At 36.7% G+C, this 102,681-nt stretch overlaps 5 protein-coding genes and 2 long non-coding RNA genes across 8 annotated transcripts; all 7 read right to left on the bottom strand.

Moving 5' to 3' along the window:
* Window positions 1-11,252: 11,252 nt before the first annotated feature.
* Window positions 11,253-16,952, bottom strand: LOC128533309 (myelin-associated glycoprotein-like). The gene is made up of 7 exons (XM_053507548.1): window positions 16,945-16,952; window positions 14,317-14,363; window positions 13,834-14,205; window positions 13,032-13,325; window positions 12,440-12,539; window positions 12,305-12,343; window positions 11,253-11,289 (listed from the first exon to the last, which is right to left on the bottom strand). Coding segments are annotated over exons 1-7 (891 nt in total). The 5' UTR covers window positions 16,947-16,952.
* Window positions 16,953-20,377: 3,425 nt separating this feature from the next.
* LOC128532601 (uncharacterized) lies at window positions 20,378-31,133 on the bottom strand. Its single transcript, XM_053506663.1, has 16 exons — window positions 30,765-31,133; window positions 30,154-30,441; window positions 29,714-30,010; window positions 29,080-29,454; window positions 28,514-28,801; window positions 28,124-28,417; window positions 27,471-27,851; window positions 27,096-27,383; window positions 26,341-26,634; window positions 26,216-26,254; window positions 24,460-24,801; window positions 24,011-24,307; window positions 23,813-23,927; window positions 21,346-21,410; window positions 20,991-21,030; window positions 20,378-20,791 (listed from the first exon to the last, which is right to left on the bottom strand). The coding sequence occupies exons 1-15, from the start codon at window positions 31,105-31,107 to the stop codon at window positions 20,993-20,995; spliced, it is 3,744 nt and encodes a 1,247-aa protein (XP_053362638.1). The 5' UTR covers window positions 31,108-31,133; the 3' UTR covers window positions 20,378-20,791; window positions 20,991-20,992.
* Window positions 31,134-31,420: 287 nt separating this feature from the next.
* On the bottom strand, window positions 31,421-33,150 carry LOC128533308 (myelin-associated glycoprotein-like). The gene is made up of 5 exons (XM_053507547.1): window positions 33,079-33,150; window positions 32,926-32,988; window positions 32,450-32,830; window positions 31,972-32,262; window positions 31,421-31,752 (listed from the first exon to the last, which is right to left on the bottom strand). Exons 1-5 carry the CDS (start codon window positions 33,113-33,115, stop codon window positions 31,421-31,423), a joined length of 1,104 nt encoding a protein of 367 aa, XP_053363522.1. The 5' UTR covers window positions 33,116-33,150.
* A 13,517-nt stretch (window positions 33,151-46,667) lies between these two features.
* On the bottom strand, window positions 46,668-60,459 carry LOC128533521 (uncharacterized). Of its 2 annotated transcripts, none has more exons than XM_053507806.1 (25): window positions 60,057-60,459; window positions 59,457-59,744; window positions 59,017-59,313; window positions 58,383-58,757; window positions 57,816-58,103; window positions 57,426-57,719; window positions 56,763-57,143; window positions 56,389-56,676; window positions 55,635-55,928; window positions 55,510-55,548; window positions 52,076-52,417; window positions 51,635-51,931; window positions 51,437-51,551; window positions 51,307-51,339; window positions 51,161-51,190; window positions 50,861-50,908; window positions 50,717-50,749; window positions 50,594-50,620; window positions 50,449-50,481; window positions 49,243-49,275; window positions 49,104-49,130; window positions 48,933-48,974; window positions 47,576-47,644; window positions 47,281-47,320; window positions 46,668-47,100 (listed from the first exon to the last, which is right to left on the bottom strand). In XM_053507806.1, the coding sequence occupies exons 1-25, from the start codon at window positions 60,424-60,426 to the stop codon at window positions 47,041-47,043; spliced, it is 4,143 nt and encodes a 1,380-aa protein (XP_053363781.1). In that variant the 5' UTR covers window positions 60,427-60,459; the 3' UTR covers window positions 46,668-47,040. The 2 variants fall into 2 exon arrangements, with proteins under 2 accessions (XP_053363781.1, XP_053363782.1); XM_053507807.1 differs by having other exon boundaries at window positions 51,161-51,187.
* A 772-nt stretch (window positions 60,460-61,231) lies between these two features.
* On the bottom strand, window positions 61,232-66,035 carry LOC128533647 (uncharacterized). The gene is made up of 3 exons (XR_008361370.1): window positions 65,885-66,035; window positions 61,750-62,293; window positions 61,232-61,518 (listed from the first exon to the last, which is right to left on the bottom strand). It is a non-coding gene; the product is annotated as an uncharacterized LOC128533647 (long non-coding RNA).
* A 23,393-nt stretch (window positions 66,036-89,428) lies between these two features.
* LOC128533635 (uncharacterized) lies at window positions 89,429-93,641 on the bottom strand. The gene is made up of 11 exons (XM_053507921.1): window positions 93,440-93,641; window positions 92,994-93,290; window positions 92,803-92,917; window positions 92,672-92,704; window positions 92,547-92,573; window positions 92,141-92,188; window positions 91,997-92,029; window positions 91,866-91,892; window positions 91,719-91,760; window positions 90,037-90,105; window positions 89,429-89,584 (listed from the first exon to the last, which is right to left on the bottom strand). Exons 1-10 carry the CDS (start codon window positions 93,444-93,446, stop codon window positions 90,045-90,047), a joined length of 690 nt encoding a protein of 229 aa, XP_053363896.1. The 5' UTR covers window positions 93,447-93,641; the 3' UTR covers window positions 89,429-89,584; window positions 90,037-90,044.
* A 30-nt stretch (window positions 93,642-93,671) lies between these two features.
* On the bottom strand, window positions 93,672-94,179 carry LOC128532913 (uncharacterized). The gene is made up of 3 exons (XR_008361328.1): window positions 94,062-94,179; window positions 93,939-93,977; window positions 93,672-93,781 (listed from the first exon to the last, which is right to left on the bottom strand). It is a non-coding gene; the product is annotated as an uncharacterized LOC128532913 (long non-coding RNA).
* Between the last annotated feature and the right edge of the window lie 8,502 nt (window positions 94,180-102,681).

Raw genomic sequence — 102,681 nt, 5'->3', positions numbered from 1 at the left:
AATCTGTGAACAGTGATTTTCAAGTCTTGCCACAGATTCCTAATTGAATTTAGGTTTTGACTTTGACTTGGCCATTCTAACACATGAATATGCCTATTTCTGCAGACAATAACAGGTTTTCTTTTGTTCTGAACAGCTTCCCTGTCCCTGCTGAAGAAAACATGATGCTGCCACCACCATGCACAGTGTTAGTTTCCACCACACTTAGCATTTTGCATTTAGGCCAAAAAGTTACATTTTGGTCTCATCTTATCAGATCACCTTTTTCCACAAATTTGCTGTCCCCCCCAAATGGCTTGTCATGAACTGCAAATGGCACTTCTTATGACTTTCTTTCAATAATGGTTCTCTTCTTGCCACACTTCCATGAAGACCAGATGTACAGTATGAGGTGCATGACTAATAGTTTCTCCCACCTGAGCTGTGGATCTCTGCAGCACCTCCAGAGTTTTCATTTTTAAATGAAGGATTGATCAGTGCTCAGTAAGATGTTTAAAGCTTAGGATATTTTTTATAACCTAACCCTTCTTTAAACTTCTCCACAACTTCATCCCTACCCTGTCTGTGTCACATCATGCCAGGTCACACTCTTATCTTAAGCAAAGCCATGTTCATCTGGGCACTCTCATTCAACTGGGCACTTTCATTCCATACTCCATTTCAATCCTTGTTTTTTGCCACCTACATCATTAATACATATGATTACTGTCTCGTGCACTTTGTCAGTCACAGGTGATTACTGCAAACAGTGATGAGTGCAACACACTCTCTGCACTTGGATCCTTCACCTCCACACTTTCTGTTACAGTAGAGGGTGCATGGCTAACAGTGGCACTAAAGAAACAGAAAGAGGGGGCTCTGCTGGGTTCTCACCAGCAAGACATCATTTAGATCACTAAAATCCTTCATACCATCACAGAGGCTTTGACTGCCTTACTGTACAAATAAAGCAGACAGCCATATTTTAAGGATCAAATTTATTTTCACACAACTGTGAGTAGAGAAAAATCAAATCGGTCAGACAGACAGACACCCCACAAAGGTCCAACCACAAAGTCCTCAAACTCCACCACTACCTTAATTTTTAATTGAGTTTATATACCTGACAAGTGCCTCACTGCTCCTCCTCATTTTTTTGTTAAATCTTTTTTGTAAATTTTTATTTACTAATCAATAGATATATGTTAATTTTTTTGGCCTAGTAGTGTGGTGACTCCCAATTACATACGCCCCCCGCCCCCCCCCTATCATGTCTGGGTTGGTTTTATTGGGCCTTCAAAAATTCTATTCTCCTTTTTCCTTTTTTTCAAAAAGAGTTTGGTTTGTTTCCTCCCACAGTCCAAAGATTAGGCTAATTGGCGTTCTCAAATTGCCCGTAGTGTGTGAATGAGTGTGTGAGGGAGTGCAACCCTATCCAGGTTGTACCTCGCCTTAAGTGTCCTGGGATAGGCTCCAGGCCCCTGCATCCCTGAATACAGGAAAAAGCAGTATAGAAGATAATTCTGCATTCTAAAATAAAGCATTCTGTTTTATACCTCTAGACTTGCACTATATTGTTTGCTCAACATAAAACCACCACACCACATCCACACACAACAGTAACTGTGATTCTTAAGGAGGCTGAGGGGACCATCTTAACAAAGATCCATCAGTAACTTATACAGCTGCGTTATCCAAATGATCTTGACCAGTTGTATCACTGTGTGGTATGAGAGTGCCACTGCAATGGACCACAAGTGCAGGGGAGGGTGGTAAAAACTGCTGAGAGGACCACTGCAGTTCACAGAAGAGCCTGCTCCATTGTTAAGGACTCGACCATGACTGTTGTTAAGAAAATGAATCCCATCTTGTTAGTAAACACCAATGTACTTGCATTACGGAGTGAAAGGAAAAGAAAAAACATTGCTATCCCGTTTATAACAAATACAGTGATTACAACGCGGGTGGAGAGGAGGGGCATTAAAGCAAATTCAAGCCTTATTTTCTGATCAGTCTCACTAACACTTTTTTGTGTTACACACGTTTTTGTGTATAGAAAAGCATTTCTATTTGCAATGTGGTGAAAACTTCATACTTTCATACATTGTATAACCATTAGAATATATGGACAGTTTGACAGCAAAATGCAATAAATACCATTTTGACAAAAAAAAAAAAAACACTTAAAAGTCACCTTGTAACCTAAAAGTTAAACTTTAATAGCAAAAGTTGATGTGTTGTGACAAGTCAGTCACATTGCTTCTTTCTGTCACACGATCACTAAAGCAAAACTACCTCCTGTGTGCAAGTAAATTAAATGCAATCAATGGATTTTTTGGGAGGATGTTCATACCAAGCAATGAAACTTTTACACTCTGTTACTGCCTCTACATTCAACCAAGTTGTAAATAATGATAAGTATACATTTCATGACAGTCATAATGTGAACTGTAAAACAGGACCTTATGCAATCTGTACAGTATGTTGTACAGGCACATATCCTTTCTGTTTGAGTTCCCAGTCAATGTGTCTCTTTTTCTTTCTATTGCTCCTGCTAACACTCGCACCAGTTTTGCTGCATTTGGGAGCCATGATGCACTTATGTCAATATTTTTCTAAAGAAAGTTAAGCAAGAAATAACATGATAACATTTAAAAGATGCACAATTTATTTACAAAAGACTTGAGATGCATGCTCTGTGTATATATGTGCAAATATGCATGTTTATACTTCATATAACCTCAATCCACACAGCTGCACAATGTGATAAAAGAAAACAGTTATGCTTTGTTAAGCACATTACAGCCATAAAGAAAGGTTATGAAGAGTGCATCAGTGTGCAAATACTGTAAAGGACTACTATTTACTATGACTCCCCTAATTTGTGTTGTTAAATTATGTAGTATAAAACAGTATAAAATTACAGAGTAAAATCACCCTGAGATAATTTAACTCTTTAGAGTTTAATTTGGGACCAACTGGACATATATAAACACTGTATGGTGTTAAATAAACATTCATGGTGTTAAGTCAACACTGGTGTTTCTGCTGTGTATGACTGTAACGTCCTCCTTAATCATAATTTTTCAAATAAAGAAATGTCAAACTGCCCAAAAAAAATATATATATATATCATTTAGAATAAAAAAAAAAAATTGATGCTGAATACCCCTGCAAATAATGCAAAACATTAGGGTATGAGAAAGCTTTACAATTGCCATATAATGTTTACCAACCTTAGAGATCTTCAGTATCAGCTTTTGTAGCTTCAGTTTAAAACTGAATGGCTATGAGACTATTTTATGTAAAAAATGTTCGGAAATACATATATTTGCTAATAATTTCTGAAATAAAAAGTGCTTGAGTGAATAAATGACAGGGATTTACTGTAACTTTATAAATAACTGTTTCTGTGATGATTTTAATTGTGTAACTATAATTGTTAGGCTATTTATTTACATTTTTAAAGTTATTTTGCAGCTACAAAATGTGACAAACAGAAAAACTTTAAAAAGAAATAATGAAATTAGCATTATATAACCATCTGCAATATACACATTAGGGTGTGATAACTAGATGGATTTCTAATTAGTAATGGTCAACAGAAGACTTAATAATGATGGTGAATAAGTGGGTAAGTAATCCAAATATCATTTGAGGAACACATTTAGATAAGTAATTAATACATATTAATAATATATTATATATAGGGAGATTATCATACTATATTTGGCTATATGCCAGTATAATTGTTATCGTCAATCTGGTTGTCAACTTTTTTAAAAACAATTTCAAACAGCCACATAAATTACTTTGAGTAAAAAAAAAAAAAAAAAAAAAAAAGAAGTAAATTTTATATGCCACATGCACACAATGCACATTTTAGGGTGTGGTAAGGAGATAAACTTGTAATCTTCTGGGGACCTATTAATAAACATCCATTATGTGGAACAGTGCACAAGTTTAAAAATTTATTTCCAGAAGATCAAGTATTTCTAAGCCTTAAACTCTAATCATGTTTAGTCTAATACAGTTGTGAGGAATCAAGATCTGTTTCTCATGCATCTCATTGATCAACTGACCTGACCCTGTTGATTATAAGAATAAAACAACGAGACGAGTCATTAAAGTAAGGGTAGGAAATGTGCCTCTCTAACATTCACAATGGCATCCAAATATGATGACTGTCAGTGGTATGTAAAATGTAATAAACAACCTAGTGCATGCTTACAGTACCTCTGAGACATTCTGCAGAGATGACCCCATACCCTATGTAGAATAAATAATTCACTTATATTTAATATAATGAACCAAACTGTGGTGTAGTCTATAGTACAATAGATAAATTGATTGCATGCATTGACACAGCAGTGCACTTGGGAGAAATAAAGACTTTTCAGGTATGTTTTTCTATCAATTAGTTTTAGGTATACAAAAAAAATATATATTTAGAAAAATTGTTGTCACAAAAGGTTGTCTGTAACTAAAACCATTTTTATGTTACTTTGAACTATCACTAGCAGTGGTTTTCCTGCAATTGGAGATCATGATAAACTTCACAGTAATAGTTTTGAAAGAAAATTAAACAGGGACTAACACTTTAGGTAGCTGTGATCATTTTCTGTGCAAGTTCAGATAAGTAAAAGGCTGGTTACATTCACTACATTTCATTCTTCGGTTGGGATTTATGAGCTCTGTAATAAACCATGTCCATGAACATACAGTATATGTGGTTGTGGTTAAACAGCACATAAATGTACCTATATTATGACAAGCTTTAATTCGCAAAATATAATTGAAAAGGTTTTGTTTTGTTGCATCATAGCATTCTTCAAAATTATACAAAATTTACATAGATGCAAATTTGACATAATATTTTATATTTCTGCTATTATATGTGATTTAAAAATGAAAAAAAAAAAGTGTTTTTAAATGTCATAAAATGTCATCAAAATGCTCACTATCTCTGATTCTTACACCACTTATTCTCTTCAGGGTCACAGGAATCTTGGGGTCTACCCATATTATGTACTATTTCCAATCTGATGGGCATAAACTACTGTATGTGCTTTAACTACTTTAATTCTCTCATTTGCTAGCATTTGTGTTCATTCTTGTAATCATGTAATTCATTTATTATTATGCACTGATAACTTATGGATAAGTGGTTTCTGAAATTGCTGTAGTTCTCATTTTAGTAAAGACTGTCACAATGACTATACACATTAAAGTCAGAGCTGACATGATTCAAAATTTGTATTCAAGGTGTTATTTCAACTTGACATTAAAATGTAAAAATAAATATTTTATTTCAACAGATACCTATCACAAAGTTAATAATATGGAAAACATGATTTCTGAAGAGCCTCCATGAACCCCTAGTTGGACTACAGAGGTTAATAAATATATAGACTGATGAATGTATGTACAGTATGGAGGAGCTGATTAAGTTTAGGATGCAGGCTAATGGTCCACACCTGTATAGCAATAACCTTCTTTATAAAAGACCGTGCTTTGTCAAACAATTTTACAGACATTAAAAAATATAAACAATTAATTGAACTGCCATTTATAGTAACTGTATAACTCCCCTAATGTGTGCTGCATTGATACTTAAAGAAATATTACTACTGTATACGATTATACACTACTGTATATATGATTATATGCCAATATAATTGGTATGTTAACTTTTTTTAAGAGAAATTTAAAAGCCACATAAATGGTTTTAGGTAAAAAAAAAAAAAAAGTTAATTTTATATGCCACATGCACACGATGCACATTTTAGGGAGTGGTAAAGAGATAAACTTTGAGAAAATCTTCTGGAGACCTATTAATAAGCATGCATTATGTGGAACAGTGCACAAGTTTAAAAATATATTTGCAGAAGATCAAGTACTTCTAAGCCTTAAACTCTAATAATCTTTCATCTAATAGAGTAAATAAGACAAGGTTTAGTCTATCACTCACTGAAATTAAATAAATAAATATAAATATAAACAAAAAGTACAGTCTAAAAAGCACATTAAGTACCACAGAAATGCTGACCAGAATAGTTGGATTATTGAAAGATTTAGGCATTAAAATAGGACAGTGGAAAGTCAACTATTCATTGTAACCTCAGATTCCTGTTTTGTAAATGAAACCTGTAGCCTTATCAAGTTTTAATGTTTTTTCCATTTTGAGATGATTTATGACTAGTTACAGTAGTTTTTCTGTTCGCTTGAACCAGTCAGATCTTTAAACCTTTACAAGGTCCTGCATGAATTTGCTCACATTTTTTTTTATGTTGTTATCAACATACAAACAAAAAAAGTTGGTCTGATATCAGTGATCACAGTTTTACTGCATCTGTTCGAAATGGCTGCTCCGTCAAGAAACCGACTTGATTCTGCTGTAAACGTGCCTTTGAAATTTTTAATCACCACGCTTTTTTACTTGACATGGAACAGTAGATTCTAACTGGTCTAGAATCAGTCTGGTTCCAACCGTAGACGAGGGCTGATATTTATTTTATAAGCTTTTAGGGCTGTTGTGGATAAACATGCCCCGATGAAAAGACTCAGAGTAAAGGATCAACATAATCCTTGGTTTACCTCGAAGCTCACTGTGCTTTTACAACAAAAAAAATACTCTCTGCTGCAGGGCACGACACTCTAGATCCCCAAGAGATATTTTGGTTTTCACGCAACTTAGAAATAAATCCTTACAAGCTGTTCGCTAGGCTAAAACAGGCTATTTTAAGAAGCAGTTTTCTCTTAGTAGCTTTGATCCAAAAAAAAAAAAAAAACTGGAATACGATAAAGGAGATGGAAAATACACCATCTTGTAAGCTACCTCCTTCACTCTACTTAGAGAACACTGTAGTATCGGACAAGAAGCATATGTTGGAGCTTTTTCATTAGCATTTTATAACTTCTGGTCTAACCCTTAAATCATTTAATTCTGTTTTATCAACTATAAAGTCTATTAATTACTCTAGTGCATCTCCTTCAACTCTCCCTCATCCTACACTACTTCCGTCCTCCTCCCATAGTTTCACCTTGCGGGCTTTTTCAGAGTAGGAGGTTCTGGATTAATTGCTTTTTTTAAATTTCTGCCTCCATTATTGCTGCTCCCATCACAGATATATTCAATTTATCTTTATGCACAGGGCACATTTCTTGCGCCTGGAAGTCAGCGTTAGTGTTCCCTCTCTTTAAGGGTGGTGATCGGACAGATCCCAATTGTTACAGGCCTATTTCTGTTTTGCCATGTATCTCTAAAGTGTTGGAAAAAATTGTAAATGGTCAACTCACTAAATACTTGAAAGCACACAATATCTTATCACCGGCTCAATCAAGATTTAGAACTGGGTTTGGGTGTATAACAGCAACTCTTAAAGTCTTAAATAATACTGTATCAACTTTATTTTGTTCTGTACTCTAAATTGCACTGTGCTGCTATTTTTATTGACTTGGCCAAGGCCTTTGACTTTGTCAATCATAAACTTTTTAATGGATACAGTAGGCTTTATGATACTGGCATCTCTGACAAATCCTTGTCTTGGTTTTCTAATTATCTTAGTAAAAGAATGAAGTCTGTGAAATCTGAGCAACTCCTTTCCCAGCCTCTCCCATTCACCAATGGTGTCCCTTCTCCTGCTACAGTCTTGCAGCAACTTTAACTTACTTTTAATAGATTGCAACAGACTCTTTCCAATTTGTATCTCCAGCTAAATACTTCCAAAACTAAAGTCATGTAGTTTGGAAAAAAGGTCTCATTCCATTTAGCTCTCTAAGTATCTGCTTCCTTGATGGGACACCATTGGATCAGATTACTGAATATAAATATTTGGGAATTTGGCTAGATAGCACTGTCTTTCTCAAAACACATTGGTAATTTGAAATCTAAGATCAAATCAACACTTAGGTTCCTTTATAAAATGTGTTCTGCATTTCCATCATCTGCTAGAAAACTCTGGTGCAAATGACTGATCTCCCCATGTTTGATTATGGTGACGTTATTTACAGATCAGCGTCTAAAGGCCTGTTTCAAAAGCTTGACATTCTCTACCACTCTGCCATCCGGTTCATAACAAATGCTCCAAAAACTTATTACTGTGCCCAGTATTCTTCTCTCAACTGGTCTTTATTGCACACCCTCTGTAAAACCCAATGGCTTATGGTCATTTACAAAACTCTCCTTGGTTTGTCCTCTCCTTACTTACAAGAACTGTTACACTCTTCTCCTTCTGGGTATAACACTCATTCTGTTAACCTGATTCTGCTGACAATTCCTAAGGCTAACTCTCTATTTGACGCTGCTGCTAGAGACTGGAATGACCTGCAGAAAACGTTAAAACTGGATAATCTCATTCCTAAGTATGAGAGCTTACAATAAAGACGTGTGTTGCTGTTATTTAGACTAGCTGCTCTTACTCATTGCTGCTCCATTGTTCACATTGTTTATATAACATTTTATGATTTTGTTTGTAAATATGTAACTTATTTACTGTTTTTGCTTTTTTTGTAATTTTGTTTATATTGAATATATGTTATATGATCTTTCTTAAAATGACTTATTTTTTTTAGTCACCCTATTTTCCCCAAAAGGTTCAGCCTTTACCAGGCCACAGTTGTAAATAAGAAACCTGTTCTTAATCTGTCTTGCCTGGTTAAATAAAGGTAAATAAAAAATAAAATAAATTTAGATCATTCTGTGTTAACTCTTCAGATGAGTGTCTGTGAAAATTCTGATAAATTATGATTTTTTTGTAAACATTCTAACCAGTTTGGCACCACTTGCAACGCTATTGTAAATGGAGAGAACATTGTTTCCCAATTCTGAGTTTGATGTGAATATAAATTGAAGCTATTAAACTATATCTATAAGATTTTGTGCATTGTGACTTTTGTGCAGCAATGTTAGCAGAGGTATTGTTGAGAGGAAAGGAATCAATGTTAACATGCACATTAATTGTGCCTTAATAATCTGTCAGCTTCTGTCTTACAGATCTACAAAATCTAGATTTTTTAAGAACAAAAATAAGAATAGAAAAAAAATCAAACAAGCGAGAAAGGTCTCGCTTATATATATATAAACAATTGGATCAATTGGTCAATTTTATTACTAGTAGAGTTACTAATAATCCAAACATAATAAAACAGTCCATTCATTAGTTCTTCTTTTAAGCCTTTATTTAGCAGGATGAAATCAAAAATCTATTTGTACATTTACTGGATTTTCCTTGTTACAAATATGGCTGGTCCAAAAATATTTTTTTTTCAACTTATCAGTTGATGATGCTTAGATTAAATGAATATAAAAATATATACGTATTATTCATAAAATCCTACTATTATGTAATACTGTAGGTACTATTAATTACTTAATTAAACACTAGGTAGTAAATGGAAATAAAATCCTTACTATTTAAGAAAAAATGATATTTTCAATATGCAAAATATTCTTGAATCACTTTTAACACATCAAGATTTAACAGCATTCCCATTTAACAAACTTCAAAAGCAGTGTGAAGCATGAATTGGATTCTCATTACAGCAGAAATGGCTAAGAAGCAAGTCACTACAAGCAGAAAAGAATATATCATAAAAAGCAAAGTGATAATATCATGTATTTCTATCATCACATATTTCCATACACGTTGGGGGCCTGTAAAGAAAAGAAATAGGTTTAGGAAGTTGCTTAGTGAACTGTGTTATTACAATGTTTATTTCAAACTCACCTTTTATTTAATAAATCTCTACTTTTATTAAATGTGTTTTATAACATTTACAGTATTTACTGTATTAAATGTTTCACAATATTATTATTAATTAAATTATTAAATTATTAAATAACCATGAAATGTATTAAATTATGTGAAGCTCTGAAATAAACACCATAATTAAAGGTTAGTTATCATTTATATGGGCAAATATAAATGAAAATACGTAATGGGAATTACTTACAGCTGAACATTCACCACCAGATTTGTTGTAGGATATTTTTTCGCTAACATTTCATGAAAAAGAAAAGTTGTGATTGAAATTTTCTATTTTACATTAAAATATAAACAAAGGTATATAAGCAAAGGTACTATGTTTATTTTTGTTGTCTGGGTGAAGTGATAGTATATTGTGGAATAGTATAGTGTAATAAAATACTGGAAATGGAAAGCGGGGGTTTTGAAAATCCAGTTGTTCCTCTCTCTGTACCCAGTGTGGGAGTAGTGTTACAATTGTTTGGCCTATAAACATAAAAGTTTTTTTTTTTTTTTTTTTAGTTGTATGGATACTACAGTAATTGCAGTCATTAATCTGGTTTAGCTGGCACCGAATTATTTAATCCTAACATGATGCAGTGAGTAGCTTCTGATTTCCTAAACATGCCAAAAAATCATTTATTGTCCTGCATCAAGAAAAGGAAGCAACTAAAGAGTTTGCTGATGCTACTAAAATCAGGTTAAGAACTGTCCAATGCATTATTAAAACCTGGAAGAATAGTAGTGAACCATCATCTTCAATGAAGAAATGTGGTTGGAAAAATCCTGAATAAGCATGATGAGAGATCATTCAAAAGCTTATTGAAATCAAAGGCTTCACTTTGCTAGGGAGCATAAAGAATGGACTGTGGAGCATTAAAAAAAGGGTAATGTGGTCATATGATTACAGATTTACCCTGTTCCAGCATGGTTGGTGCATCAGGGTAATTCAGTTAAATTCAATTTTATTTATTTGTTTTTATTGTAATTATTTTGCACACATCATGCCTACCGTTTACCCTACAGGCCTGTGCGAGTAGTGTTATGATCTGGGGTTGCTTCAGTTACCTAATAAAGACACTTACTTAGGGTCAATGCTTATTTCAGGCTCTTGCCTTCTTCCAATGCTCCTATAATTCAGTAAAGGATACATGGTCAGGTTTGAGGACAAATTATTTCAGGCAAAAATAATACAATTTTGTGGTTAATTAAAAAAAAACATTTTATGACCTAATAAGATAGATAGATAGATAGATAGATAGATAGATAGATAGATAGATAGATAGATAGATAGATAGATATGTGTGTAACAGGAAACAGGTGAGTCTACTTAGACTAGGAATTACGATCTGTTTCTCATGCTCCTCATTCATCCAACTAACCTGACCCTGTTGATTATAAGAGTAAAACAACAAGATGAGTCATTAAAGAAAGAGTTGGAAATGTACCTTGCTAAGATTCACAATTGCATCTAAATATGATGACTGTCAGTGGTATGGAAAAAGTAGTAAACAACCTAGTGCCCGCTTACCTTTGAGACATTCTGGCGAGATGACTCAATACCCTGTGTAAAATAAATTATTTCCATTATATTTAGTATAATAAACCAAACTGTGATGTAGTCTATAGTACAATAGAAAAGTAATTAAATTCATTTAGAAAAATCATGCATTGACACGGCAGTGCACTTGGTGGACATAAAGACTTGTCAGGTGTGTTTTTCTACCAATTAGTTTTTAAAATACAAATAATATATTTGAAAACATACAGAAGCAGAGACTACACTACAACTCTATGTACAGTAGCTGTGAGCATTTTCTGTACAGGTTACTTAAGATACACATGTGTGCAAAAGGCTGGTTACATTCACTACTGTACATCTCCTTCTCCAGTTGGGATTTCTGCGCTCTGTAAAATATTCAATTATATTGAAACTAATAGAAGAGGAAGATGATAATGCATTGTAAACTTATGTTCAGAATGTTCATCAATCTTTGTAATTAAAAAGGTTTTGTTGCATCATATCATTCTTTAAAATCCTACAAAATTTACAATTTTACAAATTTACAATGCAAATTTGACATGAAATATTATATTTCTGTTTTTTTTTATCTATGTGATTAAAAAAATTTAACCTGAGCAAAAGTATTTTTATCACTTTGAAGTACTTGATATTTATATACTGTAAATATTATCAAAACACTCACTATCACTCATTGTCTATACAACTTATCCTCTTTAGATTCACAGGAAGCCTGGAGCCTACCCATATGTCTTACTATTTTCAGTCTGATGGGCAATTAAAGTAACTATGTGCTTCATCCAACCATAAAAAATAATTACATTTTCATTGACTCTTTTTATTGTTTTCAACACTAATCTTTTAGCTCTTTTATTAGCTACTTATATTTATCTTTTATCAACAGTCCAAGACTAGTAATGAAATTACAAAAACAACAATAAATAATTACGAATAAATAAATGATACTACTACTACTACTACTACTAATAATAATAATAATAATAAAAGATTTTGTTGATTAGGCCATTGTGCTAATAAACATAATCCAACTACTTACCGATTTGGATTTCTAGACTCAAGCTCTTCTATTTTTTTCCTGAAAAAAGAAACATGATTTATGTGTATGTAACAACAGCTTGCAAAAATTAATTAGGCACCTCTTAACAACTTATAATATTTCATTCTGACTCACTTGTATTTTTTTGTTACAAAGCAACATATTATTCCAATTAAAATGAAGGTCCCAAGTATAACAGCCACAGAAATAATGATGTAAAAGTAGTCTTCCTTATCTGAAAAAGATAGTGAGTAATGTAAAAAGACAAAGATGTTACTTTTTATACTATTTAAACTTTCTTAAAATTGTCTTACAATTGTCATGTAATTTAGCATTTTTTACATACAGGTACTGATTAGGCTATAAAAATTGCCTTTATTATTTGCTTCATAAAGACTTTAACTCTCTGATCATTTGGTAGTGTTTGTGTTCATTCTTGTAAACATGTAATTCCTATTTTTGTAATATTATTATGCATTGACAAGTTGAACCATAATACACTGAAACATCAATAGTAACAGTACTGTAATGTTCAATTCAACTTTAGTTTTTCTTTTAAACAAACACAATCTGCCAATGGCATCAATGATATATTTAAACATTAGAGTTAAATATATCATAGAGTTAAACATTCATTTTTTATAACTTTTTTTTATTATTCTAATACTATTCTCCAATCAGTTATTTATCAGGAAAATATGATTTCTGAAGAGTACAACGTTCTTACATTCAATGAATATCTTGCTCGTGACTGTAGATTTTATGTTGCCATGGAAAGTGACAGTACAAGTGATGCTTGTGTGATCATCCTTCTTTGTGGCAGTGAAGGTCAGGAGTGACTCTACTTCCCAAACTCCATGGCCCTGGTCCTTATAGAACAAAATGGTTTTATCACCTTTATGACTCCATTCAATAGTTGGGTGGTGAGTGGGACAAGTGTGTTTGACAGAACACTTAAAGATGGCAGCTGTTCCCTCCACAAGGGATTCTTCTTTATCCAAACGTGGTTTATCAGGTTCAGCTATATATAAAGTACAATGGCATATAATTATTACTACTTGTAAAATGGTCTCCCTAACTTATGAAACAAACTAAATTATTTGGAAGATGATATTATGAAAATAAATCAAGTTAATATTTACTGCTGTCTAGGAAAAGAATTTGCTTTGAACCATTGACATTCAGAAATTATTACTGATAAAGTAAATTATTTTACATTTATACCATAACACATTTAAATTTTTTCAAAGAGCATTTTTAACCTAAACAGTTGATTCTACAACACTGGGCGTTCTGTAAGTGTCTGTGTCCTTGACACTTCTCCTGTATGTGTATGGCAGGCTGTGGTGCACTGGGTGTGCTGCTGCCTGGCCAATATTACTAGCATATAGTTAATATTCAATGTTAATGCGTTAATGTAACATACAGTAGGATTAACATTATGGCTAATCAGTGTAAATGTCAATAATTTTATAAATTATAAATATAGAGGAAATAAAGCAAAAGATACAATTTAAAAACAGACTCACGCTTCATGTTGATGGTCACACACTTCTCTACAAAAGAGAATTTACCATTCGGTATTTCAGCTCTGAAACAGAATGGGCCGTTTTCAGTGTCTCTTACATTGTTTATCTCCAATGAACAGTTTTTCTCACTCAATCGGCCAATTAGCTTTGTTCGACCCTTAAAGCTATCTTGAATCAAGGAAGAGTCTTCATCATAGATGCGATGTTCTTTGTCTGGTTGTTTGTGCCAGATTCCCTTTAACCGAGAGTCAGGAAGTTGATTGCCAGGGTGACTAAACTTACAGGGCAACACAACACAAGATGAGACAAGTGCCTCCATTGGAGTTTCAACTTGTGCCTTCCACCCATCAGACAAAACAGAGGCAAATGTCACTGTGGAAGATGATCAATATATCCGTGAACTAAGACATTTTTTTTTGTTTAGATTTAATAAAGACAAATAAGCAGAAACTTTAGGTAGCTCAAGTAAATGTTATTCTGTACCTTGAAGACAAATCCAGCAGATCAGTGTTTTTGACTGTGTATCGATCCTGCAACATTAACATAAAAATGTGTATAAAAAAATCCACAGTGCCAAAACTATATATAACTGATGTCAGCAAAAGTTTAAAAATAAAATAATAAATAATAATTTACTTTACTACATAATATAATTTACTCTAACTTCTACATAGTAGTTATATAATATATATCATTTAATATAATGTATAATATTATATAATATAATAACAGTATAGCTTCTATTTGTGTTAGTAAAATGTTTTTTTTGCGGGCAGGCGAAATAATTCCCTAAAAATGTGTGGTAACGGTCAACAATGTTGCTTAGTCGTTATCACTGTCGCTGGTCACCTCCAGAGTCAAAGGTTAGATTCCCACATCAAGTTCACAAATTGCCCGTAGTGTGTAAATGAGCGTGTAAATGTGTTTATGTCCTAAGTCTCCTGGGATAGGCTTAAGGCACCCCCGTGACCCTGTATACAGGATAAAGCAGTATAGGCAATGAGTGGGTGCAGTGTGGTAATGCTGGCTAGGCAGTCTTGTTTATATGTATTCTATCAATAAAATATGATTGTATGCGAATATGTAGGGTGACTTTCTCTCCTGAACTTTGGGTATTATTAGAGACAGTTATAATTAAACAGTGGAACCAGATTTGCCGATGCAGCTCACTTAATGAATGGACGATATGACAGGATTACATCTTGCATAATGGCCAGATATTTACTGTACACCTACCTGATAGAGAAACCAATCATTTACACTAAGCTGATCTGTATCATTTTATACAACGGATTGATTAATGTGTATCTGAAACCACAACTCATCTGTCCTGAGGACTCATCATTGAGGACATAATTGTAGGCATCTAGAGATGTATACACCCTTAATTTATATTTAGCTATTTTTTTCTTGACAACTTTATTTAGAGCTTAAATAATAATGTTGGTAATGCTAACCCATGCATAGAAAGGCATGAGGAAATCACTTAACTTCATTTATCCTTCATCCAATTTTTTACATTTTGCTTTTTGAACTAAAGAAACATTTAGAAGCATTTAAAAGCCTTTCAGATTTTTCGTTTTTTAAGAAAGTGACTTCTATTAATTAGCACGTTGTACAATATGGTTTGGTTATTATTTTCATTGTCTATTCATGCTTTAGAAAGCATTTATAAGAAACGGTTTTGCATTAGAGAATATAAAAGAGAGCACTTATCACATTAAACATTCACAGGATGGCTGTAAGCATACAGAAACCAAATCAGATACTGCAACTTCTGACACTCCATGTTTCAAATCCCATAAAACTGCATTATGTAGGGAATAACCTAAAATTGACTACTTACCGTATCACTTGGCCTGTTAAAAGTGGCCAGGAAAAAACTCCCTAAGATGACAAAAAAGCCTCAAAAAGTTATATAGTGGGTATAGAAAAGAATCACCAGCCATTTTATTTTTGAGATGTTGGTGTTATATATTTTACTTGGATGTACAAAGGTGCACTGATTAATTACAGCCAGATAAAACAAAAACTGTGTCAAATGTGATTATTTTAAAAGGGGTGATTCTTTTCTATACCCACTGTGTAATTGGCTCTTGTTTTAATGTATAATTATCTGTGTTTCTGATTTCTTTTTTCTTTTTCATTTTTTATTTATTTTAGTTTAAAGGGACCCGGGCTCCAAAATGCTGATAGTTTGAAATCTTCAACCTGCACATGTTAGTTTATCCTTTAAAACTGATGACATCTGATGTGATTCAAGTGATCAAAAGTCACCACTTTCGGTATTTCTGAAAATTATTTGTTTCTTTTATTTGTGAATGTATGACATCAAAGAACAAGTGAAATTAAAATAAAAGAAATTTGTGTATCTCATAAATGGAATTTTTTATGCCACAGGAAACACCTGCAACTTCCCCTGACCTTAAAATTAATAAATAAAAAAACTGACAACCTTGAACAATTTAATCATTTTGATTATTTATTTATCACTTACTCACTCACTCACTAGGAGGCCTAAAGCCTATTGCAGGACCTTAGAGCACAAGGCAGGATACACCCTGGATGGGGTGCCAATCCATTGGAGGGCACACACATACATCTTGTACACAAAATTACATGCTCATTCACAAACTATGGGCAATTTGGGAGCACCGTTTACCCTAAATCTGGACTGTGGGTGAAAAGCGGAGCACATAAAGCAAACCTAGCAATATTTATTTTTTTAAATATAATTTTAGCTGCAAAATTAATTTCTGGTTAACAAAAACAAGGTTTACAGTTTAAACTAGATTCAAATTCACCCAAATGTTGCCCTATTTAACTGTATATTACACTTCGCATACAATCATATTTTATTAATCATTGATAGAATTCAGCTTTTTAAAAAACATGATGAGCAATATACTGTATGCATACATTATTAAATGGCAATATATACATAAATATATTTTTTATTATAAACAAAAAACTCCTAAATTATATTAACTCCTGTGTCTATAATTAAAATAAAATAATTTGCATACACATAAAATTACTCTAAAATGCCAGCAATACAAATATAATTTGCAAAGAGACATTATTAAAGACATATAAATAAAAGGAACTTACATTTTACTTTTCTGATGTAGAAAAACTTCTGTATGCCGTATCTTGACATCCCTACAAATATATTAACTCCTTTGTGGTAAAGGGAGGTGCAAGTAAAAGTCCTGCCCACAAAAATGTGTGTATTTTTTAAATTGGGGTTTTCACTTTTTCAGAAATGGGTTTATTTTATATATGTTACTTGGGTTTATTTCAAAGATGTTACTTTTCTGTGATACTTTACTTACATTGTCATTTATTACCTTAATAATAATCACAGCTACAGTATATACACTATACAGATGGGTGGTAAAATCAAGAAAAGGAAAAAAAAACAGTGCTGACAAAAGAGATGAGTAAAAAGCATGACAATTTTTTTGCATCATATATTGATGCTATATATATATTTTTTTTTACAATATTTCTGAGATAAATTATTGTATCCTTGTCATATTAGATAAACCAGTTTCAAATGAAAGACTGGAATCAATAACCACACCAAAATCTTTTACTGATGCACATGGTGAAGCAGAAAGGCCATGTATTATCACATGTAGTCTAAGTTCCAGCACTACTGTCTTGTCAGAATTTAGTAAATTTAAAATTTATCTGGCCTTGCTGGGAACAGTAGAAAATAAATGCCATGCTTATGAACTATGTTACCCAGACGAAGCATTTAGAGAGAAAATATCAGTGGGCCTAAAACACAAGCTTATGAACAGTGTTGGGGGACGTTACTTTTTAAAGTAATTAATTACATTGCAAAATTGCTTTCATTAAAAAGTAATCAGTTACATGACAGCGTTACTTTCTGATAAAAGTAACTAGTTAGAGTACTTTTCCATTGCAGAAAAGTCAAACCGCATAGGTGAAATAGGGATATAACAGCAGGAATAACAGAGGGGGGTGAGTTATCGGGGGGCGGGGTTTGTAGGACGACTTTCACACACACACTAACGGATTAGGAATCACTGCTATCTGGCTCACGGATGACATAAATTGTCTGAATAACGATAATAATTTTTGAAAAAATAACTAAATAACTGAGTACTTAAATGCCTCACTTAAATGAATACTGAGTACTGATGTTTTAGATTACTTGTTACATCAAAAAAGTAATCCAAGTATTTAAATATTTTTCCCATTTTCTGTATTTTTCTTTTAAATTAGAGAACCCTCTTGGAGAGGAAACAAATCTGAAAACTGCAATTTGGAAAAAGTCAAGGGAAGAGTTTCCAAATCTAATGTACTGTATAGGGAGAGAAGGCTGTATTTAAGCTTCACCCTAATGTTAGATGAGATGCCCTGTCAAACACCAGTGTTCAGAAAATGACCAACACTGCATCTCACAGGCTAAAATAGTGAACTGCAATACTTTAGATTAAAAGGGAAAATGGAACACCTGCTGACTGAAATGGCAATTTGCAGTCGGTCCAAAGATAGCATGGGAAAGTTGTAATGCTCCAGATGAGAAAACCTAATTAAAACCTCTTAAAACCAGACACAGCGTGATGGTCATGATTTGGATGATTCTTCAATAACATCAAGAGAACAAGCAATATCAACTGGGTGGAAGTAACTGATAGCATTTATTGACCAAATATTTATATATTTTTAAGATTTTAAGACATTATTTGTACTTGAGCATAATTTTACAGTATCAGTGGTCATTTGTCATCGAAAAAACTGGAAAAACTGTTTTGAAAAATCAACAGTGCTGAGGTGTAACGTTGTTGAGGTGTAACGTCCTGGGTCACATTCAGGGGAGGTGCACTGGCAAGCTGACCTGAGCGGACCAATTAGCGGTTGGATCAAGAAGGTGGCTGAGCGCTGTCGCGGACTTTTCGCATTCTGCTTTCTCCAGGGTAAAGTCTCCCAAGTTCTCAAAGTCAGAGGCCATATCATATACTGAAAGAACCTACAGGTACTCACTAGGCCACGATGACCCTTTTATAGGCTGTGAAGGACAGCGAGACAGTAAGTGATTATCCGTGTCCAGGTCTGGTGAGTTAGGACCCATCTCTTTCTTGTACAGAGCAGGGCTGTCCAAGGTGCTTAATTTATGCTCTCTGCCTTTGGTTATTCGGGTGTTGTGTTGTTCCCACGTTTTTCTGGTTTATTCTCTGTCTGCCTATATTAATAAATAATCAACCTTTGATATTAATGTCGTCCAGTAGTTTAATTGCAAATTTGGACTATAACCATGATTCTTGTATATGCACTGCAGCACTGTCGGCCTGTGGGGTTGTGAGGCTCTAGGCGAGATCATGAAAACTGGGCCCACTGATGTAATAGCGTGTGTCATTTCAGCGTCTGCAATTAAGAATGTGTATAAAAAGTCTGTTTTTTGCTTAAATTAAATGCTCAAAAGAATCTCAGACATAAACAGATTTGTTTTTCACAACCTATTTATGTTTAATATGTAATTCTAAAAAAGAATTGTCATATTAAAATATCACACACCTATACAAACAAACCACCTCTATGAGCAAACTGTACCAAAATAAAATTGTGACTGCAACAATGATAAGAAACATATTATGCTTTGTTAAACCATGGGCTCTCCGTCTCCAATTCTGTAGACATTTTTTTTTGTTTACATGATGGATTAGTTGCCATCCTAAGCTGCTTGCTATACAGTTAAATCTCTCACCGCTGTCAGCTAGCATCCAGCACACTCGCAAAGACATGCACATTTAAGTTTCCATCTTTAATTCAGCAACTGTACATAACGCTACCTTGCACAGACATTAACTACACATTTAGCCTAGACGTTTGCACTCTGATAAAATCGCCAACGAGACAGATGACATTGCGAGAGGCAATACAAAAATCAGTTAAATTCTTATTACCATAAAGATTAAAATAGTACCTTTATTTTTCAGAGCATCTTTTCGGTCACACAACTGCCTAATAAGCAAAAAAATATTAATAAATGGTAAGGACACATCTAAAATAGGATATTTTTGATCAAACGTGAGAAATTTAAAGAGATAGTGGAGTCTATGTGCACAAATACTGATCATACACTATGAGTATATCGCTGGCGATGTTATGCAAATTAGTATGTGGTGCTTCTGTGTATGTTTCAAATCTTTTATACTTTTATTTATACTTGTATTTATTATCGTTTTCAGCACTTTGTCACGTGTTGATTATACGGAACTATCCTTTTTATGTAATATGGTGGGGAATGTTTTTTCCTCACTGTTGTTGTGAATCGTATCATGTTTAATGGGGTCATGTGTTGCAAGTATAATGACATATATATGTAGTCACGTTCTATTGTGGTAAGGAGGAATGCGTTTAATAACGGGTGCAGGGCCCTTGACATATTGCCTGTTTGTAATTTGTGAGTTGGGAGACACACTGCATTCATAACATAGAAATAATGCCTTCAATCCTATTAGTAACATTTGTTTTGCTGTAAGTTAAAGATTTAATTAGTCATATTAAATAATGCATAAATCTTTATTTGGTACACAAACTCATTCCACATGCATATACCATAATACAGACACAAAGCTGTCATAGAGAGTACGCTATAAAATTGTGTATACTGTATTAATAATTAGACATTGCCATTGCTTATATGTATCTCTGTAAACATACACTAAAATATCACATATTTTTACTATTCTTTATTTGTTTTATCTGGACTCACAAATCCCCACCTACAGTAACCACTGATTTATCTCTCTTACAATCATCTTTCTTATTCTATGTAAGCAGCACTTATAAAACAGCATACAGTAAGATCTAAAAGTCTTATAGAAAAAACAGTATATCACTTGGTAATGACTTTTTTGTCATTACATTTTTTATGCATCTAGAAATCTGCATTGTTGGTGTAATCATCCTCAGCATAATGCTATAGAAATATTACAGAAAAAGACAAAAGTAAGCACAAAGGATTGAAACAACTTTAAAAATGCACTCAGCTGAACAAAACAGCTATTTATTGGGCTAGTTTGAGTATTTGTGATAGATCTCACACAATTATAAATAGAATTGCTCATATCAATAATACATTATTATAATAATACAAAACTACATTTTTATATACTTACGGCTAAGTGGCCACCTCCTGATACGCCGGATTTTGGTTCACTGTGATGCATAGTTTACAAAAAGAGAGAAATATAGATATTGGCAGAGTGGAATACTATACTGTATGTCTAATAGAAAATTCTTTTTTCAAATTAATTAAAAAAATGTACAGTTATGTGTTTAATAACTATGTTGTTTATAGCATTTATTCAGCAGAAATCTGTGAATAAAAAGTTAGCAAGCTATATGTACTGTAATAAGCTTTGTCTTTTTCTTAAGAATAGAAGGTCTTACCTGATCTAGTCTATAGAATAGTGAACCACTATTCATTTTATTTATATATAAGTATAACTTGTTCAAGAGAATGTACTGTACCTCTTTGGTGATGCAAATTGAGGTTTTGAATATCAGATGTGGCCGTTGCACTGATATCGTATATTCTGTAAATAAAATATTTTTTATTTATTATTTTTTTAAATCTACTGTACGCATTTGGCACATTCAGATTTAAATTTAGGTGTTTCAGGCACAGATGTTCAATTCAAAAGTAAAGTTCTTGAAGTAAGTTCAATTCAATTAAATTTAATTTTATTTGTATAACGCTTTTATTTATTATACATCATTGTCGCACATTTAAAGAGTCAAAAGATAATTATGGAAATTTGCATGTTATGTGAAAAAATTTATGAATCAAAATTATCAGATTGTCCCTGAATTAAGTCTAATTATTTAATTAGTGAAATTAACTGAAGACATTTGGGTTGGAACGTAAAAGCAGCAGCACCACCACAGCAGACCGTCCAATACCCACGCAACTTGGCAAAGGTTTTAACAGATCCTGACACAACCCCTGATGATGACAATGATAACATAATTTCCATCAAATTTTTGTGATGAAATCATAACACAAACGAATAATTTGGACGATTATCACCTGGAAAATCTGCTGCAGATGCTATGTTTAAGAAATGTTTAGAACAATATTACTGCACTTCAGTATCATGGTTTATTGGAAAATATATTAATAAGTAACCTATATAAGTTGAAGTTCTTTTAAACAAATCTACCTTTTTTGGTTTTGGTAGCCTACATTTCAGTTGCATAAATTGAGTTGCATAAGTATTTGATCCCCCAAACAACAATAATATTAGCTCGCACAGACTGGTTATGTGCTCATGTGGTACACAGATTAATTTAAGAAGGTGCTCTTAACAACAACTTCACCTGTTCGCAGAATCTCTATCTTCCATTTAAACCTCACCACTATAAGTAAGACCAAAGAGCTGTCAAAGCAATTCAGGAACAAGATTGTAGACCTGCGCAAGGCTGGACTGAGCTACAAGACCATTGGCTATAAGCTTGGTGAGAAGGAAACAACTGTTGGAGCGATTATTCGCAAATGAAAGAAATACAAAGTAACCATTAATCGCACTAATTCAGGAGCTCCATGCAAGATTACACCACATGAGATACTGTAAGGATAATCATAAGAAAGGTTAGGCATCAGTCCAGAACTACATGGGAAGAGATTTTGAATGATCTTAAGGCAATTGGAACCCAGTCACCGAATAAGCCATTGGTAACACAATGGATCGAAATTCTTCAGTGCTGCATGGTCCCCCTCCGCAAGAAGGCACATGTATAGACCCATCTGAAGTTAGCCAATAAAAAAAACAGGATTGGAAAAAACTGCTCTGGTAAAATGAGATCAAATTGAGCTTTTTGGCATCAATTTACTGACTCACCGTTTTTGGATAAAGAAAAATGCATGGATGTAGGAAACATCATGTTTTGGGGTTGTTTCTCAGTTTTTTCTGTTTCTAAAGGTACAGGCCAAATTTTAAATTTTGAATGAGAACTTCCTGAAGATCTGTCATAGATCTTTTAGCATGACTATGACCCAAAACATTATGTCAAGGCAACTAAGGAGTGGCTCAAGAAGAAGCCTAGCCAGTCTCCAGACCTTAATCCTACAGAAAATTTAATCAGACAGATAAGATGTCTTAAGGATTTAGAGAAGATCCATATAGAAGTGTAGACCAAAATCCCTCCTGAGATGTGTGCAATCTTGGTAACCAATTATAAGAAATGTTTTACCTCTGTGCTTGTTAACAAGGTTTATTCGACCAAGTACGTAGTCATGTTTTGCTCAGGAATCAAATAATTATTTACCTCATTGAATTATATTATTTAGGGCTTTTTGGTTGATATTCTGTCTCTATCCTTTACGATGAACTTATGATAAAAATTATAGAGCTTTCATGCCTTTGTACTGTAAGTGGGCAAACTTACAAAATCTGCAGGGGATAAAAGAATAAATTTCCCCTCTGTATACTGCATATGTCTGTATAGGGCACTGGTGGCTCAGTGGTAGGTGTTTTGCCTGCCATGTGGAAGGCCCGGGTTCGATTCCTGTATATGTATATATACTGTAAATCAACTAACCTATTTTCTGATTTTGGTCACGCTAAAAAAAATCACTTTGAGATATGTGTTTTAATAAACTTGCACGTGTTTGGAATAAAATATTCTCTCAATCCAATATATATATGCAGATTTATATATATATATATATATATATATATATATATATATATATATAAAAAAATTTGCATTGACTTTCTATTTAAAAATAAAGATAAAACAGTTTTACTTTATTTTAAATAATACTTATACAGCTGCATTTCATAAAAAAAATTTTTTCCAAAATAAAATATTGCCTTCTTTCACGTATGAATTCATCTGTCATTTTCATGTAATTTCAGTATTAAATAATGAGTTCATGATCATTCAGACCAATTAAGATTTTTGTACAGAACACGAAGATAAAATATAAACTTACTTTTGGACTTTTCTCCTAAAAATAATAATTCCAGCAGCAATACAAAGGAGCAATAATAAACATGCAGGAAGAATTATACCAAATCCTACGGTGTCCATACCCAGTCCTTCATATCCTAAAAAATACATAAAAGTCATTCAACAAACCATGAAAGGATGGTTGTAAACAAACAAACCTAAGCTGAAAAACTTTACTCACGTTTCACACTTAATAAGGCTGAGCTTTCCTGGTTCTTTTTCCCCCAGAAAGAAGCTCGACAAATGAGGTTTTCTTCTTCTTCATAGCCAGTTGGAATAAAAGTAATTGTGGAGGTTGTTTCCCATTTGCCTGCACTTCGCTCCACATGGCTCACCACTTCTCTGGCAGCCGGAACATTCCATGTGATAATTGGGGGATGTGATGAGCATGTATGTGTGACAGAACAGTTTATTGTGAATCGCTTGCCTGGCTCCATCTCTTCTGGAAGAGCTGATATCACAGGCTTGTCAGGAGATGCTGCATTTAAATACAGGAACATTCAGCAAACTGTTTCATGTCCTTATAAAACTTATAATTTAATAGTTGTACAAGAGAGCACATTTTAAACACAACTGGGCTCATAGCTATTATTACATGCATGTTATAACATGCGAAAACTTTTGTTTCACCTTTCATGATGATGAACACACAGCTGTGGTTGAACCTGTACTTATTATTGTCTTTTTCTGCATGAAAACAGAATGGTCCATTATCATGAGCTTGGACCTTATCAATCTCTAAAGTGCAGTTCTGCTCATCTGGATTCCCCAGAAGCTTTGTGCGTCCTTTAAAGTTGTCTATAACATTAGACTGTCCAGTGTGGAAGACATATTGACCAGTACTGGTGTACCACAGAACTCGAAGACGTGTAATAGGCGTGTCACCTGACTTAAAAGTACAAGGTATCACCACACAGGACTTGGTCAAAGCACTGATCCAGGGTACCACATTTGCCTCTGAAATGTGGACAGCTGAAATCCAGCAAAAAAAAAAAAAAGTTTGTTAAAGTCTACACGCACATACACAATGGCAAAAAGAAGTATGTGAGCCTTTATAAATTCCATAGTTTTCTGAATTAATTTGTCATAAAATATGATCTGGTCTTCATCAACAAATATAAAGTGCCAAAATAAAAAACCAAAAGTTTTTCTGATCTTTCATGTCTTTATTGAGTACAACCATAAATCAGTTTATGACCTTAACAAAGTTAATCGAGTCAGGTGTTAGCATACCTGGAGTCTTGCAAAGAAAATTAGTTTGAGGTGTGGACTATAGCTACTTTGATTAAAAACCACTGATTAATACTGTAACCACTCACACCTATGAAGGTTTAATTCACACAAGAAGAATACACTAATGTGAGCCATGCCCTGGCGAAAACTACTTTCAGGAGATCTATGATCAAAAGTTGTTGATTTACATGAAGCTGGAAAGGGTTGCAAATCCCATTCTAAAGTTAGGTAGAAGACACTTTGGGACTGTGGCAACTCTTCCCAAAAGTGGGCGAACAGTCAAAATGTCCCAAAGAGCACAATGAAGACTCATCAGTGAGGTAAAGAAACAACCCTGATTTGAAAGCATAATTGGAACTGGCTAATGTTTGTGTTTATGAGTCTACAGTACCTAAACATTAAATAAGTAGAGTGTCCATGGCAGGACACCACAAAGGAAGCCGTTGCTCACTAAAAAGAATGTTGCTGAATGCCTAAAGTTTGCAAAGGAGCACACTGACACACCACAGGGATATTGACACAGATAAAACTAAGATTGAACTATCTGTAAAGAACATACAGCACCACATCCGGCGTAAAAATGGCACTGCATATCCTCATGAAAACATCATCCTAACCGTAAAGTATAGTGGAGGAACCCTCATGATTTGGGCCTGCTTTGCTGCATCAGGGCCTTGTAGTCATAGAGGGAAGGATGAATTCCCACATGAGACATCCAAAGAATTCTTGCCAGAGTTCTGCCAGGAAGAATGGGCTGATATTCCTCCTGAACAATGTGCAAGGCTAATCCACTGCTGAAGGAAGTGTCTGGTTGAGGTTATTGCTGACGGGAGGGGACTTACTATTTCCACTACCATTTTAAATGTTAACTGAGTGTGTTCAATAAAAACATGAAAGATCAGAATTTTTTTGTGTTATTATTTTAGGCACATTATATTTATCGATAACCTTGACTTAGATGAAGATCAACTTAACAAGAAATTAAGAAGATTCCATTAATTCTTGCCACTGTACACACATGCGCACACGCGCACACACACACACACACACACATGCAAACACACTATAAAATTTACAAGTGTTGAATTTTATTACAATACGGTTAGGCACATCTTAGAAATGAAAGGAAAGAAAAGAAAAAAAAAACACATACTGTCATTCTCAAATGGATCCACCACCTTGGGTACATATCCTACAAATAAATACAAACCAGAGGTTACTGTATTTCAAGTAAATGTAAATGCCTTCAGTAATAGTCATGAAGATGGACCCACTCACTTTGAACCTGTAAAACGATGGAAGTTGAGATTTCTCCTTTAGGTAGTTTTGCAGTGCAAGTCAGTTTCTTGCCATCATCCTCCATTGAAGCTATAAATAATATATTGGAATAAGTGGCCCAGGTTAATGATGGCCCTTTTTTAGTTCCCACAGTCTCTGGTATGTCTTTGTAGTTCCAGGTGAAAGTTGGAGGTTGGCTCTTGCAAGAATGGAAAACTGTACACGTGAAGTTATTTGCAACACCCTCTACAACATCGGCCACCTCAGGATCAATGGTTATATCCTTATAGATACCTACAAATGGAATTATAAGTTTTTGTAGAGCATGTTATTAAAAATGCTAGAAATTTACTGAGATTAAATAGTTATATGAATATCACATAGTAGTATTTCCTCATACTGTAGTGTAAAGATAATTCATGACTGATTATTTGAAATCAATTGAAACATAATGTGGCAAAATTTATTTCAGTTGTGTTAGTGACCAGTTTAAGGACCCTGAAGCTGGGAGACCCCACCACTCCCTCCAACACAAACAAAAACAGAAGTAAATAATTAAAATACTTATCATTTATATTGGTGCAGCAACAACTGAATGATGAGTAGTTTAATGAGGTTAATATTTGACTTTACCCACTCCACACAACACACAAATATAAAAAAACACAATTGTTTAAGGCCAGTGTATTATCAGTATGGCTTTTGTGATAATCAGGAGAAATAAACGACCCTGTTGTCCAAGCATTATGACTTACACTGAGCATTGAGATCGATTTGTGATTCAGATGTCTGTCCTCCATGGAATGTGGCTTTACATGTAACAGTTTGTTCTTCTTCTTTAATTATGAATGTGTGAATTCTGGTTAGCTCCCAAAAGCCATCTTGTACTGGATTATGTACAGAAACGTCTGTATCAAGTGCCTTCCCTACAGACAGACTTGGAGGTTTGGACGGACATGTATGAAGGACACTACAGGACACTGTGACTTGCTCTCCCACTCTTGGTATACCAATAATGCTTAGTTTTGGTTTATCGGCTTGTTCTGTCAAAAAAAAAACAGCAGACTAGAACGTAGATCAAACACTCATTTGGCACACTTTAGATACAAATATCTAAAAAGTGTCATTACCTGTTATTTGGAGTTCAATAGATTTGGCATAGAAATCCTCCTTGTGAAATGTATCAACTGATTTTGGATCCATCCAAGGATACAGTCTATCCCCATTGTACTTCAGTTCAAGTTGCATGATTTCCAAACTGCAATTTTTCTCACTAGTTAAACCACACAGTCTTGTCTTGCCAAAATATTTTTGAATGACATTCTCACCATCAGTGCTATAAACCAAGGGGTACTGTGATGTAGAGTATAGGTACCATTTCACCTCAACATCGGCAGGTTTTTTTGTGCTGTTTCTGAAGTCAAAGCTGCAGGGAATGACCAGGCAGGTGCCTTTAAGGCCAGTCATCTTACTGGGCATTGAATACGTCCAATCCAGTGAAAACATCCCCCCTTCATTAAGGAACAAATAATGCAGTATTCAGTGAAGAGAATATTTTTAAGCATTAATTCACAATGTTGGATATGCAGTGGATGTTTACCTTTGAGTTTTTTACTATACTGTGTAAAACAGAATGTGAACCAAACACTACTGAAAAAAGTCAATAGTTACACATTTAACAATTTCTTATTGATGACTAGGACTGAATTGTAGCTAGAACAGATAGTGATACAACATATAGTTTTTTTTTTTTATTTGTAATCAAATGGTCAAACAAACATACTTTTTACTTTTAAAGTAACATGATCTGAAGACTCTCCCTCTGTAGTCTGAATTGTGCATGTTAATGTCTTTCCATGGTCGTCCCACGATGCTTTCAGTTTCAAAGTGGAAACTGTTCTCCAAATGTGGAAGTCAACCTTATGTGTTTCAGAAGAAACAGGCATGTTTTGGTAATTCCAGATTATGTTTGGCTTTTGTTTTTGACATGTGTGGGTCACAGTACAAGTGAAGCTTTTCTCAATTCCTTCCATAACCTCATCTTGGGTTGGACTTATTACAGGTTTGTGAAAGTCACCTAAAAGATATAATGAAAAATTCATCAAAAAAGATGTGAAGCTTACATGCAGACACAACTGCCTTTTTTGAGTTAAAAGATTGGCAATAAACTCACATAAAGGATCAATAGTGATGTCAGTCTTCGATGTTTGTCCACCTGCGTAACTCACAGTACAAGTAACAGACTTATCATTTTCCTCAACAGTCCAGGTACTCTCTACAGTTGACCTCCATTTCCCATCATGAAGGGGTGTGTGAGTTAAACTTTGAGTGTCATGAGAAATACTCAGGCTCAATGATGGAGGTGTTGAAGGACAAGTGTGTAGCACACTGCAGGACAACGTTACTGGCTTACCAACTTTGGCAATGCCAAGAAGATCTGCCTCTGGTTTTTCAACAATATCTTTAACAGGTAAGTAAATAATTTGTGAGTGATACAAAACATTTACAAGAGAGAAATGATGGTTAATTTGTATTATAATTCATCCATGTGATTTTAAGAGTTTAGTGAGATATGTATCTCCATCATGCAAACAACTGAAATCATTTGCTTCTGGTTTTGTTTGTTCTTTGTTTGTACTCAAACCATACTCACATTACTACCATGATAAAGTTTTAATTAGTATTACTAAAAAAAAAGAATATCCACAATATTATACAAAGGTTGTTTATGTGATTTACCTGTTACCTCTAGGACAATAGTTACATGATCAAAATTTTTGCTGTGGTATGATTCAATAGAATTTGGGTCCATCCAGGGAAATAGTTTCTCCTGACTATGTTGCATCTCAAGCGGCTGGATCTTCAAGCTGCAGTTTTTGTCAATCGAGGATTCATATAAAGTTGTCTTTCCTTTATACTGATTAATGATATTGTGTGTTGATTGGTCATATACCAGAGAGTAACCTGTAGTGGAGAGTTTATACCATTTTACAATTGTCCTGCTAGGCGGGACATTTTTGAATTCATAATTGCAGGGAATGACCACACAGGAACCTCGGACACCAGTTATTGTGCTGGGTATTGTGAAACTCCAGTCAAGTGAGCCCATTGATCCTGTAACAAAAATACACTCAAAAGGTTATTATATGTTATTTTTTATAATATATTGTTAAATGTCTTAGAATCCTAATATGAATGAGAATTATGCTCATCTCCTCATACATCTGCTAGCCCTAAATTTAAGCGTTCCTAGTTTACAAGCTGGCGAATGCAATTTTCATGAGAATGTGTTAAATGATGGACATGCATGTCAAAAATTAAAAGTAAGCATATAGGTAACCAGAAGGCCTTAACATCAAAAGTCCTTACTCACTTTGAATTCTTAAGGTGATTTCCACTGTCTGAACATTCCCTTTAAAATCTGCTTGGCAGGTAATTGTCTTGCCATTATCACTGGCTTTCGGAGTGAACTTTAGTGTGGACTTAGCTATCTGTTTTGTTCCATGCTTTGTTACGTGAAATGTGCTGCCAGGTAACTGTTCCCCACTCCACATAATGTAAGGTCGGTCTCTGGAACACATGTATGTAACAAAACAAACAATGTCTTGTTCCACACCCTCAAGAAACTCTGTGTTTGAATCAGGACTAATCTGAGCTTGATCTATGGGACCTATAACAGATAAAACAGGATGATATGAGACAATACAAATAAACAAAATCATACAAAAAATATAAATGACCAACTGACATTTAAATGTTATTTCATTTAATAATACTTTTAAACACTGTAAATGTGCATTGTTTCAGACTCACATAAAGGATTAAGAGGGATTTCAGTCTTTGATTTCTGTCCACCTGCATAACTCACAGAACAAGTAACAAAATTATCATTTTCCTCAACTGTCCACGTAATCTCTTTTGTCGTCTTCCATTTCCCATGATATAAGGGTGTGTGGATAAAACGTGAAGACCCACGTGATATACTGAAGCTGAGTGTTGGGGGTTTTGGAGGACAGGTGTGTATCACACTACAAGACAATGTCACAGGCTCGCCAACTGTAGCCCTACCAAGAACTTCTGCTTGTGGTTTCTCAACAGTATCTGTAAAGACAAAAAATCACCCATGCAGAGGGTTGCAATCTTCAGATTCCTACAATTTAAACCTGCAATACTATACTCTTCTTGTAGAGATCATCGTTTATGTATCTTTAACAGCATGATTTTTGCACTGCACTGCTGATAAAAAATTATTTGGCTGATTAGATTACTTTTAGGTTTTCCTAGTAAAGTGCTTAGTGAGTGTTTATTATCTTTGTTTTCCTTTTTTCCATAAATAATTATAAATAGAAAGTAAATGTAAAACATTTGACAGATTTTATATTATATTGATATATTCCTGAACCTAGTAAAAGCATAGAATTTACCTGTCACCTCAAGAGCAATAGTTTCCTCAGCAACATTTTTTCGGTGGTAAGTATCAGGAGGATTCTGGTCCATCCAGGGGAACAGTCTTTCCTGATTATGTGACATGTCAAGAGGCTGGATCTTTAAGCTGCAGTTTTTTTCATTTGAGGATCCATATAAACTTGTCTTCCCTTTGAACTTAGGAATGATATTGTGAGATGATTGGCTATATATCAGATCTGATGTGGTAAGTGTTTTTGAATACCATTTCACATCTACACCACTACGATCAGAGGTTTTGAATTTATAACTGCAGGGAATGACCACACAGGACCCTCGAATGCCATTGATTGCACTGGGCATTGTGAAACACCAGTCAAGTGAGCCCGTTGACCCTACAAATAAAAAATACACATAAATGTTTACTATACCTTTTTTATGATACAATACCCAATATCTAAAAATCCAAAAATGAGCAATACCAGCTCATAAGAGACACAACAGAAATACACAAAACTGCTACACATGCCTGTAGGTCTAACCTTAAGCCTTAAATGTATTCATTTTCTCATTAATGAATTAAAATTAATTAGCAGTTTGAAGAATGCGCTAAATGCATTTAAAAGTTGTATGCATACATATGCAGTCAAGAAAAAACAGAGAAGGACACAAGTGACTAAAAAGTCCTTAACCCCAGAAACTCATACTCACTCTTGACTCTTAAAGTAATTTTCACTCTTTGAACCATCCCTTTAAAGTTTGTTTGGCAGGTAATGGTCTTCCTATGATCATCAGCCTTTGCTTTAAACTTTAATGTAGATCTAGCTTCATATTTTATTCCCTGCTTGCGAATGTAAGTGTTAATTCCATTTAAGATTCCATCGTTCCAAGTAATTTGAGGCCGGGCACTGGAGCACATGTATGTAACAGAGCAAACAATGTCTTGTTCCACACCCTCTAGAAACTCTGTGTTTGAGTCAGGAGTAATCTGGGCTTGATTAATGGAACCTAAAACACACATGATACAATTAACACATTATGCAAGACAATACATCTAAATAAAATTGTACAGAAACAGATGTATTTACCCCAAAACAGATGTATTTACTGTAATATTTCATTACTTTGCACACACAAAATAAGCAGAAAATGCACTTAACAAACCCCCTTTAAACAGACAATATGCAATATGCATTTAGAAATACACAGTGTAAAAATATTACTTACACTCTGCATTATGTATTTTGGTAGTGGATGCTGAGAGCCCACCACTGTGTGTAACAGAACAATCAACTCGGTGCATTTCTGACTCGACAACCCCATCGCGCGTTAGCGTGATTTTCCAATTGCCATTACCAATAGGGTAGTCTGTCAAACTGTCAGATGTTTTTTGTATCCCACTCAGACTTAGAGAGGGGGCATGTTTAGGACAGGTGTGATGTGTTATACATCGAACTGTAATTTTTTCATCAACTTTATAACCTCCAGAGATGTCAACTATGGGCTTTGGTGCAGACGCTGTCATAAAAAATGGAGAAAAAAACATTTGGCTTTTAAATATTACTTATAGTAAAGCTGTGTTTTTACAATTAAACAATAATCAATCAACAAACAAACATACAAATAAATAAATAGGATTTTTTGGACAAATGGTAAGTGAATGGACTCATTTATTGGATAAATGTTAAGTGAATGTAACACTTACATTGAACATGAATTAGTGTAGTGACATCATAGAATTTGTAAGTTCTCCATCCAACATTTTCCGGGTCGATCCAAGCATATATTCTGTCTCCATCATGGGAATATCTAAGGTCTTTAATCAGTAGACTGCAGTCCCTATATGTTCCTTTATATAAGCTGGTTCTTCCTCTGTACCTTTCAATCACTGAATAAGGGTTCCAACTGTCAAGCACTAGAGGATATCCACGGTCAACATACTGATACCACACTATCCGATAAGGGTTATAGGGTGGATAGTATGAATAGGAGAATGTACATGGTATAACAAGGCAGGATTTGTGTAGACCAGAAATGCTTGATGGCATGTGTACTGACCAGGCCCAGGTGCTGCTAAACAGGATGCCTGTGTGTGAAATTTATGTTAGTAGTTTATTTCGTGTTCACAACATACTGTTGGTGCTAAACATTAAAAGAATTTAAGCTTGAAGCACACTGTACCATGAAGTAGTATTTTAAGTAGTAGCAAACTTTTCATTTTCCATGTTCTGCTAAATAGGATGCCTGTGTGAAAGAATTGGTATGTTAGTTTATACCAATGCTCATAACACAATAGTATTTTTCTATACATAAAAAGTTTTAAACACACTGTACCATAAATTATTATATCCAGTAGCAGCAACATTTTCATCTTCTCAGGCCAAAATGAATGTAAATAAACAGATCTGACACTAGAATGGTCAAGATATAAGATAAAATGTTAATAATACTATAAGACTACATATGTTTTAGGCAAGCTTTTTTATGTACTGTAAGTAGACATAAATAATAGGGATGTACAAAGAGCACACTGTGTTTATTAGTCAAAGCAGAAAAATTATTTGTATTTGTATTTAAATAAAAGGAAAAATAGGCATTACAATCCAACTTTTGTTTGTAAACACCACAAGCTTGACAAACATGAGTTTTTATAATAGTTCATAAAAAATAAATTGTTTTCACCATAGAAGCAAGTTTTGTTGCCCATGTGTGATCTAAATGTAAAAAAAATAAAAAAAAAAAAACTATTAAGTAAAATTAATTATTTTCAGTTACACAGAACCTTGATTAACCTGTTCAGTTCATGTAATCCTAACAGCAATACACACTCCTTCTTTTAAGAAGCAATTACAGTCTTTCAAATTTTCCGGCACGAGCAAATTTTTTCTAGTCATGAATCACAAGTGGAAAACACACATTCCATGGGGCAGAGTGACCCGAATACTATTTTACTTTGTCACACAACACCTTTGATTAAAACAGGTGCAAGTAACAATAATGCATTGTTTATGTCTTACCAAATGTTGGGTCTGTTCTCTTATTAATTTGAAATTAAAAGAGGGGGCTGTTAAAACTGGGGTAAGATTGTGCTAATTAATAAATTTAAAGCATTAATTTATAATGCATGCACACAAAATTCTATTAGAATATTATTTAAAAACCTGGGGACGGGGATTACTTAAATTATGCTCCCAGTTTAATAAACTGTGTGCAAGGATTGTGCATTTGCATGCTTCATGATCTTCGAGTCCCTCTTTCATGTGCATCACTTAAAACAGGTTACAAACCTGATTTAATACAGGTTTACTTTGATTTGATATATGGAGCATGAGACATGTCCTGATGGAAGTCGGGGGATGGAGATTATTGAGATTACTAAAGCATGTGCACAGATTGATAAATAGAGAGCATGGATTAATAAATCAGGAACAATGATTCTTAGATACTGAAAGCTACCAAAGAAACAAAAGCCTGACTGGGTGTTCCAAAGATTTCGAGCAAAGCACAAGTCTATAAGTGCACATACATACAGTAGCTATGGACAGTGGAAAAAAGAAATGGGATCTATAACTTAAAAGAACAGTATGACGACAAAAGAAGTTGAGTATAGCTGGCAGCTGAAAGCTGATATCTGTTGCTGACCAAATTACTCTAATGACTCTACTAGAAGTCAAGTAATGTAATTGATTAACAATCTTAATCAATTATCAATCGATGTGGAACAGCAACATTCTGAAAACAAATTATACTTTCAAGCACATAAACTCATATGAGATATTTATACATTGTTTACGATTCCTAGTTTCATTTACAGCAGTTATAAGAAAAAAAGCTCACATGACAATAAATTATAAAAAATATTTATCTGTTTATATTTGGGTGGAAAACATTTTTATGTATTTATTCATTTATTTCAGTAAGAAATGGCAGTAAACTTGTGAGACAGTGAGCTTTGTGTTTGGTGAGTGATGTACAGTAAATGTGCACTGTGAGTGTCTCAACACTGTTTTTCTGAAAGCTATGGTATGCATAGTATTCTGCATAGCAGTGGGGTACACATTACACTAGAGGCTGACACTGCTGCGTTAAACAACAAATACAAGCAAACATTAGGTTGCTTAGAGATAAAATTTATGGGTTCTCTACAAAACGTGAGGAAAACTCAGCAATATTGTGGGGGTATTCATGTGCGAAATGGTTTGTAGACTAAACATGTAGGCATGTTTCAGCCATCTAAGGTAAGGGTAAAAGGAAGTGATACTGCTTAGTTTTAAGGGAACTGTGACAGTTATGGGGAACAAATGACAACCATCACTGCCAAAAGTGGACAAGCAAAATTACCCATCAGTCATTGCACCTGGCTGGAGCTCACATAAGACCTAGCAATTAAAATTCACTATTAAAAATTACATAATAATAGTATTATTACATGATATTACATAATGATATACCGTATACACACAGGTGCAGTTTATTTATTTCAATAATTTAATTCAAAAGTTGAAACCTATACGTTATATAGTCCTGCTGGGACTGTAATTTCTAACTGAAATGCAAAATTTACTTTTATCTGAAAAGAGCAACAGTCCAGTCCTTTTTGACCCAAGCCTAGTCCCCTATGTTTAAAAATGGCTTGACACAAAGGAATATGACAGTTGTAGTCATGTAATTGTTTTGTGGAAAGAAATAAAAATCCAAAATTTTGACTGGTAGTGTGTGTGTGTGTGTATATATATATATATAAGCCTATATACAGTATTATGAATAATACTGTAGCGTTTTTACGCCGGGAAGAATGCTGGAGAGACGAGTGAGCTTATTTGCTACCCAATGCAATGGCTGGGAGTACTTTATTAAGCACACAGCATGTAAGGCATGAGCAGCACCTTCACTCAGGAGCCTTCATCCAATTCAGCACTAGCTTGAACTGGAGCACATTTCACACGTCACACCCCCTCACACAAACAGGGCCGAAGCCACCAACCCAAACACCTTTCCCCAACATGGTGAACACACACCGACATCCCCGCAAGGCATGCTGGTCGTCAGCCGCCGCCCCGCCCACGCCACACTGCCCCCACCCGAGCTGTGACCATCCCTGGTCACCATGACGAACTCCGTTTCGGAGGCGTGGAGGCGGTCGGCGCTGGCGGTGGGAACGCCGGCGTCCTTTGGCAGGTGAGGGGTAAACGCGAATGTAGTCCTGAGGCGGTCCGGCCTCCAAAGTTCGATGGTTCCACGGCGTGCGGCTGGTGAGGCGCAAGACGGTCCCGGTGGGGCAAAACTCGTGCCCGCCCTGCCAACCGCACCCGGTAGATGACATCGGAGAGCCGAGCTGGCTGTGAGTGTCCACGCCCATTCGCCCCATAGGTGCCCCCACCCAAAAGTCTTGCAGCGGTGCCCGCGAGCGCTGGGTGGGGCCCTTCTGCCTGGCGATGAGCGGTTCACAGTTCCACAACCCGTGGGAAACAGTGGAGCCGGTGTCCACGAGCGCCCGCAGTAAGACGCCGTCCAGCCCACAGTCGATGTAAAGCCCCGCGGGGCTCCCCAACCATCCACCCGGCGCTAGTTTAGCGGCTGCTGGTGTACGCTGTCCCTCAGGCCTGAGAACGTTGAAGCGGTAGTCCGGCTGTCCCTCAGGCCTGAGAACGTTGCAGCGGTAGTCCGGCGGTCCCTGGCCTCGGCGTCGTCGCGGAATCTCGGAAGCGGTGTCGAGGTTCACCTGCCAAGCACCACTGAGCTGTGGGCGGTCGCTCGGCTCTTTCGCCGTGATGTGCCGCCATTATGGGCTCAGCGCGCTCGACCTCGCGCAGCGCCTCCTTACGATCACCCGCGCCGTCGCCTCGGCGCGAAACGTCGGAGAGCTGCTCGTTGCCTAGCCGCGACGGGTAGCCCTGTCCCCGGCTAGGTTCACGAACCGAGCGCCACTGAGCTGCGGGCGGTCGCTCGGCTCTTCCGCCGCAATGGGCTCAGCGCGCTCGGCCTCGCGCAGCGGCAGGTCGCTTTGCCGGCTAACGGCGCACGGAGCTGTATCTTGCTCCGGCTCTTGCGCAGCGCCAGCCTCCGCCCCGAGATCTAGCGCCGGGATTTTCTGCTTCCCGCTCCGCGTTGGTTGACGTGGTGTGCTCGCGCTAGCTCCGCCAGGAAAACGCTTCTTCTGCGCGAGTAGTCGCTCCGCTACTCGGCGGCCCGCTTGGATTTTTAGAAGGTCCTCCTTTGTGCGCTCGAACCCGTTATTCTCCATCCCACTTCTGACACCAATGTAGCGTTTTTACGCCGGGAAGAATGCTGGAGAGACGAGTGAGCTTATTTGCTACCCAATGCAATGGCTGGGAGTACTTTATTAAGCACACAGCATGTAAGGCATGAGCAGCACCTTCACTCTGGGGAGTTTTGACGGGATGTCCGCTGGCCACCTCCCACTCCACCCTGTACCTTTCCAATCATTACCCTGTCCCGACTACAAACTAGACTCAGGGTTTAGACAAGAACTTAAATAATAGATCCACACCGGGACATGGAAAAAACGAAAGTGAAAACAATCGATAGAAAACCGATTGCGCAAATGTTATCACTATTCTTAAACTTTCCTTTGCGCGCACTCTGAGCCGCGCGCGACGAGATGTCGCCCTGGATGGTTGCCCATGTTACACATATCTAAATCCGCCTATGCAATGACTCACACCTTACAGTTACATATTCTATAAGTGCACAATTACAGTTCCAGCGCAAAATGACTGACTTTATCCTTATCTTTCCTGGTGTGTCCTGGCTTAAGTGAAGCGTTATTTATAATGTGTCAACAACTTGTAGAAATCCTAGCTTTACACAAAGTTGACTGGTGATTAATTAACTGTACCTACCCACAGTTGACGCGCCAGAGATTCCTAAGCACTGATGCTGGAGATAGTCTTGCCTATCCTAGACTGCCTGGTGTATCCTGTGCTCGTTTGGTGCGTAGTAAGGATGGGAGTATCCATTCAGACCAAAGTATCCATACTTTTAATCCTGATGGTTCAGTTTTTAAGAATCGACCCTAACATTCAAAAAGGAATAATATGCGCTGTCTTGTAGTGGTTATTATTATTATCTACATTTTATTTAATATTGTTTTTAAATTGCTGTTTGGGGTAGGAACTATTTTTCCTTCCGCCTGTCCCTCCGTCTTGGAAAGGCAGTAGTAAGGCATGCAGAGAGACAGAGTCTACATGTTAAATAATAGCGGACTGGCAGAAAGCAAGCAAAGCAGTGTTTTGATCTATTTAAACCTCGTGCACAACAAAGAAGCACAGATATGACATGGTAAATGTTGGTAAGGTATTGTGCTAATACCATAAATCTGATAAACCACGTGGAAAATGCCACACAAAAGTGCATGAGGAGTAAGAGCACAAGTGAGTAGTCAGAGAGAAAAAAGGCAGATACCCCATACTGTACTGTACGTAACAGAAGCAGGTGCTGTCCAGTCCAGGTATCCAGTAATAATACCAGATTATTTTAACAATTAGAAAATTACGCAGGACATTCTATTTTATGAGGTCAGGATATTGTGCTGCATGTTCAAAGCGTTGGGGAAGACAATATATTAGGGCATTACCATTATGAATTCCTGTCTGAAGGTGCTCTCTTTGGGTGTTTTTGAGTGAATGTTTTTATTGTTATTATTTTTGTTGTTGTTGTTGCAGACACCCTAAAACTATTACTGAATGACAAAATTTGAATGATGAAAGTTTGAAAGTTTGGCATAGTATGTCTGGTAATTTGGGACACCTTTTTGTTAGGCTAGGCTATTTTTTTTTTTTTACCTTAAATATGGCTAAGGTTAAACATAATCATGTCTGATATTTAATTTATGATATTATGATACTATGCTATTACACAGGCTATGCCTATACACTGTAGGCTACCAATACCATGCATTATGGTGATTAAAGATTCAAATAGCTTTCAGGGTATTTGGTTTATTTAAAATATTATTTTTTTGTATAAAATATTTATAAAAAACAGTGTGGAGTATATTTTTATCAACATATCTCTTCAATATATAATTCTATGTCAACTGTTCAGCTAATATTTGTGTTCCTGAACCTCATTGAGAATGTGCTTTGTAATTGCTCTTATTATCCAATAAAAATTGATTTTTTTTATTTAGATTTGCAGAACATTCCCCTAACATTCTCTACCGTTTTCAAAACGTTCTCTTACCTTATTAAAGTGCCCCTATTATGCCACTTTAAAGGTTGCTAATATTGCCTAATGAGTCTCTTAAAACAGCTTTATATGTATGCAAGGTCAAAAAACACTTTAGTTTTTTCCAAAAATAGTTTTAATTTTACCCCATTTCTAAATGATTCGTAAACGACTCACATGAAGCAGTTCGAAGATTCAGTCTGTCTAAACCCCTCCTTTCCATGATCCCTCACTGCTGTGATTGGTCAGATGGCTGCCGCGAAGTAGGACAGGTAGTATAATACGTTTTTGCTGTTTGTGAGCGGGTAAGTTGTTCGCGATGTAGAGCGTGGAGGAATATTATGCAAATATATTACGTAGTGACGTGGATCCGTAACAGAGAAATATTAAAATTGCTAACAACTCATTTAGGCGAATGTGAGCCGACTCTTTTTTTAATAGACAAAAACTTCATTTATCGTGCACTGTCGGCGTCACAACTTTGTAGATAGTTTATGTTCACATATTGTACAGCTACATGACACATTGCATGAAAGATCATATTTGAAAAAGCATAATAGGGGCACTTTAATAATCCTGGTATGTATGATAAATAATCATCAATAAAATTATCAGTCTTTATAAATAAATAGTCATCACACTGTTTATGTTTTCGTTGTTCACTTTTTCAACTGTTTGTATAAAAGAAAAATGTAAGCCATGAATCTAAGACATTCAAAACAGTATAATAATACAAAAAAAAAAAAAACAGGAAAATGACTAAAAATTGCCAAATTTCTAAAATCCAATGGATTTCTAAGTGCATCTGCCATTAATGCATGTTTCCCTAAAGGTTTTTAAAATAATAATAATAATAATTAAAAAAAATTGAGAACATTTTGTATACAGTAGATTCTCCTTAGATTATAAACAAGTTCTCAAGACATTTTGCCTTTTTTTCTTGTAGAATAAAAGTTCCCTTCATTATCCAATAATTTTATGGGGAGTTCATTTATATCTGTACTTAATTATAGGATGTTGCGCATACTGAAGTTCAGTCTGATACACATTACATTTCACTGGAATAGTGCAGCATCATATTTGTTTACACATACTGTTTTATTTTATAGTTGTAAAATATGACCTATAAGTTTTTACACATACTGTATGCTATTGTTAACATTATGGGCTACATTTTTCCGCAGATACCACTGCATCTAAAAATATTTACATTAGCTTTAAGCTAGCCAGCTCTTTTTAAGGAGCATTAGATTGCTAATGCCATAATCTGAATTTTGTCTATATAATTCAAAAAATGCTATAATAAAGATCTATAAAAAAAACTATATAAAAAAAGTTGTTAAGGGATACAATTATATAAGGTCATAAACATTAATAAACAAAGAAATTAAGTTATCATAATGTTACTTACCCAACTATTTTCCAAGAAGTTTTAACAAGATTGCTAATCAAGAGAAAAGCAGTTGAATCCTCTTGTGTGAATTAAGCGTGCACACCAGAAGTTAATGTGCATCTCATTAAACATCTAAGTTTACTTGTATTAAAATGATTAATAATCATGGATGTATTCATTCATTCATTTTATATACTTCTTTTTTTGTACAGGGTCACAGGAAGCCTGGAGCCAATCACAGGTAGGGTACACCTCATACAGGGCCCCAATCTATTGCAGGGAACACATGCACTCACACACTTATTCAAATACTATGAAAATGGTATTAGCCTAATGGCGTTTAGAAACGCTAATTAGCTGTAGGGATGAACAGCGCATCGAGAGAAGAGCAAGCATGTTCTTTGTTCTTTCCCTTACAAGGCCTTCATAGCGAGCTGGAAGTACTAGTTTCATTTTCAAAGTCAGCTATAAAAGTTAACTATTGTCTGCAGAGACAGACCAAGCTGCTTTAGAATAGCGCACCATTGCTTAAAGAGGCCTCCATAATAAATCTGTCAGTTCGTGTTCCACTGGCAAATTCATCTATGCATTTAAACCTCCTAACTCCTCGGTACCGAGCTTAAAGTAGCTAAATAAGTAAATCAGTAGCTAAGTCTCGATACCATTTGATTCACTGAAACTAGTGACTTTAATGCGATGCTCAGAGAGAGTGGCCAAATGCAATGTATGGGAGAAGTGCTTATTTTGTTCATCGTATAGACATTGGTGGATTAACTAAACTGTAACTACTTGTATGATTTTGACGATAAACATCATTCAAAATTTAAATTTAAAGTTGATTGAGTGCATTACAGATTGCGCCTAACAATTTTACTGCTAATTAAAGCTCAATAATTAGCTACAGTGGTGTGAAAAACTATTTGTCCTGATTTCTTATTCTTTTGCATGTTTGTCACACAAAATGTTTTTGATCATCAAACACATTTAACTATTAGTCAAAGATAACATAATTGAACACAAAATGCAGTTTTTAAATGATGGTTTTTATTATTTAGGGAGAAAAAAAATCCAAACCTACATGGCCCTGTGTGAAAAAGTGATTGCCCCCCTTTTTAAAAAATAACTTAACTGTGGTTTATCACACCTGAGTTCAATTTCTGTTGTAACCCCCAGGCCTGATTACTGCCACACCTGTTTCAATCAAGAAATCACTTAAATAGGAGCTACCTGACACAGAGAAGTAGACCAAAAGCACCTCAAAAGCTAGACATCATGCCAAGATCCAAAGAAATTCAGGAACAAATGAGAACAAAAGTTATTGAGATCTATCAGTCTGGTAAAGGTTATAAAGCCATTTCTAAAGCTTTGGGACTCCAGCGAACCACAGTGAGAGCACAAATGGCAAAAACATGGAACAGTGGTGAACCTTCCCAGGAGTGGCCGGCCGACCAAAATTACCCCAAGAGCGCAGAGACAACTCATCCGAGAGGCCACAAGGACCCCAGGACAACATCTAAAGAACTGCAGGCCTCACTTGCCTCAATTAAGGTCAGTGTTCACGACTCCACCATAAGAAAGAGACTGGGCAAAAAACGGACTGCATGGCAGATTTCCAAGGTGCAAAACCACTTTTAAGCAAAAAGAACATTAAGGCTCATCTCAATTTTGCTAAAAAACATCTCAATGATTGCCAAGACTTTTGGGAAAATACCTTGTGGACCGACGAGACAAAAGTTGAAGTTTTGTAAGGTGCATGTCCCGTTACATCTGGCGTAAAAGTAAAACAGCATTTCAGAAAAAGAACATCATACCAACAGTAAAATATGGTGGTGGTAGTGTGATGGTCTGGGGTTGTTTTGGTGCTTCAGGACCTGGAAGGCTTGCTGTGATAGATGGAACCATGAATTCTACTGTCTACCAAAAAATCCTGAAGGAGAATGTCCAGCCATCTGTTCGTCAACTCAAGCTGAAGCGATCTTGGGTGCTGCAGCAGGACAATGACCCAAAACACACCAGCAAATCCACCTCTGAATGGCTGAAGAAAAACAATATAAAGACTTTGGAGTGGCCTAGTCAAAGTCCTGACCTGAATCCCATTGAGATGTTGTGGCATGACCTTAAAAAGGCGGTTCATGCTAGAAAACCCTCAAATAAAGCTTAATTACAACAATTCTGCAAAGATGAGTGGGCCAAAATTCCTCCAGAGCGCTGTAAAAGACTCGTTGCAAGTTATCGCAAACGCTTGATTGCAGTTATTGCTGCAATATCTTGGTCCTAGTATTTGCACTGTGAGCATGCAGGTCAACCAGAAAACTGTCCATAAAAAATTGACAGCTATCTGATTAAACCAATTCTGTCAGTGTTATTGTTTCCCTATTTCAAACCCTTTATTTAGGAGCACCCTTTTGAATCAAACTTAACAAAACAAAAGGGGGAGAATAAATTTGGTATTGAACTCAGTCTGCCACCAGAAATGCGGATTCTGTTTGTTTTTGTATCCTCAGCTCAATATTAGCTATAACCTTTCCTTATTAAATAAAAGGAGAACCTCCTCTTATAGGAAAGTGGAAGCTTACCATTTTTACTCTATCCCTTGCTCTGTGTGTTGTTCTTATTTTCTGCTTCTGTTCTCTAGCTGTGCTAACTGTCTGTTCACTAGCTCTTACCACAGAGACTCCCAGTTAATAGTACGCTCACCAGAGGAGCACAGTCACAGAGAACCACACTCAGCATCAGCACACTTACAGACCTGTTTGCGGTGTTTGTTTTTTTACTTGTTTTTCCTGTTTTGTTTTTTCTTCTCAAATCTGTGTCAGTCGTGGTTAAGAACCCCGTCAAAACATGTCTCACACCACAGACCCTGCCACACATAAGCCGAAGACATCATCATGCTTCGACTCCCAAGAACTGATTGGAATGATGATGGAAGAGTTTTTCCAAATTGACAGGAAAAAAGGAAAGAACAAACCACTGACACAGATTGACTGTCCTATACCTTTCACCACACTTACATAGTTTCGTCTTTCTAGGAAGGTATATACAGTTTTTTTTTTTTTTTTTGTAAACACAAACACCTAATCACTCTCCTCTGGCTGCGCTACTAGGCCAAACCTCTAGGAGAAAGGGGTTGCTCCACATGTGACACTGGTTTTGCTGTCTTAACCTATTTGTGTCCTTGTGGCCCTTTTCCTTTGTGTTTTTCTTTTTCTTAGCATTTTTCTTTTCTCTCGCTTTCATCAGGAAACTACCTTAACCGAGCTTTAATCCAGCTCCCAAAATTAGGTTGACTCCCATCACCAAAAGTGAACATAAATCATCATAAAAAGCCGTTGTCAATCAATCAAAACAGCACAATCCTAGATAAAGCTTAGAAAAAGCACCCCTACATCATTTTAAGTGTTCCTAACCGAACCATACAAACTAACTAGTATGGCACCATGAGTCAGTCGGTGATGGAGTTGTTGAACGAGACTTTGTGCCAGAACTCTGAAGTCCTGCAACGGAAGAGTGCTGCCATCAAGTAAACAAACAAAGCTGCATACTGAACCTTGCTGAAAATTGGTGCTCGACTCATAACTAAAACCGTAAGATTTAACCCAAGACTCTGCTGCTCTTGTGACTTTCTTTGATCTAATAAACAGTACTAGAAGAATTCATTAACTTTCATTCTCCTAAATGTTTGTATGTTTGTGTGTGTGTGTGTGTGTGTGTGTGTGTGTGTGTGTGTGTGTGTGTGTTTGTACGTGTGTGTATTTGCATGTGTCGTAGATTAGTTTAATAAATTTTTATTTCTTTATAAAGAACCATAGTCTTGGTCAGGTATTATAAAGTTTAAACATTTATCTTGCGCGTAATTGATAAATACCCGATTTTGTATAATCCTTGTTGGCCACGTCATAAACCGAATTGGTAAGATACACTCAATTGTGCTATACAGTGGATGCGTAAAAAGTGTATGCTGTAAATTGTAAATCAGTTAATCAAATGAACCCCGATCGTTAAAGATTTGATTCATCCCTGACCCAGAGCTAAAACACTACATATTAATGGTGGAGAATGCGACAGTCATTTTTTGTCATTATTATGAAACCCTACTGTACATACATAACATAAACTATCTTTGGACTGTGAGAGGAAACCAGAGTATCCAGAGGAACCCTACCAAGTACAGGGAGAACATGCAAACTCCATCAATAATTTTCTCATGGAGAAATTATTTTGTTACTCCAAATATACAGAACATTTCATACAAACAACATACTGTATATTCAGAACACAAATATAAACAACTATGTACATATATAATGGCAACCAACTACAATAACAACTGACCAAATTATATATGACCAATTATATCTCTCATTTAAAAGAACCAAAAGTGCTCTTTCTGCTCTCCTTACAAGAGACAAACTGCTCAGCAACCTTTTTTCTGTTTCCCCTGTCCAGCTTGTCTTTATGTACATGGCACACAGCAACACTGCTGAGGCGAGTTTGGGTCAGTTAATATTGAAAAGTAATACAATGAAATAAATGCAAACAGCATCTAATGGTAATAGGCTACTGTTGTTTAATGTCAACATTTTTCAACTTTCATCTCTCAACTTCACTTACAGGATTTCTCTTGAAAAAGGTGTAAATCTTCTCCTGCCTCTTTCTTTTCTGCATCTTAATGATACTGCGTGACAAAAGGACAGTGGAAAGCTTGATAGTGGCATGGGGCTGACCGGACTGGGACTGCTACATTTTTCCTTACTTGCAGATAAGCAAGTAAGCAATGAAGATATAAAACAAAAAAAAATCCTCACAAAAAGCTTTTTCTAAATAATATAAACAAAAGTATAAAAATATACATAATAGTATAAATAATTTAACAATTTACAGTTTTTAAACATTAAAATAATATACACATAAAAATTATATTCTTCCATAGTCAACAGCTATGCAAACTGACATTATTTCTCACTTTTTCTCCTCAACAGATCCAATCAAACACAACAGGCAAGTCAGCTAATAAACAAACAATGCTCAAAATATCAAAATCAATTGCACTGGCAATAAACCCATAAATACATTGCTTAACATTGTCAATTTGTCCCTCCTCATTAATTTCCTGCCTTCTTCATCACAGTTACTTTATGCATTGCATGCCACACACATAACCGAATTTAGCCAGGTTAGCTACTGAACACTATCCCAATTAAAAAAATAAAATCTAAAAAACGAAATATAATACAGAAAACATTCAACATGTCAACAAAACATAAACAGAACATCTTCCCAAACATATATCAAGCTTATTTAAAAACCTTAAAAGCATAAACATTCAAAGTACCTGGAAAACGGAGATGTAAATAATCATAACAACCATAAGTTACCGCCTCCTCTGCACAAGAGAGGTAAGACTTAAGGCAGAACAGCCAATCATCAGCCGGTGTCATGTTCGAGAGGGAGGGGAGAGGAGAGCTGAAACGAGCGTAGACACAGAGCGGCCAGAGAAACGGAGGAGCGAAGGCGTTTGTTCAAAACTGTGGGAAAACTGTAGAAAAAGTGTGGGTGTTGAACCCTCCCACCGGGAAAAGTGTGGGTGTTAAAACACCCACATCCCCCATCGGGTGCGACGCCCCTGAACTCCATGCACACAGAGCTAAGGTGGGAACCGAAACATTGACCCTTGGGATGTGAGGCCACAGTCAAACTTTACAAAAAAATAAAAACCGTCTCAATGATATTGCTAAATACAGTATATTACAGGTAATATATAAATGAAATGACATCTTGTTTGTGCATGCAATGACATCTAAACCTTTATTAATAGATTGTTCTATTAATAAAAAGCATTGTCTTTACTATGTATGTATCGTGTTATGAAATATAACCCAAATTATACAATGATTCAGTGTTGTTTTTGTCTATTTCAGGCAAATAGCCAATAAACATGAATTAATCTTAAATGGGATTTTGACCTAAAGATTTAAAAATAAAATACAACTTTTTTGTGTGTGCTTTGATCAGCTCAGTATGTACTGTCTTGTCTGGTTATTGTTTCCTTCTGCTACATCTATGTCTCAATCTTGTCCCTTGGTTATTTCTTTATTTTCTTGTGTATGTAACTACATTGCACCTCTTGCTGGTGTTAAACATTTTCTTTATGTATTCAAGTCATATTCTCTTTTTTAAATTTAATTTACAAAATTTTGTAAATATGGACTATACCATGATTCTTGTGCTGTGTATGCACTGCAAATAGCTACTATGATTTGTAGATTATTAGCAACACTGAACTTATATGAAAAGTAATAAAAGTAATAGTAAAAAAAATAGCTGTGAGTGAAGAATTAAATTAATCATATTAACTAGGGGTTACATTTTTATTCGATTCACAGTCTTACATGCATATAACATAATACAGAAATAAGCTGTCACAGACAATATGCTTTAATATGGTATATATTAATAATTGTTGTCCATACATATGTTTGTAAATAAAATGAATAGCATACATTGAAATATCTTATTACATTATTCGCAGTATATCATTTTCCCCCCTATTTTATCTGGCAAAACAGCACATATAAAACAGCATAAGATTCAAACTAGCAAGTTATAAAAAAAAGGAAGAAAAAAACATCAATTTCCTTATTTTGCACAGACAATAGGAAAAACTAAACAAAAACAGTATCACGCTGCATTCTGCATAGACTTTTTTGTCATCATTACATTTTCTGATACATTTTAAAATCTGCAGTGTTGGTGTAATCATCCTCATCATAATTCTATAGAAATGTTACAACAAAAAAAAAAGGTAAGGATTAAAATAGACTAAACCTTAAAATTCCAATCAGTTGAACTGAACAGCTGATTATAGGCCAGGTTTGAGGATTTGTCCTCATTTTTATACAATTATAATTAGAATTGCTCATATCAATAATATATGTACATAATTATATACTCACTATTAAGTGGCCACTTCCTGATATGTAGGATTTTGGTTCACTGCATTCAGAGTTTACAAAATGAGGGGAAATAAAAACACAGACATAAACAGCCTATGCAAAGTGAAATACTGTATGTACAATGAAAAACCAATGTATTTTTTTAACTGTACAGTTGTGTTGTTTTTTTATTCAGCAGAAATCAGCAAATAAATAATTAGCAATGTATAATTTATAAGCTTTGTCTTATAACTTAATAATAATAATAATAATAATAATAATAATAATAGAAATTATACAAGAGAATGTACTATACCTCTTTGGTGATGGAAATCGGGGTTTGGAATATCCCGCAGATGAGTCCATTGCACTGATATTGTTCACCCTATAAATAGAATTGTTTTTTAAATCAGTTTTTCTTTTTTGACTATTTTTGATCTGTAATCAATCACCTTTAAACACATACACTACCAATCAAACTCTGTAAAACCTTCATAACGGCTCTAATCTAAGGTGCAGTTAATTGGTGATCTCTGAGGCTGGTAAGTCTAAATAAACTTCTCCACTGCAGCAAAGGTAAGTTTTGGTCTTGTTTTCCTGGAATGGTCTTCTTGAAAGCCAGTTCTATCAAGGTGCTTCATGGGTTTTGCAAATGCACTTGATAATACCGGCCTTAGAAGAACTATTCCAGAACAGCTGACCTTTGAATCTAAAATTAACAACAGACTATTGTTGCTGTTACGTACTGTACTTAAATAATTGCATATTCTGTTCTTTCAAAGTTTTGAACTCTCTAGTATTGTTCTAGAATGGAAAAAATAAATCCAAACATTTGACTGTATAGAAACCATAGGTTTTTTTACTTTTTTCCATTATTTATGACCTATTTTACCAAATGCATTTACAATACAGGTACAATAAATTATATATATATATATATATTTTTTTTTTTTACACTATACTGTGCATTTGGCACATACATATTTAGATCTGCTTGGTCAGGTTCATATACAGAATCTCACAAACGTTTTGCAATGGTAAGTGCCATTCTTATGGTTTTCCTGTTTTCCTTTGTTATTTGCTCGTTGCTCAGATGTGACTTTTTCTTTTAAAAAATAATAAACCAACAGAATTAAGAAATAAACCGAAAAAAAGACTTTTGTCCTTGACAATTCTTTGTCTGTAGAATCATTGTTGTATTGTTCTACTTTTTTCTGTTTGCTCTCATGGAGCTTTTATACTATTCCTGGTTTCTGACAATGCTAATACTTCTTGTCCTAAAACCAACGATTCTACGGTGTCTTCAGCTAATGGTTCAATTGGCAGTGATTTAAGTTAAGTTTAAACAAATTTACACATAAATATTGTTGGTCTATCGGCTGCTCCTGTCAAGTGATCTCCAGAGCAGATCATCCAAACTACAGGCAACTTGGCTCAGATTTTATGCCAGATCCTGACCCAACTCTGCCAAAATTTTATTCAGGCTATTATTCTGTCACTGCATCCAGTGGCTGCTGGGAATTGAAACAAGCCCTTTTGCACGGCAAGCAAGAGACCTACCACTGAGCCATCAATACCAAATTTACACATAAATAAAACACAAAAGTATTTACATATCAACAGTTTTGTACTTATACTTGTGTTTTTTATATTTTACAAAACATGTCACCTACTTGTATTGCACTGTCAGATCAGTACTGGTCTCTGGACCTCTTCTGTAAATTAAAGATGATGATGATGATGATGATGGTGATGATGGTGATGATGGGAATAATAATTATAAAATTATTTCCAGCTATTTTTCTTATGATAAAATGATAAACATCATTTTGGAAGACAATCACCTGGAAAATCTGCTCCAGATGCTACGCCTAAGAAAGGTTTAGAACAAAATTACTGCACTTTAAGCTATTTATTCATGTTTATCGGGAAATATAGTAATAAGTTATTTAGTTAAGTTTGAGATCTGTTGAACAAATATACCTTTTCTCTGGTTTTGGTGGCCTTACAGGTGAGCTGTTGGTCATATTATCAATGTTATATAGTACAATTAGATTTTCAATAAATAATGTAATAAAACTTACTTAATAATGAAAACCTCAATACAAATAAATTTCATTAAAAGAAATTATTTAAAAGAATGTACTGTAACTATTTATTAATGGAAAGCAGGTTTTCTGAATATCCAGCAGATGTGGCCATGACACTGACATTGTTTACCCTTTAAATATTTTTTTTCATAATTTTTCAATGACTATTTGATAAATGACTATGATTGTTACATAATACATAATTTCATATTCTGTTATTTCATAGTTTTAAAATCTCCAGTAATGTTCTAAAATGTAGAAAATAAATCCAAATCTTTCGACTGGTACTGTATAGAAACCCTAGCTCTTGCTTACTTTTGTCTATCATTTATGACCTATTTTACACAAATGCATTTACAATATATACTCACTCACTCACTCACTCACTCAGTCTACAGTATGTAGTTTAACCCTGTATACAAGTCGCGGGAGACCCGGAGCCTAACCCAGAAAACTTAGGGCATGAGGTGGGGTACACCCTGGACAGGGTGCCAATCTATTGCAGGGTAAATACACATACACACTCATACACTCAATCACACACTATGGGCAATTTAGGAACGCCAAATAGACTAATCAACATTTTTGGACTGTGGGAAACTGGGGTACCCAGAGGAAACCCACAAACACAGGGAGAACATCTTCATGCACACAGAGCCGTTTTTTAAAATGCAAAGTCCAATTCTTGTGTTTTTCCTATTAACTAAAGACATTTGGGTTGGAGAGCAAAAGGATGGAAATAGAGATAATAGTTCATAATTTTAGTTAGTTTAGTTAAGTATGTTACTCAACTTTGACCATGCCATCCTTTGTAAATGTAAATCCACACATTTTATGTGATCAAAAATATTGCAAAATTTAGTTTGTTTCTTTATTTCTTGCTTAGATGTAACTTATTTTTTTATTTTTTATTTTTTGTTTTAAAAGGAATAAAACCGAGGCCTTCTGCATGACAGTCAACAGGCAACAGAAATAAAGCAAAAAATAACTTACACATCAACATTTTTATATACAGATTATTTTCTTTTCTTTTTTTTTTAATATACATATTATACCATAGTCTAATGTAACCATGTGTGTTACTAAAAGTGTCACCTACTTTGTCAGATCTGTACTGGTCACTGGACCTCTTCTGCAAATGAGAGATGATGATGATGATGATGATGATGATAAAATAATTTCTATTTCCAGCTATTTTTTGTGGTATAATCAAAACACAAAAACATAATTTGAAAAATAATTACCTGGAAAACCTGCTCCAGATGCTACGCCTAAGAAAGATTTTAAACAGTACACTTTAATCTATTCAGTATAAAGGATTATTGGAAACTGTACAAAACTAGTAAAGTTCTATTGAACAAATCGACCTTTTCTCTGGTTTTGGTGGCCTTTCGGGTGAGCTGTTGATCATATTAACAAAGTTATATATAACAATTATTATTTTGAGTAACTAATAAAAAAGATTTTTTTTATCAATATATAATATAAAAAAAAATATTAGTAGTATATACCGGGTTTCCATGGGAGAGTTTAGCCAACTTGCAGTCCCATCGAATCTCCTTTACAATACAAGGTTAAGATAAAAGCATGATAAATACTTTTATTGCTTAATTTGGGAATGTGGATAAAGCACAAATTTATAATTGCAGTAGAATTATAATACTGTAATACAAATTATATTTAAACTGAACTGTTTTAATTTTGGTCACGACAAGAATAGAATTGTATTTATCTGTTATTGATCCTAGAGGGCACTAATATATTAATATTCTCACACAGCTGATTGAATTTAAAGACGAGTTTGTTCTAACCTGGATATCTGGCTCCAAATTGATCTTCTACTTTGAAAATAAAGATAATACAGGTTTACTTTATTTTAACATTACAATGTTTATAATGTACATTTTCAATCAAAAATCTATTAATAAAATTTATATTTATAAAAAAAAAATCTTACCTTCTTTCAGGTGGTAATTCATCTGTAGTTGTTCTGTAATTGTAGGTACAATATTTCAGTATTAAATAGTAAGTTTAATAATAAAAGTTTTTTGGACAGAAAATAAAGATAAATAAGTATATAAACATACTTTTGGACTTTTCTCCTAAAAATGATTATTCCAGCAGCAATACAAAGGAGCAATAATAAACATGCAGGAAGAATTATACCAAATCCTACGGTGTCCATACCCAGTCCTTCATATCCTAAAAAATACATAAAAGTCATTCAACAAACCATGAAAGGATGGTTGTAAACAAACAAACCTAAGCTGAATAACTTTACTCACGTTTCACACTTAATAAGGCTGAGCTTTCCTGGTTCTTTTTCCCCCAGAAAGAAGCTCGACAAATGAGATTTTCTTCTGCTTCATAGCCAGTTGGAATAAAAGTAATTGTGGAAGTTGTTTCCCATTTGCCTGCGCTTCGCTCCACATGGCTCACCACTTCTCTGGCAGCCGGAACATTCCATGTGATAATTGGGGGATGTGATGAGCATGTATGTGTGACAGAACAGTTTATTGTGAATCGCTTGCCTGGCTCCATCTCTTCTGGAAGAGCTGATATCACAGGCTTGTCAGGAGATGCTGCATTTAAAAACAGGAGCATTCAGCAAACTGTTTCATGTTCTTATAAAATCATAATTTAATGGTTGTATAAGAGAGGACATTTTAAACACAACTAGGCTCATAGCTGTTATCACACATAACATGCGAAAACTTTTGTTTCACCTTTCATGATGATGAACACACAGCTGTGGTTGAACCTGTACTTATCGTTTTCTTTTTCTGCATGAAAACAGAATGGCCCATTATCATGAGCTTGGACCTTATCAATCTCTAAAGTGCAGTTCTGCTCATCTGGATTCCCCAGAAGCTTTGTGCGTCCTTTAAAGTTGTCTATAACATTGGACTGTCCAGTGTGGAAGACATATTGACCAGTACTGGTGTACCACAGAACTCGAAGACGTGTAATAGGCGTGTCACCTGACTTGAAAGTGCAAGGTATCACCACACAGGACTTGGTCAAAGCACTGATCCGGGGTACCACATTCGCCTCTGAAATGTGGACAGCTGAAATCCAGCAAAAAAAAAAAAAAGGTTGTTAAAGTCTACAAACACATACACATTCACAGTGGCAAAAAGAAGTATGTGAGCCTTTAGAAATTCTGCCTTTAGCCTTTAGGTTTTCTGAATTAATTTGTCATAAAATGTAATCTGGTTATCATCAACAAATATAATGTGCCTAGAATAATAACACAAATGTTCATGGTCAATTCCTCCCCATCACTGAGGGGGTTCCACATTAAGGCTACTACTACCACTCAGTCGGGAGGACCGAAGACTATCACGCGTTTCCTCCGAACCACGTTACGCCAGCCGACCGCATATTTTCAAACTGCTCGCTCACACACCGTTGGGGGTGGCGTAACACACTCGGAGGACAGCGCTATCCGCTCCTTCTGCTTGTGCTTGTAGAGCCGTGATTAATGTGGAAGCACTAAGTACCTCTCATCCCTTCCCACTGAGAGAGCTCGGCCAATCAGTTCTCTCTCTCTAGACCTCCGGCTGCGAAAGGTTACAGCATCACCCGGGAATCAAACCAGCGATCTCTGGATAATAGAGCGAGCACTCTCCCCCTCTCTCTCTTCCCTCTCTGCCCCTCTCTCTCTTCCCTCTCTCTGTCGAACTATTTTACATTTACATTTACATTTAGGCATTTGGCAGACGCTCTTATCCAGAGCGACTTACAAAAAGTGCTTTAATGTTTACAACATTGGATACATACTTACACTGGGTTTACTAGGTTAATAACTAAGTACGATTAGTCCAACACAACTGAGGTGTTTTTTTTTTTTTTTTTTTTTTTTTTTGGGGGGGAGGGGGGTTAGTCCAAGTACTGGAGAAACAGATGCGTCTTGAGTCGTCGTTTAAAGATAGTCAAAGTCTCTGATGTACGGACATCTAGAGGAAGTTCATTCCACCATCTAGGTGCCAGAACAGAAAAGAGCCTGGATGAATGCCGCCCTCGATCCCTGAGAGATGGTGGGATGAGGCGAGCAGTGCTGGAGGATCGGAGGCAACGTGGTGCAGTGCGTGGTGTAATTAGCGCAGAGAGGTAAGTGGGTGCTGGGCCATTTTTGGCTTTGTAGGCAAGCATCAGTGTTTTGAATTTGATGCGGGCAGCTACAGGAAGCCAGTGCAGGGAGCGGAGGAGTGGGGTGGTGTGGGAGAACTTGGGAAGGTTAAAAACGAGTCGTGCTGCTGCATTCTGGATCAGTTGCAGAGGACGAATCGTGGACAGAGGCAGGCCTGCCAGGAGTGAGTTGCAGTAGTCCAGTCTTGAAATAACAAGGGACTGAACAAGCACCTGAGTAGCCTGTGAAGAAAGAAATGGGCGAATTCTTCTGATATTGTAAAGAAGAAATCGACAAGAGCGAGTAAGGTTAGCGATGTGTGGGGAAAATGACAGATGATTGTCCACGGTTACCCCAAGATTGCGGGCGGTGGTTGAGGGAGTGATTTGGTTGTTGTCCATGGATATCACAAGGTCTTGACCTGGAGATGAGTCACAAGGGATAAACAACAGTTCGGTTTTACTGAGATTGAGCTTCAGCTGATGAGCAGCCATCCAAAATGAGATGTCTGCCAGACATGCTGAGATCCGGGTGGAAACCTGAGTGTCAGAGGGAGGAAAGGAGAGGACAAGTTGGGTGTCGTCTGCATAACAGTGGTATGAGAATCCATGCGATGATATGACCTTACCAAGAGACCGGGTATAGAGGGAGAACAGAAGAGGACCAAGTACTGAGCCCTGCGGGACACCAGTAGAGAGTCTACGTGGGGCAGATGTAGATCCCCTCCATGTTACCTCATATGACCTATCTTTAAGGTAAGAAGCAAACCATTGCCACGCTGTTCCACAAATTCCAAGGCTTGTAAGGATAGATAATAGAATCTTGTGATTCACTACACATGTCGTTCCTGAGCAGCCAGTGATCCAGACTCCCTCTGCCCTCCGGACCTGTCTGACCCATCCTGGTGCCCCGGTTCTGGTTGGAGATCTCATCACATGGATGCCCCATGTGTCTCGTTGGGATGCGTCTGGTGTCTGGGGATGGTTTTTCTCTACCACGAAGACGGTTCTGGCCTCGACTGGTGTTGACAGCTGTTTCTCTGAGGACTTGACTTGGCTGCAGTTGCTCAATAATTCAAGACTACCTACCTGACAAGTCTACCTGAGTCTCCAATAACTACCTGAACTCCATATTAACATAAATTAACATCAACTGTTATAGCTGTTATAGCTGAACTGGCTGCCACCCAACACAGTATGAAAGCAGATCATAAACTTTGCAGAGAATGCAGAAAACAACTTTCAGGAGATCTATGCTCAAGAGATGTTGCTTTACATGAAGCTGGAAAGGGTTGCAAAGTAATTTCAAAGACTTTAGAAATTCATCATTTTACAGTTAGGCAGGAGACACTTCGGGACTCTTCCCAAAAGTGGGCGCCCAGTCAAAATGTCTCAAATAGCACAATAAAGACTCATCAGTGAGGTAAAGAAACAACCCTGAGTGACAGACAATGATTTGAAAGCATAATTGTAACTGGCTAACTTTTGTGTTCATGAGCCTACAGTACCTAAAACATTAAATAAGTAGAGTGTCCACGGCAGGACACCACAAAGGAAAGAAGCTTGCAGTCATAGAGGGAAAGATGAATTCCCACATGAGACATCCAAAGAATTCTTGCCAGAGTTCTGCCAGGAAGAATGGGCTGATATTCCTCCTGAACGATGTGCAAGTCTAATCCACTGCTAAAGGAAGTGCCTGATTAAGGTTATTGCTGCCAGGAGGGGACTTACTATTTCCACTACCATTTTGAATGTGTTCAATAAAAAAAAGAACGATCAGAATTTTTTTGTTATTATTTTAGGCACATTATATTTGTCGATAACCTTGACTTAGATGAAGATTAAATTAACAAGAAATTAAGAAGAAGCCATTAATTCTTGCCACTGTACACACACATGCACACACACACGCAAAAAAAACCTATAAAATCTAGAAGTGTGGAATTTTTTCACAATACGATTAGGCGCATCTTAGAGATTAAAAAAAGAAAAGAAAAGAAAAGAAAAGAAAAGAAAAGAAAAGACATACTGTCATTCTCAAATGGATCCACCACCTTGGGTACATATCCTACAAATAAATACAAACCAGAGGTTACTGTATTTTAAGTAAATGTAAATGCCTTCAGTAATAGTCATGAAGATGGACCCACTCACTTTGAACCTGTAAAACAATGGATGTTGAGATTTCTCCTTTAGGCAGTTTTACAGTGCAAGTCAGTTTCTTGCCATCATCCTCCATTGAAGCTATAAATAATATATTGGAATAAGTGGCCCAGGTTAATGATGGCCCTTTTTTAGTTCCCACAGTCTCTGGTATGTCTTTGTAGTTCCAGGTGAAAGTTGGAGGCTGGCTCTTGCAAGAATGGAAAACTGTACACGTGAAGTTATTTGCAACACCCTCTACAACATCGGCCACCTCAGGATCAATGGTTATATCCTTATAGATACCTACAAATGGAATTATAAGTTTTTGTAGAGCGTGTTATTAAAAATGCTAGAAATTTACTGAGATTAAATAGTTATATAAATATCACATAGTAGTATTTCCTCATACTGTAGTGTAAAGATAATTCATGACTGATTATTTGAAATCAATTGAAACATAATGTGGCAAAATTTATTTCAGTTGTGTTAGTGACCAGTTTAAGGACCCTGAAGCTGGGAGACCCCACCACTCCCTCCAACACAAACAAAAACAGAAGTAAATAATTAAAATATTTATCATTTATATTGGTGCAGCAACAACTGAATGATGAGTAGTTTAATGAGGTTAATATTTGACTTTACCCACTCCACACAACACACAAATATAAAAAACACAATTGTTTAAGACCAGTGTATTATCAGTATGGCTTTTGTAATAATCAGGAGAAGTAAACTTGCCTGTTGTCCAAGCATTATTACTTACACTGAGCATTGAGATCGATTTGTGATTCAGATATCTGTCCTCCATGGAATGTGGCTTTACATGTAACAGTTTGTTCTTCTTCTTTAATTATGAATGTGTGAATTCTGGTTAGCTCCCAAAAGCCATCTTGTACTGGATTGTGTACAGAAATGTCCGTATCAAGTGCCTTCCCCACAGACAGACTTGGAGGTTTGGACGGACATGTATGAAGGACACTACAGGACACTGTGACTTGCTCTCCCACTCTTGGTATACCAATAATGCTTAGTTTTGGTTTATCGGCTTGTTCTGTCAAAAACAAACAGCAGACTAGAACGTAGATCAAACACTCATTTGGCACACTTTAGATACAAATATCTAAAAAGTGTCATTACCTGTTATTTGGAGTTCAATAGATTTGGCATAGAAATCCTCCTTGTGAAATGTATCAACTGATTTTGGATCCATCCAAGGATACAGTCTATCCCCATTGTACTGCAGTTCAAGTTGCATGATTTCCAAACTGCAATTTTTCTCACTAGTTAAACCATACAGTCTTGTCTTGCCAAAATATTTTTGAATGACATTCTCACCATCTGGGCTATAAACCAAGGGGTACTGTGATGTAGAGTATAGGTACCATTTCACCTCAACATCGGCAGGTTTTTTTGTGCTGTTTCTGAAGTCAAAGCTGCAGGGAATGACCAGGCAGGTGCCTTGAAGGCCAGTCATCTTACTGGGCATTGAATATGTCCAATCCAGTGAAAACATCCCCCCTTCATTAAAGAACAAATAATGCAGTATTCAGTGAAGAGAATATTTTTATAAGCATTAATTCACAATGTTGGATGTGCAGTGGACGTTTACCTTTGAGTTTTTTACTATACAGTACTGTGTAAAACAGAATGTGAACCAAACACTACTGAAAAAAGTCAATAGTTACACATTTAACAATTTCTTATTGATGACTAGGACTGGATTGTAGCTAGAACAGATAGTGATACAACATATAGTTTTTTTTTTTTTAGATTTGTAATCAAATGGTCAAACAAACGTACTTTTTACTTTTAAAGTAACATGATCTGAAGACTCTCCCTCTGTAGTTTGAATTGTGCATGTTAATGTCTTTCCATGGTCGTCCCACGATGCTTTCAGTTTCAAAGTGGAAACTGTTCTCCAAATGTGGGAGTCAACCTTATGTGTTTCAGAAGAAACAGGCATGTTTTGGTAATTCCAGATTATGTTTGGCTTTTGTTTTTGACATGTGTGGGTCACAGTACAAGTGAAGCTTTTCTCAATTCCTTCCATAACCTCATCTTGGGTTGGACTTATTACAGGTTTGTGAAAGTCACCTAAAAGATATAGTGAAAAGTTCATCAAAAAAGATGTGAAGCTTACATGCAGACACAACTGCCTTTTTTGAGTTAAAAGATTGGCAATAAACTCACATAAAGGATCAATAGTGATGTCAGTCTTCGATGTTTGTCCACCTGCGTAACTCGCAGTACAAGTAACAGACTTATCATTTTCCTCAACAGTCCAGGTACTCTCTACAGTTGACCTCCATTTTCCATCATGAAGGGGTGTGTGAGTTAAACTTTGAGTGTCATGAGAAACACTCAGGCTCAATGATGGAGGTGTTGAAGGACAAGTGTGTAGCACACTGCAGGACAACGTTACTGGCTTACCAACTTTGGCTATGCCAAGAAGATCTGCCTCTGGTTTTTCAACAATATCTTTAACAGGTAAGTAAATAATTTGTGAGTAATACAAAACATTTACAAGGGAGAAATAATGGTTAATTTGTATTATAATTCATCCATGTGATTTTAAGGGTTTAGTGAGATATGTATCTCCATCATGCAAACAACTGAAATCATTTGCTTCTGGTTTTGTTTGTTCTTTGTTTGTACTCAAACCATACTCACATTACTACCATAATAAAGTTTTAATTAGTATTACTAAAAAAAAAGAATATCCAAAATATTATACAAAGGTTGTTTATGTGATTTTACCTGTTACCTCGAGGACAATAGTTACATGATCAAAATTTTTGCTGTGGTATGATTCAATAGAATTTGGGTCCATCCAGGGAAACAGTTTCTCCTGACTATGTTGCATCTCAAGCGGCTGGATCTTCAAGCTGCAGTTTTTGTCAATCGAGGATTCATATAAAGTTGTCTTTCCTTTATACTGATTAATGATATTGTGTGTTGATTGGTCATACACCAGAGAGTAACCTGTAGTGGAGAGTTTATACCATTTTACATTTGTCCTGCTAGGCTGGACATTTTTGAATTCATAATTGCAGGGAATGACCACACAGGAACCTCGGACACCAGTAATTGTGTTGGGTATTGTGAAACTCCAGTCAAGTGAGCCCATTGATCCTGTAACAAAAATACACTCAAAGGGTTATTATATGTTATTTTTTATAATATATTACTAAATGTCTTAGAATCCTAATATGAATGAGAATTATGCTCCTCTCCTCATACATCTGCTAGCCCTAAATTTAAGCGTTCCTAATTTAGGAGCTGGTGAATGCAATTTTCATGAGAATGTGTTGAATGATGGACATGCATGTCAAAAATCTAAATTAAGCATATAGGTAACCAGAAGGCCTTAACATTAAAAGTCCTTACTCACTTTGAATTCTTAAGGTGATTTCCACTGTCTGAACATTCCCTTTAAAATCTGCTTGGCAGGTAATTGTCTTGCCATTATCACTGGCTTTTGGAGTGAACTTTAGTGTGGACGTAGCTATCTGTTTTGTTCCATGCTTTGTTACGTGAAATGTGCTGCCAGGTAACTGTTCCCCACTCCACATAATGTAAGGTCGGTCTCTGGAGCACATGTATGTAACAAAGCAAACAATGTCTTGTTCCACACCCTCAAGAAACTCTGTGTTTGAATCAGGACTAATCTGAGCTTGATCGATGGGACCTATAACAGATAAAACAGGATGATATGAGACAATACACATAAACAAAATCATACAAAAAATATAAATGACCAACTGACATTTAAATGTTATTTCATTTAATAATACTTTTAAACACTGTAAATGTGCATTGATTCAGACTCACATAAAGGATTAAGAGGGATTTCAGTCTTTGATTTCTGTCCACCTGCATAACTCACAGAACAAGTAACAAAATTATCATTTTCCTCAACTGTCCACGTAATCTCTTTTGTCGTCTTCCATTTCCCATGATATAAGGGTGTGTGGATAAAACGTGAAGACCCACGTGATATACTGAAGCTGAGTGTTGGGGGTTTTGGAGGACAGGTGTGTATCACACTACAAGACAATGTCACAGGCTCGCCAACTGTAGCCCTACCAAGAACTTCTGCTTGTGGTTTCTCAGCAGTATCTGTAAAGATCCCCCATGCAGAGGGTTGCAGCCATCAGATTCCTACAATTTAAACCTGCAATATACTCTTCTTGTAGAGATCATCGTTTATGCATCTTTAACAGCATGATTTTTGCACTGCACTGCTGATAAAAAATTATTTGGCTGATTAGATAACTTTTAGGTTTTCCTAGTAAAGTGCTTAGTGAGTGTTTATTATCTTTGTTTTCCTTTTTTCCATAAATAATTATAAATAGAAAGTAAATGTAAATATTTGACAGATTTTATATTATATTGATATATTCCTGAACCTAGTAAAAGCATAGAATTTACCTGTCACCTCAAGAGCAATAGTTTCCTCTGCAACATTTTTTCGGTGGTAAGTATCAGGAGGATTCTGGTCCATCCAGGGGAACAGTCTTTCCCGATTATGTGACATGTCAAGAGGCTGGATCTTTAAGCTGCAGTTCTTTTCATTTGAGGATCCATATAAACTTGTCTTCCCTTTGAACTTAGGAATGATATTGTGAGATGATTGGTTATATATCAGATCTGAAATGGTGAGTGTTTTTGAATACCATTTTACATCTACACCACTACGGTCAGAGGTTTTGAATTTATAACTACAGGGAATGACCACACAGGACCCTCGAATGCCATTGATTACACTGGGCATTGTGAAACTCCAGTCAAGTGAGCCCATTGACACTACAAACAAAAATACATAAATGTTTACTATACCTTTTTTATGATACAATACCCAATATCTAGAAATCCAAAAATGTGCAATACCAGCTCTTAAGAGATACAACAGAAATACACTGTAGGTCTAACCTTAAGCATTTATAATGTATTCATTATCTTACGTAAATTAAAATTAATTAGCACTTAGAAGAATGCGCTGAATGCATTTAAAAGTTATATGCATACATATGCAGTCAAGAAAAAACAGAGAAGGACACAAGTGACTAAAAAGTCCTTAAACCCAGAAACTCATACTCACTCTTCACTCTTAAAGTAATTTTCACTCTTTGACTCATCCCTTTAAAGACTGTTTGGCAGGTAATGATCTTCCTATGATCATCAGCCTTTGCTGTGAACTTTAATGTAGATCTAGCTTCATATTTGATTCCCTGTTTGCGAATATAAGTGTTAATTCCATTAAAGATTCCATCGTTCCAAGTAATTTGAGGCCGGGCACTGGAGCACATGTATGTAACAGAGCAAACAATGTCTTGTTCCACACCCTCTAGAAACTCTGTGTTTGAGTCAGGAGTAATCTGGTTTTGATCAATGGAACCTAAAACACACATGATACAATTAACACATTATGCAAGACAATACATCTAAATAAAATTGACCTTAAAACAGATGTATTTACTCTAATAATTTATTACTTTGCATACAGAAAAAAAAGAGAATGCGCTAAACCATCTCTTTTTAAGAGAGATAATATTGCATTTAGAAGTACTCTACACAGTATTGTATGTAAAATATTACTTACACTCTGCATTATGTATTGTGGTAGTGGATGCTGAGAGCCCACCACTGTGTGTAACAGAACAATCAACTCGGTGTGTTTCAGACTCGACAACCCCATGACGCGTTAGCGTGATTTTCCATTTGCCATCACCAATATAGTTGTCTGTCAAACTGTCAGATGTTTTTTGTATCCCACTCAGACTTAGAGAGGGGGGATTGTAAGGACAGGTGTGATATGTTATACATCGAACTTTAATTTTATCCCCTATTTTATACCCTCCAGAGATGTAAACTTCGGGCTTTGGTGCAGATGCTGTCATTTAAAGTGGAGGAAAAAAATAGAAAACAAAAAACTTCTCTAAATCACATTTAGTTTTTAATTTTACTTATAGAAAAGCTGTGTTTTTACAAGTAAGCAATTATTCAATCAAGAAACCAATAAACAGACAAATAAATAAATAAATACATAAATGAATAACTTTTTTAACTATTAACATTATTGACATTATTTATTGGATAAATGTTAAGTGAATGTAACACTTACATTGAACATGAATTAGTGTAGTGACATCATAGAATTTGTAAGTTCTCCATCCAACATTTTCTGGGTCGATCCAAGCATATATTCTGTCTCCATCATGGGAATATCTAAGGTCTTTAATCAGTAGACTGCAGTCCCTATATGTTCCCTTATATAAGCTGGTTCTCCCTCTGTACCTTTCAATCACTGAGTAAGGGTTCCAACTGTCAAGCACTAGAGGATATCCACGGTCAACATACTGATACCACACTATCCGATTAGGGTTATAAGGTGGATAGTATGAATAGGAGAATGTACATGGTATAACAAGGCAGGATTTGTGTAGACCAGATATTCTTGATGGCATGTATACTGACCAGGCCCAGGTGCCGTTGAACAGGATGCCTGTGTGTGGAATTTGTTAGTAGTTTATTTTGTGTTCACAACACACTGTTTGTGCTAAATATTAAAAGATTTTAGGCTTGAAGCACACTGTACCATGAAGTAGTATTTTAAGTAGTAGCAACTTTTTCATTTTCTCAGGTCAAAGAAATAAAGATAAACAGACCTGTTGACACAAGAATGCACATGGTTTAATGGTAATGACATTATAAGGCAATTTTCTAAGTATATAGTTTCAAGACTTATTATATAGATACAGATAAATACAGAAAGTCTATTATGTTAATAAGTTGAGGCAATAAACTACGCATTATAATTAAAAAAAACATAAGTTTTTAAAATAGCTTATTGCAATGAAATATTTTCCACCATAGAAGCAATTTGTGTTGCAGATGTGTGATCTACATACAGTTTATGAATGAATAAATAACTTAGAATCTTGATTAGCCTGTTCAGTCTATGTAATCCTGACAGCATTACACACTTCCTCTTTTAAGAAACAATTACAGCCTAACTATGAAAAACACACCGCTCAGGAGCCAGAAATGACTTAAATACTCTTTTAATTTGTCCTGTAACACCTTAAAAAATTACAGGTAAAAATACTGCATTATGTATCTCTAAGCAAATGCTGGGTCTGTGTTGTTATTAACGGGAATCCAACTGAGGGTGCAGTCTACAATTAAAACTGATAAAAATGTTTACTTTTTCTCCTACAAAATCTGCAAGAATGTGTGCTAAATAATAAACAAAAAGCATGGCTTAATAAAGCACATGCACAGATTAGTACTGAACTGAAATGTTAGATCAATAAACAGAGAGTACGGATTAATAAAACGTGCATCATTTATAATCGTCAAGTAAATCTCTCTTATGGTTTTCTTGAATATAATGCGGTTCTGTTTTGATTTGAATTACGGGGCATAAAAGATGTCCTGGAAAAAAAAAAGTCTGCTTTCTGACAATTTCTTGCAATAGACATGTCTGTGGGAAATAATAACTAGAAAGCTTGGGGTACATGAAGTACATGAGTATAGTTAGCAGGGTGAAGCTAATATCTGTTGCAAACGAATTTAGTGACCAGAAATATTCTACCAGTACAGAAGCTGAGTGATGTATAATGTATACATGTAATTTATAAACCACCATTAACTAAATTAATGTGAAACATGCACATGATAAAATAGAACTTATACTTTCAAGCACTTTCCCAGTTCCTTATTACAGCAATTATGAGAGAATGACTCACTTGCCAAAAAAAAAAAAAAAAAAGCAGAAATATATCTGGGTACATTTGGGTTTAAAAGAATTCTGTCGACTAAGAAACCTTCTGGCAGTATGTTTTATGTCTTACTTTTTTATTTTACGTGAAAAATAACAGTGACATGGCAAGATTGCCAATGCACGTGGTAATGATTAAACTAAATCTTTATAAAAATGTAAAGGTTATAGATGATGAGATTAACTTAATCAAATGACTGACCTCATTGCTAGAATAAAAGCAGACAGTTGTGTTTAATGCTCAAAATATTTACTGAATCAGTTTGGACACAGTGTTAAGAGGCACTTTCAAATTGCCAGGGAATCTTTTGCTCACTTTTAGATTATATATTTTTAATCTGCATCCCTTTTAATAGAAATACATATACACCTGCTTATTCATGCAGCTATCTAAACAGCCATTCACCTGGCAGCAACACAATGCATAGATTGTGCAGATACAGTTTAATAGCTTCACTTAATATTCACATTAAGCATCAGAATGGGTTTTTTGTTTTTGTTTTCTCTTTTGTATAACCTGAATTCTGGAAAAGTTAGGACATTTTTTTATTATCATTTGAATAAAATAAAAACTAAAAGACTTTCAAAACACAGGAGCCAATATTTGAATCACAATAGAACATTAACAGAAATTTTACACATTTATCCACTAAAATATCACATTCCAAATTTGATGCCAGCTAAAGGTCTCAAAAAAGTTGGGATGGGCCAAAAAAGAGCTAAAAAAGCAAGTCATTTTGAAAAGATTTAGCTGGGAAAATATCTAGCATCAGGTCTGTAACATGATTAGATCTTAAAGGGATGTCTTAAAGAGTCTCTCAGAAGTAAAGATTGGCAGAGGCTCTCCAATCTGTGAAAGTGTTGATTGGAGTAAAAATACTTCATAAACAACGTTCCTCAATGTCAAATTACAAAGGCTTTGCGAATATCATCTACAGTGCATAACATCATCAAAAGATTTAGAGAAACTTAAGGAATCTCTGTGTGTAAGGGACAAGGCCAAAGACCTTTTTTGGATGCCCGTGGTCTTTGGGCCCTCAGATGACACTGCATCGCTCATCTGCAAGATTGTGTCATTAATATTACTAAAATAGGTCCAGTGCCACCTGCAGATGCCAATTAAAGCTCTATCATGCAAAAAGGAGGCCACATGTGAACCTGGTCCAGAAGCGTATCATGGCCTGTGGGCTAAAGCTAAATTAAAATTTACAGTTTCAAAGTGGAAAAGTTTCCTATGGTCAAATGGGTCCAAATTTGACATTGTTGTTGAAAATCATGGACACCATTTCCTTCGGGCTAAAGAGGAGGGAGACCATCCATATTAGCGTTCGGTTCAAAAGTCAGCATCTCTGATGGTATGGGGTGCATAAGTGCTAATGGTATGGGCAGCTTGCATGTTTTGGAAGGCAGTATGAATGTTGAAATTTATATAAAGATTTAAGATGACATTTATATCAGGGAAGGCCTGTGTGTTTTAGCAGGACAGTGCAAAACCACATAGTGCAGCAATTACAACAGCATGACTGCCTGCAGTCCAGATCTTTTACCTATGGAGAACATTTGGTGCCTTGTTAAATAAAAAATATGTCAAAGACGACCACAAACTCTTCAGCAGCTGGAAACCTACAGTATATAGGGCAAGAAGAGAGAAAAATCTACAGGCATCAAATTTGAAATAAGCTCATTTTGTGCATACAATTGTGAATTTATGTTCTTAATGTCTATTGTGAATAAAATATTGACTCATGGGATTTGAAAGTCTTTTAGTTAGCATTTTATTCAATTAAAAAAAATGGTCCCAACTTTTGGGTTGTATATGTGCATGTAAAACTGCTCTTGTCCATGGACAGTGTCATGTATTGTCTATTGTCATTTAGTGATGCAGGTCTGTACTTGGTTTAATAATGTAAGTCAATGTTACGTCTGCCTTAAATCTACGTTCTGTATGTAACATAATGTAACTTGTTTAGCAATTTTATTGTTTCTACAGATAGATACCGCATATCTTTTTGATCCCAAAGGAAATTTTAGAGATTTCAGAATTTATGGATATGATAGAGGTTCTTATCACACAGGTATTTACCCAGCCTTTTTTTTTTCATCTCACATGTAAAGTAAATACAAAACACAATAAATAAAATTTTTTTTTATAACTAGCCACTTTGACATTTGATAATGTTTCACATATTATATAATTAATCAAAATATCCATCACCTCTTTATGCTTTTTTACAAACACATGCACACACACGCACACACACACACGCACACACACACACGCACACACACACACACACACACACACACACACACAGCTGCAAGCAGTATAGCATTACATGCTCTACATATACAGTATAATGCATAGTAATTTTGCAGTTACATAATGGCCAATGGTTAGGATCAGATACCGTACAGTATAAACTAGGCAAAAAGTTCCAGACATAAGAGAAATTAAGACAATTATTTTTGTACTTACAAATGAGATAAATTGTATTTCTCCCAAGAAATATATTCCACACCAATTAACTCCTCACATCAAAGCTGTAGTAGTGCACATAAACTCTTTTGCTACTTAGATAAGCCTAATCTGGTTTCTGATTAGAAAAAAAAAAATGTGTCCCACCAACTCAAAAAACAAACCTGCAGGAAATAACACATGACAGCTCATGCATTTATAAGCAAACAGTGTGTGCTAGGAGGAGGGATTATTTTTGTATACTGTACCAGCACAGTTTGTCATATGTTTACCCTGTTCTACCACAATGAATTACCACTATGATTTGCCATGCATTCTAGTTACTTTTACAACTATTGTAAAAGTTAAAAAAAAGTGATAAAAGGCTTATGTGTGAAAAGAATTAGGGGAACTAAATTTGATTATGGTATCGGAACCTACTAAAATTCACAAGGCCCATATGGTACAGTGGCCAGAGGGTCTTATCAGACCAGAAATTTATTTTTCTCATGGTCAGAGAGAATCCTTCAGATGCCTTTTGGCAAACTCCAGACGGGCTGCCATGTGCCTTTTACTAAGGAGTGGCTTCCGTCTGGCCACTCTATTATATAGGCCTGATTGGTGGATTGCTGCAGAGATGGTTGTCCTTCTGGAAGGTTCTCCTCTCTCCACAGAGGACCTCTGGAGCTCTGACAGAGTGACCATCGAGTTCTTGGTCAGCTCCCTGACTAAGGCCCTTCTCCCCTAATCGCTCAGTTTAGATGGCCGGCCAGCTCTAGAAAGAGTCCTGGTGGTTTTGAACTTCTTCCACCTACGGATGATGGAGGCCACGGTGCTCATTGGGACCTTCAAGCGGCAGAAATTTTTCTGTAACCTTCCCCAGATTTGTGCCTCGAGACAATCCAATCAACTGAATTTACCACAGGGGGACTCCAATTAAGCTGCAAAAACATCTCAAGGATGATCAGGGGAAACAGGTTGTTCCTGAATTTTGCAAATGCTTTTGTACATACCTATGTATACATATTTGTGAATACTTATGTACATGTGCTTAATAAAAAATTTTTTAATTAATTTGCAAAAATTTGAAGTAAACTTTTTTTATGTTTATTATGGGGTGTTGTGTGTAGAATTCTAAGAATAAAAAATTAATTTAATCCATTATCAGTATATTTAGTAAAATTAGTATAAGTTTTTTTTGTTTTGTTTTTTTTAATAGATTTACTGCACCTTAGAGATTACTATAGGACCAATAATGAACAACTCCAGTAGATGATCCATGCTCTTGCACAAAATGATCCATGCTCTTGCACAAAAATAATGCAAACCTTATAATCAATCAGATTCAAGAATCTAATAGCACAGTAGTATTCATAGAAATGATGCACGGGTAATTGGGAAAAAAAAAAAAAAACTTGGGGTCAAGTACCTAAATCGGCACAGCTGCAGTGTGTAGCCAACTATAAAAACCTCTTATGACTTGTATAACAGTCATGCTTTGTCAAGCACATTAGACATGAGGAAAGAGTGCATCAGTGTGAAAATAAAAGAGTATTTAATGTAACCAAATGATTATGACAATATAATATTCTACTAGTAAACTCACCTGGAAGAGAGACTATTTGGTGTAAAAAGAGATCAGTGGTTTTTAAATTCACATATACATCAGAATATGGCTGTAATGAACTGTAATGTTACAGCATACATGTATTTTTAGTACTCTGCAAAAGTCTTGGACACCCTGTGTTTTATTTACAAACTTTTTGTAACTCTCTCTCTCTCTCTCTCTCTCTCTCTCTATATATATATATATATATATATATATATATATATATATATATATAAAGATATTTGCTAAAAATATTTGATATTGATAAAAAATCTAATGCCTTGGAAGATGAGTAATAAAACACATTATGAGGGTTTTGGGAATTTTTGTCTGTCTGCTTGTTTGTTTGTTTGTTTGTGCATGCATAACAAAAATGAACTGAATTTTTATGAGTTTTTACAGGTGGCTTTGTTTATGTTAATATGTTAATTCGAAATTTAGATGAAAAATGCCCATATATAAAAATAACTACCGTTAAAAAAATACTTATTTATTTATTATTTCATCAAAATTAAACTAAAATGGCGCTGTACATTTTTTTTATATGCACTTGAATTTGCAATTGAAATCTAAACACAATGTCACACCATTATTCCATGCACTTTGCGATAACATGTAAAAGTTTATTTTAAAATTAGATGGATGAATAGATAGATAGATAGATAGATAGATAGATAGATAGATAGATAGATAGATAGATAGATAGATATGTGTGTGAGGAGAAATACTATAAGAAACTGCTGACTTTAATAAACACTTATTTATTAAACACTTTTTTTAACTTTATTTAGTAGTTTGGTGTGCAGCATTAAATGTGCAAATGTGAGAAACCACAAATTATCTGTGTTTGTGGTGTGAAAAAAAGGATCTGAAAAGCCTGAAGTTTCTCGCACGTTTTCGAATGTTTTCATGCACACCAGATAATGTATGCTTTTTCTTTAACTCCCAACCTATAAATACAGAAGCTATGAACCTGCACACTTCTGTAAACATCACCATATATGGTGTAGCATCTAGTAAAGCATTGTATGTACAGTATGTAAGTTCACAGAGCTTAATTTTGCCATGGATTTAAAATCTAGTAAAGCAGACTAATTGATAGTTTAATGCCATTTAGAAGTTCGATTTAGCCATTTTATCAATATCCTAGTAATCAGTGTGCAGGGGTTGGATTTTGCCATTTTAGCGGATTTGCAAAAATGAGAAACCATTTTCTCTCTTAAACGTTTTTGAGTGCTCCAATAGTGACGGCTTAAAGTTGTCTATGCCAGCAATTCAGGAGTTATTGTGGACAACTTTATTTATTTTATTTTTATTTTTATTAGTCCACGTTATTGTGGACTACGGAGACATTCTGAAGAGCCAAGAACCACCTACAGTACAAACTGCTACAGTTCACCTTCATATAAGCAACAGTGGTTTTGTACCCAATGACTACATCTGAACTCTTCTTACTCAGATGAAAATTTACATTTAGTGTGTACACAAATGTACAGTACAATAGTGTGCAACAGTCTAAGCACAAACCAGCATCTTAGCATCGGTCCCAAGCCCAGTTAAATAAGTAGGGTTGTATCAGGAGGGGCATCCAGTGTAAAACATGTGCCATTATCAATATGTGGACATTTAAAAGATTTCCATATTGGATCGTAGAGAGCTAGCTGATATGATGGGGTGAATAAAGATAGATTTACTGTGTGTACTAGAGAAAGAAGTGGAAGGAAAGCAAGGAGAAGGAAACCCACAATTGGAGGTGAGTTCAAAATTGATTAACATATGTATCCATCTAATTCATGTATGTATTCTTCTTGTACTTTCTCCTTCTACTTCTTCTTTTGTTTCTAGCTATTTAATTAAATTGAACACACTTTGCTTTTTTATGGTGTAGATAACACACAAAATGATGTAGGTCTAATACTGAGCGAGGAGCATGCACAGGGCGTAGTAGAAGTAAGAAGAGTGTCTGATAGAGTGATGAGGGTAAAAATGGAATTTGAAGGGATAATAATAAATGTCATCAATGCATAAGTTTCACAGGTGGGATGCGATATGAAAGACAAAGAATATTTTTGGAGTGAGCTAGACAGAGTAGTAGAGTGGTTGCAGGGGATAGTGTAGTCATAGAACATTGGATTTTGGTTTTCAAGATGACTTTGGTGGTACAGAAGAAGAAAATTAGAGTGAGGACTGAACCCAGGATTAGGTGGTGGATGACTGCAAAAGGAAATTTGGTAGTAGAATGAGGAAGAACAGGAAAGCATCAAGATAAAGAGGGTTGCATGAAGAATTGGGATAGTAAAAGATATGAGGAGAGTGGACAGGAGTATAATGAAATTTGATGTAAGATGAAGAGGGCAAAGGCTAAGGAACAGGTGTATGATGAGTTGTATGAGAAATTTAACTCAAAGCAAGGAAAAAAAAAAAAAAAAAAAAAATATATATATATATATATATATATATATATATATACAGTATACTGTACTGGATTGACTTGAAAGACAGAGAGACAGGGAAGTATGTACTGTACCACAGGCTAGGGTGATAAAAGATGCAGATGGAAATGTACTGACAAGCAAAGAAAGAGTTATAAGAAGGTGGAGTGATTATTTTGCAGAGCTGATGAATGGAAAATAGTGAATCAGGTGGTACAGGGAACTAATAAGGTTAAAGTAAGGACAGCTATGAAGGTGATGAAGAGTGGAAATGGAGTTCTGGTTGACATTTCAGTGGATGCATGGACGTTTTTAGGAGAGATGGCGGTGGAGTTATTTTATATATATGGAGTCAAATTATTTAACAAAATCTTAGAAAGTGAGAGGATTCCTAATGAGTATCACGCACTGCACCACATTTCCTCCGATCCTCCAGCACTGCTCGTCTCATCCCACCATCTCTCAGGGATCGAGGGCGGCATCTCAGTTCTTTTTAACAGCAATTATGAGAGAAAGCATCACATGGCAATGAATCATAAAACAAACAAACAAACAAAGGAATAAATAAATAAATAAAGTTTTTTTTTTTCAGTTGGTTTGGGAACCTTCTGGCAGCATTAAGCTTTTGTGTGTGTTTTTTTTTTTTTTTAATACATATTTTCTTTAGACAGAAATGGTGGTGAACTGGAGAGACACTGAGCCCTGTATTTGGTAAGAATCTCAACACCCATATCATCTCATCTTTTTATCATTGTATCTTCTTGCACTGCACATAAGATGGCTTAGTATTTTAGACATAGAAAAATGTATTCAGTTATCAGTTAATATGCTGTATATAGTGCAGTAGCTATATATTCACAGTAATATGAATGAACTGTGGTTTATATGGAAGCATTTTTGTATTGGGTGATGTTAACTGCATTGCACCCCTGACCACTCAACAATGACATTTCAAACAATATTTTAAATAAACTATTCATAACCATAAATATGCCTACAGGTAATTATAATTATGTGTGAGCCTAATATAATGAGATCCATTTACAGAATTTGGCAGACACTTGCACAAAAAAAATAACACTAGAAAAATCTATTAAACTAAAGAGAATTTGCAACAGAAATTTAAACAAAAAAATAAGTAGAAAAGTGGAATTAAAATAGAAATTACAAAGAAACATTCACAAAATAAAAGTGTAAACTGTTCAAAGAGTTTAACGCATGGGTGGCACCACAAACACGAGGCGAGGTCTTACGGAAAATGGGTAAAATTTATTTTGAAAAAAGGGGAAGTTAAAGGGTTTAAAGAGGGCGGAAGGAAAAACACAAAAGGAAAACAATGAATGTGTGCAGATCTGGTGGCAGTGCCCAGCAGGCATGTGGACACAAGGCTAATGAGCAATGGCGTAGAGCCCTTGACCAGCTTGGGTGCAGCCGCAGATAGGAGTCAAACCCCCTCTCAGCCAATGTTGGCCGTAGCTCTTTCAGTACTGCCGCGGCAATCCCGGCTGGGGAAATGGGGTAGAATGTGTTTGTTTATTGTGTGCGAACAACTAAATCAGATTAAAAACCTGATTTGATCAGTTTAGTCCTTTGTGGTGTTCAGGTTGACAGCCTGAATGGCCCACAGAAAGAAATTGCAGGGTGTTGTCTCTGTTTAGAGCCTGGAAAAGCTCCTTGTCTGAGTCTTTTCTCTGTTCTGACAGTTCAGACAAAATGGGGGACAAGCGTGACACCACCGAAGTAGAGTTGTGTGCACTTCCTGATGCTGACCTACCATTCGAAAAAGTTACTTTAATTGAAGCACAATGTGCAGATCTAACTTTGAGCCACTGTGTTGCTGCTGTTGTCGCACGAGCCGTTTTGCCAGAGCATTACTACCTGGATGATGGGGTGCTGATGCGCAAGTGGTCCCCTCGTCATACTAAAAATTATTGGAGCTCTGTTTATCAAGTTGTAGTCCCTTCACCTTACCGTAAGCAGGTATTAAGTGTAGCCCACGACCATGAACCTTCTGGTCATGTGGGGATTCGTAAAGCATATGATCAGCTACTGAAATATTTCTTCTGGCCTGCAATGAAAACTGACGTTGTGAAGTCCTGTTGATCTTGTCATGCTTGTCAAATGGCAGGTTAACCTAATTAAACGATTCCCCTGGCTCCGCTAAAACCCATACCTGTGATAGGAGAGCCATTTAAACGAATCCTAATCAATTGTGTGGGTCCGTTACCCAAAACTAAGGCTGGTATTTCTTACCTTTTGACATTAATGTGTGCTGCAACTAGATTTCCGGAGGCGATACCGTTGGGCTCCCTCAAGGCCCCTACTATTGTCAAAGAAATTGTAAAATTCTGTAGTGTGTTTGCTAAGGTGATGAAGCTATTGGGTATTAAACATCAAATATCCAGCGCCTACCATCCACAGTCACAAGGTGCTATCGAACGCTTCCACCAAACGTTGAAGTCAATGCTCAGAACTTTCTGTATTGATAGACAAAAGGACTGGGATAAGGAAATTCCTCTTTTGTTATTTGCTGCACGTAACACTACTCAAGCTTCACTTGGATTTAGCCCCTCCGAGTTAATATTTGGGCACACTGTTCGGGGGCCGCTTAAAATTTTGCAGGAACAGGTTCTTTCTTTGAGTCATTCGTCTCCATCTACTAATGTTCTAGATTATGTCAGTAAATTTCATGAGAAGTTACATGCTGTGTGGAAGTTAGTGAGGATTTCGCTCGGTTCAGTGCAGGATCGAATGAAAACTCGTCATGATCAAAAAGCAGTGTCACGTTCATTTCAGCCAGGAGACAAGGTACTTGTTCTACTGCCAACACCAAGTTCAGCTCTTCAGGCGAGATTCACTGGTCCTTATGTGGTCAGAGAAAAGCTCGGAGATAATGATTATGTTATTAATACTCCTGACCGTAGAAAAAGATCCCGCGTCTGCTATGTTAACATGCTTAAAGCATATGTGTCGCTCAGACACTAACAGTGAAAAGGTTTGTGTACCTGTCGCTACCACTGTCACAGTTACAAGTTAAAGTCATTGGCAGAGTACTCTCCCGAACGTGATGGGTTAAAAATGAATAGTGCTTTGTCCTCATCTGCTCGTTTGCTGAATTCTGAAACTATAGCGAACTTACCAGGAAAACTAGCACACTTGGTGGGACCTGCCCAAGCTGATATTATCAAGCTTATTGATGAATTATTGATTTTCTCACTACCACTCATGTCATTGAGCATGACATAGATGTTGGTTCACATTCACCCATTAAGCAAAATGCATATCGTGTTAACCCGGTTAAACGTGAGTTGATGAAACGAGAAACCCAATATTTGTTGGAACACAAATTAGCAATCCCTAGTGCTAGTCCTTGGTGTTCACTTGCTGTCTGCTTGTTCTGAAGTCGCACAGAACGCAAAGATTTTTATGGCTTTTGGTCTCCTGAAGCTACTTTCCAACGTTTAATGTCTCTGGTGTTATCTAAGGTATCAAATTGTGAAGCTTATTTGGATGATGTCGTATGTTATTCAAATACCTGGCAGCAGCATTTGAACACGTTGAATGAGGTTTTTGGATGCTTGAGCGATGCAAATCTCACTTTGAATTTGCCTAAGTGCGAGTTTGGGTGTGTGTTCTTCTAGATGAGGGAGCCATATCACTTAAAATAGTTTCATTTACACTGGCTGGTTAAGACCAGTATCTCTTAATTGGTCCCGATCAGGAGCCAGACGTGAAGGTTCCAGAGCTCGGACCCGGGATGAAATATTGTCCCCTGCGCCTGAGGCAGAAGATTCCTCCTCACTGGAAGCACCAACGGTGAGCCGTCGAAGAGAGATATTAGATCCAAGAACCACACTCTGGTTGGCCAACTTGTTGAGGACCCTCGCCAAGACTCCCGGGAGCAGAGCTATCGTGGAAAACGCATAAAGGCGTTATTAGGGCCATGTACGGGCCAAGGCGTTCAGACCCAGGGGAGCTGGAAGAGTCAGAGAGTAGTAAAGGGGACATTTGCTGTTTCTTGCGAGGCAAAGAGGTCCATCTCTGCTACATGAAATCTCTCCCAGATTGACTGACTACTTCATGGTGAGGTTTCCATTTTCCATGTGTCAGAGCTTGACTGGACAGCAAATCTGCTCCCACATTTATATGCCCTGGAATGTAAATCGCCCTGAGGGGCAGGAACTTGTCCTGTGCTTAAAGCAGAACCTGCTGCGCCTGCTTATTCAAGTGGCGCGAGCGCAGTCCGCCCTGGCGATTTATATATGAGACTACTGTAGTGTTGTCCACCTGCACTAGGACATGGTAGCTTCTCAACTGCTGGAGGAAGTGCTTTAGGGCCAGAAATAGAGCCATCATTTCGAGGCATTTGATGTGCTGCGCGAGAAGATGACCTCTCCAGCTCCCTTGGGCTGGACAGCCATCTAAGACCGCACCCCAGCCCGTGGGGGAAGCATCTGTCGTTAGCATCTTGCAATGACAAGACAGACTTAGAGTGGGACCCAGAGTCAGAAACCAGGGTCTGAACCACATAGAAAGGGTACGAAGCCCCTGGCGCGTAACCCTTATTGGGGATTGGCCCTCAAATGAAATCCCCTGGTTCTTAGCCACAACTGAAATGCTCTCATGTGCAAAAGGCCCAAAGGTATTACCATGGATGCAGCTGCCATGAGAGCTAAAGATCTAGCTTGGTCTAGCTTGGTCTAGCTTGATTTCCTTGAGGGTGTTGAAAATGGATTCGATACGAGTGGGAGACAGTTGTGCCCGCCTTACGATCGAATCCCATGTGACATCCAAATATGTTGTCCTCTGAACAAGAAAGAGCACGCTTTTCGTGGCTTTGGGTCGCAATCCTAAGGAACAAAGATGAGCTAGGACGACATCCCGATGTCGAAGCGCTAGCTCCTGAGACTAGGCCAGCCAGTCGTCTATGTAATTCAAAATACGGATGCCATGGAGTTGTAAAGAGACAGAACTGCATCCATGCATTTTGTGTATGTGCGGGTGAGAGAGCTAGACCGAATGAAGGGACACAATGCTGGTAAGCTTTGCCCCCCAAAAGCGAACCTCAGGAACCTCCTGTGTTGGGGCAGTATTTCTATATGAAAGTATGCGTCCTTCAGATCGATTGTCACAAATCAATCGCTTGATTTTTAGATAGCGGTTCAGCCCGCAAAAATCTAAAATTGGACGCAGCCCCCCGTTCCTCTTGGGAACCAAGAAATACCGACTGTAGTAGCCTGACTCTCTGTTTGGTAGGGGAACATGTTCTATGGCCCCTTTTTCCAGCAACTTCTTTCAGCAGATGCGCCCTTTCCGGTTTCATGGAAGTGGAGACCAGGCCGTTGAAATACGGAGGGCGAAGGTGGGGATGTTAGATGTTTGGCATCCTGAAACATGGCAGAAAATAAAAAGAAGAACTAACACTTTATTGGAGACCGGTGTTGACCGAAACACCAGTGGTGGCGGAGCATGAACACCGACCTCCTGGGGGTGCCGGGAGAACACTTTATTCTCTAAAGGAATTCTACGTGCCCCTCCTTGTTGGGAGGGCACCCCCATGGTCCTGGGCACCTGAGTCTCAGGACTTTTTTGTAAAGAAGACAGTATGCCAGTCCAACTTCTTTGAGGCGGATTACGAAGCGCGGCGCACCGAACCCAATCTTTACAAGGGGGTGCCTGGCTCAAAACACTCTCCTTGTGTGTTTCACGCCTCGCGAGAGTCAGACCCATACGAGACTGGGTGGCCGACAGTCCCGACTCTAGAGCACGGCGGGGAAGGAATTTCCCGAAGGCTTGTTTATATAACTTCGCCTCACGAAACCTAGTGGCGACTGAGTTAACGGCGTTGTTAAACAGGCCGGAAGGCGAGATGGGGGCATCAAGGAGAAATGCACAATCCTTATCCTTGATGCCCATGAGATTCACCCACAAGGGCCTCTCCGCGGAAACCATCGCACCCATAAAACGGCCAATAGCACGAGCCGTCTGCTTTGTTGCACGAACAGACAAGTCTGTGGCCCGGCGTAATTTCAGAACGCCCTATCTTCAAAAGCCCTGCCAGTGCTCAAGTCTCTCAGCAAGTCAGCTTGGAAGAAAGTGTTAGCTTTTCAGGGAGGATGATGTCCAAGGATAGAGATAGACTGGGGCGTCAACATATAACCCCACATCAACTATATTCAAATAAATAAATAAGTCGATGGCACGAAAACACGGGATGAATACAGCTTACTCCATGTAAGGGTTAACTCATCATAGAGGTTGCTAAGAAAAGGGAGAGACATCTCTCTTAAAACTCAGCCATATCGGTGAGTTAAACACTTTCTTATTTTTGCTGGTTTAGACACACACACGCAAAGACAACGAAACAGTCCTGAAGACAAAAAGATCTGAGAAATGTTTCCGGTTTACTCCTATTTATAACCTGCAGGTGCGCTTCATCAGATGACATCACCTGACCGAGGTTATATATGCCAAAATTTGGCGTGTTTGATACACACATGCTTCACAACCGGCAACACAGAAAGATGTTTCCATAGCGTTTTCATGCAATATCGAGTGTAGCTTTTGAAAGGGAACTTCTCTGTATGTTATATTTAGGTTGCTACAGAAAACACTTGCACACATTCTGGGAATGATGGTTTTGGTTACAAAAGCAGAACATTCAAATACCTTTCCCTGAATGTTATTGCTTGGTTTCCAAAAAAACATAACCAAATGCGAACCAAATGCTTACATTATGGGAATTATGGGAACAATCTGTGTTTGCTGTAAAAATTAAAAAACAAAATAGAGAAATTTGATCTTTAAGCTTAAAAGGTTCAAGTACAGTTTTAGAATTTTACAAATTCTTCTTTGGTACAGTAATCACAGTCCATAACACAAGGCAGTTTATAAGTTTACTTTGTGTAAGGGCCATATTTCATTCTTGTGATTTGTTGTTATGTTTATCTTATTTCAGTTTATTAGTTAAGCATTAAGCATTAAGTATCATACATATAATTTGTATTGTGACATCATTTCATGTGTTGTTCTGTGACATCATCCCACAGTTATGCAGTTCCATGTCTATCACGCACGTTACTTTTAGTTGTTGTTAAGACACGGAAGGATACAGAAAGGTGTGGAGCACACAAGCTTTTGACCGTGAGACAGTAAGCTAAAAGGAATACAGTAAAATAAGTTGTTGTAACTGTAATCTATCGAAGCTACAGAACACAGCAAGCGACTCGTCGTGACTACAGTGGATTTATGCAAGAAACTGTAACAACCGTTGTTTTTGATGTTGAAAATAAACAAGAGACAAAGAAATCAACGAAACGTCTGATGTCGTCAGTGACACTGTGTAACTAAAGACACGCGTCAGAACCTGTGAATAACATGCACCTACACTTTGTGACAGAATACATTGCGCAAAGGTCAGTGATTGAGTTTATAGTTGTTTCCCTCTCTTTATCTCTCATGTGGATCATTTGGACTGAATAAAGTTTTATTTTGATTTGATTTGCGGAGCAAGAGATGTGTCTTAGTGGAAAAAAAGAATAAGCCATGCTCATAGTAAACCGAAATTACTAAAGCATGTGCACAGATTGCTAAATTGATAGCATGAATTAATAAATTTGAATCAAAAATTCCAATACAGAGATTCCAATATTGAGATTATGAGAGGTAGACTCACATGGCAATGAATCATAAAACAAACAAATGATTAAATAAATAAATAAATAAATGTGGATACATTTGGGACAGAATTTAATTGGCTAAGGAACCTTCTGGCAGTATTTTCTTAATTTGAAGTTAAATGTTAAACTCTATTCAAAATTAGTTTGTATTGTTTAAATACTGCCTTTAAGTTTTAAGTGAGAAAACTAATGTTAAGAGGAATGGGCTACATTTAATTATTGATTTAGCATTTTTTTTTTATTATTAAAATTGTGGAAAAATTTACTATTAGATTAGTTTATTTATAAAACCCTGTAAAGCTTTTGTATTCACAAAGCTTCGTGAGCCTAAAAGTTGCTCCTAGTGATGAAATTCTATAAAAATATTATTTTCTTTAAAATTTCCCCTTAAATTTAAATCTTAGTGAAGATAAAAATGATTCATAAAACATCTTATCCCTAAAAACAGCACCCAAAGTAAAAATTGTTCTAAGTAAAGAGAAGGACTTTTAAGAGGCCTAAGAGTTTCTATAGCAGAGCTTAAAATGGCAAAAAGAAGAAATATTCTTCAAGCACTGAATGTAAAGCTAAAAGTAAACGCTGCTCTTCTGTCCAATTTGATTTTCTTTTTCTTTTACATCCTTTACATCTCTCTTGAATTGTTGGATACATACCATCCAAAAGTGCAACTTAAATAGACTGTTCTACAATCATGTAAATTGGTAAAGGCTGAGGCATTTTGCTTCCATCAATATAAAATAGATTACAAGTAATAAAATCAATATGGTAAGTAAATATAAGAACTTAAATATAGTATCCACTGTGTGGAAATTTGTTGCTTTAAAAGTAAACACATTTTCAACATTTGGTTGTTTTAATTAACTTAGTAAAACTTTAATTAACAAGATATTTAGTCTATAAGAGAAACTTTGCATGAAACAGACTGCATTCATGATTATACAATTTCTTTATATACAAACATTATGATTTTACTGTCTATTCTATTATCATATATTCTGTTTTCACAAAGAGCGCATAAGACAGATTTAAGACAGATTTTTCATTACCCAATCATAGTCCTTGAATTGCTGCAACATCCCTAGCAACAAGGCCAACCACACCTCCCCACTAAAATCAAGATTTATGTACTTTACTTGCTTAGAGTTGCTCTGAGAGGATACCTAAATCCCTTTAAGTCTAGGACTCCCAGCTAGGACTTTTTAAGCTAAGATAGGAGCTCTCTGAGAGAATTATAAGAAGCTTTGTGAATACAGGCCCAGATACTTAGGGAATCGCAATACATTCTTAATGACTTCACACAGAACAGAACAATGAAATATGTCTGAAAAACTATACAGTGCAGTAGCTATATATTTACAGTCATATGAATAAACTGTGGTTTATATAGAAGCGTGATGTTAATTGCATTGCACCCCTGACCCCTCACCAACAACATTTCAAACAATATTTTAAACAAAGTGGTTGTTTTTTTTTATTTATTCATAACCTTAAATATAATTAAGGTTAAATATAATTATGTATTAGCCCAATAAAGTAATGTTATGAGTCATTTACATTTACCGAATTTGGTACAGACACCTGTACACAACAAATAAAAATATTACACTAGAAAATACAATTAAACTAAAGTTAGAATTTGCAATACAATTAATTAATTTGTAAATTATAAATGCACCATTTCACCATGCACCATTGCACCATGCTCCATTGGTGCTTTCACTACCTCAACCCAGGAAATAACTTAAAAAAATAAATAAATAAAAAATAAATGTACATATCTTGTGCATATTGTATTTGTACCCCATTTTGTTATACTGCTTTAAATTGCTCTTCATTGTCACTTTAATTAACTAAAATAAGCACACTTGCACTATTCTTATTGCACTGTTACGTTTTTCTCTATAGCAACCTTCTGTGTTGTTAACTGTCCCTTTTTTTTCAGTGTTATTTGTAACGAGAAAGAGAGAAACATAATTTCGATTCTCTATACGTTTGCACTGTAAATGTAGCAGAATTGACAATAAAGTTGACTTTGACTTTGAAAATAAAGTAGAAATTAACTACATATTTAAATTACACAGGAACATTTACAAAATTAAAGTGTAAATGGCAAACTATTGAAAAATATGGAAATATGAAAGTATTGAAATGTAAAAATATAGTGTGGGTATTACAGCAGCAGTATGATTTGAAACAGGGAGTACGAAATTATATCAGATGTGTGAATGCGATTGTCCATGACCTAAAGTGAAATCTGCTACATCATGATTCTGGTGTGTAGACAGAAATGTAGCATGTGCTTGTTTATTGTGTGAGAAAAAAACAAAACAAATCAGATTAAAAACCTGATTCGATCAGTTTATTTATTTGTGGTGTTCTGGTTAAGACCCTAAATCTCCAGAAAGAAACTGCAGGGTGTTGTCTGAATCTAGAGCCTGAATAGCCTGCAGGAAAAAGATCCTCTTTAGTCTTTCTGTGTTTGCCTTAAGCGAGCAGAAGCGCTTTTGTGTCTGCACCAGAAAGAACAGTTTAATTTTGGGTCCATGTTCCAACATTGCATGCTGTAGATTGTGTGCAGGTCAGGCTGCTTAGTGCAGGTGATGCGCTCAGGTAATCACACCACCCTCCGTTAAACGTTTCCATTAACCTCCATGCAGTTCCCAGATCGTGAGGTTTCCCATTAGGCATTGCAATGCCAGGCATTGCATGATGTAAACAACGAGGTACCAAACTACTTACTCTCTCCACTGTGACCCCGTAGATGACAGGAGCCTGGTACTGTAGTTCCTCTCCTGCTTTGTGCTAAAGTTTACCATCAACTTTACCATCAACCATTGTCATACAGGACAAGGTCGTTCCTCTGACACCAATTCTCCAGGTTTTAAATTTCCTCCAGGTAGATCTTCTCACTGTTATCAGAGATCAACTGTAACCACTAAAGAACATTTAGTATAAATTCTCTTTAGGTTAAACAGAATGTCTCCAGTGGTTATTTTAGTTGCAGTGAGGCTTGTGATAAGTAAATTTTAATTATAAAAGTTTACTGTAAATAAATTTTATTTAAGGAAAATTTAAGTTTAAAGAAATAAATGGTATATTTTTTGCATTTTCTGTGTAGGTTATGTAAAAAAATATATAATAATAATAATACAACTTTTTTTTTCACTTTAAAACTAACCATAAGAAAACTTTCTGTGTATGTTACAGTGGAGTGAAAAACTATTTGCCCCCTTCCTGATTTCTTATTCTTTTGTCATGTTTGTCACACTTAAATGTTTCTGCTCATCAAAAACCGTTAACTATTAGTCAAAGATAACATAATTGAACACAAAATGCAGTTTTTAAATGAAGGTTTACGTTATTAAGGGAGAAAAAAAAAAACTCCAAATCTACATGGCCCTGTGTGAAAAAGTGAATGCCACCCTTGTTAAAAAATAACTTAACTGTGGTTTATCATACCTGAGTTCAATTTCTGTAGTCACCCCCAGGCCTGATTACTGCCACACCTGTTTTAATCAAGAAATCACTTAAATAGGAGCTACCTGACACAGAGAAGTATGCCAAGATCCAAAGAAATTCAGGAACAAATGAGAACAAAATTAATTGAGATCTATCAATCTGGTAAAGGTTATAAAGCCATTTCTAAAGCTTTGGGACTCCAGCGAACCACAGTGAGAGCCATTATCCACAAATGGCAAAAACATGGAACAGTGGTGAACCTTCCCAGGAGTGACCGGCCGACCAAAATTACCCCAAGAGCGCAGAGACAACTCATCCGAGAGGCCACAAAAGACCCCAGGACAACATCTAAAGAACTGCAGGCCTCACTTGCCTCAATTAAGGTCAGTGTTCACGACTCCACCATAAGAAAGAGACTGGGCAAAACGTCCTGCATGGCAGATTTCCAAGGCGCAAACCACTTTTAAGCAAAAAGAACATTAAGGGTCGTCTCAATTTTGCTAAAAAACATCTCAATGATTGCCAAGGTTTTGGGAAAATACCTTGTGGACCGACGAGACAAAAGTTGAACTTTTTGGAAGGTGCGTGTCCTGTTACATCTGGCGTAAAAGTAACACAGCATTTCAGAAAAAGAACATCATACCAACAGTAAAATATGGTGGTGGTAGTGTGATGGTCTGGGGTTGTTTTGCTGCTTCAGGACCTGGAAGGCTTGCTGTGATAGATGGAACCATGAATTCTACTGTCTACCAAAAAATCCTGAAGGAGAATGTCCGGCCATCTGTTCGTCAACTCAAGCTGAAGCGATCTTGGGTGCTGCAGCAGGACAATGACCCAAAACACACCTCTGAATGGCTGAGGAAAAACAAAATGAAGACTTTGGAGTGGCCTAGTTAATGGCCTAAAGCTGAATTACTGTACAACAATTCTGCAAAGATGAGTGGGCCAAAATTCCCCCAGAGCGCTGTAAAAGACTCGTTGCAAGTTATCGCAAACGCTTGATTGCAGTTATTGCTGCTAAGGGTGGCCCAACCAGTTATTGGGTTCAGGGGGCAATTACTTTTTCACATAGGGCCATGTAGGTTTGGATTTTTTTTCTCCCTAAATAATAAAAACCATCATTTAAAAACTGCATTTTGTGTTTACTTGTGTTATCTTTGACTAATAGTTAAATGTGTTTGATGATTAGAAACATTTTGTGTGACAAACATGCAAAAGAATAAGAAATCAGGAAGGGGGCAAATAGTTTTTCACATCACTGTATATTTAGGTTGCTACATAAAAACCATTGTGAAACATTCTGGGAATGATATTGCTTAGTTTCCCCAACTGCAGAGCCAAATGAGAGGAGCTGGAGCAACCTCCCGCAGCTCGGGGCCGCTCGGTAGGTAAACTTAGCCGGGGACGGGGCTACCCATCGCGGCTAGGCAACGAACAAGCCTCCGAGGTTTCGCAACGACGCCGAGGACAGGGAACACAGGACTACTGCTGCAACTTTCTCAGGCCTAAGGACAGCGTACCCCAGCAGCCGTTAAACTAGTTGGTTGGAACATGTTGCGGGCTTGGCTTGGTTTAGCTCGCTGGATCTGCGTAGCGGGTACTGGCAAGTAGAGCTCGCCCCGGAAGCATGACCTAAAACCGCGTTCTCGATCGGGAAAGGGCTATGGCAATTTCCGCTGCATGCATTTTGGCTTATGTACTGTAACGCTCCAGCTACTTTTGAACAGTTAATGAAGAAAGTTCAGATATCCCTTGTGTAGTCTACCTGGACAATTTATTGGTACACGGCAAAAATTTTGAGGGCGTGCTAGCTAACCTCAGGGAAGTCTTTCTGGCTATCCGAGGGCGAATTTGTGGCTTAACCCTAAAAAGTGCCAACTGTTGTGGCAAGAGACCATTTTTCTGGGTCATGTAATTAAGGCTAAAGGGACTGCTACCGATCCAGCCAAAATTGCTGTGGTAAAGAATTGGCCCGAACCAATAAATGTGTCGCAGCTACGCACCTTCCTTGGTTTAGTCAACCGCCGGTTCGTGAAAGACTTCGCCACGATCGCAAGCCCACTGCACGGGCTAACGAAAAAGAACCAGCCGTTTCGCTGGGACAGTGTGCATGCGCATGCTTTCGCTCAATTGCGTGAGCTTTGGTCACGTCTCCCGATCTCGATTATCCTGACGCATCTCACACGCTTATCCTCGACACAGACACAAGCGATGTAGGGCTGGAGGTTGTATTGTCGCAGGTTTTGCAGAACAAACAGCATTATCGCCTACTTTAGCCGAGTGTTGTCTGGACTGAGAGGAATTACTGCGTCACGTGGTGTGAGCTGTTAGCAGTTGTAGCGAAACCATCGGTCCAGAACATTTCCCCCGCGCACAGTCCTCCGGATTCTTTGCCGGTGATCAGCCGGCGTGCTGCCGAGCTACTGCGTCGTCTAGGCCATCACCTGTAGTCGTTTCGCCTGTGCCACAGCTGGACCGTGATTAGCTTATTGCCGAGCAGGAGAAGGATCCAGTTCTACATAGGGTGCTGAGTTGGGTTAAAGCGGGCGTGAGACCGGTTTACACCACAGTCACCCATCTATCACTAGAGACAAAAGCTCTTTACTCCCAGTGAAGGCGAATGCTTTCAACTCCTGGTACCGAGGACGTTGCGGACATGTGTACTGGGTTCGGTTTATGGACATTCTGGCACGCCCTCAGTGTGCGATTGCCTCGGGGTGAAAAAGACCTGCACCACGCCCCTTCATCCTCAAATGACAGCCTCGTGGAATGTTTTTTATCGTGCTCTGGGCATACCGCACAGCAGTGCAGGAGTCTTCACAGCTAACGCCACCTCCCCAACCGGATTTACCCACGAAGTCTGGGTTGGATTATTTTTGTTCTTTAAAAGACAAACTGTTCCGTGTTCACAAGTTGGCGCGTAAACACTTGGCAGATGCCGGTGTTAAGCAGCGCCGTGTTTATGACACTCACAGCCAGATGAGAAACCGGTCACTGGTGCTGGGGCAAAACAGGAGAGACGCCGCCGTCGCCTGGAGGGAGCCTGTTTCTACTGCGGTGGTTCTGATCACATACTTAGGAACTGCCGGGTAAAAGGAAATGCCCTCCAGCCAGACTGGGAGACCTAGAGGGTGCTCCTCGCAACAGACGTCCATAACATTGCCCCCTGCTGTCTGTAACGCTAATTGAGAATGGCCAAGCCCACTCCATTTAGGCTCTCGTGGACTCCGGCTCCGACCGGAACCAGATCAGCGCCGCTACTGTCAGGGCTCTCAGGATTCCCTGCACAACTCTAAGCACTCCACTCGCAGTCCAGGCCTTAGATAGGGGCCCCCTTCTGTCCATCACGCACAGAACGCTTCTGCTCACTCTAAGGTCGTCAGAAAATCATTCTGAGGAGATCGGTCTCTTTGTGATAAAGAAATCTCATGCCTCCCTGGTTCTGGGCCTCCCCTGGTTAACTAACCATGGTCCCCGGATAGACTGGACCAAGCTGGTCATTACAGGTTGGAGCCCCTCCTGTGCCTTCGCTCCGCGCATCATGCACTCCTCACCCCAACCAAACCTGAGGAGACTCTGGATATTTCCCATGTCCCCACTGAGTATCATGATCTCAAGCAGAACTTCAGCAAGATCCGGGCCATGTTGCTTTCACCACATCGACCGTATGACTGTCCTATCATCCTCAGGGTCGCTTATACTCTCTAACCCACCAAGAGAGAGGTGTCATGGACACATACATCACAGAAGCCCAGAATCATCCGCCCGTCCTCCTCCCCTGCGGGGGCAGGATTTTTCTTTGCGAAGAAAGAAGACGGGTCCCTACGCCCCTGTATCAATTACAGTGTGGGGGTCTCAACGAGATCACCGTAAAGAACTGTTACCAACTTTCACTCATGACCACCGCCTTTAAACTTCTCCAGGGGCTGAATTATTTACCAAGCTTGATCTACGGAACGCTTATCACCTGGTCCGTATCAGGGAGAGGGACGAATGGAAGACAGCCTTCAACACCCCCACAGGAAAAAAATTCCTTCAGCCTGACCAACGCCCCTGCCATCTTCCAATCCTTCATTAACGATGTCCTGTGCGTCTTTCTTAACTCTTTCGTGTTTGTCTACTTAGACGACATCTTAATTTTCTCCCAAGGCCTGGAGGAACACCGGCGTCATGTTCGTCAGGTTCTACGGAGACTCTTGGAGAACAACCTCTACGTCAAGGCAGAGAAGTGTGAGTTCCACACACCCTCCACCACCTTCTTGGGCTTTGTTATTTCCCCTTCCAGGATCGAGATGGAACCAGCCAAGATCCAGGCAGTCTCCAAGTGGCCCACCCTGACCTCACAACAAGACCTACAATGGTTCCTGGCCTTCACCAATTTTTACTGCCGCTTCATCCGGGGTAGCTTTGTTACCGCCTCACTCACCTCCCTGACCTCCTCGAAAACCTGTTTCTGTTTCTGGGTGGAAAAGGCTTTCGCTGAGCTTAAGATGAGGTATACCTCTGCTCCATCCTCATCATCCCCGACCCTTCTTGCCAATTCGTGGTGGACGTCGACGCCTCCAACACCGGTGTCGAGGGCATTCTCTCCCAGAGGTCCGCCCAGGATAATAAAATGCACCTATGCGCATACTACTCCCGTCGCCTATCCCCAGCCGAGAGGAACTACGACGTGGGAGACAGAGAACTCTTGACCATCAAGCTGGCTCTGGAGGAATGGAGACAGTGGCTAGAGGGAACTGAGCTCCCATTTTAGGTGTGGACAGACCATAGGAACTTCGAGTACCTTCGTTCCGCCAAGAGACTCAACGCACCTAAAGCTCGATGGTCGTTGTTTTTTTCACATTTTAACTTTGTTCTATCCTATCGGCCAGGCTCTAAAAACGTTAAGTCAGATGCCCTATCGCACCAGTTTCCCTCTTCTAAGGACCCCACTCCATGCCACACCATTTTACCTCCCTCCTGTCTCATCGCAGCCTTGAGATTTGACATAGAGACCAAGGTCCAGCAGGCCTTGACCCAAGAGCCCGGTCCAAGCAACATTCCCCCAAATCGCCTCTTCGTCTACGTTCTCAGGTGTTGGAATGGGCCCATCATTCCCGTTTGTCTTGCAACCCAGAAGCTGCCCGGACCCGCTTTCGTTACCCAACAGCGATTCTGGTGGCCCACGCTAGGAAAGGACGTTCTGCAGGTTCGTGGCATCCTGCGAAATTTGCACCCAAGCTAAAGTAGGCAACCGACCAGCGGCCGGCCTTCTCAGACCCCTACCGATCCCCCGCCGTCCTTGGTCCTATATCTCCGTCGACTTGTCGACATGAGGTGTTGCCCCTGTCCGATGGCAACACCTCATGACTATAGTCGACCATTTTTCAGTGCACCTCGTCCCACTCCCTAAGCTGCCCTCCGCCAAGGAGACTGCGGAGCAGTTAGTCCTTCACCTATTTTGCCTCTGTGGTCTTCCAACAGATGTCGTTTCGGATCAGGGCCCTCAATTCACCTCTCGCTTTTGGGGCGTGTTCTGCAGACTCGACGGGGCGACTCCCAGTTTATCGTCTGGGTTTCATCCTCAGTCTAACGGACAAGCCAAGCGGATAAACCAAGCACTAGAGGTTTCCCTCCGCTGTATGACTACTCGGGACTCGACCACCTGAAGCAGATTCCTCCCTTGGTTCGAATATGCCCACAATTCTCTGCCCTCCTCATTGACAGGTTTGTCCCCGGTACAGTGCTGCTTAGGCTACTAACCTCCACTCTTCCCAGATGAGCCATAATCTGGGTGGCCATAATCCTGTCACCAGTTTACTTATATAGTATTAATAATCAATTTTACATGTTATAGCTGATCGGTGTATCATCAGATACTGTATAATGTACTTATTAATAATAATATACTTCGGGACTTTTCAGTTAATGCTAACTCAACATTTTAATTTAAAGCCTATACAGCATTAAGGATAAAAGGCTGTGCCACGGGCCAATATACTGCACTAACACCTAATAAAAAAAAAAAGAAATGTGTTGTTTTTTTGTTTTATTTTTTAACGGCCATGGTGATTTGGGATAATGTATATGGCAATTGAAAATAATGCATTTTAGTACAATGCAAATACATTAAAGAACCATATATGTGTACTACTGAGCATTAACATGTTTCATGGAGAAGAAGATATGATAACTAGTTGCCTATAAGTATTTTAATGGTGCAAAAAGTAAAACTTCAGAGGCATGTCATCAGTAACTTTTATTGGAATGTAAATGTACATCCAACCTTAGGTGCAGGAATCTGTAAGGGCAACATACAAAAAAATTAGTGTACCCAGGGCAGGCTTAGTAACAATTACCCTTGCATTGTTGCCTACAATATACATAAGTGCTGTCAAAATGAATGATTAATCCAAGTGATTAATCAAAAAAATAAATTATATATGTATTTATATATATTATTCCTGTTACTTTCCTGCTGCTGTTACCTTCCTCGCTGGTGCTTGGTTGTGACATTTCGCTCGAATCTTGAGTCTCTATCACGGACATCTTTGTCTACTTATCACAACGTTAACTAAAAATGCTAATTTATTTAAACGTCCTTGCTGGAGTGTGTGACGTGACGTCATGTGCAGGTGCGATGGATCGCGTACCAACCAACCAACAAACCTCATCCAACCACAATCAAATTCGCTCCATCTGGATGGCGCGATTTATCCGGATGTTTTTTTTTCTTTGTTTGTTTGTTTTTTGAATGACAAGCTGAAATAAAATAGGAGTAACGAGGCTATTTTTAAAATGTTGTCATGCACACTCAATACACGACCGGCACTAGGACCCGGAAGATGGCGGTCGCAAACCAGGAAGTATAAGAGGAGTAAACAAACCATGGCTTAGCGCTCAGTCATTGAGTTTGGCCCATGTCGGTTCAGGCTGTTCGTCTACCAATTCGTGAGTACTCACCTCTTTGGGTTTTGCTTTCTGATTTGAGTGTGTGTTATAGGACGTGGGTTAAATTTGTGTTTTTCCCTTGCTCCCCTTTTGTGAGAGTCCTTAGACCAAATCGCGTGTTTATCCTGCCTACTCGCTTGCTTCCGCGTTTGGGTTTACCAATCACGCAACAAAGGGCTAACTGCTAAAGCTAAGTCTCCTGGTCACCTCAGGTTAGTTCGCTGACAAATGTAAGGAGTAGAACGTACAGATAATTGCGTAAAAATGTAAGGAGTAGAAGTAAAACGTCGGCTGAAAAATAATTACTCCAGTAAAGTATAGATACCCAAAATTTCTACTTAAGTAAGGTAACGAAGAATTTGTACTTCATAACTTGACACTTCTGTATAGGCTATAATACCAAATATCTAACCACTAAATTACTTAAAGATTGTATACATATGGTTAAGGTATTTATCTTCATCTTCTTTATACCACTTTATCCTGTATTCAGGATCGCAGGGATCTGGAGCCTATCCCAGGAGGCTTAGGGCCCGAGGCAGGGTACACCCTAGACAGGGTGCCAATCCATTGCAGGGCACACACATACACACACTTACACATTCATTCTAAGGTATGTATAAAAGACTTTGTTCATCAGTATTGAAATGATTGCTATTTTTGGGGTGCGTGTACAGTATAGTGTTTATAAAGGAACAAATTTTTAACACATATGAATAAACACCAAAAGCAATCATGAAAGATGCATAATGGTTAACATACGATGCATAAGGTTGAAAGGTGATCCTTTTACTTTTGAACTGCTAACAAATGAACATGTAGTAATGATGTCCAACCATTTGTGTCATGTCATAATGATGTTCCTTTAATGTAGTCTTTGAGAACTGCACATAATGACTTAGTTATAAATAATGCCATAATGGCATATATGGACATGAATATAGATATTAATTTTTATTTTTAAAAAATCATTTAATGAAAAAAAAAAACAACAACAGCACATTTAAAATTAGCACACTAAAGGCATAACAATTATGTGGATATAGATTCAGTGAAGAATTAAGCTTACATGACAGCACTAAATATGACTCCTTAGAGAATACTCAATTAACATGATTAAAAAATTGATAGAGTTCATGTAAAAGACTATTTCCCAGATTTAAAGGATTTTACTGAATCTGTACAAACAATAAGATTATAATGTATTGTTATAATAAATTATATAGGTATTGATAGATAACTAAAATTGGTATATACTGTATATTGGTATAAATAGGTAACTAAAATAGTGCTGGTAATATTATAGTGCTAGAGTATGATGTGGAGCTACACAGTTTTTTTTTTTTTTTTTTTTTTTATAACTACAGTTTTACAACAACAAACAAATAATTCTTAATGACAGTGCTAATTTTTTTTCTGAAAAAAAAAAAATACTTAACATTGTTTTTCCCATAGATTCCCACTGTAGTTTACAAACTGAATAATGAAAACATTCTTTAAAAATGCTAACATTTATCTCATTTGTTCTGCATAGACTCTCTTGTCATTGTTACATTTTTCTATGCATCTTGAAAGCTGCAATATTGGTGTAATCATCCTCATCATAATGCTATAGAAGTGTAGGATAAAAAGACAAAGTAAGCACAACTTAAAAATGCACTTGATGCAAACAGCTGTTTGGAGTATTTGTGGTAGGTCTTAAACAATTATGAATAGAATTGCTCATAACAATAATATATGTACATTATTATATACTAACTGCTAAGTTGCTATCTCCTGATATGCAGGATTTTGGTTCACTGTGATGTATAGTTCACACTAAAAAAGAAATTGACAGAGACGGCGAAATGAAATATATACAATGAAAAATCCATTAAGAAATTTTTAAGCTGTACATTTATGTGTTTTTTTTATTTATTAACCATGTTCTTTCATCGGGTCTTAATAAATAAATGCATAAATATATCAATACATTAATTAATTAAATTATTAATTTGTTGATTTGTAAACTAAATAATATAATTTTATAGAACTCTTATTATTCAAGAGAATGTACTGTACCTCTTTGGTTATGGAAAACGGGGTTTTGAATATCCTGCAGATGTGGCCATTGCACTGACATTGTTTACCCTGTGAAAAAGTTTCAGTTTCAGTTATTTCAGTTTTTTTTCATTCACTATTTTTGATCCTAAAAATATTAAAACGTGTAAAACCCAGCTCTTGCTTGTTTCTTCATTATTTATGCCCTATTTTACACAAATGCATTTACAATATATAATAATATATCTTTTTAATTATTTACTGTATTCATTTGGCACATACAGATATACAGCCGTGGCCAAAGGTTTTAAGAATGAAACAAGAATTATTTTTAATGTAATATTATATATCATAAAAAATATGCTGCTTCAGTGTTTTTTGGAGCTTTTTGTCAGATGTTACTGAAGTATAATTACAAGCCTTTCATAATTGTCAACGGCTTTTACTGTCAATAATATCAAGTTTATCCAGAGTCAATATTTGCAGTGTTGTCCCTTCTTTTTCTAGACCTCTACATAAATGCTGTCACTCAACGTCTGGGCCACATCCTGGATAATGGGAGCCGATCTGTGCATAATCAATGCTTGCATTTTGTAGTGTGGGTTTTTGTCCCCCCCAACTTTCAAGGATTGACCATAAGTTCTCATTAATAGGATCAATGTCCGAGGAGTTTCCTGGACATGGACTGAAAATTTAGATCAGATTGTTATCACTTTTGTCTTATGGCAAGGTGCTTCATTCCTCCTGGAACAGGCATTGTTTATCACTAAACTATTATTGGATGGTTGGGAGAATTTGCTCTTGGAGAAAGTTTTTGTACCATTCTCTATTCATGGCTGTGTGAGTGAGCCCATTCCTTGGATGAGCAACAGCACACAATGGTCTCAGGATGCTCTACTGTTGGTAGAGCTCACCTGCATACATTTCAGGAAGGCCAGAAAAGAAACCACTTATCTCCAGGAATAATATCAGGACAGACTGATATTTTGCAAAAGGTACAGGGATTGGACTGCTTCAGACTGGGGTAAGGTCATTTTCTCTGAGGAGTCCCCTTTTCAATTGTTTGAGGCATCTGGAAAATAGCTTGTCCAGAGATAAAAAATGTGAGCTCTATTATTGGTCCTGTGTCATTAAAAAAACAGCTAAATAAAAAAAATGTCTTAAATGCTCTGGGGTTTTAAGGGCTACCTCTCTACCTTTTTCCTTTTGCTCTTATGAATCCTTTCTACTTTTCCTGTTTTTTTAAAAACTTGTCCTCAAATCAACAGTCAGCAACAGCGTGCAATCTCTCAGGTAAGTGTTTTTTTTTTTTTTTTTTTTTTTGTATATGGGGAAATATGTTACCTTTCAACTGGGTCTTTGACTGCTGGTTAAATTGATAGTCATTTAAAATGCACACATCAGTTTACCCCAATTTACAGATAAATGTTTGGATTTATCTGATCCTTTCAAAGGATAACCATAGCAGACTATCCAATAAACAGGAAACCCGTCATGAAAACACCACACATCAAACCCCGGAATCAAACCTTAGAAGTGCTAGGCCCCAGTGCTAACCACTCTGCAACCATTTTACACATAATTATGACACAAAAATACTTACCTATCAACAATTTTGTACTTAGCTCATTTTCCTTCATATTGTTCCATAGTTTATGTTATATAACTAAAGGTTTCTCTGTGTAACTAAAAGTGTCACCTACTTGTACTGCACTGTCAGATCTGTATTGGTCACTGGACCTCTTCTGTAAATGAAAGATGATGTTGTTGATGATGATAATAAAATCATTTACATTTCCAGATATTGTAATAGGATCATAACACAAACACATATTGTGAAAGATAATCACCTGGAAAATCTGCTCCACCTGCTACGCCTAAAACAGGTTTAGAACAAAATTGCTGCATTTTAAACAAATCAGTATCATGGTTTATTGAAAAATATAGTAATAGTAATATGAGTTCTACTGAACAAATCTACCTGTTCTGTGGTTTTGGTGGCCTTACGGGTAAGCTGTTATTAAATATTAAATGTTACAATTAGTTTTTTTGTAACTAATAAAAGAAAAATAAATTATATTAATTACTATTATATTATACTAATTATATTCAGTATAGTGTATACCTGGTTTCCATGGGAGAGTTTAGCCAACTTGCAGTTGCATCAAATCTCCTTTGCAATGCAAGTTCAGATTAAAACATGACAAATATTCTTATTGTTTTATTTTTTTAATTAGGGATAAGGCTAAAATATTTTTTTTATTTTGTGGCCGTAACAGAAAATTATAACACTGTAATATAAATATCTCTTAATTGTTTTATCTTTTTGGTTCTCATAAAAAATATAATTGTTATTTATCTGTTATTGCCCCAAAGGCACTGTGTAGCATTACAATTAATATTTTTACACACTAAAATCTTCGCATGACCATGAATCACTTGACCAATGGGGTTGTTTTTTCGTTTGTCATAATACTTATACTGTTTCCCATCTTTTGTCCAGAGTGAACTTAAAGAAGAATTGTTCCAACCTGGAAATCTGTCTCCAAATTGATCTTCTGTTTAAAAATAAAGATAATGGTTTATCTTGTTATGAATAATGTTTTTACATTTGCATTTCTTGAAACGATGTTTTATTAGGAAATTAAATTCTTACCTTCTTTCAGGTGGTAATTCATCTGCAGTTGTCCTGTAATTGTAGTTTCAATATTTCAGTATCCAATAGTGAGTTTAATATTAGGACAGAATTTTTGGACAGAACGTAAAGACATAAATATATAAACTTACTTTTTGACTCTTCTCCTAAAAATGAGGATTCCAGCAGCAATAAAAAGTAGTAATATTAAAAACAAAGGCAGAATTATACCAAATCCTATGGTGTCCGTACCCAGTCCTTTAAATCCTAAAAAAAGTACACAAAAGTCATAAAATAAATTATGGTCTCACAAACAAACCTAAGCTAAGAAAACATTACTCACGTTTCACATTCATTAAGGCTGAGCTTTCCTGGTTCTTTTTCCCCCAGAACGAAGCTCGACAAATGAGATTTTCTTCTTCTTCATTACCAGTTGGAATAAAAGTAATTGTGGATGTTGTTTCCCATTTGCCTGCACTTCGCTCCACATGGCTCACTACTTCTCTGGCAGCCGGAACATTCCATGTGATAATTGGTGGATGTGATGAGCATGTATGTGTGACAGAACAGTGTATTGTGAATCGCTTGCCTGGCTCCATCTCTTCTGGAAGAGCTGATATCACAGGCTTGTCAGGAGATGCTGCATTTAAAGAAAGATAGGAACATTTAGCAAAACAGTTTTTTGTTCTTTTAGATATATTGTCATAAATTAATAGTTCTACAATAAAAGCACCTTTGCTAAGTACTGGGCTACAAACTATAGATAACATGCACAAACTTTTGTTTCACCTTTCATGATGATGAACACACAGCTGTGGTTGAACCTGTACTTATTTTTGCCTTTTTCTGCATGAAAACAGAATGGTCCATTATCATGCACTTGGACCTTATCAATCTCTAAAGTGCAGTTCTGCTCATCTGGATTCCCCAGAAGCTTTGTGCGGCCCTTAAAGTTGTCTATAACATTAGACTGTCCAGTGTGGAAGACATATTGGCCAGTACTGGTGTACCACAGAACTCGAAGACGCATAATAGGCATGTCACCTGATTGGAATGTACAAGGTATCACCACACAGGACTTGGTCAAAGCACTGATCCTGGGTACCACATTTGCCTGTAAAATGTGGATAGCTGAAATCAAGCAAGCAAACATTTGTTAAAGTTCATACATTTGTCGCGACGAACATGCACACAGACACACAAAATAAAAATTTTAATTGTTGAATTCTATCACAATATTATTAGATACATGTTAGAGGTAAAAAAGAAAAGAAAAAACTACACATACTGTCATTCTCAAATGGATCCACCACTTTGGGTACATATCCTAGTAATAAATACAAAAAAAACGTTAGGTCAGGTAAATGGAAAATGACATCAGTCAGACAGTTATGAACATGGACTTACTCACTTTGAACCTGTAAAACAATGGAAGTTTGGCGGGTTTCTCCACTAGGCATTGTTACAGTGCAAGTCAGTTTCTTGCCATGATCCTTCATTGAAGCTATAAATAATATATTGGAGTAACTGGCCCAGGTTAACGATGGCCCTTTTTTAGTTCCCAGACTCTCTGGTTTGTCATTGTAGTTCCAGGTAAAAGCTGGAGGCTGGCTCTTGCAAAAATGGAAAACTGTACATGTGAAGTTATTTGCAACTCCCTCTACAACATCGGCCACCTTAGGATCAATGGTTATATCTTGACAGGTACCTAAAAATGAAATTAAAAGCCTTTGTAAGAGCACATGGAAATTAAAATTGTATATATTTCCTGAGGGCAAATGGCTCTATTCTTTATAGTTGTGTCATTGACAAGTCTAGAGACTCTTAAGATGGGACACCCTCAATAGAAACTCTGGACCTGATTAATGGAATCTAAAACACATGTTATACAATCACACACTCATTCATTCCATTATCTCTAACCCACTCATCATCTATCCTGCTTTATCCTGTATTCAGGGGCCTGAAGCCTATCCCAGGAGACCAGGGCACGAGGCATGGTACACCCTGGACAGGGTGCCAATCTATTGCAGGGCACACACGTACACACACTCACACAATTTGGGAACACCAATTAGCCTAGTCTGCAGGTCTTTGGACTGCGAAAAGAAACCAGAGTACCCGGAGAAAACCCACAAGCACAGGAAGAACATGCAAATGAACCCATTATCCAAGACAAATTCAAATTCAAATTGACCCCAAAACAGATGTATTTTTACTCTAATAAATGAGTGCTTGGTAATCCCTTTTAATGGACAACAAATTGCATTCAGAAATATACATTGTAAAAATATTACTTACATTCTGCATTATATATTCTGGTAGTTGATGCTGAGAGGCCACTACTGTGTGTAACAGAACATTCAACTTCTAGTGTTTCAGACTCGAAAACCCCATAATGTGTTAGCATGATTGTCCAGCTGCCATCACCAGTGGAGCTGTGTTCCAAATTGTAATTTGGTTTTTGTATCCCACTCAAACTTAATGAGGGAGGGTCGTCAGGACAGACGTAATTTGTTTTACATTGAACTGTAATGCTTTGCCCAATTTTATAACCTCCAGGTATGGTAACTTCAGGCTTTGGTGCTGCTGCAACTGATTTTGCTAAAAAAAAAATAATAATAATAATAATAATAACAAATAAATAAATGAATAATAATAATTTACATTAACTTTATTAAAAATAAATGAACTAATGATAAGTGAATGTAATACTTACGCTTAACATGAATTAGAGTAGTGACATCAAAAAATCTGTGAGTAGACTTTCCAATATTTTCCGGGTCGATCCAAGGATATATTCTGTCTCCATTTTGGGAAAGACTAAGGCTCTTAATCAGTAGACTGCAGTTCCTATATGACTTTTTATAAATTAAGCTGGTTTTTCCTCTGTACCTTTCAGTCACTGAACTAGGGTACCAATCATCAAACACTAGAGGATATCTCCATTTATCATACAGATACCATACTATGCGATAAGGGTTTTGAGGTGGATAGGATGTATAGGAGAATGAACATGGTATAAAAAGACAGGAATTTTCTACGCCATAAACGCTGTGTGGTATATTTACTTCCCAGGTCCATGTGTTGTTAAACAGGATGCCTGTGTGAGAGAATTGGTATGTTAGTTTCTGCTTATAACACACAAAAGCTATGCTTTACATAAAAAGTATTTAAGTTTAAACACACTGTACCAGAAACTATTATATCCAGTAGAAGCAACCTTTTCATGTTCTTGGGCCAAAATGAATGCAGATAAACAGAACTGCTGAACCTAAAATGGGAATTATATACTGTTATTGAGATTACAATGAAGTTTTCCTGGATTTTCTAAGCTTTATAATATAAAAACACAGTCCAAATACAATCTGTTTGATGTTACCTACAGAATTTTTTTATTTTGCAGGGACCTCTATGAAGACAGGCTTGTTTGTGCAATGATCAGCGAGATGCTCAGCAAGAACCACTGACCAACAGAGTTTAAACATAATTAAAGACATTTAATAAAAATGTAATAAACATATTAGGTCTCTTTCAATGTCTTACTGATTAAATAAATTTGAATACTGGGTCTCTGAATAACTCAGCTATCAGAATGGGAGAGATAATGTGATGTGAATATTTTGTGCTCTGTCTGGTGGTTCTTATTCAGTTCGGTGTTTAAAGACTTTTGATTATTAAGCAATACTTGACATTTTTAATCATGATGACAAAAGCACCCTAGTTAATCAAATTGATTGTCAGGGGGTCGTTGCATTAATTGGACTTTTAATTTTTGCCTGATTTAAATTAAAATCTTGAAAAATTAATTCCAAGCAAGCAATACAAATAGCTTGTGTCTTATAATAAATAAATTATTATTGTTTATGCACAAGAAGACAATTTACAGTACTGAATTGTACTTGTCATAATATAAATATAGACTTCTGCCATTCTTTTTTCTGTTGCATGAGTTGTATTTTGTCTTGAAATGTATGATTTAAGCCAACCACAGTTACAAGCAATAACATCGTGCTCTATACAGTATCTAACATGACATGGTATACTGTATATAAACTGGTCAAAAAGTTCCAGGCAAAAGAAAAATAAACACAATTCTTATTATACTTACATATTCTGTGGTTCTCCTCAGAAATCTACTCCACATCAAATCAACAGGTCACATCAGAGCTAATGCGAATGCAAATGAACACTTTTGCTACTTAGATAAGTTTCAGATTTCTTTTATGTTTCTAATCACAAACCAATTTCACCAGCTTAGGAAACAACCCTGCAACAAATAACAGATGACAGCTCATGTATTTATAGGAAAATACCACATGCCAGGAGGAAGGAGGGGAGTGCATTATCTGCCCATGCAGTTACTCTTGAACTCCTTTTGCTTCTATAAAAATAAAATTTATCATAGGTTACAATGGTGAATTTATTTATTCATGTGCATTTACATTGTTTATAGTTAGATTTACTATTGTTGAACTCCACAAGAAACTTTATGAATTAAATATTATAGCCAGGATAAACAGTCATTTCTCAAGTTCTCTCTCTCTCTCTCTCTCTCTCTCTCTATCCATCTATCTCTATCTATTTATCTCTATTGCCACATCCACAAGTAAAATAATAAGTGTTAGTGAGATTGTGATGATTTACAAACTTTTTTCTTTAGTGTGTTATTTTAGCTAAAATCTTTGTTTATTATATTTCTTAAACCTCTAGACAAAGTAAAAGAAATTGTGCAATGTGGGGTTTTGATACAGAATTTGACTTTTACTGATACTTGTTTCAATACTCCAGCTAAGAAAATGATATGGTGACTTTTATAAAAGTCATACCAATTGCAAATAAACTCTTCTAGTACACTTAACTACTCTTCCTATTTAAGAAAATCCTGCGGTAGTAGTGGAACTCCAAGAGTAAGCAAAGTCCAAAAGGCCACTTTGAGGGTCTAACAGAGAAAGAGAAAATCATACAGGTTTAATGATCTGGGCCACTTGTGTTTTAAAAGCATAACAGAGATGAATGCTCCTTTGTTGGTCTTAAGCAAAGAAATTAACATAAATGGCTTACACATGCTTTGCGAAAATAATCATGGGATCTCACATCTTAATCAACTCAAATTTGGAAAGCAAATGGTCAGCTTTTACTAAGCAAGTGAGCTTACCATAGAGCTCTCACTGGAGGAGCTAGAGACTGCTTTTAAGTTGTGAGATGTGCTGCAGGTCAGTCTGAAGGAAGGCTGACTCATTAAATAGCTATAGTGCTGTTTTGATTCTGCTAACAAAGAAAGATGACTTTACTCACATGAGGAACTGGTGCCTGGTCTTGTTGCTATGCATCGATTGTAAGATACTTTAAAAAGCTGTATCATCAACACTGGGGAAAGTAATAGATCATTTACTTTAAGCAGATGAACTTCCTGCCTAATCATTCTTTGACAATGTACACCTAATTTGTGACATTTGGACATCTCCAGACTATTGGGGCTGACGTTATTAAATGTTGAATGAATGTGTAATATGCAAAATTTGTGGACAAAATGTAAGAATTTTGAGTTGAACCCAGGCTTTATAGCCATGATCAAGGTTTTGTACAATGGCATTGAGATAGTTATGAAAGATAATAGTTTTCTGAGGTATGTGCACCTTTAAAGTGTATAGAGGTATAAGGTGTGCTATACACCCTATATTAAGGCTGTATGGTGTGCTATACTGTACACCGTAGCCAGAGAACCAGTGTTATGTAAGTTAATAAGTAAAATCACTGATCCATTGATACTAAGGTACCCCTTATTGATTAACATATGCAGATATTATTGTGGTCATGGTATTTGGACAGAAAAATTGATGTTAACTGAAGTCAATTCACTTGGGGATTTGTCAGATTGTGTTAAAATCTGGGAGAGTATAGTAAGATGTGTTGAATATGAAAGTGTTTGAGACATGTCCAAGCATGAATGTGGACAAGGCCTCATACACTTATCCAGCAAAACTGTAGCATTTTGTCTCCAGCTTTTGCAGAAACCTCTCACTGGCACAGAGAACCTCTCATGGAGAGCATTAGCACATAAAATATTGCACAGGAGTGCCCTGAGAATAACTTTTTTCAGGTATTATGACAGTGTGGAAAGTACAAGTGTCAGCTGATGAGTTTTATCCTGGGGCCATCCAATAGCCATATAAATTAGCAAAAAAATACACATAATACAAAAGATGATACTCTCTCTCTCTTTCTGACTGTCGCATTATGCATGATGCTTCTAAACTGGCATTGATCCAGACCCCCTTGGCCCTTCAGACCTGTTTGAGTCATCTTGGTGCCCTATTTCTGGTTGGATTTTTGTCAAATGGCTGTATGGTCTGCTTGGGATGTAGGTTCCACTTAACCATGAATTTGGTCCTGGACTCGGCTTATGTAGATAGCTGTTTTCTGTCGCCTGCTGTCTGCTCACGAGTCCGGTCTGCTGTCTCTGTGTACAACGCGCCTTCTGTTCAGCACCGCTGGTCTCACCTGCTCTGTACAAGCCTGTGTATCTCTGATGACACTGTGCCTGGGTCAACCCAAATGACCACTGCCTTCACCTAGATGGCTGTAAAGCCGGTGCTTTCATTGCATGTATTCACAAAGTACTGCATACTTTGCTGCTAAACCAAAGCTTTCATTAAAGAACAGTTGGTAAAAAACAACTTTCCAGACTTTCCATATGTTCTGCACTGGTGGAGAATGCCGGCACATGGAACCAAACCGAGCCTCCGAGGAATACCTTGGACAGCTGCTAAAAAACTTTAGCGCTTCTAGAGAAGATCACAGATGAACACAGATCAGAACAAGAGGTGCCGCTGGTCCTAGGGTTTTTTCTTAATCAGGGGAAAAAGCAGAGAACTATGAGTTGTTAAAAATGAAGAGATCTTGGCCCCTTGTGGCCTTTTGAGTGGACAAGCCACAAATTGAATTCCACAAATGGACGCCTAGAGTGCAGCTCAACAAGTTGAGGTGGCAGAACGAGTGACAATGAACTGCACGCTGTTCACCTGAGAGATGTTGAGCGTGCTGGAATCCACTCTAAAGACCCTTTTACTTTGTCAGGAAAAAAGACAAATGTAAATGACAAGTTTGTGCCAATAATCTAGGTGGTTGGTGCAAATGCCTACAGCTGAAGATGAGGCTAATGATCCCTCTAACTTCTCCATTTCCCTGTCTCAACACGTAAACAATGACGACAGCTTCGCACATATATAATGTAAGGACAGATAAAACACTATTAGAACAAGTGGTATACGTAGAGGGTAAAGCTGAAACGGGCCTGCAGACCCGCCCAGCCTTATACTTATGAAATAACTGGATATATTTTCATACACCCTAATAAATACTGGGTTTAAAAACAATAAATACTGGGTTAAAAACCTAGTTTGGGTTGTTTTTAACCCAGCTGCTGGGTAAATATTGGACTTACTACATTCCAGTTAATTTAACCCAGCAAAATGGGTTATTAGTTTAACCCAGCAGGATGGGTTAAATATTCAACCCAAATGCTAGGTCATATTTAACTGGAATGTTGGGTTAATTCTACCTCACAAATAGATTATTATTAATATATACAGTAAATCTGTAAAAAATAAATAAATAAATCTTTGATATACTGGTGTATTACAAGAAACTTCCAAGTTTTGAAAACCATACATACAAGCAATAAACAACATAGAAAAAACATTTATTTTTTAAAAGCACAAGAACAGATAATTAACAGCGACATCATTACTATACTATTACTCACAAGGGCAGAATGAAGTAACAACACAAATAGGCTGAGGCAGCTTCTACAGAGCAGGATCTCTCTGTGACTTCAGATATCTTTTCTAAAGAACAAAACTATCCAGCCCTGGTCTCATTTTAACATAAAAACACTGTCTATGACTTTTAAAGTAGGCCTCGCTATTTCATAGCAACATTACAAAAAGTCCTATACAGGAGCACACTGCTTTAAATAGTTAATGTCAAAAATATAAAATGCCTTGAAGCACACATCAACCGCCCCAAGTAGTGTGCATTGCTCCAGAGCCTGTCCCACCAGAATGACGAATGCCTGTTAGCAGCGCTGACCATTATCTCCCAACGTCAGGATGTACAGTAGGGGTACGGCCTTGACACTTCAGCCTGCTGGAGGTATTCCACCATGTTGGTTCCAACCTTGGAAAGAAAGAAATGAAAGAAAGTAAAAATTTTGTTGAATAGCAAAGATTAAACTGAATAAGACTATCAATTTAGTGTGTAAAAAGATTGATACTAAATAAAAATTGACAAAGCTGTCCATTAAGCTAGGGTATAGATAACCAGAAACAAAAACATGGAGACAGCTACTACCAAAAATAAAACAGCGAATAAGCATGCCTTTTAGTATAAAGCTCCTTAATATTTTTTAAGTCAGACTAGTTAATGTGGTTGCTAACGCTAAAACCTAACTAAATGTCTGCGTCATGCTAGCACTACAGTTAACAGTTTAGCGTTCATTCATCACTTCACCATCTTCGTCACCCTGCAAACATTCTACAAAGAAAGCTAAAAAGCTCAGACATCTTAGCCATTTTTTTCACACACAGGTGGGGTTCTTTGGCTAACTAGCAGCTATTGTTAGCTAAATTATCTTACCTCAGACCATCCTAGAAGTTTGAGTGTAACCTTAACACGGTAACAGTAATAAATGTTACATATAGTGATCATTTTTCAGTCATATGGGACTTAAGTAAGTGAACATGTGTATACAGACCTTGTATTTAACGTCATTTTACCTTAAATGCTCGAGGAGGATGAACCGTCATCAGCGCTCAAAAGAGAAGACACAAAGCTCTAACACAGCCGCTGATTACACCGGTGAACTTTGGGGGAGGGGCCAAGCAAACTTCAACCCAGCAGCTGGGTTACACAAAAACTACTCAACTCTTTCTTGGGTAAATAACCCAGAAAAATGACCCAACAGAGGCAATCCAGTGTTTGGATAGAAAAAATTATCCAGCATTTTTTTTGTGTGTGTGGAGTAGATTCTCGGCCTTCACTGTTTAGGTCAGTAATTGAGAGTGCAAGAACTTTTAACTAATATTAATAAGGCCATCTGATCATACCCCTGCCCAACGCCAAAAAAACAGGTATGTGCCTTTTTGGGGCTAGCAAACTACTATCATCGTTTTGTGCCCTTTTTTTACACTTTGTGGGATTATCCCTTTCCAATCTTCTGAGAAAAGGACAACCTGGAGGAGAAGGTCTGCTGGACAGCCAAGGAAGACCAGGCCTCAGAGATGGGTAGTAACGAGTTATACTTACTCTGTTACATTTACTTGAGTAACTTTGCGGAAAAAGAAACGCTACTCTTACTCTGTTACTTTTGGCTGTTCTCGACTTTTTGCTTTTCCAACTGTTTATTCTACACATTAGATAATCTTTTTTTTTGCCAGAGAATGCAGTCGGTGGATATACCATGTGACTGTGTATAACCAATCAGACATAGCAAAAATAATCACATGAGTCCGTTTGACCAATCAGCCACAGTAACAATAAACACATGTAGTCACATGACCACACAGAAACTGGCAGCAACGGGAAAAAAAAATTAAGCAAGGGTAGGCAGCGAAAGACAGCATAAAAATTACAGAGGTATCTATCTCCAACACAACAACAGAAGAGGATGAACACCCCTGGTCTCATATACAAAGCATGTTTCATTTACACAAAGTGCAAAGGAACAGCTTTGTAATGCGGTGTCTTCTTGTCTGCTAAAACAGACAAACATTTCAGCCTTGAAAAACTCTACGTCCAACCTAAGGAAAATTGGTGCGGTAATTTTAGCTGTTTTATTTAATGTTGCAACGTTAGCACATATATTTAGCAAATAAGATAGAGGCTAAAAAAATATGTTTCCTAAATTTGTTCTGCTGGATATATAGTTATGGAAATGTGGCAACCACAACAAATCCTCCTTTAATTAAGTTACCTTTAGCAAATAGAACTGAATGTGTTATTGTGCTAATTTAGAATTAGAATGTGTC

The sequence above is a fragment of the Clarias gariepinus genome, chromosome 11 (assembly GCF_024256425.1).
Source record: "Clarias gariepinus isolate MV-2021 ecotype Netherlands chromosome 11, CGAR_prim_01v2, whole genome shotgun sequence".
NCBI classification, from domain to species: Eukaryota; Metazoa; Chordata; class Actinopteri; order Siluriformes; family Clariidae; genus Clarias; species Clarias gariepinus.
This window is presented reverse-complemented; position numbering and strand designations above follow the sequence as displayed.

What these genes read in the sequence shown, in the direction of transcription:
- LOC128533521 (XM_053507806.1), bottom strand. Translation starts at nt 60,426, where the DNA reads ATGGGCTCACTTGACTGGAGTTTCACAATGCCCAGTGTAATCAATGGC. An exon ending in CATTGTTTTACAGGTTCAAA is followed by an intron (nt 55,549 to 55,634) that starts GTGAGTGGGTCC and finishes ATTTATTTGTAG; the next exon opens with GATATGTACCCAAGGTGGTG. An exon ending in AGCCTTATTAAGTGTGAAAC is followed by an intron (nt 51,552 to 51,634) that starts GTGAGTAAAGTT and finishes TGTATTTTTTAG; the next exon opens with GATATGAAGGACTGGGTATG.
- LOC128533635 (XM_053507921.1), bottom strand. An exon ending in GAATTACCACCTGAAAGAAG is followed by an intron (nt 92,574 to 92,671) that starts GTAAGAATTTAA and finishes ATTTTTAAACAG; the next exon opens with AAGATCAATTTGGAGACAGA. An exon ending in AACTCTCCCATGGAAACCAG is followed by an intron (nt 92,030 to 92,140) that starts GTATACACTATA and finishes ATTTAATAACAG; the next exon opens with CTTACCCGTAAGGCCACCAA.
- LOC128533309 (XM_053507548.1), bottom strand. An exon ending in TGTGACCATCAACATGAAGC is followed by an intron (nt 13,326 to 13,833) that starts GTGAGTCTGTTT and finishes CTTTATATATAG; the next exon opens with CTGAACCTGATAAACCACGT. An exon ending in TTTGTAACAAAAAAATACAA is followed by an intron (nt 12,344 to 12,439) that starts GTGAGTCAGAAT and finishes TTCTTTTTTCAG; the next exon opens with GAAAAAAATAGAAGAGCTTG.
- LOC128533308 (XM_053507547.1), bottom strand. Translation starts at nt 33,115, where the DNA reads ATGAAAATGTTGCTGCTACTGGATATAATAATTTATG. An exon ending in ACTGGATATAATAATTTATG is followed by an intron (nt 32,989 to 33,078) that starts GTACAGTGTGTT and finishes TCTTTCACACAG; the next exon opens with GCATCCTATTTAGCAGAACA. An exon ending in ACTTAAAATACTACTTCATG is followed by an intron (nt 32,831 to 32,925) that starts GTACAGTGTGCT and finishes TTTCACACACAG; the next exon opens with GCATCCTGTTTAGCAGCACC.
- LOC128532601 (XM_053506663.1), bottom strand. Translation starts at nt 31,107, where the DNA reads ATGCCCAGTGCAATCAATGGCATTCGAGGGTCCTGTGTGGTCATTCCC. An exon ending in AATCGATCTCAATGCTCAGT is followed by an intron (nt 26,635 to 27,095) that starts GTAAGTCATAAT and finishes TTCCATTTGTAG; the next exon opens with GTATCTATAAGGATATAACC. An exon ending in CATCGTTTTACAGGTTCAAA is followed by an intron (nt 26,255 to 26,340) that starts GTGAGTGGGTCC and finishes ATTTATTTGTAG; the next exon opens with GATATGTACCCAAGGTGGTG.